This window comes from Lissotriton vulgaris, chromosome 10, assembly GCF_964263255.1.
Source record: "Lissotriton vulgaris chromosome 10, aLisVul1.2, whole genome shotgun sequence".
Classification (NCBI taxonomy): Eukaryota; Metazoa; Chordata; class Amphibia; order Caudata; family Salamandridae; genus Lissotriton; species Lissotriton vulgaris.
This window is the reverse complement of record NC_141698.1, coordinates 39,658,367-39,802,545: the sequence shown is the minus strand read 5'-3', so window position 1 is coordinate 39,802,545 and position 144,179 is coordinate 39,658,367. Positions and strand designations below refer to the sequence as shown.

The 144,179-nt window shown below is 44.0% G+C and overlaps 1 protein-coding gene across 1 annotated transcript; it reads left to right on the top strand.

The window, feature by feature from the left end:
- Positions 1 to 65,037: 65,037 nt before the first annotated feature.
- LOC147684477 (anterior gradient protein 2 homolog) lies at positions 65,038 to 115,672 on the top strand. Its single transcript, XM_086942353.1, has 8 exons — positions 65,038 to 65,171; positions 77,295 to 77,414; positions 79,064 to 79,127; positions 92,134 to 92,186; positions 96,500 to 96,573; positions 98,282 to 98,345; positions 107,255 to 107,338; positions 115,412 to 115,672. The coding sequence occupies exons 2-8, from the start codon at positions 77,300 to 77,302 to the stop codon at positions 115,459 to 115,461; spliced, it is 504 nt and encodes a 167-aa protein (XP_086798479.1). The 5' UTR covers positions 65,038 to 65,171; positions 77,295 to 77,299; the 3' UTR covers positions 115,462 to 115,672.
- Positions 115,673 to 144,179: the final 28,507 nt, after the last annotated feature.

Here is a 144,179-nt window from a genome sequence, read left to right as displayed (position 1 = left end):
TCCTGTCAGCAGGACTTCTTTGCAGCTCTCCATTGAAAACGATGAAGGTTTCTGACACCACTTGACCCCTATGCACCCGGCTCCTCTAGGATAGGTAACACTTGTACTTTGATACTCCCTGATGGGTTGGCCTTAGAACCTCCTAAGTTCCAAAGGGTTTGCTCAAAGTCTTATTAGAAGTGTCCTTAACTTGTAATTTTCCAACTGCGACTTTCCCATAAAGTTGTACAGACCACACGTCTGTGTTGCCTCACTGCACTCGTCCTCCATGGGCTCCCAGTGTCACTTCTCTGTGTGGTTCCTTGGGGTCCCCGCGATTCTACGTGCTCTAGGCACTGCGCCTAGTTAAGTCGCTGTTGTTATACCATTTTTTTAGTATATGGCTCGGTCTCCCCCTGGAGCCCACTGTTTATTTTGCTATTTACAAATGTTCTATTGATTAAGTATTGTGTCCTTTAGGCCCTAGACTCGTATAGAGACTAGTAGAGAGTGTTATATTAATAAATACATATTTTTATATAAACACTGTGTGATTCTCCTTTCATTTAGTCATTTAGGAGGTGACATTTGGTAAAACAAGCTGCTTTACATTCCTTCAAGATTAAGCCTGAAGGCTGCTCTCTATAGCTACCACTAGAATAGCTTTCAATAAGGTTATCTTTGGCCTCATACATCATAAGGGCCATGTGGACTGGTACAAGATGCTCACTTTAATTAGTGGACAGCATATAGCAACCCTCCTTCTCACAGTGTGGTAATCAGTACTAGATATTTAATGCAGCCCTGCTGCCACACCAGTCTGGACACCAGTCTGGAGGTCCCTAGTATATCTTTGTTACCTTGATTATTAAGAAGTTTAACTTCAGATTTTTCCTTATTAAGAGAATATCCAGAGACTTCAGAAATTGGTTGGATTGATGACATTAGGGCCGGTATGGTGGAGGGAGCTTTTTCGGAAATTATCAGTATGTTGTCTGCATATGTGGCAATTTTGATTGTGATACTTCCAAATGGGATACCTGGAATGTCCTGATCCTCCCCCAGGTGATGAAGGAGATGTTCCAATGCTAGGAGTGATAGTGGTGGTGAGAGCGGCCAACTTTGCCTGATGCCTTGTTTCAGTTTGAGTGAAGAGGAGATAATCCTCCAGCTCTGACCCTAGTGCTAGGTTTGTGGTGCAGGGCCATAATTCTCCTGATGAAGATTGAATCTCTTTAGAACCAAGCACAAGTACTTCCAATCAACTTTATCAAACGTTTTTTCTGCATCTAAATTCATCGCTACTGTGGGGGATTCTACTAGTTTGGCTTACTCTATGGCAAGGCATAGTAGTCTTGTGTTGTCACTAGATGGTCTATGTTATAAAAAGCTCTCTTTGGAGAGGTAAATGAGTTTAGAGATGTATTGTTGTATGAGTGTAGATAATATTGTGGCATAAATCCTACAGTCTAGGTTATCAGTGAGATTGGTCTCTAGTTCTTTGGAAAAAGAGGATCTTTGCCATTTTTAGGTAATACTGTTATAATGGCTTCAGCCGGAGTGCCCGTTATTTGGCCAGTTATAGCAAAGCCTGAGTACAGTTTTGAGAGGGGTGAGACTAAGGAGGAGGAGAACGTCTTGAAGAATTTAGCATTGTAGTTGTACGAGCCTGGAGCTTTGCCAATCTTAAGCTTCTTTACAGATTCTTCAATTTCCTCTTTGTTAAGAGGACCATTAATGGAAAGTTTTTCTTCTTCTGTTAGGGAGGAAAGATTAGTTTTTATCTAGGAATCTGTTGCAATTTTTATGGTCTACAGCACTGTTATTCTTGTATAGTTTTTGGTAAAAATATTTGAATATCTCAGCTATTTTGTTGGGGTTAGTGGTAATATTTCCTTACTTGTCTGTGATTGAATTAATAGCACATTTTTGAAGTTTGAATTTTAGATAGGATGCTAGAGTTTTGCCAGCTTTGTTAGAATCACATAATCTGATGCTCTTTTGTTGGTTAACCCAGAGGCCCGCTCTAGTACTAACAATTTTGTTGTATTTGTATTTTTTATTTACTAATTTGTTTAGTATTCTATTATCTTTGCTATAGATGGGATATTTTTCTAAATCTAGGATTTGCTTTTCTGGTTCTCTTAGTTTGGTGTTAGCACCTTTGTTTACTGTGGACATTATTTTGAGTATCACTCTCCTTACTGTAGCCTTAAGGGCTTATGAGGTCAGATGATTAACTTTCCTTATTCTCGATAAGGACATTTTTGATTGAGTCTTCAGTAAGTTGTTTGTTGCTTTGATTGGCTATGATTTCATCACTGAACCGCCAGAGGGGTGGTTTCTGGTGGAAGTGGGGTCATTGATAGAGAGAGTGATGCAAGATTTACAAGAAAATTACGCATCTCTACGTTAGAGCAGAGATGTGTCAGTTTCCATGAGCCTGTGTGCAAAACCCTTGCGCTACCATGGATGAGTCGTATTTACGGCGCACCAGGGCGCAAGGATTGACAGATGCTCCAGAAATTCTGATGCATCTGTTGGCGCAAAAGTCACGCAGTGCTGGAGTTGTATCGCAACTACGACACAACTCCAGCAATACACTGAGAGGCCTATTCCCAATGCATTGCGTCACTCCTTACGCCTGCTCCAAGCAGGTATAGGGTTTTGACACAGTGGCGTCCTAGAAGTGGTGCAGTGAAATCTTGTAGATTTCACTGCATCACTTTTACGAGGCTTTCATGCATGGGAACTCCCACCCTGCATACATTATACCTAACGCAGGTCTAATGTGACGCAGGATTTTACAAGGTGATGAATCTCCCTAGTTTCGTCAAGTTCTAATTTGCCCGCAATATGGCACGTTGTTTATGCCGCTGCTGTGTCACAAAAAAGGATACAACCGCGGCGCAAAAGTGTGGCAAGGGGATTGTAAACCTGCCCTTTGGTTCGAATGCGGTTTGATCAACTTTACTTAAGGAGTTACCCAAAATGAGCATGTAATCAATGCATGAGTAGTAACTATGGCGGAAAGAATATAATGTGTAGTCACTCTACGTAAGGATCTGTGTTCTCCAGGTGTCAATCAAGTTACATTTTGTGCATAATTTTTTTACATATTCCTTATTTGCGAATCGCAAATTGAGATTGGCAAATAAAGAATACCTTCCCATTCATTCCTATGGGCTAGGAGGCCCATAGGAATGAATGGGAAGGCATTCTTAATTTGCGATTAGCAATTAGAGAATCGCAAATTGAGAATGCAATTTCAAGGGTGCCAGGGTGTCAAAAGGGCACCCGGTTGCACCTCTGAAATATGCATGTGTGTACATGTGGCACATGGCACTTTGAAAAATGCTAAAAAGTGAATTTTTCAGAGAAATCGCAAATTACCACCAACTTGAAGTTGGTGGTAATTTGCGATTCCTTACGGCCAAATCACAATTTTTCTGTGCTTCCTACATTGCATTTAAGGAATCACAATTTGTGATTCCTTAAATGCAATCGCAAAATAGGAAATCACTTATTTTGCGATTCCTTATTTTGCAAGTGTTTTTCTTTCTCATACATTGCACACAGCTAAATTGCGATTGCAAAAACTGAAATTCAGCTAATTTTAGTGTTTGCAATCACAATTTAGCTTGATACATATGCCCCAAAGTCTTTAAAATGTTCCTTCCTTCAGAACCTCAAATGTGTTTTTTTTTCTTTTTTTAATTGAATGTGTCCCCATCAATGGCTTCCAAATAGGCATCGACTATGTCCTTCCAAAGTTGCCAATTCAATTGGGGAGTGCATGCTGAATGGAGAAAAGTTGGTGGTGCTAAAATTCGATCCATTAGGTGACCGTGTGTGGGTAAGTTGCTGCTTCACACTAAGCCCAACACAAGATAGATTATTATGAGCAGAACATTCAGAATGCCACTGGGCTTGATTTCCCTGATGTCAACATTGTAAACATTTGTGAGAAAGAAAATAAGATGTCAAACTCCCACAAACTATCTTTTTCTGCCCAAAACAATAACAATAGCGAATGTACCTAAGCATGTATAATAATTTTGGCTAACAGCAAAAGGACAGAACAATGCGAACTATGAGGGCCGCACCTCACTGCTAAGTTGCTCGTGTAGTGATTTCAAACAGTAATCTTTGGCAGTGTGCACAAAAACTCCTGCACCTGCTGTTGATGGGTGCAAACTGCAACCCAGATTGAAGAATGGATAATTTAGAAATGGTGCACCACCAAATTTTCTTTTCTGAAAATAAATGATAAATGGACAAATGTTTCTTTATGTTTTGTTTTCTCCTTTATTTCAATTGCATCGGAAACAGGCTCCAGCCAACGCGTTTCGTTCGATTCACATTGAACTTCAACAGGGCTGAAAATGACAATAAAAAACATAAATATACATAAAGATAAAAATAAACATGACATAACAATATTTAAAACAACTTTAAAAACATATTTCATTGTAAGACACACAACACCACATGACATCACCCATATAAACAAACAAGAAAACAGCTCGCAACAACAGAACAGAACTAACCATAACACTAAGACTGTACATTGTTAAGAACATTCATATAATACTGCACATAGAAATTTACATCACCAATACAAAACCAACTGAAATGGACAAAGCAGTTAACGGGGCTAGTGATTGTGAAAAGATTAAATCGGCATCAACCCAAACGCCCAATAGGTCCTTAGATTATAGCCATGCTTGAGGCACGATCATGATGCCATCAAGCGTATGGCTAATAGGCTCAATGGGCAGCACTTGCTCGTTTGTAGATTGCAAGGAAAGACAAAGTGCCATATGATCTTTACAGGTTTGAATGCAACATTAAAATACAGATGGGAGGGTTAGGAATTACTATAACGAATACAATATCTATTGCTGAGTTATGAGCTCAAGTATGCGGGGCCAACCCACCACCCAGGTGTGTAGACCTGTAAGGAAAAAGGAAGCATACCTTAATTGTACAAGCGGTCAATAATCCAGTTGTGGGGTAGGGAGATTGAATGGTGTGAGCACACAAGCATCGTATTATTTCCCCCGAGTTCCATGTGTAAGAACCATACTCCAAATTATAAGAGTTCCATGGTAGGGCTCAAATGTATGGGCCGACATCTATGCCTAGACATCAAAAAGAAAACCATAAATAGAGACACAACCATATCAAAATACAATACGTTGTATAAATCGCACCACATATAGTCGGCGCTTAAAGTGAACGGACCGCACTGCTTAGTGTCGCACACTAACAAATGCATGCATATAGAAACATGCACACGTGTTGCAAGGCAATATTTACAAATATCTGAGGGGAAGAAAATAATACACCAAAGGTGCAACAGGAATATGGGCGATATGGAAGGTCACCACACTTATACTGAATAGCAGCAAAACCAATGGTCACTGACATCAGAAAAAAACAGAGTGCCTACATATTAGTTGATCGCCATAGCACGATATACCAATAATAGAAAATGGAATAGGGTGAGTTTGTAAATACGATACCCAGTGCTTTAAATGGGCCGGTACTGTCCGGTACGGAGTACCGGCACTTTTTTATTTTGAGAGGGAGAGTACCTGTACTTCTCAAGAGTGACGGAATACTTTTACTTGGAGAGTACCGGCACTTCTCAGAAACAAGCAGGTACTGTGGTGCACAGTACCTGTACTTCTATTTTTCCATTTCAAGCACTGACGATACCCCAATACACTGTATATGGCAAGAGCAACAAGAAACCAGGGTAATCAAAAGGGAGTATTGCTGTCAAGTCACTATGCAAGGTGCCACTGCCCCTAACACAGGCCAATAGGACATGTTGACTGTCAACCTTAAAGTGTGCTAAGGATGTCACATTGGGTTAAAGAATTCCCAAATATAATGAAGAGAATTAAGCAAAAACGTACACGAGTACGGGTATGTTCCGGGTCAACTAATGACTGTGGTGAAGCTGTCTCATTCGGTAACCATGCAAAAGGTAAATTCATCTGTTCGGTTTTAGTCGGGCATATTTTTACCGAATGAGGACAAGGAAGGAGAGCGTTCAGGTCGTGGAGGAGGCAGCAATGGCAGGTAAGTGCTTTTATTATACATTATAATTACTTTGGAGGGGGGGTGGAGTTCCACGGAGTAGTTATGTTACTGTTCTTGAAATTTGACTGCTTTAAAAAGTTTTCATATTCATTAACTGGAAAGGTTTTATTAAACAGCTGCAACTGGTAATCTAAAGGTTTAGTGTGGAATACATTTTGTATTTTTACATTGAGACATATGAAAAAAACCAGGGGTTAATTTGAGGCACTGGTTTCGGGTACTTGGCACTGGTACTTAATTGTCAGCACCGGCACTTATGAAAGCTGCCACATAGTGGTTCTGTTTATGAAATTTAGAGATGAGGAGAACAACAGTTATTTATTGATTCAATAAAATACAACTAATACCTGCCGCCCACGACATTCTTATAGTTTTGGGGGCCTCAAATAGTCTAAAAACTAAAACACTTCCTAGTTCTCTTCGTTTACTCAACACAGAAATAAACAAATTGCTAAGGGAGCAGTATCTGAGTTATTCTCCTGAAAGATACCGCAGAATAGTATTGTTAAAAAGAAGGAGTAGGGTGAAGGTCAAATTGAAAAAAGAGAGGGAAGATTCCCTATGGATAAAACTGCGGGAAGCTGCTACCAAAGGTCAAGTAAGAATATTTTGGTCGCTTATTGGGGAGGGATGCGGAGCAAGATCTAGTCCCCTCCCAGTTCCCATTGAAGAGCAAATTTGGGTTGACTACATTGCGAACTTGTATGCAAATAACGGAACAGTGGTTGTCCGTAGTAGAACTAATGAGTACAGCTCTTTTTATGGCCCGCCCTCTGAAAAGGTCATTGAACATGCTATTAAGGGCTTGCGTTCCTCTGGGGCTATGGGCCCGGACGAGCTTCCTATCTCGGTCCTAAAACAAAATAGTGAATGGTGGAGCAAAATTCTTTTTCCGGTATTCAAATTTTGTTTTTCGTGCAAAACTGTTCTCCCCTCTTGGAAGGGAAGTATATTGGTCCCCCTTTTCAAGAAGGGAGACCGGAATGCTCCACAAAACTACCGTCAAATTGCCCTTTTGGATGCAATAGGTAAAGTTTTTGCAAAGTGCCTACTGAAGTTAATTAATGATTGGGTGGTCAAGGGTAATATATTACCCATTGAACAGACTGGGTTCCGGCAAAGGCATGGTACTATGGATAACTTAACGGCTTTACAAGTTATATCTGAAAAATACATTAAAGTCCAAGGAGGGAGAAGTCTATGCAGCTTTTATATACTTCTCCACAGCATTTGACAAAGTTGATCGTCCTTTGCTGTGGAGGAAATTATCGGACCTTGGCATGCCGTCCACGCTTTTGGATCTGGTCCAGGATCGCCACTCTGATACCTGGTGTAGAGTCCTATTGGGAGGGGAAAGAGGTCTCTCTCAAGCTATCCCTTCTGCTAATGGATTAAAACAGGGTTGTTTATTGGCCCCATTATTATTTTCCATATACATATCTGATCTCCCCCAGACCTTGTCTTTAAGTGAGCGCATCGCCCCTGTATTAGGGGACAAATCTATTGTCTGTCTGCTATATGCAGACGATATATTAATATTGGACTTAACACCAAGAGGACTAAATAATCGTCTGCAGGCACTACATGTATACGCAGAGACCCATCACTTGAAGATAAATGTGTCAAAAAGTAAAGTTATGTGTATGATAGGAAGGAAAAAGCCAAAATATGGGAGTTTCACTTGGTCTGTAGGAGGACATAAGTTAGAAGTGGTAAAATCTTATGTCTTCCTGGGGAAAATAATATCTGGTAATTTAAGTGACAAGGCCCATATAGCAAATAACACTCGGAAGGCAATGGCACAAGGCAAAGGTTTAAGCTCTTTTTACCGATCTACAGGCAGAAGACACTTTGCTTATTTGTTAGAGGTCTTTCGTGCTAAAATCCAGCCTCCCTACTCTATGGTATTGAATTACTTGAACTGGGAAAATGGGGTTTTCTAAACACCACGGAGGGCAAAATCTTGCGGTATCTATCTACTGTTAATACTGCCTGCACCGTGGCTGCTCTTAGGTTGGAATTTGGCCTGCGTAGTACTTGGGTCCAGGGCCTTGCTGGGATAGTAAGATGGGTCTCCAGTCTGGCAAAGGGAGAACCTGGTACTCTAAGATATCTTATACAAAAAGAACTACTTGGAACCTTAAAAGAACATTCTCTAATTGTAAAGAACTTTAGAACTGTAGTTGATCTTTTGCGATTGGAAGAATCAGCACTTTTTACACTATCCGCATGCCAGTTGAAGGCTACTCTAAAACTGGTTACATGGAAATTAAGTTTTGGAATGGACAGGGAAGCCCTTATTCTAAAGAGAGGTGCTTCTCCGGCCATTGATTCCTGCCTAATTAGGAACATTCAACCTTATGTTTCCTGGAATCTCCCTCCCGGTGTACGTCGCTTTTGGTTCCTATTGAGGCAGGATCTTCTTCCTCTGAATAATCTATTGTCCAGATGGTATGGTTCTTCAGCAATGTGTAATCTTTGCAATAATTTAACCCAGGATATTACTCATGTACTGTTCGTATGCCCGGCTCTACTGTTATATTGGCGTAAGTGGCTGAGACCAATTTGTTTAAAATGAAGTATTTTGACTGCCACTGCATTCATAGATGCCATTTGTAATCCGCCTAATGAAATGTTCTGCCACAAAATGTTTAACTTTTTTAAAAGCTTTTTAGATATATATTAGAGGTGCACGAAATGTTTTCATCGATTTTGTACCTTTCTTCTAATTGAATGTAAATGTATATTTTTCATCTGTTATTCTTTTTGGTGGATCTCTTCTGAGTTCCAAAATCATATAAAATATATAAAATATAAAATTGATGTGATGTGAATTGTCACATTTACACACATGTACTGTCATTTTCAGCGCTGGCATTGAGTGGTGCAAGCTGCTGTGGCCTCCTGACGTCGGGCCCTAGCACTTACTATTTTACAATTTAAGCACTGCCAATACTCCAAGGGTATTTTTTGTGTCTTTTGTCTTTGCCTTGAAGAAAGAATGCTAGGATAAGCACAGGTGTGCATTGGTTGTTTACTTTGTACCACCAGTTAGAGAGATGCAGTTAGTGAGCGGACGAGACTGTGCCAGATTAAACATTTTAGTTGTTGTTCTTGTGCAGCCCATAATGTTCAGTAAGTACATTTGAACGCTGTAGTTTCTAAATATGTATGTTTGCCCTCACCTGCACATTTGTATAGTCTAGGCTTGAGGCTTGTTTGATTTTCTCCTTTAAACATTCAAATATAGGTTATGAATCTGCCTTTGGCAGGCAGGTGCAACCAAACGAATCCCAGTCTGGGCATGCAGTCCATGTCAGTGGCGTAACACAGGCCCTGGCAGCCCAGCGGTGCAGAGGGGCCCCTCCTGCTGCAGGGGGCCCACTCAGCACAGTAGTCTGGCCTGACAGCTCTGATTAAATCTGGAGCGGATGCCCCTCCATATACCTTGCCGGGGGGGCCCCCTCAATTTAAGCCACTGATCCACGTTTTCACTCAATAAAAGATTTTAATTTTAAGTGGGACGAATTTACCTATCCTAAATAACAGAAGAACTGTGACCACAAGGCTTCCTCGTTAAATGAGATGATAACATTTGTAAAGGGATACATTGCAACGCAGAACGAAAATAAATGTAATTAGTTGTCATTACGTTTAGATAGCCCATCACTTCTATTCTAAATTAGGTCAAATATACAACCTGTTCATCTCTTCAAGCACTGCCGATTCTAGTAGCATCCCTCCGGCAGCTCACCATCTTAGTCAAGATCCCAATACCTTGGTTAGTAGCTCTTTGGATAATCTTAATTCTTTTATTCCCAACACCTTGCCGGAAGTCCTCAAGATTATCGAATCCACCAAATCAGGATCTCCTTTCGACCCATGCCCCCCCCACCATTCTTAAACAGATCCCTGAACCCATTGCCCCTTACCAGACCAACATGTTCAATGGGATGTTTGCTACATGAATTTTTCCCATTATGTGGAAAAAGGCTTATATTCTTCAACTTCTCACGAAGCCAAATCTGGATCCAGATAACCCTGCCAACAACCGTATTAGCTCCAGACTGCCCTCCCAGCGAAGATAGTAGAAAAAATTATGAATATCCAACAGATGAAATGTATTCAATCCAATCACTTACTGGATCACATACAATTTGGTTTTAGGGCTGAACACAGCACAGAGAATGCACTGATCAAAACCATCAATGAGTTAAGAACTGTCTCTTCTCCCTTTCTGAAGCTCTCCTGCCTCTTTCTGCATCTCCCTTGCCTCTTTCTGCACTTCTCTTGTGTCTTCCTGCATCTCTATTGCTTCTTTCAATACTTCTCTTGCTTCTTTCTGCACCTCTCTTGCTTCTTTCTACACCCATATTGCCACTTTCTGCAACCCTCTTGCCTCTTTCTGCACCCTCTCCATTTTTCTGCACCTCTCTTGCCTCTTTCTGCACCTATGTTGCTTCTTTCTGCACTTCTCTTGCTTCTTTCTGCACCTCTCTTGCTTCTTTCTGTACCTGTCTCGCCTCTTTCTGCATCCCTCTCCCTCTTTCGGTTCCTCTCTTGCCTCTTTCTGCACCTCTGTTGCCATTTCTGCACATTCTTGCCTCATTCTGCACCACTCTTGCCTCGTTCTGTACCTCTGTTGCATCTTGCTGTACTTCACTTGTTTTTTCAGCACCTTTCTTGCTTGTTTCTGTACCTCTCTTGCCTTTCTCCACCCCTCTTCCCGCTTTCTGCACCACTCTTGCCTCTTTCGGCACCTCTCTTGCCTCTTTCTGCACAACTTTCCCCCATTTCTGAAGCTTTCTTGCCTCTTTTGACACCTCTCTTGCCTCTTTCTGCATGTCTCTTGTGTCTTTCTGCACCTCTGTTGCATCTTTCTGCATTTCTCTTGCCTCTTTCTGCACTTCTACTGCCTATTTCTGTACTTTTCCTGCATCTTTCTGCACCTCTCTTGCTTCTTTCTGCACTTTTTTGTGTCTTTTTGCACCCCTCTTGCATCTTTCTACAGCTCTTCATGCACTTCTCTTGCTTCTTTCTGTACTTCTCTTACTTCTTTCTGCACCCCTCTTGCCTCTTTCTGCACCCCTCTCCCTCTTTCAGTACTTTGCTTGCCTCTTTCTGTACCTCTGTTGCCTCTTTCTGCACCCCAATTGCTTCTTTCTACACCCCTCTTGCCTTGTTTTGCACCTCTGTTGCTTCGTTCTGAACTTCACTTGTTTTTTTCTGCACCCCTCTTGCCTTTCTCCACCCCTCTACTCCCTTTTCTGTACCACTCTTTCCTCTTTCTGCACCTCTCTTGCCTCTTTCTGTACAACGTTTCCCACTTTCTGAAGCTTTCTTGCCTCTTTCTACACCTCTCTTGCCTCTTTCTGCATGTCTTCTGCAGCTTTCTGCACCTCTGTTGCGTCTTTCTGCATTTCTCTTGCCTCTTTCTGCACTTCTTCTACCTATTTCTGCACTTCTCTAATGTCTTTCTGCACCACTCTTGCTTCTTTCTGCAGTTCTCTTGCGTTTTTCTGCACCCCATGCATTTTCCTATAGCTCTGTCCCTTCATTCTGCACTTCTATTGCTTCTTTCTGCACCTTTCTTACTTCTTTCTGTACCCCTCTTGCCTCTTTCTGCACCCCTCTCCCTCTTTCAGTATCTCTCTTGCCTCTTTCTTCACCTCTGTTGCCTCTTTCTGCACCCGCTATTGCCTCTTTCTGCACCCCTCTTGCCTCGTTCTGTACCTCTGTTGCTTCTTTCTGCACTGCACTTGTTTCTTTCTGCACCTCACTTGCTTGATTCTGCACCTCACTTGCCTTTCTCTGCCCCTCTCCCTCTACCTGCACCCCTACCTCTTTTGGTACCTCTCTTGTCTCTTTCTGCACCTCTGTTGCCTCTTTCTGCACCCCCATTGCCTCATTCTGCACCCCTCTTGCCTCTTTCTGCACCTCTGTTGTTTCTTTCTGCACTTTACTTGTTTCTTTTTGCACCTCTCCTGCCTCTTTCTGCACATTTGCCCCTTTCTGAAGCTTTCTTGCCTCTTTCTGTACCCCTCTCCCTCTTTCAGTATCTCTCTTGCCTCTTTCTGCACCTCTGCTGCCTCTTTCTGCACCCACTATTGCCTCTTTCTGCACCCCTCTTGCCTCGTTCTGTACCTCTGTTGCTTCTTTCTGCACTGCACTTGTTTCTTTCTGCACCTCACTTGCTTGTTTCTGTACCTTGCTTGCCTTTCTACGCCCTCTCCCCCTTTCTGCACCACTCTTGCCTCTTTCTGCACCCCTCTTTACTCTTTCTGCACAACTCTTCCTCCTTTCTGCATCTCTCTTGCCTCATTCTGTAGCTCTCTTGCCTCTTTCTGCACTTCTCTTGCATCTTTCTGTTGCTTCTTCCTGCACTTCTCTTGCCTCTTTCTGCACTTCTCTGGCCTCTTTCTGCACTTCTCTTGCATCTTTCTGCACCTCTGATGCTTCTTTATGCACTTCTCTAGCATCTATCTGCATCCCTCTTGCCTCTTCCTGCACCCCCTACCTCTTTTGGTACCTCTCTTGTCTCTTTCTGCACCTCTGTTGCCTCTTTCTGCACCCTCATTGCCTCATTCTGCACCCCTCTTGCCTCTTTCTGCAACTCTGTTGCATATTTCGGCACTTCTCTTGCCTCTTTCTGCACTTCTACTGCCTATTTCCGTACTTTTCTTGCATCTTTCTGCACCTCTCTTGCTTCTTTCTGCACTTCTCTTATGTCTTTTTATACCCCTCTTGCATCTTTCTACAGCTCTGTTCCTTCTTCATGCACTTCTCTTGCTTCTTTCTGCACCTGTCTTACTTATTTCTGCACCCCTCTTGACTCTTTCTGCACCCCTCTCCCTCTTTCAGTACTTCGCTTGCATCTTTCTGTACCTCTGTTGCCTCTTTCTGCACCCACTCTGTTGCTTCGTTCTGCACTTCACTTGTTTCTTTCTGCACCTCTCTTGCCTTTCTCCACCCCTATTCTCCCTTTTCTGCACCACTCTTTTCTCTTTCTGCGCCTCTCTTGCCTCTTTCTGCACAACATTTCACCCTTTCCGAAGCTTTTGGCCTCTTTCTACACCTCTCTTGCATCTTTCTGCACCTCTGTTGTGTCTTTCTGCACCTCTTTTACTTCTTTCTGCACCCCTCTTGCCTCTTTCTACACCCCTCTCCCTCTTTCAGTATCTCTCTTGCCTATTTCTGAACCTCTGTTGCCTCTTTCTGCACCTGCTATTGTGTCTTTCTGCACCCCTCTTGCCTCGTTCTGTACCTCTCTTGCTTCTTTCTGCACTGCACTTGTTTCTTTCTGCACCTCACTTGCTTGTTTCTGCACCTCGCTTGCCTTTTTCCACCCCTCTCCCCTTTCTGCACCACTCTTGCCTCTTTCTGCACCTCTCTTTCCTCTTTCTGCACAACTCTTCCCCCTGTATGCATCTCTCTTGCCTCTTTCTGCACCTCTCTTGCCTCTTTCTGCACTTCTCTTGCATCTTTCTGCACCTCAGTTGCTTCTTTCTGCACTTCTCTTGCCTCTTTCTGCACTTCTCTTGCTTCTTTCTGCACTTCTCTTGCTTCTTTCTGTACCTTTCTTCCTCTTTCTGCATCTTTCTTTCGCTTTATGCACCTCACTTGTGTCTTTCTGCACCCCTCTTGCCTCTTTCTAGACTTCTCTTGCCTCTTTCTGCACCCCACTTGCCTCTTTCTGCACCTCACTGTTTTCTTTCTGCACCTCAGTCTCTACTTTATGCACCTCACTTGCCTCTTTCTGTACCTCTCTTGCCTCTCTCTGTATCTCACTTGCTTCTTTCTGCACATCTGTAACCTATTTCTCTACCTCTTGTGTCTCTTTCTGCACTTCTCTTGCTTCTTTATGAGCTTCTCTTGCTTCTTTATGCACTTCTCTTGTTTTTTCTGCACTTTTCTTTTCTCTTTCTGTGCTTCTCTTGCTTCTTTCTGCACTTCTCTTACCTCTTTCCTTACCTCTCTTGTCTCTTTCTGTACCTCCCTTGCCTCTTTCTGCACCTCATTTGCTTCTTTCTGCATGCCTCTTGCCTCTTTCTGCACCCATCTTCCAATCTTTGTGCACCTCTCTTGTTTCTTTTTGTACCTTTCTTGTCTTTTTCAGCAGTTCTCTAGCCTCTTTCTGTACCTCTGTTGCTCCTTTCTGTACTTCTCTTCTCCGTCCACAGAGTAGTACTTCTGGACCTAGTCAGAGGTGTGAGCAGGGACACTGGAATGATGTGACTGTTTGGCCACACCGATTTTTGCAAAATTAAAAGTGTTCCGCATTTGCCACATTATCCATCATCTGTTGCATAATCTGCAGATTGAACTAAAAAACTTGTTTCTCGCTCAAACAGTTCAAATGCTGCCAAAAATGTAGGGACATGTATTACAGCTTTGTGGAAGGTCCATTGCAAAGCTGGAATGGTCACCTGTTACTTATTGCTAAATGTGTGTTTTAAATTGGTACTAATGGTGTGCAAACCTCTCTTGCTTCTTTCTTGCATCTCTTGCCTCTTTCTGTATTTCTCTTACTTCTTTCTACACCTCACTTGCCTCTTTCTGCACCTCACTCTCTTCTATGTGCACCTCACTTGCCTCTTTCTGCACCTCACTGTCTTCTTTCTTCACCTCTTTTCCCTCTGTCTATACTTTTCTTGCTTCTTTCTGAACCTCTCTTGCCTCTTTCTGTACCTCACGTGCCTCTTTCTGCACCTCACTTGCCTCTTTCTGCACTTCTCTTGCATCTTTCTGCACTTCTCCTGCCTCTTTATGTACCTCACTTGCCTCTTTCTGTATCTCTATAGCATCTTTCTGTACCTCACTTGCTTCTTTCTGAACTTCTCTTGCATCTTTCTGACCTTTTCTTGCTTCTTTCTGCACTTTTCTTGCTTCTTTCAGCACTTCTTTTGCCTTTTTCTGTTCTTCTCTTACCTCTTTCTGCATCTTTCTTTTCTTTTTGTGTACCTCTCTTGCCTCATTCTGCACCTCTCTTACCTCCTTCTGCACCTGTGTTCCTTCTTTCTGTACTACTTTTGTTTCTTTCTGCACCTCTCTTGCCTCTTTCTGCACCTTTCTTGCCTCTTTCTGCACCCCACTTCCCTCTTTCTGCACCTCTCTTGCCTCTTTCTATACATTTCTTGCCTCTTTTTGTACTTCTCCTGCCTCTTTCTGCTCCCTTCTTGCTTTTTCTGCTCCTCAGTTGGTTCTTTCTGCACTTCTCTTGCTTCTTTCTGCACTTCTCCTGCTTCTGTTTGCATTGCGCTTACTGTACCCCTTTTCCCTCTTTCTGCACCTCTCTTGCCTCTTTCTGTACCTCCATTCCTTCTTTATACACTTTACTTCCATCTTTCTGCACCGTTTGTGTTTCTTTCTGCACTCCTCTTGCCTTTTTCCACAGCCCTCTTCCCGTACCTCTGTTAGCTCTTTTTGTATATCTCTTGCCTCTTTCCGTACCCCTCTTCTCTCTTTCTGCACTTCTCTTGCTTCTTTCTGCACCTCTCTTGCCTCTTTCTGCACCTTTGTTGTGTCTTTCTGAACTTCTATTGCTTCTTTCTGTACCTCTCTTGCTTCTTTTTGCACCCCTCTTGCCTCTTTCTGCACCCCTCTTCTATCTTTCTACACTTGTCTTGTCTCTTTCTGCACCTCTGTTGCTTCTTTCTATACTCAAATGGGAAGTGCAAGCTGTCAAGCTTAAAGGTCTGCTTGCTCTTGTGACTGAGGTTTATGACTACTTGTACATGTATTCACACATGTGTTATGCATCTGAAGATGGAAGCTTAAAAAGCAGGTAGCTTCTCCTATAGGTGGTCAAATCTTCTCAGTTCTGCTCTGAGGTAATTGAAATTTTTATGGTCAAGTATGTCCCCTAACGTGTACCCCAACGTCTCCATGTACGTGCTTCAAGTACATGTAATTTCCCTCCATGACCGAATATGAAGACGCAAATACATTTGCGTCCAACGTTAACATGTCCTCTTTCAGATCCACCATGAATGGATCGATAATTCAGTTCCTAACCATACCATGGCAACGTCTTTACATGGTACACTTTTACGTTTTTCCTGGCTCTGCCGAGCTAGGCCCTGATTTCTGTCTCCGAGCCCTTTCTGCTTTCTGCCTCTGAAAGCTGCAGCATGGACACGTATCCCTGACCTCTGCCTTACTTCCTGCCGAGCGAAGCGGTGCCTGGCTCAACCTGGCCTGCCTGCCAAGACAGTATTTTGCCTTCAAGTTATCTGTTCAGCCTCCTCGAAAATACATTCTTGTCTAGTGATTTAGGTAAACATCTCCCCGGCTGCAGAGCAAAGAGAAAGCCTTCCTGTCTCCATGCAAGTAATTTACAGATCCCGTTGCCATAGTAGGCCCATGGCCCCTGCACGTAGACACGTAGACATATATGCACGCACTAGTATTCAGTATAGATTAGCCTCTGCCCGAGAGACCTTTTACTTCAGATAATACATCCTCCAAACATAAGATACTAGATATGTTATAGGTCCAGGTCGTTCTGACATCCCAGACTTCTGTCTCCTCTACTAGTGTTAAAGTTCTCCCCAGTTACACGTCTATGTCACGTCATGCTAGCTGTGCGCGCATCCTCACTTCCTGCTGACTCTGCAGATTACCTCTGTGCACACACCCACTTATGACACTTTCTGTGACGTCTACATTACGTTCACATTATACGCCTCCGTGTGTCATGACACTGTCTTTCCAAGCCCATGACGAGCCTAGAACACCCTTCGAGAAAACCCACCCCTATCCCGTGCAACCTGCACTCCTGTACCTAAAAGGAAGAAAGGGGGTTAGTATGTAAGGAAAACCGGTTACTGTGAACTATGTCATTATGGTTATCAATATGTCATTGGTAAAGGTTCACTGTTCACGTTTTTATGCATGTTTCAAGCTCTTATACGTTTTTCATGTGGTATTCCATGTTGTCAAATCCCAGGGAAAAAGACGCGCTTGTATTGCAGCAAAGAAAAGGAAAAAAAGACGCGCTTTAAAAATGACACGCATCTTTTTGGTGCGCGATGCAAAAGGATTCGGTGCTCCGTTCTCGGAGTGCTCGGCAGGTTTGGGCGTGGCACGCTGCCATTCCCCGACGTCCCAGGGTGTGGCTAGACTATAAAAGCCACACCCAGGGTTCCAGAAGACGCTTGGTCTTCGGAGCATCGTGGAAGCAACACCTGCGTTCGAGAGCTCGCGTACATCGTCGAAGGCCCGAGTCAGAGTCAGCCAACCTCCAGGAATTATCGGATACCTCAGAATAAAAAGCTAAGTACATTTTTCTCGTCAAGGCGCCCAACGCTAGGATTCAAGAGACTTTGTTTTAGGATTCAAGAGACTTTGTTTTGGACATTGGCAAATAATATTTAATGGTGTTTTCCAGCATATTCTTTTGTGAACCACAAGTCAAAGACTAATTAGAACTTGAATGTATATGGTTATTTTCAAGGTATTCTTTTGTGAAGCAAGTCAAAGACTAACTCGAACATTAATGTTTATAATGTTTGAAAACCTAGGTGGTACATGTTAAAACAAATGTATAGATAATATTTATCCTCACAGAATTTTCTGAAGTTTCAGCCGGAATCTCAATGGTTTTAATAGTGAACTAAACTATTAATCTTTACGGAAAAAGTCGTGTTTAAACCTACCAAGCAGGGAAAGGAACATTTTCAAAACCTAATCTGGGGGCGGACAAGTCAACCACCTTCTACTGAAAACCTCAACCCTTGCGCACACCACGACGACGACATCCTGGACGCGAAGACTTATCGAGTAGTTCGCAGGTAGGAGACTGCTTCCTCAAAAGTCAAGGAAGAGTTAGAGGAGTAGAATAGGAGATTAAAGTGCTTAGGATTCTTGCTAAAATATATGTTCTTGTATATATTTTCAGGTCGACTACTAGACAACAAGTAGCGTCAGATCCGGCCTCTCTCCCTGACTGCTACCCATCATCCTAGTGTGTTAATAAGAATCACTGGCTGAAAAGGTAGGGTTTTGGGGGATTGGTCCATAGCGTCTCTGCAAAACCGATCAAGCACCTTACAGGTAAGGTTGGTGTTCAGCTCAGGTAAGAGTGCTTGATCATATCTGACAGAAGACCAAGCCCACGGCAAAGTTTTGCCCAGACGCTATGGATGAATCTCCTCAAATCACGTTGCAGGATTTAGCTACAGTACTATTAGAAATCAGGGCAGAAAATGTAGAATTAAGGAAGGATTTAACGGCTATTCAGAATAAAATTACACCAAGTCCTCAGACCTGGACCTTTACTTCAGATAAAAAATCTTATATGAAACCACCAATCTTTCAGCCAACCATGCATACTCTGTATAGTGGGGAAGCTAATTCTAATACGTCAGGTAATCCTCAAATTCAGGTGGTTACTCCAGTTTCTATACCATTAGCACCACCTGAGAGGTTCTATGGGGATTGTAACAAGTTCACCATTTTCTTAAATCAGTGTCAGTTACATTTTGTGGCGAAACCTACAGCATTTCCCGATGACTCTTCTAAGGTGGCATTCATCTTGTCCTATTTGGGCGGAGATGCTGCATTATGGTCCGTACCTTATGTAGAAAGGAATGATCCCATGTTAACTGATTTTAGAAGATTTAAAAGAGCAATGAAGAAATTGTTTGCAAAACATGTATTTGTGCAATCTGCAGATCATGAACTGCTGAATTTAAAGCAGGGGTCTTCAGATCTTCTACATTATATTTCAATCTTTAACAGGCTGGTTATTGAAGCAGAGTGGCCTGAGGAGAAAAGAGTTTCATTGTTTTATCGTGGGTTACGTGATGATTTAAAGGATATGATAACACAAATTTTAGATCCACCTACAGATTGCGAGGAATTCATAGATCTGGTTGTTAAATTAAATCACAGAATTTCTGAAAGGAAAGGCGAGAGGGGGAAAACAGACTTTAGAATGATGATCTTTAAAGAAAAAGGGAATGTAAGAGCAGAGTCTTCCCCTTCTAAACTTGATCCAGTTGAGCCAATGCAAATAGGCACAGTTAGAGGACCCCTCACTAAGGATGAGAGAGAGAAGCGCCGAAAACTGAACCAATGTATGTACTGTGGGAAAACCGGGCATTTTATAAAAGATTGTCCCACACGTCCTGTAAGGCCTAAGACCAAAATGCCTGAAGTTGCAACAATACAACAGTCGGAAAACTAGCTCTCTCGGTAGATACAGAGGTCAATCTACCGAGTCCGTCTATCACTTTGGCCTCCTTAACTCCAACTGCCTCTCATTGTCACCTGAGTATGCGTATTCTTCTTCAGTCTCAACTGAATAAGGAACGGTCCTGGTCCATAGATGCCTTAATTGATTCCGGAGCAACTGGAAATTTCATTGACACTAAATTATTTCAGAAGTTAGGTCTAGAACAAATAGTTAAGGATTCACCAGAAGTAGTTAGGGCTGTGGACGGAAAGGAACTCACGTCAGGACTCATACAATACCATACTGAAATTTTAAACATGACTTGTGCAGAAAAACACACAGAGGAAATAACTTTTGACATAATTGATGCACCTCAATTCGGTTTGATTCTGGGGATTCCATGGCTAGTTTTACATAATCCTTATATAGATTGGACTAACAGGAGTATTTTATTCAAGTCCGATTACTGTCATGCTAAGTGTTTCAAACAATTCCCAGGTTCGGAATTGTTAATCCAAGGATATGACTTTCCAAAAAGATCCAAGAGTGTTCTAGTGGTTGCTGGGGTAACTGAAGAATATCAAGACTTGTTGGATGTATTTGACAAGAAAAAGGCAGAGACATTGCCTCCTCATAGAGACTTTGACTGTCAAATAGATCTGGTCCCAGGGGCATCCTTGCCCTGTAGTCGTATTTACGCTTTAACAGAGAAAGAAAATGAACATCTACGTAATTATTTGGATGAGTACTTGGCCAATGGGTTCATCCGACATTCTAAGTCTCCGGTCTCTTCTCCTCTCTTCTTTATCCCAAAAAAGGGAGGAGAATTGCGCACCTGCATCGACTATCGAGCCATCAACAATGTGACGGTAAAGAATCGATATCCCTTACCTTTGATTCCGACCTTACTTGATCAGATCAAAGATGCCACCATTTATACGAAACTGGATCTGCGAGGCGCATATCATTTGGTGCGAGTTCGAGAGGGCGATGAATGGAAAACAGCCTTCAGAACTAAATTTGGTTTATATGAATACCAGGTGATGCCCTTCGGACTTTGCAATGCACCAGCGGCGTTCCAGTTTTTTATAAATGAGGTGCTGAGAGATTTTTTGGATATTTGCTGTATTGTCTACATTGATGATATCCTAATTTATTCAAAAAACAAAACTGAGCATGTAAAGCAAGTACGAGCCATTCTTCAACAGCTTTTACAAAATTCTTTGTTTGTCAAACTTGAAAAAAGTTTGTTCCACGTGACCACAGTGGACTTCCTGGGGTATATCCTTAGTCCAGCTGGAATTGAAATGGACCCAAAGAAAGTCAAGGCAATAATTGAATGGCCCAGTCCCTCTTCAGTAAAGCAGATACAGAGTTTTCTGGGTTTTGCGAATTTCTATAGGCGATTTATTAAGGATTTTTCTCAAAAAGTTACGCCTATCACAAAATTGTTACGCAAGAACACAAAATTTGATTGGACTTCAGAAAGTGAACAGGCTTTTCAAGATCTTAAAGATCTATTTGTGACAGCCCCAGTGTTAAAGCACCCTGACCCCTCCCAGCCGTTCATAGTAGAAGCTGATGCTTCACAATTTGCCATAGGAGGGATTTTATCTCAGAGAAGTATTAAAACTGGACAACTACACCCCATTGCATACTATTCTAGAAAGTTAACCCCTCCTGAACAGAATTACGCAATTGCAGATCGAGAGTTATTGGCTATAAAAGCTGTGTTCAAAGAATGGCGACACTACTTGCTAGGGGCTCGACATCCAATAACCATATATACAGATCACAGGAATCTACAAACCCTCAGATCCGCTAAAGCTTTGACTCCTCGCCAACTGCGTTGGACTTTGTTTTTTAATGATTATGATTTCATCATAACCTATCGACCAGGAAAAGAAAACAACAAAGCTGATGCTTTATCTAGAATCGGTTTAAGTGATGACCTGAATCTACAAAAGGAAAAGTTACACCCTATAATTTCAGAGGATAGGTTTCAGATTGGTCTTGTTAACTCAGACGTTTTACCTGATATTGAGAAAGCCTTACAAGATCATACAACTGCTGAATGGAATAAGCGTTTTCCTTTGTTGCAATGGAAAGATAATTTGTTGTTTATGAATGACCAAGTTTTTGTTCCCAATGCAAATTTACAAGAAAAAGTAATGCAAAATTACCATGATTCTATGCTGTCAATTCATCCAGGGGTTACCAAGATGTATCAACTCATAAAAAGACACTTTTGGTGGCAGAGCATGTTAAAGGACATTCAGAAATATGTACAAACATGCACTGTCTGTAGCAGGAATAAGGCGGTTCATAAATCTCCATCTGGTCTTCTTATGCCTTTGCCAGTTCCTCCTCAGCCTTGGCATACGGTATCTTTAGATTTCATTGTAGAATTGCCTCGCACCACTTCAGGGTTTACCACCATTCTTACAATAGTGGACCACTTTTCTAGATATGCTCATTTCATCCCTTTAAAAAAGCTTCCATCTGCCTTGGAGTTAGCACACATTTTTGTCACACAGATTGTTAGGTTACACGGAATCCCATCTGTGGTATTATCAGATAGGGGTTCACAGTTTGTGTCACATTTTTGGCAAGGTCTAGGGAAATCACTAAAGATGGAAATGCGCATGTCATCCAGTTATCATCCGCAAACTGATGGACTAACTGAACGCACAAATCAGACAGTGGAACAGTTTCTACGCTGTTTACTAACCACCCATGATCAGGAATGGTCAGATATTATTTGGGCCGCTGAATTCGCTTATAATAATTCAAACAATTCTTCAACTGGTATGTCACCCTTTTTCTGTGTCCATGGTTTTCATCCTAAGGATATGCTAGGTATAGATAAAAAGGTTTCTGATGATATGCCAGCAGTCACTGATTTTGTAAATAATCTGGTCTCGATTCAACAAGAAGCTCAGCAGCAGCTAGTGCATGCAAAAGAAGTACAAAAGAAATTTGCTGATAAACATCGGTCAAAACAGCCTGAATATTCAGTGGGTGACGAAGTGTGGCTGGCCACAAAAAATCTAAGATTAAAAAATCATAAAACATTTCGTCCTCGATTCATAGGACCTTTTCCAATAGAAAAGATTGTTAATCCTGTCAGCATGAAATTGAAACTACCTGATTCTTATCGTATCCACCCAGTGTTTCACGTCTCACTACTGAAACCTTATGATCCTGACACTCGGAAGCTTATTCAGCCACCTGCAATCGATGTAGAGGGTGATTTAGAATATGAGGTAAAGGCAGTCTTAGATTCCAAGAGAAGGAAAGGTAAATTGTTTTACTTGGTGGACTGGAAGGGCTATGGTCCAGAGGATCGCTCTTGGGAGCCCCTAGAAAACTTAAAAAACTCTCCCAAAGTCTTAAAGACTTTCCATAATCGTTTCCCAGACAAACCAAAGCCAATCCCAATGGTATTAGGGGGGATTCTACGGGGAGGGTACTGTCATGACACTGTCTTTCCAAGCCCATGACGAGCCTAGAACACCCTTCGAGAAAACCCACCCCTATCCCGTGCAACCTGCACTCCTGTACCTAAAAGGAAGAAAGGGGGTTAGTATGTAAGGAAAACCGGTTACTGTGAACTATGTCATTATGGTTATCAATATGTCATTGGTAAAGGTTCACTGTTCACGTTTTTATGCATGTTTCAAGCTCTTATACGTTTTTCATGTGGTATTCCATGTTGTCAAATCCCAGGGAAAAAGACGCGCTTGTATTGCAGCAAAGAAAAGGAAAAAAAGACGCGCTTTAAAAATGACACGCATCTTTTTGGTGCGCGATGCAAAAGGATTCGGTGCTCCGTTCTCGGAGTGCTCGGCAGGTTTGGGCGTGGCACGCTGCCATTCCCCGACGTCCCAGGGTGTGGCTAGACTATAAAAGCCACACCCAGGGTTCCAGAAGACGCTTGGTCTTCGGAGCATCGTGGAAGCAACACCTGCGTTCGAGAGCTCGCGTACATCGTCGAAGGCCCGAGTCAGAGTCAGCCAACCTCCAGGAATTATCGGATACCTCAGAATAAAAAGCTAAGTACATTTTTCTCGTCAAGGCGCCCAACGCTAGGATTCAAGAGACTTTGTTTTAGGATTCAAGAGACTTTGTTTTGGACATTGGCAAATAATATTTAATGGTGTTTTCCAGCATATTCTTTTGTGAACCACAAGTCAAAGACTAATTAGAACTTGAATGTATATGGTTATTTTCAAGGTATTCTTTTGTGAAGCAAGTCAAAGACTAACTCGAACATTAATGTTTATAATGTTTGAAAACCTAGGTGGTACATGTTAAAACAAATGTATAGATAATATTTATCCTCACAGAATTTTCTGAAGTTTCAGCCGGAATCTCAATGGTTTTAATAGTGAACTAAACTATTAATCTTTACGGAAAAAGTCGTGTTTAAACCTACCAAGCAGGGAAAGGAACATTTTCAAAACCTAATCTGGGGGCGGACAAGTCAACCACCTTCTACTGAAAACCTCAACCCTTGCGCACACCACGACGACGACATCCTGGACGCGAAGACTTATCGAGTAGTTCGCAGGTAGGAGACTGCTTCCTCAAAAGTCAAGGAAGAGTTAGAGGAGTAGAATAGGAGATTAAAGTGCTTAGGATTCTTGCTAAAATATATGTTCTTGTATATATTTTCAGGTCGACTACTAGACAACAAGTAGCGTCAGATCCGGCCTCTCTCCCTGACTGCTACCCATCATCCTAGTGTGTTAATAAGAATCACTGGCTGAAAAGGTAGGGTTTTGGGGGATTGGTCCATAGCGTCTCTGCAAAACCGATCAAGCACCTTACAGGTAAGGTTGGTGTTCAGCTCAGGTAAGAGTGCTTGATCATATCTGACACCGTGTACGCCTATTACACACCTTCTTTCACGCCCCTTGTTACGCACATGTGTTCTTATCTTCTTCTTTTCACCTGTTACACCTACTATATTGGATTCAATGATGTTACTTTACTATATATAATGTGTACTGTTAATAAAACGTTGACTGTCCCTTCCCGAACCCTAGTGGTGACGGAACATGATCTCCAACCTCGAGGTTCGGTTTTTTCATTAAAACCCGTATGACTCAGATACCACGGACTCTGCCTCTCATTTGAATGAGCTGTCTTGTAATGATAATTATATGGAAAAACTGACTGGGTAAATTTATTTACCACATAATTTGGCGCCCGAACAGGAACCCCTCCCCCACCCCACGCGCCGGCGATGCGTCACAGGCCTTGCCCCCTGCCACAGCCGTGACGGACTCCTATGCGCATCTGCAGGTTTTCCTGTATCTCCCTCAGGCCTACGGAGGTGACGGAGACTGCGGTCGACATCCAGATGAGGCGGTGAGGAGTGCGGAGGATCCCGACCAGAGCCCAGCCGAGAGTAGCAGTGTCCGAGGTATCCAGAGGCCCACCTGTTCCGATGTGTCGATGCGCATGCGTAGTAACCAGTCCAGTCCGAGGCCTTCAAGTTTAAGTTCAAGTATTGCTCCCGGTGAGTACCGTTGCTAGGGAAGCATCTAGACGGGTGCATTAGTTTGTGTCCGGTCAAGACAGGTCTGGGTACACAGTCCTGGTCCGTACGTGTTCACCTAGGTGAGCGCGGTATGACGTGTCTCTTTATGGGACCGGTCTGTACTGTTGCAGTGCATCTAGTAATTCAGTGATTCAGTGATTCAGTATTCAAGCCTTCAAGCATCATTTCTCGTGATTCCAAGTATTGTGTTTTATGTACTAGACAGTATCTATTCGAAATGTTTTAATGTGTTTTATGTCGTGGTATGAATGACTGTGTGCTTTCCATTACTGTGTTTATTGAGTTCGAGTCAAAGAAATAATGCCGTTATTTACAAAGTTACGTCAGATAGGAACTAGAAAAGGGATACTCGAAGAAGCAGTGCCTGTTCCGCCTAGGGACACTCCAGGGCACTTTATGTACCACAAGTATGGCTTAGATGCCATACTGTACTTAGACTTGTGGGTCGATCACACTAAGCACTTGGAAGAGAAGTATAGATGGCCTGTTTCAGGAACATGGGATGCTGAATGCATCATGAGAGTAGAAGAAGCATTATGGAAAAAGAAAGCCAGACAATCTCAGAAAGATGCCATAGAATTGTGGCGTAAAGAATTGCATAGAAGAACAGAAAAAGAATTCAGAAAAGCAGAGAGAAGTAGAGAAGAGTCCGAAAAAGCCAAAGAAAAAGAGTTACTAGAAGAAGGAGAACAGGTCAGATCAGAACAATTAGACCGTCAAAGAAACGCACTCATTACAGGCATGTATCCAGTTCTTGCCGAGGGCCTGCCTAAGGCAACCCCGGAAGTACCCTGTAACTTGCCACCACCATTGGTTCCGACTAAAGTACGTCACCATAAGACCGCAGCAGATATTTTCCTTTCTTCCTATTTAGATGATGTAGCTCCCGCATATACCAATATACCCGTACATCCTGCTAATAATAATCTGCCACAGCATATTCCTGCTGATCAAGTCACGACCCCTCCACGTCCAGGACTACTTCCCGCACCTGCTGTCACTTCCCCTTCTGCTGCTGTTACTGGTCCCCCTACTTCTGGTCCTCTTAACCCTTTTGCTACAGACGCGGCTCAGTCGTCCCCGTTAAATGTGTCTTTCCCACACGTAATGACGTCAAGTCATGCTCATGGTTCTGCCTCAGGGGGTGCTTCAGGTGGTCCATATCACACCCCGCCACAATTACATCGAGTGACAATGAGAGAGTTAGCTACACAACGTACTCCAGCAGCGATGCCGCATGAAAAACTTAAACAGTATCTTACGGATTGTAGATATGAGCCAGTACCTGGCAAGGCAGGAGAGATGATGTTAGCCTCGTTATGTCTAAGACGTGTTACAGATTATCTAATGTTATTACCAGAAATGCCAGAGCATCTAGACAACATATATCATTTTATTAGGACAGGAGAGAGGCCAGAATGTGTTCGAGAAGCCATGGCCTATCAGAAAGTTGAGACACAAGGTTTACTTTTACGATTCTTGATTACTTGTTTGATAAGGGAACACGATCAGACAGGTGTTGTTAAGGAAGAGATGAAAGTACTGACAAAATGGAGTCAAAATATTGCGGATGGTAAACATGATAAACAGAATTGTATAGATGCCATGTCCAGAAAGATCCGTAAAGAAATAGTAGCCATACATGCCCGACACAAGGCTGATAGGACAACCGAGTCAGACGAAAAAAAGACTCCTCAGAGGAGGAAGCGTCAGAGAATCCGGACCCTTCTCAAGATATAATAGTGTACGTAGGTAGAGCGAAACCTCCGAGACAGTATCCTTTAAGTAGTCCTTTCGACAAACCCATTCGTCCAGAAAGCAAGAAACGTTACCTTTCCCCGATACCAGAGCAATGTTCTCTTGAACATATATTCCAAGTTACTGACAAAATCCTGAAAGAAAGAATAGGCTATCATGAACTTACTACCTTACGTGATCAGGAACTAGCCCGGTCAGCAGTCCAATGGGCCGGGGATGACAGTATATATAAAGATGATCTAGTAGTGTAAACGTTTTTAAGTCTTACTCCAGAAGAACAGCGACTAGCTGGTATATATATGACCCAACATCTCATTACACAGTATGAAAACCAACAATCTGATCCAGGTCCATTGTACAATCTATTGCAAGACTTACTGCTGAGAAGATGGAGAGGTCTAGGTACCGATTTAATTGATATCATTCTAGAACAACGTCATAAATATAGAACGTTCCTGACTCCACGTCTTGTTTCCGTTCCACCTCCAGTTAGACAGCCATATCACCTAGACAGACAGAATCCCTTATGAGAAGTACACCCAATCCGGAAGCCAGATGATACGCTTGAACGAGTGTTTGTATACACTCCTTTGACTAAAATGGAATTATTGGAAATGAAGAAAATTGTACCTTGTCACGATAAAGATCCTGCAGGTTTTCACCGTGAATTAAAAGACATGTTACTCATGGGTGATTACACATATTCAGACATTCTTAAAATGTTGAAAGTATTGTTGCCAGCAGGGATTTACGAAAAACTAAAAGAGAAGGATTGGGAGGTGGGAGATAAAAAGATTAATTGGACCGAATTAGAAGACGAAGAAAAAGGACGTACCCCAGGTTTAGGTCTTGGGGAGAAAACTAAAGCGTTACCAGGATTATTAGTACAGGTTTTGCCTAGATTATTAACAGTTAAAAAGGAAGATTGGGATGCAATCTCAGCCTGCAAACAGAAACCAGACAAAGACACTAGTGATTTTTATTCAAGATTCGAGAAATGTTTTATTATTAATAGTGGCCTGAAAACAAGTAGTGAGTCGTTCCCACATCTATTCGTGACCAAATTAGTTGAGAATTCCTTACCCCAGGTTAAGAACAGAGTATTGAAAGTCGAGAGTACATGGCAAGCTAATACGCCTTCCCAAATGTTACAAATGTTACAGTACCACCAGAATAGAATCAGAGAGGAACACGATCATGAACAGAGACGCATGAAAGATACTAAAATGAAAGTATTAGTTGCCCAGTCTGTTCCAGCAGATGGTCAGAAGAGGGGTGTTATGGCAGGGTTTTTGGCTTTATTTAGCAGTGATAATAGATCATTATTCTTGCTCGCATCTAGTATAGGCCTTCTTAGCCTGTGTTGGCCCTTTTAAGCCCTTTTTCCAGACCTAGAAGAGGATAGCTGCTTAATATGCCTTTATTCTTGACTGTAACCTGTCTATTGCCTATTGGCTTTGACATATTAGACATATTGGTATGGTTCATGTAGGTATTCTGACAGAGCTAAGGAGCATTTCACCCCTTTCAGGCCTAAAGCTAGAGAGACTCCATCTTGATGGAAGCAGAGAGGCTTTTTAGGGCAAAGGTAATGTTTTCACTTAAGGCTGTTGTGCTCGAGGGAAGATCCAGTTAGGACTGCTTCTTATCCGAGAAATGTGTTTTTCTCTTGGGCCAAGACGTAACAAGCAGATGGCCACTGCGGTTGCGTGAAAGCCTGGGAGCTGGCACAGGAATTCGGTAGGAGACAGCCCTCCTGTGGAAATTTCCATGAGGGGAGAGGAATCCATAATAGCGAGCTACAGGAGAGGAGGAGTGGTCAGTTCAGTTTTGGAAGTCATTGCAGCGTGGTGTGCAGTTCAGCGTGGTGCTCAGAACAACTTGGAGCATAGGACTGCTGAGAGCCCAGAACAACTTGGAGCTCCAAATAGCTTGCAGAGAGAGAGAGAGGATGTCTGCTGGGAGCTGCAGAATAGAGTGCAGTTCTTGAATGGAGAAAGAAGGCAGACGATTGCTGAAGATGAGGAGAGAGAAAAGCAGTGCAGAGAGCATCAAAGAAGGCTGTCAGCTGGAGCAACTGAACCAGAGGCGTGGTGATGTGGTGAAGGAGGGAGAGGCAGAGAGAGAGCCCTAATCCCACCAGAGGCAGAGAGAGAGCCCTAATCCCACCAGAGGCAGAGAGAGAAATCTTCCTTCTAATAGGTGAGGTAGTCTGAATTAGCTACATTTATACTTAATCTTTTCCCTTTTAGCGAAGTGTTCCTGTTATGTGTAATCCTTCTCTTTCAAGCGGTGTGTTCTACCTATAGTCTTTGTCAGATCTGTGTTGTACTAATAATAAATGACCCCATTAATTAATGAATTAGTGTGCATGAGTTATTTTATGATAAAGTTATCCTGGCTTCAAGCCAGTTGCTGTTGAGCCACTGATGGATAAGAGGGGGGTAGAAGCGCTTAAATCAGAGAACAACTCTAGCACATAGTGTGTATATCTTTGTCCTCATACAGTAAGAATAATCTTTCCTGGTAAGTATTGCTGTTTGAACAGATGCTACCCCTGATCAGGTAAGTAATAGTGAGGGAGAGAGGAGACTTGCAACCAAGGGACTAAGTTAGTACACCATCCTATAATAAAATAACCCCCAGTTTATAACTAACTGGTGTGTAATCCCTATTCTTGTTCACTAAAGGTAAACGGCGCTTCTAGGTAATTGCCAGGTGCATGAATGGATGAGTAATCCCAATCAGGTGAGTGGTGATCACATAAATAGGGAGTGAGTGAACCTTTGATGCCAAGAGCAGAGAGTACATTATATAATCCGGAACCATATCCAAAGTCATCATTGTAGTTTCATCCCGAGTAGACAGCTGAGATAATATCCCAATATATATATATATATATGTATAGGTGTTCATAGGAATGTGGTCGTCGTTGATATGCGGCGTTAATGAGAGCGATAGGAGGGATACTATCGTTTAAAGCCACCGGATTGTGGCATAAGATTAATGAGAGCGGTGAGAGGGAGATCACCGTGTATGTTTCGCAGGATCGCGAACGCTTTGGAAAAGGGAGCATTGGGTTCTGCAGGCCCGTGTGTAGACGCACCAGATTGTGTGTCAGATCTGCCCTAGGGTAGAACGGTCTGGGTCAGGGTGGCCGCGAGACCAACTGATGTGAATAAGTGTGGTGTAGGGTATGGATATCCCTAGTAATCAGTGAGTATTCTTAGTATCCCTATAGATTTAGTGGTGTTCTTAATAATATGAGCTTGTATATTGCGAGTTCCCTATCCTCAGGTAGGTACCAGGTGCCTGGATATAGAGGAGTCCTGAGGACGGAAGGTGAGTACGTTTTGGCTGGGTCACAGGGGCCCCTGGGGGCTGATCCCATCTAAACAGAAAATCCAGCCATTACATTTTGGCGTAGTCGGACAGTTTACGAAGCCTGTGTGCCTGGCCATGTGTTTAGAGAGTTGCCCATGTGTTCTGAGGGAGTGCCCTGAACACTAGTTCCATCTGGCGTAATGTTGCAGTTTATGTAGCCTGTTAGACCTATTGGCTTGAACAGTTGCAGCGTGAGGAGATTGTATTACATCATGGCATTTGGTTTATTCAGGGTGGAAGGAATGGTTTTCATCTTGGTGTTTAAACTGTCAGAGTTGAAGGATGGTATTACATGAGAAAGCCAGTTACATCTATGTGATGGTCCAATTGTATAAATGTGTGTAAAAAATGCTTTTAAATTGCCCATTCAATTGCTTGCTGCATCTGCTTATGCTGTGCAATGTGAAATGTGTTCATTGTTCTATGATCTGTGGAGTTCTGTGAATATAGCTCCTTGTACATATGACTTGTGAATAGCGCCATATTTTTGTGACTTGTGAGGTGCAGGTTCTCATGTTGATTTATTGTGTTCCTTGTGCATTGCGCCTTGGATACATTGTTTGTGAAAAGATTGTCTTGTAAATATGACTTGTGAATAGCGCCATATTTTTGTGACTTGTGAGGTGCATGTTCTCATGTTGATCTGCTGTGTTCCTTGTGCATTGCGCCTTGGATACATTGTTTGTGAAAAGCTTACCTTGTAAATAAGGCTTGTGAATAGCGCCATGTGGTCATGGCTTGGACAGGGCATGTTATCATTACGTTTGGCAGGAGAGAGCTGGATCTTTCTCGGGTGCTTGGGGATAACGTTTTTGAAAATATGTGTGTGTCATTTGTAGACGTGAAGAAATGTGCTGATGATTTTCCCATGTAAAAATGGACGTTGGGAAATGATTCTGTTTGAGCTGCCAAAGGGTTAATATCTTGAGTTGAGGTGGCAGCCTTTATTTTTTACATGCTGTCAACATGCATGGTTATCTGACCTGACTATAAAAGTCAGTGAATTATTTTAAGGATTTTTGATGGTTTGATTTTGACTTTTTTTTTTGGTTCCTTGGTCAGCCTATGTGCTTTGTCAGTTTCTTGACGGAAAGGTAACATCTTGTGTTTTGAGAAGAGTTCTGTTCATTTCACATTCCTTTTGAAATGCGTCTATGAATTTGTGTGGGTTCACTTTGGAACTGAAGTGTTTATAAATCAACCAGTGAATTACGGAGAAAGCTGTTCTTTTAAAATGAGAGAAATGTTAAAAAGATAGCCCGTTAGAGTGCACGCTACGAGCTGTTTTCATTAATTATTTCTGTGAGGGGTTTCCATCTAGACAGGAATGTGTTGGTTTTCAAATAATAAATCTTGCCCGACTGTGCATGGTAACATGTGCTTTTAATTAGTGACTGGCAACTATTTGCCTTTGAAATGAAAATGTTCAAATGAAAATGTATGTTTTTATAAATGTGAACTTAAATACAATGTTGAAATGTATTTGCATTTTTATGCTGTTTTACAAATTATTTCTCTTTGACAAATGGACCCTAAATAAGTGAAATGTCTTGCCTTTAGTTGAGTTAGTTGGACAAACGTCTTTTTTAAAAAAAAAAAAAAAAATGGACCTTTTTTAATTGGCAATGCACTGTAACTGAATTGTTTTTGTTAAACTCGAGCTTCTGTTAGTTACAAAATAAGGCAGGAGAAATTTGTTTTTTGACCTTGGCAAGACCAGCTGGTCTGCGCAGACGAACTTTTTTTTCATTCTGCAAGTTTCGATCACGTCCCAGTGTGTTATGATTGGCTACAGTTCAATTTTCTTCCGCGCACGGCTTGTTTATTTAAGGGCGGGGTGGCCTGGCTCTTCAGACTCTGACCTGGGAAAATGGGAGGCTTGCAGTGCCCTGCTGATGCTGTCACCATTTGGGCGGTACTCCAAAATTTTTTTTTTTCACACTGTAGCATGGCTCTTGCCCAGAAGGGTGAGACTGGCTTAGTTAGGATTAGGGTATGTTAGGCCCCACTCAATGTTGCTAAAAGTTAAATTTTGTATGTTTTTAATTAATTAGGATATTTCCTTTTCAATAATGAAAGGCACCCGGGGTGCTTTTTAAATGGAAAATTTTATTTTACAAGAATAATGATACTTCTTCTCTTGTTTCTAGGATGGCTGCAGTTGGGGTGCGTGCGTGCGTCTGCCCACTCCCTTTATTTGTTTTAGCTTTTTATTTTCATGTTATTATTTTAGTTTATTGTTTTGGATGATGGAACCAGACCAGACCAGACCAGACCAGACCGGATGATGGATGGCCGCATTGGAGGAAGTGCCCAGGATGCAGGGTGGTGGCCTACACTGAAGAATTTGGACATTAAATAATCCCTTGGACAATCAGGCCCCACTTTTAAAAAAAAATATGTCACCTATTATAGTTTTTCCAAATGAAGGACTTTTTTTCAATGATGGTGCGCACATGTGTTCCACCGTGTGATTTAAAATGTTTTTTTGTTGTTTTAAGCTTGATGTTACATTAGCTATCTTATAGACATGAGTTATTTTTACTGTTCTTACATTTTCACCTTGACTGATCAATGGGTGGTTACCTTAAAATTTTGATTATTCTGGGTAGAGTGTCTTTTAGTATGATTATGTATTAATGTTTGCCCAGACCTTGCAACTGTATTTTTCAGATTTCACTTTAAATTGACAAATGTCAGCAGGTAGGCCTCATTTAGGCCTATTGTTATTTTCATCTCACATATTAGCACCTACACCAATAGTTTCATGAGTCATCATTAGCTTAAGTTGCCTATAGTACGTAAGGCTCATTTAGGCCCTTTCTTGTTTTCTCATTAGAAGTTGAAACACATTTAGTTTTTGAGTTCACAACTGTAGGTAGGCCTCATTTAGCATTAAGTTGTCCGAAGTAGGCCCATTTAGGCCCCTTGCTGTTTTCATTCAACACATAAGTCCCTACATCACTAGATTTCACCAGTTATCATTAGAAGTTGAGGCACATTTAGTTTGAGGATGCTTTGGTTAGTTTCTGTCGTTATCAGATCCAATCTCAGATATTTTCAGCATTCAAGTCAAGGGTGCTTTGATTTGTTTTTAGGTTTCTATTCCCTACAATTGAGTTTCAGGTGGAATTTTCTTGAGTTGTCATTGTTTTTAGGGAGTTTTTTAGGTTTTGATTTGTTGATAGATTGTGTTGATATTTGTTTATCTAGATGTTATTGTTTGTCAGATGTTCGCAAGATAAGGATCTAAGGGTGGTTGGCAGAGTTTTTTGGGCTTTATTTAGCAGTGATATAGATCTTAATCTTGCTCACATCTAGGATAGGTATTTTTAGCCTATGTTGGATAGATTATGTTGATGTTTGTTTAGATGGTTGTTGTTGTTTATAAGATGCTCGCAAGATAAGGATCTAGGGTGCAATGTTATGGCAGGGTTTTTGGCTTTATTTAGCAGTGATAATAGATCATTATTCTTGCTCGCATCTAGTATAGGCCTTCTTAGCCTGTGTTGGCCCTTTTAAGCCCTTTTTCCAGACCTAGAAGAGGATAGCTGCTTAATATGCCTTTATTCTTGACTGTAACCTGTCTATTGCCTATTGGCTTTGACATATTAGACATATTGGTATGGTTCATGTAGGTATTCTGACAGAGCTAAGGAGCATTTCACCCCTTTCAGGCCTAAAGCTAGAGAGACTCCATCTTGATGGAAGCAGAGAGGCTTTTTAGGGCAAAGGTAATGTTTTCACTTAAGGCTGTTGTGCTCGAGGGAAGATCCAGTTAGGACTGCTTCTTATCCGAGAAATGTGTTTTTCTCTTGGGCCCAGACGTAACAAGCAGATGGCCACTGCGGTTGCGTGAAAGCCTGGGAGCTGGCACAGGAATTCGGTAGGAGACAGCCCTCCTGTGGAAATTTCCATGAGGGGAGAGGAATCCATAATAGCGAGCTACAGGAGAGGAGGAGTGGTCAGTTCAGTTTTGGAAGTCATTGCAGCGTGGTGTGCAGTTCAGCGTGGTGCTCAGAACAACTTGGAGCATAGGACTGCTGAGAGCCCAGAACAACTTGGAGCTCCAAATAGCTTGCAGAGAGAGAGAGAGGATGTCTGCTGGGAGCTGCAGAATAGAGTGCAGTTCTTGAATGGAGAAAGAAGGCAGACGATTGCTGAAGATGAGGAGAGAGAAAAGCAGTGCAGAGAGCATCAAAGAAGGCTGTCAGCTGGAGCAACTGAACCAGAGGCGTGGTGATGTGGTGAAGGAGGGAGAGGCAGAGAGAGAGCCCTAATCCCACCAGAGGCAGAGAGAGAGCCCTAATCCCACCAGAGGCAGAGAGAGAAATCTTCCTTCTAATAGGTGAGGTAGTCTGAATTAGCTACATTTATACTTAATCTTTTCCCTTTTAGCGAAGTGTTCCTGTTATGTGTAATCCTTCTCTTTCAAGCGGTGTGTTCTACCTATAGTCTTTGTCAGATCTGTGTTGTACTAATAATAAATGACCCCATTAATTAATGAATTAGTGTGCATGAGTTATTTTATGATAAAGTTATCCTGGCTTCAAGCCAGTTGCTGTTGAGCCACTGATGGATAAGAGGGGGGTAGGAGCGCTTAAATCAGAGAACAACTCTAGCACATAGTGTGTATATCTTTGTCCTCATACAGTAAGAATAATCTTTCCTGGTAAGTATTGCTGTTTGAACAGATGCTACCCCTGATCAGGTAAGTAATAGTGAGGGAGAGAGGAGACTTGCAACCAAGGGACTAAGTTAGTACACCATCCTATAATAAAATAACCCCCAGTTTATAACTAACTGGTGTGTAATCCCTATTCTTGTTCACTAAAGGTAAACGGCGCTTCTAGGTAATTGCCAGGTGCATGAATGGATGAGTAATCCCAATCAGGTGAGTGGTGATCACATAAATAGGGAGTGAGTGAACCTTTGATGCCAAGAGCAGAGAGTACATTATATAATCCGGAACCATATCCAAAGTCATCATTGTAGTTTCATCCCGAGTAGACAGCTGAGATAATATCCCAATATATATATATATATATGTATAGGTGTTCATAGGAATGTGGTCGTCGTTGATATGCGGCGTTAATGAGAGCGATAGGAGGGATACTATCGTTTAAAGCCACCGGATTGTGGCATAAGATTAATGAGAGCGGTGAGAGGGAGATCACCGTGTATGTTTCGCAGGATCGCGAACGCTTTGGAAAAGGGAGCATTGGGTTCTGCAGGCCCGTGTGTAGACGCACCAGATTGTGTGTCAGATCTGCCCTAGGGTAGAACGGTCTGGGTCAGGGTGGCCGCGAGACCAACTGATGTGAATAAGTGTGGTGTAGGGTATGGATATCCCTAGTAATCAGTGAGTATTCTTAGTATCCCTATAGATTTAGTGGTGTTCTTAATAATATGAGCTTGTATATTGCGAGTTCCCTATCCTCAGGTAGGTACCAGGTGCCTGGATATAGAGGAGTCCTGAGGACGGAAGGTGAGTACGTTTTGGCTGGGTCACAGGGGCCCCTGGGGGCTGATCCCATCTAAACAGAAAATCCAGCCATTACAAGGGGTAACACTCAGAATACACAGACTAGTCGTCCTACAGGTCCTGTTAAAGGAAATTGTAATTATTGCAAGCAGCCAGGTCACTTTATAAATGAGTGTGCCGTTCTGAAACACAATATTGCTACAGGCAAAACGAAAGAAAGACCACGTCAGCCTAGACCAGAATATGTTCAACAGAATATTCAACAGAATCCGCAACCTGCTCCACAACATGCACAGCAACAGACCATAGCTGTTCCCCAACCTCAACCCATTGCCGCAACACAACACGTCACACAACAGATGTACCAGTATGCACAATCCGAGTATCCAGATTACCAACAGTATTCATGAAATAGCCTAGAGAGGGAAGTAGGTTTGCCTCTCATCGAGATTCCTGTAGATCAAGAGGGTCCTTATGTACATAGTCAGGTATTAGGAAAAGACAGAAAATTTTTGATTGACACAGGGGCAAGCAGAACTACCATTAGTCATGACGAGGTTCCAGGGGCACCCCTCTCAGGTTCACAGAATGTTTCCCTTGGATTTTCAGGAAAACCTATTGTTAATGAAGTATCAAAACCAGTTCCCCTTGCCGTTGGTCCATTGTCCCGTACTACAGATTTATTGCTTACGAAATCATGTCCAGAAAACCTGCTTGGTATTAAAACGCTGAAAGCTCTAGGAGCTGTAATTTGTTGTTCTCCGGAAGGAGTGAGATTGTTTCTACGTGACTTCAAGGGTCACTATGTGTTGAGAGAGTTTGATCCCCGATTACAGAATGTACCACAGCATTTATGGGCACAAGGTCCGACTGATGTAGGTTTATGCATATTACACCATATCGTGTTACTCTTAGAGAAGGTGTTGTTCTGCCCAGAATCCGACAATACAAATTGCCACCCGAGGCTGTAGCAGCCTTATTGAAAATCATTGACGAGCTTATTGCTCAAGGAGTACTTGTAGAAACTGACTCCAATATTTGTAATTCTCCAATCATTCCAATTCTTAAACGTACTGATCCAAATGCACCTCCTGTTTATCGATTAGTGATTGACCTTAGAGAGCTTAACAAGTGTATCATACCTCAGTTTCCAGTGGTCCCAGATATTTCATCCCTATTGACTGCTATTGATTCCGAAGCGGTGTTCTTTACTGTAATCGATCTCAAGAACGCCTTCTTTAGTGTTCCCATTGATCCGGAAAGCCAGTACCTTTTCGGTTTCAGTCTAAATGGCCGAAGCTTTAAATTTGCACGTGCACCTCAAGGGTTCACGGAAAGTCCAAGTATCTATAGCCAAGCCTTGAAAAGACAACTTGACAGTATCCACATGCCTGCTAATACTGCTCTACTTCAGTACGTCGATGATCTATTGATCACCGCCCGAAGTGAACAAGAATGTGAACATGCATCTCTGACAGTCCTATATTTTCTGGCCGACAAGGGACACAAGGTGTCTCCTTCGAAGCTGCAATTCTGTGTTCAGCAAGTTGTGTACCTTGGTCACTTGCTGTCCAAGAGGGGGAGACAGCTTACACCTGACCGCATCCAGTTAATTGTACATATGCCACAACCCAAGACACAAAAGGAAGTACGGGCCTTTATAGGCCTCACCTCTTACTGTAGACAATGGATTCCTCAGTACGCATATCTAGCCAAGCCCCTTATACAGTTGACAACCCAGGAGGCAGCGTCATCGACTGTCCTCCCTTGGACTCAGGAACATACACAAGCTTTTGACGACTTGAAGAAAGCCTTATGTCAAGCACCTGTTTTAGCGACACCATGTTACAGCAAGCCTTTTACACTTTTTGTCACAGAACGCGAAGGTACTGCATTGTCAGTACTCACCCAAGATCAAGCTGGTTCACACAAACCATGTGCTTATTTTTCCAGTACATTAGATCCAGTAGCCCAGGCTCTGTCTGCGTGTTTGAAATCTGTAGCAGCAACAGCTCTAGCAATCAGACAAAGTGATTCCATAGTATTAGGACACCAATTGACAGTACAAGTTCCACATTCCGTGGAAGTTCTTTTAAATCGAACACAGACTCAGCACTTGACTATAGCACGACTGACAGGTTATGAATTGACATTATTCCAGCCACACATAGAAATCAGACGCGGCAATACATTAAATCCTGCTACACTTTTACCGTTAAGTACAACAGACCCTATGTCACATGACTGTGTGGAAGTTATTAACACTATGACGAAGCCCAGACAAGACTTGACAGATATCGCATTACCAGATCCAGACCTGACACTTTATGTGGATGGTTCATGTATGAGAACAAGTACAGGAGAGTTAGTGGCCGCATATGCAGTGACCACTGAAACTGAAGTCATAGAAACACATCGTATTGACACACTGTCTGCCCAGGCAGCAGAACTCATTGCTCTGACCCAAGCCTGTATTCGAGCCAAGAACATGAAAGTTAACATATACACAGATTCCCGTTATGCATTCGGAGTTGTACACGACTTCGGAGCCCTCTGGCAAGAGAGAGGTTTTTTAACTTCCCACGGTGCCAAGATACAGCACGGTCCCCTCATTCAAGCTCTGTTAGAAGCAATACATTTGCCTACAGTCATAGCCATCATGAAGTGTAAGGCACATACGAAAGTCACAGATACCATTTCCCAGGGTAACGACCTGGCAGATCGAACAGCCAAGCATACAGCTCAGACTCACACTCAGATTGATATGACAAAGACAGTAGTTCCGATACATTGCATGACAGTTAGGGATCCCGCACTAGATGTAATTGACATACAGACACATGCCACTCCAGACGAAATCAAGAAATGGACAGAACTAGGAGGGATCCAGACAGAACAGGGATGGATGACGAAGGGAAAAGCCACATGGTTTCTCCCCGACTCTATGGTTCAAGTTATCATTAACACAGCACATAGTCCTGCACATTTAGGAGAAAAAGCTATGTTAGACAGTATTCAAAACCTATGGTTCAATAAGCATTCACGAGCAGCCGCAAAACAGAAAGTGCGTACCTGCATGATCTGTTGTCAGTTCAATCCAGGTAAAGGCATTCCCGTAGAGCAAGGTGGATTTCATCCTCCTGATCACCCTTTTGAAGTCCTCCAGATGGATTATATCCAGATGGAACGTTGTCGAGGATTCAAGTATGTCCTCGTAGTTGTATGTGCACTTTCCCGATGGACAGAAGCATATCCAGTCCCAGATTACACTGCCGTGACCACTGCCAAGCAGTTGGTTCGCGAATTTTTCCCGAGGTTTGGTTTGCCTCGTGTCGTGTATTCAGATGACGGACAGCCATTCTCGTCCGAGCTCATGAAGCAAGTTTCCCTTTTGCTAGGTTACCAATGGAAGTTCCACTGTGTTCGGCATCCCGAAGCAGCTGGTTTAGTAGAGAGACACAATCAGACTCTGAAAACACGTCTTGCCAAGGTCTGTGCAGAAAAAGGAGTGGACTGGATTGTTTCCCTTCCAGTTGCCCTCTTCTATATGCGAATGGTAGCCCATTCTAGGACAGGGCTATCCCCGTATGAGGTGGTTTTTGGCCGGCCACCGAATATGTGGGGGACGCCTCTGCCCCGTAAATTAACCGATGTTGACAGTAATATGCTGACAGATTACCTTGCTTCCTTGATGTCTGCACTACAATCATGTCGTTCACAGATCGCAGCAGCTTTTCCAGACAACACCGAGGTGAAGCCACACAAGATCGTCCCTGGTGATTACGTGTATGTTCGTAATTTCGACCGGTCGAGCCCTCTGGAGCCCCGCTGGAAGGAACCCAAGATCGTTTTGATGACCACAAGGACTGCAGTGAAACTTGAAGGGAGAAAAAATTGGCTCCACTCGAGCCACGTCAAAAAATGTTATGGACTTCCGCCAAAAACTGTTTCCCAGGACTGCCGCATTCCAAACGTTGATACTAAACTCCCCCTGGTAGAGAAAACTCCGTCCCAGGAGTACAAATTAAAGTTGAGGTCTAGTAAGTCAGACAGTTTAATTGTTTAAGTCCCCCCCTGGGTGAAGCGGTTAGACAGGTTCCTGACATGTACAAGATAGACCCACATAGTGAGAGAGATAGACAGGAGATCAAGAAACAGAAATATTGCAAGAATCTCCGTAGCCGATGTATTGTATTTTTACTTGTCATGTTTTTTCGGAGTCTTACGATTACATGCCTAAGCTATGTGTTACACGTATATGTTCCTATACAAGCACATTCTTCCTTTAATGACACTGCAGATCACACCTTTAGTGATCTGCCCCCGCACGAACTTTCTTATCGACTTGCACTGCGTAACAATTCTTTCATCCGTATGTTACATCATTCTCACCAGACCAGCAATGCCACTAATTGCTGGGTATGTGGCCGACTCCCTCCCTACCAGAAAATGACGGGAGCCCTGCCTCTTTTTCCTTACCCGTTTACACATAATGGTTCATGTGGTGCATGGTTTACATTAATGTCCTCGTTAGATAGTAAGTCCAAAGTTTCCCAAGGTAATTGGATATGGGGAGACCTGAATACAGTTATGAATAAGGCATGTTTCCCTGACAAGGAGGGTTTTCCCCAAATGACAGGTACCGATCTAGAAAATGAAGTATATGGATTAGGTAATTTTACACTTAGCCTCATGATTTTGAATGTCCAGTCCGAAACTAGTTCGAACTTACCCTCAATATCAGTTTTGCCAGTGAAGGGTGACCTATGCGTTAGAAAGAAAGGTTCAGTACAACTAGGACACAGCGATTGTAATACAGTTATTGAATTCAGTGATAAAGGCAAGTCTACATTCAAAGCTTCCCGACATTCCTATTTCATTTGTGGCCATACAGCTTATATACGTTTACCTCTAGACTGGGATGGTACTTGTTACATTGCATTCCTACTACCACCTGTTTTTCTAGCACCACCTGACTACCATAGAAATTCTCATCTCATTCATGTTAGACCCAAGAGAGATCTCCCGATTGTCGATTACACTGAAACGACATGGGAACAATACACAGATTTCAATAAAGGATTCTTTCCTTATTTAGGAACTGTCTCAAATAGTAAACTGATACGTAAATTGACCAGAACCCTTGAAGCAGTAGTAAATGAAACTACTTTTGCCCTAGGAAACTTAACAGAAGAGCAGTCTGCTATGAGACTTGTCGTTCTTCAAAATCGTCTCGTCCTTGACGTCATCCTGGCAGATAGGGGCGGGGCTTGTAGAGTCATCGGATCCAGTTGTTGTGTTTTCATTCCAAATAACGCACCGTCAGTATATAGAGCCATAACTCGGCTCCACAAGATTGCAAGTCAGATACACCAGAATCCAGGCACCTGGACATGGTCCGGTTGGCTCTGGAGCATCATATCAGCCTGGGGATGGAAAGTCCTATCCTTCCTTGGAATAGCCCTACTCATAGTATTTAGTTGTTGTCTGTGTCTACAATGTGGGCCAGCGATTTGCGGCTTGTGCGCCACATCATGTATTCCCCGTCCAAGTCCACGTTCTCGTGCCCGAATGAAAAAAGATGAACAAATGATGTTATATGAACAGATAGATTGACTCATGAAGATTGATATCTCCTGAAGGGAACGTAGGGGACAAGGAGGGAATGAGGTAATTGAAATTTTTATGGTCAAGTATGTCCCCTAACGTGTACCCCAACGTCTCCATGTACGTGCTTCAAGTACATGTAATTTCCCTCCATGACCGAATATGAAGACGCAAATACATTTGCGTCCAACGTTAACATGTCCTCTTTCAGATCCACCATAAATGGATCGATAATTCAGTTCCTAACCATACCATGCCAACGTCTTTACATGGTACACTTTTACGTTTTTCCTGGCTCTGCCGAGCTAGGCCCTGATTTCTGTCTCCGAGCCCTTTCTGCTTTCTGCCTCTGAAAGCTGCAGCATGGACACGTATCCCTGACCTCTGCCTTACTTCCTGCCGAGCGAAGCGGTGCCTGGCTCAACCTGGCCTGCCTGCCAAGACAGTATTTTGCCTTCAAGTTATCTGTTCAGCCTCCTCGAAAATACATTCTTGTCTAGTGATTTAGGTAAACATCTCCCCGGCTGCAGAGCAAAGAGCAAGCCTTCCTGTCTCCATGCAAGTAATTTACAGATCCCGTTGCCATAGTAGGCCCATGGCCCCTGCACGTAGACACGTAGACATATATGCACGCACTAGTATTCAGTATAGATTAGCCTCTGCCCGAGAGACCTTTTACTTCAGATAATACATCCTCCAAACATAAGATACTAGATATGTTATAGGTCCAGGTCGTTCTGACATCCCAGACTTCTGTCTCCTCTACTAGTGTTAAAGTTCTCCCCAGTTACACGTCTATGTCACGTCATGCTAGCTGCGCGCGCATCCTCACTTACTGCTGACTCTGCAGATTACCTCTGTGCACACACCCACTTATGACACTTTCTGTGACGTCTATATTACGTTCACATTATACGCCTCCGTGTACGCCTATTACACGCCTTCTTTCACGCCCCTTGTTACGCACATGTGTTCTTATCTTCTTCTTTTCACCTGTTACGCCTACTATATTGGATTCAATGATGTTACTTTACTATATATAATGTGTACTGTTAATAAAACGTTGACTGTCCCTTCCCGAACCCTAGTGGTGACGGAACATGATCTCCAACCTCGAGGTTCGGTTTTTTCATTAAAACCTGTATGACTCAGATACCACGGACTCTGCCTCTCATTTGAATGAGCTGTCTTGTAATGATAATTATATGGAAAAACTGACTGGGTAAATTTATTTACCACAGCTCTGTCATTCAGTTGCACAGACAGACATGTCTTATGTATGCAGGTCACCCGCGCTCCCATAACAAGCCGCCCTAATAATTTTAGATCTTTTAACCGGATCACCCCAGACGCTCTGAATGCCACTCTGGGGCAGCACAACATCCCATACAGCAGCAATCTGGAAGTGGACGTGCTTAGCCTTGAGAACTGGCTGCACCACTGTGCCTTGGAGTTGGCTCCCCACACAATGTGTGCGGCCAGGTCTGGCCATGCCTCTGCCCCCTGGTTTACAGAAGCTATTAAGAAGAGCAAAAGTGCCTGTAAAAACTTGGATAGAGTGTGGAGGATGCCTTTAAATCCCGGGGACAAATCTAGCTATAAACAGGCCCCGAAAGCCCACTACAATAAAATCTGTGAGGAAAAGAAACAGGATTTACTTCTACAATTGAGTTAGCAGGGAATAGGAGCAAGGAAATCTTTAAAATTATGAAAGATTTCACCTCTCCTAGTATGGTGGAAAGGCCTTTTATAAGGAGTGGACGAATCATCTGGCGGAGTACTTTCACGAGAAAATCAGAATCATTCAAAACTCCTTTGAGACCATACCTCGGGCAAACGAAGCAGCCACTGTACCAGCAGCCGTGGCTAATTGGGAGTCAGACGCTGGTCTTACCCAGTTTCCCCTGGTCTCCTTGGAGAAGACACTGGCAATAATGAAAGCGCTAATGTCTGGTTCCCCAACAGACCCCTGTGCAGCTAAAGTTGTTTCCTCTATAGCTGGGATTATTAGTGCAGCAGTTAATCAGATCCTGAACTCTTCTCTGCAAACAGGGCAGGTCCCAGATAGATGGAAAGATGCAAAAATCCTCCCTCTACTTAAAAAGCCTGCCCCAATCCTGCGGTGGCTTCAAACTATAGGCCGATCTCTTTATTGCCTTTCTCCAAAGTTTTGCAAAAATGTGTACATTCTATTGTCACGGAAAATGTGGAGGTCAATCATGTATTACACCCTAGTCTGCTGGGCTTCAAAGCTAATTTTAGCACCAAATCTGCCCTACTGGAGGTCTCGGAAGTCATTAAGGAGACTCTGGACAAATGGGGAAAAGCATTGTTGATCCTGCTGGACCTTTCCGCGGCCTTTGACACCATGCCTCATGACCGGCTCTTACAGAGACTCATTGAGTGCGGCGTTCAAGTGTTTTTCATCCTTGCTTAGTGACCGTCAACAAACAATTTGGTCCCCTCCTTTTGCAGCCCCCATTCCTGCAATGAAGATGGGGGTTCCACACAGATCTATCTTAAGTCTGTCACTCTTTATTGCGTATTTGCCTCCCCTCACTCTGTTAGCCAAGACACACAGTGTGAAAATAGTGTCATATGCAGATGATACTCAACTGCTGTTCACCTGTGAGAAGGGCACCGATTTCAGAGGTGGGGAAATCAACACTTGCCTGACGGAGGTTTTTTCCTGGCTGAATCAAAACCAATTAAAATGTAATCCAGAAAAAGCTGAGATCATTTTTTTCAGACCCTCTCCGTGTGAAGTATGGCATGAGTGGTGGCTGTGTGACAGGTCTCCTTCAGCAGTTGCAGTGAGCACTGTTAAGAACTTGGGGGTCAAGTTAGATACACAACTATCAATGAAGGCCCAGGTAAAAACTGGGGCCGGCACCTGCTTTAGACAGCTAAAAATGTTAAAAAACTTTTTTCCCCTACTGACGGATGCTCACAAGAAGACGGCAGTCCAGGCCCTGATTGTATCACAGCTTGACTATGTTAACTTCATGTACCTTGGCATCCCGGAGTACTTATTGAACCGTCTGCAGGTGGTTCAGAATGCGGCGGCTAGAGTTATTCTCATGGTAGGGCGGTAGAACCCAGAGCATGAATGTCAACTCATTTGAAGTCCCTGCACTGGCTGCCAGTTTATAATAGGATTCAATTTAAAGCTTTGGTTATGGCTTTCAAGGCCTTCCATGATACTTGAGCTACATATATCAGAAATAGGACCCAGCATTATGTGCCGCAAAAAGCCCTCAGATCTTCACAACAGTTTCTTATAACAATTCCTGTTTTCCCGCTCCCGATTAGGCAGCCGCTCTTTTTAAGTCCTGGCTGCCCGTTTATGGAATTGTCTGCCTTTGCCGCTTAGGCAGGTCGAGGACTTGCTCTCTTTTCGGAAACAGTTGAAGACCTGGTTGTTTCAGCAATAACAGTTGATAGTGCTTTTCCGTAACATGGTTGTTTTTTTCTTTTTCTCTGTTATTTCTCTGTCTTTAGCGAAGGGACACTCTCTGTAGTAGCTGTGTGCTTTACAAGTACCCTTTTACGTTATATTATAGAGCCCCTCAAATATACTATTGAATTCCCAAGGGCCCTGTATTATGAGCAGAAAGAAATACATACACCTTCTTGTAAACAAATTTACAGAGTATGCTGTTTGAAACACAGGTATTCAAGTATTTTTATGTTTAATTTTATGGAACATGTTACTAGGTAAAAGAACAAACACACGCATGCATACCTCCACAAACTTGGTGAGACTTACAGCAGTGACATGCTTAGGATTGCTGTTTTACATTTGGTACGACTAACATTCTGAGCAGTCAATGAATAGAGAACTTTCAGGAGAATAGTGATGTTTAAGACATCTTGCGAAAAGGATTATTAGTTAGGCTGCTATGGCTGGGCCCGATTCACAGAACTAACTTAAGACAAAATCTTAAACTTACTACTTTTGGTATTCACAGAAGTTAGGATTTTGTCTTAAGACAAACTTAAGACAGACTTAAGACAGACTTAAGTTAGGATTTTGTCTTAAGTCTGTCTCAAGTTTGTCTTAAGACAAACTTAAGACAAAGTCCTAACTTCTGTGAATACCAAAAGTAGTAAGTTTAGGATTTTGTCTTAAGTTAGTTCTGTGAATCGGCCCCTATGAGTCTGTGAAAAGGTACAGTCGAAGTAGGCCTCTTTCTGCACCTCTGTTGCTTCTTTCTGCACTTCTCTTGCTTTTTTCTGCACCTTTCTTCCTCTTTCTGCACCTCTCTTGCCTCTTTCTGCATTTTTCTAGCTTCTTTCTGCACCTATCTTGCTCTTTCTGCACTTCTTTTTCTTATTTCTGCACCTTTCTTCCTCTTTCTGCACATCTCACCTATGTAGGCATAGTTAGAAAAAAAACTTAGAAATTCACTGAAAAAAAACACAGGATTCAGGGACGTTATATTTAGTAATTAGCATTTAAAAATGAATAGAAATTCACTGAAAAAAACTGAGGTTTCAGGGATGTTATAGTTAGTAATTAGCATATACAAAACCTCAGAAATTCATTGAAAAAACAGAGGTTTACGAAACTTTATAATTAGGAATTTGCATTTTAAAAAAACCTTAGAAACCCACAGAAAAAACAACAGGTTTCAGGGCGGTTATAGTTAGGTTGACATTTCACTAGTACAAAACCAGAGAAATTCAGTCATTATAGTTAGCTGAGCTAACAGTAACTCGCGCCCCTGCAATGCACTGCTGTTAACAACACATATTACATCACTCATGACATGGTCAGTGACATTACTGATAACATTACCAATGACATCTCAAATGACATCCTTGATGATGTCACTGATGACATCATCCACATAATCTCTGATGCACCTACTCACACCCCAATATAATCTGTCATACACCCACTCTAAATTTCAGACTACCATTCTTGAAACCATTGACACACCAATACCAGTATGTACCTATCCATTCACTGATTCATAGTTCTACATACACATACACTCACATCCACTCACTCACACATACAGGCACTCATACAGCCAGTCATGCACGCATACAGCTACTGAGATATCCACTCATATACCGATACAGCCACTCACATACCATGTCACCCATAGAGCTACTCACACACCTACTCACTCACCCAAATACTCGGTTGGTCGAACCACTTTAATCAGATAATTAAAAACATAAAAGTACAGTACACAATACATAATATAATACAATCATATAACCCAATAAAACATATGAGCCAAAATAACAATTAAAATAGCAAGATCAATTTTCAAATGCATAAAAACTTAAAAACACAAGTAAGAGTAAAACAGAGGTTTTCTATACGTTCAAAGCTCATATAAATTTCAACAACTAAAATGCTGGCAATGTTAACAATCTCCCAAGGATTGTTCAACAGTTGGAGATACAATAAGGCAGGTTTAACCTGTAAAAAACCCTTTCCCATTAGCACCGAAACACTCAATCACACAGCCACTTACTCACTGATACAGAAACACACACACTCACTTCTCATACAGATACTAACAAATACTTACTCTCTATACAGTTGCTGACACAAGCACGCACTCACCCTACAGCCACACTCACAATCACTCACTCACACATATAGTCACTTATATTCTCCAACACTCACATATACTGAATTTCACATATGCAGTTACTCATTCATATACCACTGAGACATCCATTCACTCACTGACACAGCCATACGCACACTCACTCGCTTATACAGTCCCTCACAGACACACTCAGGAACCCATACACCCAGGGATTCACCCACTCATATATCCATGCAAGGAGTCACACACCCCCTCACCCACTCACAGAGACACTCAGGCACCCATACAGGTACTCAGATAACTAATCAATAACCCATATAGACCCTCATGTATCTACTCACCAACCCTTGCAGCCACTTAAACACCAACTGATAAACTGATACACACATTCACACAGATTAGTCAATCACCCATACATTTACTAAGACACGTTTAATCACTCACTTACACAGTCAGTCATGCACCCACTAAATCATCCATACAGACAATCATACACCTACTCATTTTTCAATACACCTTGGCATATATATGTATATATATATATATATATATATATATATATATATATATATATATATATATATATATATATATATATATATCTTTTTTTTAAAAAATTCTCTCTCCAAAGGGATCCTACAACTCTGTGCGCTCAACTGTGGGTGCTCTGCAAAGGGGCCGGATCCTGGCCCAATTACTACAATTTTTTCACCAAGGATGCGGCACTCAGGGTTTGAAATTTTAACAAGGCAAGTTTATAAACTTCTCCAGCTCGGACCAACGCATTTCAGCCTAAACTATGTTTATATATATGTATATGTATATTCATTCTTAAGCTTTTTAGAAAAATTCAATCACTGAATGATGTCATCAGTGATGGCATTTGAGATGTCATCAGTCATGTTATATATATATATATATATATATATATATATATATATATATATATATATATATATATATATATATATATATATATAATGTAACACTGTTATTAAATATATATATTTCCCATTATAATACTTTTTATTTACTACTATAAAAGCATATATATGTACATGATAAATGATTTAATTTTAAAATGGGGCCTGCTCTGCCAAATGTCAGTGTTGCTGCATACCAAGAGTGCTTCAGCTTGATTCCACCTCATGCCTCTTTCATCCACAACCAGACACTCCCTTCTTCTTTATCCGACTCATGGAGGTTCTTTTTCATTCCTTCTCTCCCCCTATTTTTTGTCATATTGTTTCTCCACTTTTCTGACTTTGCCTTTCTTGTTCTGGGTTAAAGTTAACATTGGGCGGAGCTGACATTGTAGAACTTCGCAGAATTTCACAGAGTTACTAGAAAACTCTGCAAAATTCCTCTGAGTTCTGTGGCTGGCGGAGTCACTTATTACCCACCCTGTTTCCCCTGCTGGCCTACACCCTCTGGCTAACACCCTGGACCTCATCCCTCCCCCCTCCCTCTAAACCCCCCATCCTCCTCCCTTCTGTGTAGGAGACTAGTGCTGCTGAGCGGAGTAAGAGACTTAACGTTCTCCTCCAGTCCCATGGTGTCCTGACTCCTGCCTGCTCTGTCCCTGCTGCTGTGGCTCACTGCACTCGCTGCCATGCATACTGTAGTTCTTCCTTGAATTGAACCGGAGCAGCCGAGCAGCGGTAGGTGAGGGGAGCGAGTCACAACAGCATGATCAGAGCAGGCAGCTGTCAGGACACTGTGGGACTAGAGGTGAATGGTAAGTCTCTTATTGCACTCCTCTGCAATTGCGGAGTTTTGAAAAACTTTGCACTCCAAATGGAGTGTGGAGTTTTAAAAATCCTCAAAACTTTCTGGTGAAGTTATCTGTCCACGCTTAGTTAAAGTCTGATTTATAAACTCTGAAAATATGTCCCGGTTCCCAAAATTGGAGTGAGTGGCAGTGGGCCCCATCAGCAACCACCAGCTGAAATTAAGCACTGTTGATGACTATAATAACAACATGTTTATGCAACTCATGTAACCAAGGAGTTCCTCTGTACAGCACTATACACATGGGTGTTACTAATACTCAACTCAATGAATCTGGCACAGACAATTGTAGGGCTGAGTGGATCATGTTTAGTGTTCAGACCTTCAACTGTGAGACTACATGGATCACAACACCTCATGCCTAATCCAAGGACCTCTTCTTACCAGCTTTAGTAAACAAATATAAATGTTATACCCATTAGTGTCTTGGCGTCACAAACCAGATGAGATCTACTATGATCTACTATGATCTCTGCATGAGTTGTAGTGTGTTCTTTGTGACAGTGAATATTCAACCAAAACCCAGGGCTATATTTTTGACAGTGCATTTTGGAAAGGCTCTGGCCTTGACTACTAAAGTGCCTTGGGTTGCAACAGGTATTTGCACCTGCACCTGATTCCTATAGCTTTCAGGCACTTCTATGGAAACTATGTTTGAATTAGTTGAGGGAGTGAGAACCCACCGCTAATAATAATCACAATCCTTGTCAGAGTAAACGACAAAATTCACTAAATAAATATCTGATTAACCCTCTCATAGCTTGGCATAACCACAGTCAGACTTAAGTTAGAGGCAATTTGTAAAGTATTTATTTAGTATTCCAACATTAAAAAGAGACAATTTTAATGAATAAAATGACACCAAAACAACAGAAATCTAATAAGTTGAACAGGATTTCTAATTGTTAAACTTCAAGATTCAAAATTGCGTAATAAAAGGTTATGCACCAACTGCGATCATCTGCTTGAACTTGACTGGGACTAAGGAATGTTTTTGCCCTGTGACTGCAATGGAGCATGGGTCGATACGAGGGCCAGGTTCATCTCTGTGGAAAGTTGTAACTTTGGACTTAGTGGCTTATTTATGAGAAGAGTACATCACATTTACACCACACAGTGTGGTCCATGTTTGATGCAGTCCACTAAGTCAGATTTTTTGAAGCCACTCAAAGCCACTTTGTGTGGCCCTGAGTGGCTTCAAAGATCTGCAGGAAGGCAACACAGCGTGAATTGCTGCTTTCCGTTAGTCTGCCCTAAGTCTGCATTCAATGGGTGTTGCATGGGTGTTCCCATATAACTCCATGGATTTTGATGCATCCCCTGATTAACAACAGCTTGTAAATCTGCAGATGCGCAAAATGTACACCTCTCCAGGGGAGGCATAATGAGAAGAAATATCTATATTTCTCCTTGTTTCTTCCTCTAACTATGAATGCTGCATTCTGCAGTACACATAGAAAGAGGAATATGCCTCCCAGAATTGTTTTTGTGCAGCACGATGCCCCTTCTTGTACAAAAACATTCCTGCATTCAACACAGGAACCCTTGAACCATGGTGCTAGGGTGCTTCATTAGCGCTAAGCTGCTAAAAGGGCACCAGAACAAGGGAAAGCCAGGAATGCACTGGGCTGCTCTAAATATGGCACAGTCCTGCCCTTTCCCTTTCATGCAGTGCCCCAAAGGCGACTTCCTGTGCTGTGTGACTTCCTCACACATCAGGCCTCTAGTCTCTGGGATGGAAGTGAAAAATCATTAGTTGGGCAAAGCAGCAGTCTGGTGCCTAAGATATCTGCTAATTGTGACATAGCTGCTGAATGAGGTCCCGGCAAAGCCATTTACTTTTGGCTGGAAAGTTCAGAGTGGAAGAAATTTGAATGTTGCACCCAGAGAAGGTCCCTTGCCAGCCGTATACTTTTTGCTGCTTCACCGGATGGAGAGTTCTTCCTTTGGACGTAATCTCTTCTTTTGGCTCTTCTATTCTTCCAAACTGGCAAGGCTGCAGCTAAATAGGGCTCTACGAGGCCAGACACCTTCGCTGCAAAGTCCTGCTGGACTGGATTTGCTTCTGCAGAGAAGAACGTTGCAGGAGCAACCTAAACCATTGGCCCAGTGGAGATTAACCTTTGTCAGATCGGCTTGATAGATTGATCCTAGTCCTCTGTTGGTTCTTAGAGCAAACAATTTGCAAAATATTCCTAACTCCCAGGTTTCAGGAAACACTGGGAGGACTACACTTTGATATCTACCAAGGGGCCAGATCCTTGGGGACAGCACTTGGGGGTCATGACTCATTCGACCAGAGGCCAACATCAGGGTCCAGGGCAGGTCCAGTTTGGACTGGCCATCTGGGCATTTGTAGGAAAGACCTCTGGAACCTTGTTGTGTCCCTGTAGCTCAAACAGGTAGGCAGCCGACTGACCCTTGGAGTCACTTCTGGGGTCCTGGGTTCATGGCAAGCAGTTCCAGTTTTTCTAAAGAATCTTCAGACAACAGGGCAGTCCTTCTTATGATCCGCACAGGTTCATGAATGGTTCAAGGAAGGTACTGGATTGCAACAATTATGGCGGTGTCAGCCTGTGGGTAGGGAAAATTCCTGGCCGCTTCCTCACAAATGGGGAAAATGTTCCCAGGGGTGACCCTGGCAATGTTTGCTGTACTTTTTGTGTGTTTTACTGTATAACTATTCCACAGTGTCCCTTTCTGCCTACATCCAAAAATATAGAACACTTCTTCTCCTGTTCACACTTCACTGTGCCCACCCAGAGGAATGGCTATGGAAATGGGCAAACCCTCCTATGTGTCAATCCAAACCACTTCTGGAGCAGCTCTCCCTCCCGTTGGGTTTAGAGCCAAGCAGACTGGAAAGACAAAGGGAAGCAGGTCTCGGTGTGAGCTATATCTGCCAGTGAAAGGGTAGGCACCTTTTTAAACTCAGGAGGGGTTTGGGCACAGGCCCGAGCTATCCTGCTTCAATAGGAAAAACACCTCTCCACTCCCAGGCCTTTTGGCCACTGTCTGGGAGCAATCCCTATCTCACCACAGAGAGAAATGCACATTTGGCTTAGGCAGAAAAATTACAACTTTATAAAAGTGTAATTTTCAAAATAGTAATATAAAATCCGACTTTACCATTAAGTTGGATTTAAATTACTAATAAAAGGAGTCCTTTGATAATTTTACTAGCTGCTTACAGACTGAAGTTAAGCTTATGCATTATTATTATGTAACCCAGTGTTTTCCTCCGGGAGAGCCAGGTTTGCTACACTTTTTCACTGCTGGTACAGGTAAAACATAAAATATATATGTTCTACTTTTTAATACCATGTACCCTACCCTATGGGCATTTAGGGCCTATCTTATGGGTAACTTGCAGGTTATAAAAAGGAAGGTTTATGCCTGGAAAATCGTTTATTTTGCCTAGTCGAAATGCCATTTTAAAACGGCATACCTAGGCTACAGTGGCAGGCCTGGAGCATGTTTTACGGTGCTACTTTAGTGGGTGGCGCAAAGAGTGCTGCAGCCCACCTGTAGCATTTAATTGATAGGTCCTAGGTACATTTATACTAGGAACGTATGAGAAAATTAAACGTGCCAATTAGGTGAATGCCAGTTTGACTATCTTTAAAATGAAGAGCACAAGCACTTTACCACTGGTTGGCTGGAATAAAGTGTGCAGAGTCCTAGGAACAACAAAAACGGGGTTCAGTTAATGAAAACAAGTAAATCTGAGGAACCTCTGGAACATGACAGGTGCATTCTGCAGTTCAAGGGGCAGCACTTCGAACTGAAAATGGCAATTTGGGGTGGAAAATTGGAGTTTACATGGTGTTAGACTTGGTATCTTTTGGCATGTTTCCCCTGTGTTTTTGCTTTCTGACCTCCCGGTTTTGCTGGTTTAGTGTCTCTGTGTACTTTCTCACTTCTGTTCAGCGTTAAAGTTCAAGTGCTCCTGTTGTAAATGATGTTATGAATTGGTGTTTCCATGCTTGGCATATTTGATTTACTGGTGAGGCCCTAGTAAAGTGCACTGAGAGTGCCAGGGCTGGTAAATCAAATGCTACTAGTGGGTTTGCAGCACTGGTTGTGCCACCAACATAAGTAGGCTTGAAAAGGTAACCCAGACCTCCCACCCCAGGGTCTCTGTGCAGTTTGTAACTGCCATGTTGCCCTGGCAAGTGCACCCACTTGCCAGGCCCCAACCTTCCCTTTTTCTACATGTTTCTGTGCAAAGTTTGTAACTGCCATGTCAACCTGGCAAGTGCACCCACTTGCCATGCCCCAACCTTCCCTTTTTCTACATGTCAGTCTACCCTAAGGTAGGCCCAAGGTACCCCTGTGGGCAGAGTGCTCTGTATGTGTGTGACATGTCCTGGTTGTTGATTACAGTGTATTACATTTTTCAACATTGCAAGGCCTGTTCCCATAGGGCAGAATGGGGAGTTTATTTATAACATCTTATAAACATAACTGGCCCTGGGAACAAGAAAGGAAAATAAAGTTTAGTATGCCTGAACTCAGAATGTTAAAATGCATCTTTTAGTGAGGGTGATTTTTGCATTCTGTGTCTGAAAATACCACTTTTAGAAGTAGGTATTTTCTTGCCTAACCATCCAGTGTGTATCTGCTAGGTTTGTGTTTTGCATGTCTGGCTTTTGGATGACAGGGGCAGGAGAGGGTCAGTGGCTCCAGAAGTCTGATGGGTCAGGGCTGGGCTGAATAGACCTGGGTTGCATTTAGGTAGTGGGAGGAGATTTCCTTGCACCAGAATGGGCCTGGTCTGCCTGGCACAATTCCGTCTCCACCCCCTCCCAGACCCCAGAACTGTAGAACTCTTTTGTACCAAGAAGACTGCCAAGAAGAAGAGATAGAGAAGCTATGAGGAGGAACTGCCACTTTGCTGTGTGCTTTGCTGTGATTGCCTGAAGTGGCTGCTTCTGTCTTGGGCAGTGAAAGGACTGAACTTGAACTTTCTGCAATCTCTTTTTGTGAGGTTTCTCCAAGGGCTGCTTGAGGTAGAGCTTGCCCCCTGTTTAACAAGCCTCAGGAACAGCAAAGACTTCAAGTTATTCTGCCCTCAGCACTGGGGACTGTGTGTTTTGTGCAACAACAGAATAAAAAGTAACCCAACACCATCTACGACGCCGCTGCCGACTCTGTGTCCTGAAGACATCCCAGAGGGCACCGCCGCACCGCACCGCAACCCTGGTCTCACCGACGATGCCTGCTGATGCCGCTACCGAGCCACTGCTTGCGCCGCGACCTGTGGGCACCACACTCTGCATTGCCTTGCTTCACTTTGTCACCTTGATTTCCCCTACAACATCGCTTTACACTGAAATCGACACCTCTGCTTGCACCGTGGTTCGAGGACAATGCTCGTAAAGTTACACGACACACCGTCCCCATCTGGCACCGCAGCCTTGGCCTACCGACACTGGCACCATCGACTCCAGTTCGTCAGCTGACGACAGCGCTTCAGCAATGACAACACCGCTGCTTGCACCATGACCTGCCAGCACCACGATGAGCACCGCACGCTGCCACTTCACTTTGTACTGCAGCACCTGACTCTTGCCGGCGCTCCTGACTTCAACCGCAAGGAGCTCAATATGCACAAGGGCCCAACGACTCCTGCACCGACTTCCAGAACCAACGCCTGCAGATGCTGTGCTTTCGGAGCTCAACGAGATGTCGCTGACACCCTACATTTCCAAAGGTACTGTTTTGCAGGTCTTCCCGACACCGTAGCTGGCCCGCGACGCTGTGGTCAGCCAGAACTGCTTGGATTTTGTTGTTCACGACGCCGGGATAGCCCCAGATGGAGTTATCAACTTTAATGAACTGTTTTTCAAGGTTATTTGTGATAACTGAAGATTTCTAAGTACTGTTTTGTGGATTTTTATTGTTTTGGTCATGTCTTATGTATATAGAAATGCTAGATATTTTTCTAAACTGGTGTGGTGTCCTTTTGTAGTGCTTACACTGTGTTACTGTTGGTTATGTGCAAACGCTTTACACACTGCCTGTAAGATAAGCCTGACTGCTTGTGCCAAGCTACCAAGGGGGTTAGCAGGGGTTATTTTAGGAGTGTAACTCCCTTATCCTGACTAGGAAGAAGGGTACCTATTTAGACAAAGGTGCAAGCCCTTGCCAACTAGAGACCCCCATTTCTAACACTTGGGTACCCTCAGTCAGGGAGATCTGCCAGTACCATGACGGCATGTCAAAGGTACTGAGGAACTTGGTAGCCCTCAACCGATCAATGAACTCATCAGCTCTGAAGATAGGGTGAGCATCAGTCATAGTGACTTAGTGGAGGCCTCTGTAATCCACAAAAAAATTAAAATCTGGGGCAGTGTTGTGGGTACTAGGGCCACTGGACAAGACCAGGGACTAAAGGAGGGCTCACTCATTCCCAAATCCAGCTGGCATCTAGGTTCTCAATGGCCTCCTTCGACAAGAGCATCATCTGAGAATTGATGTCCATTATGTATCTCACAAAATATTACATCTTGAAAGGATATCTTGGGAGATTGCTCCAACTGCCCCTTCACAAGACAAAGAGGTCCATGCAGTAGATGGCTGAACAGAAGCTCAAAGGGACTGAGTCTTACTCACATCGAAGGCATCTCCCTCTAGGCAAATAGTAAGCATGGCAAGCGGACGTCCCACTTACACCTCATGGGTTCTAGTGGTCTCATAATCATACTTTCAGGGTCTTGCTGAACCTTTCAACAATCCCATTGTTGAACCTTTCAACAAGCACATTAGTCTGGGGGTGGTATGGAGTGGAGAACTTGTAGCTTATCCCACACTTTTCCCACATGAACTTCATGTAAAGAAACATGAAGTTGGTGCCCTTGTCAGAGACAACCTCCTTAGGCAAACCTGCATGGGTAATTATATCCATCAGCTCCCTGAACACCACAAGTGCTGTCACTAATCTCAGGGGTATGGGCCTCAGGGTACTGTGTGGCATGGTCCACCAAGAACAGGATTAATCTGTTTCCTAAAGCAGTTTTGGGGTCCAGAGTCCTACCATTATCATTGTCTATCCTCTCATAGGAAGTTTTCACTAGGAGAATGGAAGCAGGGAAGGGGCTTGTGTTTTACCCCTGACTTACCACTGGTCTGGAAGGCCCGGGAAGATTTGAAGAAGGCATCAGACTGCATCTGAGGCCAATAGTGCCCTGACAGAGGAATGTCATGAACCAGTTCCAGTAGGAGGTCCTGGTAGGACCTGGGGGACCACCAACTGGATGATTCAGGCTTAGGGACCTTAGGATTGCTACATAGGAGACCATTCTCCCAAAAAGTGAGGTAATCATCACAGGTGTTGCCAGCTGCCTAGGCCTCTGCCTGCTTACATGGGCCCTCAAGAGTAGGGCACTCCCTCTGCACTTTTCAGAACTCTCCCTCAGGTAACCCCCCCCTTCAGTTTGCCACCCAGCTATCTCAGGTAGCTCCCTAAGGGCAGCAATGTCTTTCTCAAGTAGGTTCCAGGTAGTCACTCAGTATCAGCCTTCTACGATGTTTCCAGTTCCCCTTCCCTTCTTCTTCTTGGCACGCAGATTGACCTATTTTGCAGGCTCCAGGTCCTTCTGACTCCACTGTCTGACCTACCATAAACCATATGTTCAGGCACACCCACTTACACAATCAAAACATCTCCAAGTGAGACCTGAGCTCCAACTCTTTCCCGATGGTGTACTCACAATTGCATCCCAACAGACAGTCAGTACTTATGACCGGATTCACAGCTCTCTTTAAGAAACCTGAACTCTGTTCTCCCAATTCAAAGAGAATTAGAGCCACTAGATCGACTGGATAGTGGCACACCTGGTTGTCTGCTATCACAGTCTGCTGGATTGCCTCATGGACTACCTCTTCAGAGGACACTGGGTGACACCTAACAGTATTCGTACTGTGCCTGTGTCTCTCATAGCATCACTCCTCTTCCCGTTCATGGTGACCCACTGCCAATACGTTTTGGTATTGTCAGGCATGTGAACATTTGGTACCATTTCTTTGTCACCCAGGGACAAAGGGTAATCACTGAACCTCCCCCAAAACTAACTTGGCAAACTCCCCCTGAGCACTATACTGGCCATTCTGGTGAATGCTCACCAGTGGGGGAGGGGGTTGCTTTATGTGGGGGCAGAGGGCATCCCATAACACACATAGAGCTTGGGCCAGGCATAGCCCAGGAGCCTGTTTCTATTATAAAGACCCTTCTTTTGTAAAGGATTGGAATGTGATCTATTGAACTGAAAACTCTTTTGTATGGCCTTAGAGAAACCTTTGCTTTTTCTTTAATCCCCAACTCCTTCTTCTGGTGTCAATGCTGTCCAACCTTCTGATGGTCACTCCCAGATACCTTCTTTGATATCATCATACTAATCCTGAGGTCAACTTCCTTTGCAAGCCCACTGGGCATAGTGAGCTTTGGCAGCTCTGCAAAGCAATTACTAAACCTGTGTTTTCTCAAAATTAGATTGCACAGGCCTTCACAGTCACTCACTTTGCCCATCTTTCTAGTGTCTTCTTAGAGCAATCTATGAAATCCATCCAAGTCTAGTGAGACAGTGTCTGTATAACCTTAAACTTCAAGTGAAACTTCTCTGGGGTCAAGCCATATTTCACAAATAGGGCTTTCTTCCATACGGTTTACTTTATCCTGTCAATCTTACCTAGGGCCAATAAGGTGTCCCTCCCTGAAGTGGGTACATGCTTCTGGAGACTCACCACCCAATCCTCCTCATAGACTTTGTGCATTTCCAAGGCCATCTCATAGGAATCAAACTGACAGTCAATATCATCCCCCACTCCGAGGTTAGGCCCCTTTTGCCTCTTTTAGACACTTCTTGTGCCTCTGCCACCATCTTCACTGGGCTCTGTCACCCTCCTGGCTTTCAATGTCAGTTCTTTCTGGGTCATCCCATGGGCCATCTGACGTTTCTGCTTCTCCAGAGCCAGCTGTTTTTCCTCTAAGGCTCTCTCAGCCTCTGCTCTCTATTCTGCAGTTGCTTTCTTTTCTACCGTCTCAGCTCAGCTAGCTGATGTCTATGGCCCCACTCAAGCTCCCTGTCTTTTAACTCCGATTGGGTCAGGATGGCAAAGGAAACATGGCTCCCAGCCACAGATACGCAGGTGACCTCACCCCTGTGAGTACTTCTTCTTCCTCTGCCGGGTTTGGCTCTGGGCCTGCAGCCAAGTTAATTTCTTCTTCTTCCCCATCCTCCTCCTCCTCTGTGTTGTCACCCTCCTCCTCCTAGTTTGCAACGTATGTGGGGCATACCCCTTCAGAGGCTCTCGGGGCTATTAAAAAAGTCCACTTCTGTAGCTTCTACTGATTGCAGAGCTTCTTCAGTTCTGCCACTTTGAAGGTCTCACTCATTTTGAGATCTATCTCCATCCTTGCAAAAATCACAGGTGCAAACATATGAAGCAGGCATTGAATTTAGGAAAATCCGAGAAAATTACCAACTACAAAATTAAGGAGAATTCAAAATAATGGATTTTAGAAAGGGAATTTTGGATTTATTCAAATAACTGAGTGGCACTGCAGAAACACAAGTACTGAATCCCACTACTCTACACTAATGTAAGAAAGGGGAGTATTAGTTGAGGGGGTGAGCACCCACCTAAAATATTAAAAACAAGCCTTGTCAGGGTGACCCACAAGGGTCATTAATTAAACCTGTGCTTAACCCTCTGGTAGCTTTGCACACCAGCAGTTTCCATCAGGTTGAACCTCAAAGGTCACTAAATTAATGTGATCTCTACCCTCTGGTAGCAATGGGACAGAGGAAACAGGTTTAAGTTAGAGACAATGTGTACAGTATTTATGCAGTACCCAAACAGTTTTAAAGTGAGAACACAACACAAGAAAAATCTCAAACATATTTAGTAAGATATAGAATATTTTAAAAAACTAAAATGACATGAAAGCAATACTAATCCAATCAGTAGAGCCTGAGCTATGAATTAAAAAATGTAAGGTTCAAAATCATGCCAAAAAGCATTAAGCACCAGTCATGGTCATCTGGTTATACTTGATCCAGACTAGGTACGTTACAGGTCGAACGTGACAGAGCTCTGGTTGGATACAGGGACCAGGTTTGTCGAAGGGGAAAGTTTTACCTTCGGACTCAGTCTCTGGGGTGAAGGATAAAAATCCTCAGCAGGAGTGATTTGAAAAGAGCACAAGAACGCCTATTCCTCACCACACGTTGGCTGCGTGGGATATATTAGCTATATCACACCTTGCCAATCATCCAGTCTATGTATTACGTTTTAGTGCAATTTTGTTGCCATGAAAAGCAAGCTGTTTTTTTCCACGAAACACCGGCCGGTAATTCCGCCGCAGCGCTAGGGGGGAGGGGGGCCGCGCGGCGCTGGCATGCTCGTGACAGAACCATCCCGTCACGAGCCTCGGGCGCGCTGTGCTTGTGACGGAGTGGTTCCGTCACGGCCCCGTCCGCTCAATAGAACGCTCAGCGCAGGCGCAAAATCGCTGCCGCGCAGGCGTGGGTGGCCGGGCCGTGACGGAACCACTCCGTCATTAGCACAGCCCGTCCGTGGCTGGTGACGTAGTGGTTCCGTCACCAGCATGCAAAGTGTTAAATGTTATACTGCTTGTCAGAAGTAGAAATAAAAGTGGAAACCATTACGTTACATTAGCTAGAAGTTCGTGTTCGAGTGACACAGTTTGGTTGTCTTGAGAGCACATTTTGTCAGCAGGAGTGCAGGGATGGGCAATTGCTCTTCACAATGTTCCACTAAAAATGGACCACTGGTAGCAAATTATGCTTAGGTGGCCTTCCATGGGCTGCGTGCTCTTTAAGTGGAGAGGTGTGGCTCACTGGTTAGAGGCGGCAGACCCGAGTGCAGAGAACGGCCCGGGACCAGGGTTCGATTCCCGACGCGGCAGGGTCTTGGACCAGGATCAGCGGACTGATAATTCTCGCATCGGTGCCTACTCCGACCAGGGAGCACACTCGGCAACTCTGGGCATTAGCTTGCCTCATCTCCACAACGGCCCCACACAAACGCCGGGGATGCCTGGTTTCACCTTGGAGACCCCCAGGAGGGACTATCTCACAGGGAAAGCCAGGACGGGTTCCCCAGCGGTCTATAGCGCTACGAGGCCTCCGGGTAGCAGTGCGCTTTACAAGACACAACAATTTACAATTTAAAAAAAAATGCAGTAATTACGTTTCATGGAGCACATGCTGCAGCCAGGGCATTGTTAGGACTGGAAACTACTTAAACAGTGTGAATACATCATAATTAAACATTAACATGTTTCTTGCATATCTTATTGAGTGCTTTACGGATGAACATTTGAAGTATGGTAAATCCTATATTCTTCGTGGTCTTTGAAATTTTAAGTTTCAACCCTGCAGCTCTCGCCTGCAAAGCACCATCCCTACTTACGAGATATGGTCAGTAACGGACACGCGCTATGCAATGCAATAGGTTTTGCTTTTGGTATTTTAAATAACAATGACTTTTAATTTTTTTAAAGGCATTGCCATTTACAATGCCAATGGCTCAAAAATTCGAAGTTGCGAGACTTATTGCATTGTAAATGCTTGTTTTGTAATAGGACAAAGCTTCCATGCCAGGCGAACCCAATTGGGTACACACTGATGTAGATTGGGAGTGTGCATTCAATTACATAAAGTTGCACATGGCCTTTCATTTCATAATTTAGCGTATTTTAGGATTTATAGTCTTTCATGTCTTCCATTGACCCAGTTGAAGTATCACACCAGACAACAAAGGCCAGGTCCGCTCCCCCACCGCGCCAGCGTTCCCTGCTGGTGCTCTGCCTGCTGCCCTCGCTGCTGCTGCTGTTGGAAGTTCGAGGCCCTACTCTACTCGCAGGCTCCCGCCTGCGCCTCATCCCTGATGGCCCAGTGGTGGGCGGTAAGTATCAAGTCTGACCTCTTCCTCTGTCCCTCTCTCTCTCTCCCGATTTCCCTCCTCCTGCTTGTCTGCTGCCCTTATTTGTATTCTGCCTTTAGCCTATGCTCGTGTTATTTTTCATAAGCCTTTCTGCCTTTAGCCTGCCTGTTTTTCCTCTCACTCTCTGTTGTTCACTGCTGTTGGTTTTTTTCAGTGCCCTTCTCCCCCCGCCCGCCCCCTGCTCTCCTTTCCCGCCGCTGCCTTCCCTGCGGCCCGCCCCCATCCTCTCCCATTCGCCACCCGCCTCCCAGCTGCTGCTCTTCCCCCCCTCCACCCTTCTTAATGCAGGCCGCTCCATGGCCGCGCGCAGTGGGCGCGCCAGAGGCAAGCCTGTCTGCGCTCGTCCGTGCCTGGACCGCGCCCAGTGCCAGGACCCCTGGCCCCCGACGATGCCAGCCCACACGACGGACTTATGACACCGCCACCCTCAATGCACTCAAATTCAGCCGTAACCCCGCCTGCTACCGAGCCATCCGGAAACGCACCCACGAACCCTTCACCTGCCAAGCCTGCAATTTCACCTGCCTCCGGACCTGCATCGCACCTGAAAGGCCAGGCACCAGCAACAACCACCTCAAGTGCATCCTGATCAACACCCGCTCCGTCCACAGACACGCCGTCGAACTCTGGAACCTGCTCAACACAGCATCACCAGACGTCGCCTTCCTCATGGAAACCTGGATGAACGCCTCCTCAGCCCCCGACATCGCCATAGCCATCCCGGATGGATACAAGATCACCCGGAGGGATCGCGTCAACCAGACCAGAGGAGGCATCGCCATCATCCACAGGAACACCATCCGCATCACGACCAACTCCGACGACACCCTCACTGCCGCCGAGCACCTCCACTTCCAGATACACACTGACCCCAAAACCACCCTCAGAGGCACTCTCATCTACAGACCCTTGGGACCACGCACACAATTCAGCGAAGCCATCGCAGACTTCATCAGCCCGCACGCCCTCACCTCCTCTGACTACATCCTCCTAGGGGACCTCAACTTCCACTTGGAAAACAACAATGACAGCAACACCACCACCCTGCTGGACAACCTCCCCAACCTCGGACTCAAGCAACTGGTGAACACCCCCACCCACTACGCCGGGCACACACTTGACCCCGTCTTCTCCTCCAGCAAGCACATCTTCTTCAGCCACTCCACCGGACTTCATTGGACTGATCACAGCTGCGTCCACTTCAACTTCAGGAGAACCACGACCCACCACCACCCGCAACAGGCTCCCCGCAGGAGCTGGAACAAGATCACCGCCGACCAGTTCACCACCTCCCTCAGCCAGAATCCTCCCGCCAGTGCAACGGACCCCAACGAAGCAGCCCACAACTTCACACAGTGGCTCACCAACTGCGCCGATGGCCTCGCACCTCTGAAGAACTGCTTCGGTGCACAGACCACGCACCCAACCACCGAACCAACTGCCCCCACCACCACCCTCTGCAACTGGACCCCGGTCAACACCGAAGCCAACACCCGCACGATAACACCTTAGCTGCTTCGCAAATATCCCTCCCCAGTGCTGCGCTGTCCATTGGAACTAGTGCTGAATGGACGTCCAATGGTCGTGCGCAGCACTGGAGAGGTAGCGCTCGTGACGACCGTTGGCCGTCAGCAGCGCTTAAGAGGTTAAACACCATCCACTCCGTATCCCCTACCGACCCCTACCCCGACCACGTCTTCAACAAGGCCGACTCCATCATCGCACCCCAACTCTGGGACATCATCAACATCTCCTTCACCACCACCACCTTCCCGGAGAGCTGGAAGCATGCCGAGCTCAGCGCCCTCCTGAAGAAACCAACAGCGGACCCCACCGCCCTCAAAAACTTCCGCCCCATCTCGTAACTCCCTTTTCCTGCCAAACTCATTGAGAAGACCGTCAACAAACAGCTCGCCGCCTTCCTCGAGGCGAACGGATCCCTCGACCCCTCACAGTCCGGTTTCCGAGCCAACCACAGCACCGAGACCGCCCTCATCGCAGCCACCGACGACATCAGATCCCTGCTCAACAACAGGGAAACAGCTGCCCTCATCCTCCTGGACCTCTCTGCAGCGTTTGACACAGTTTGCCACCGCACACTAATACAGCGCCTCAGCAACACCGGAATCCAAGAGAAGGCACTGGAGTGGATCATCTCGTTCCTCGTCGGAAGAACCCAGAGAGTCCGCCTCCCCCCATTCTGATCCGCAGCCACCGAAGTCATCTGCGGCGTACCTCAAGGATCCTCGCTCAGCCCCACCCTCTTCAACGTCTACATGAGCCCCCTCGCGGCCATCGCACGCCAACACAACCTTAACATAATTTCCTACGCCGACGACACCCAGCTGATCCTCTGCCTCACCAACGATCCCGCCAGAGCCAGCCTACACGAAGGAATGAAAGACGTCGCCGAGTGGAAGAAGAACAGCCGCCTGAAACTGAACTCAGACAAGACGGAAGTCCTCATCCTAGGATCATCCCCCTCCGCCTGGGATGACTCCTGGTGGCCCCCTGCCCTGGGCACCACCCCCAAGCCAACGGACCACGCACGAAACCTGGGATTCATCCTGGACTCCTCCCTCTCGATGACCAAACAAGTGAACGCCGTCTCATCATCCTGTTTCAACACCCTGCGCATGCTCCGAAAGATCTTTCGATGGATCCCCAGCGAAACCAGGAAGACGGTCACCCAGGCACTCATCACCAGCCGACTGGACTATGGGAACACCCTCTACGCGGGAACCACAGCCAAACTACAGAAAAGACTCCAGCGCATACAGAACGCCTCCGTATGACTCGTCCAGGACATCCCCCGCCACAACCACATCTCTGCCCACCTCAGAGTCCTGCACTGGCTCCCCGTCAGCAAGAGGATCACGTTCAGACTCCTCACCCACGCACACAAGGCTCTCTACGACCTGGGCCCCAAGTACCTCAAGAACCGCCTCACTTTTTACACGCCCACCCGCCAGCTGCGATCGACCAGCCTCGCCCTCGCCACCTTACCACGCATTTGCAGAGCCACCGCCGGAGAAGGATCCTTCTCCTACCTGGCGGCCAAGACATGGAACTCCCTCCCCATCCACCTACGGCTGACCAAGGACCATCTCTCCTCAGGAAGCAACTCAAGACCTGGCTTTTCGAGCAGTAACGGACCCCTCCCCCAGTGCCTTGAGACCCTAGCGGCAGCCTCGGATTGGTAACGCGGACATTCGGGCAATGCCCGAGGGGCTGGTGTCTGAGTTCCTGCTGTGGGCTGCTTCTTTGAGCAGTATGGGGCCGATTTGGTCGGTGTCTCTATTTTCGCAAACAGCCAGCGGCCCAGTGGGTAGCTGAGTGGCCTTTCTGCAGGCAGACGGGCGCTCATTACCCCCCTCCCTCGCCACCAACACCGCCGATCCCCCACTCCCGGTTTAACAACAGGCAGAGGAATCACTCCCTTTGTCTCGCTGGCTGGCCCATTAATGTGTGCACATACTGAGCGAGGCAGGGGGCCTCAGTAGAAGTGGCCTCACTTGTTTTCAGGTGTGTTTCACTAGTGTAAACTAATGCGTGCATTTTTTTAAGCCCCCCCCCCCCTCCTTCTTTTTAATGCATTTACGCTGAAGCAGTGATTTGAGGAAAGGCATTATGCAAATGGAGGCCGATTTTCAGTCCCAATCCGACCCTGCCTAGCGGGTGCGTAGCGCGCTATATAAATTGACTGAGTGATTGATTGATAGTAAAAACTCCAGGGCGGCACAGAGCGTTTCCTGAGGATATGTTTAGGAGGTGGGGTCCTACACTGCGGCAGAGTTCCATTGTCCTGTGAATTACAGCTTGTACTGCAGCTCATGGCTGACGAACCTTCGTCCCCGATGTCTGGAGCCCCGCTGTGCTCATTTACATAGTCTGAAGTTGTGATGGAAATCGGGGGATAGATTCGTCCCTGGTGCGCCCCTTCCTGCTTCTGCCTCAAAGAAGATTAAGGGAGGGAGGGGTCGTGGTGAAACTGAGCCTGTCCCCCCATGACACATCACAATCTTGGGCATTCATTCACTAGCTTCTCCTAAAGCCAGGGAACACGCCACTTTTTGTGCCGAAATTGTGTTGTTGTTTGTGATGGAGAGCACACTCACTGTGCACAGAGATACTGTGCACAGAGCGTGCACAGTAAAACCAACGGGGTCCGTCGGAGGCTGTTTCACAAATTCTAACTTTGAAGGGGAAAGGTGGATAGAAACGGTGTCTGAAAAGTCTCACAAAAGCTGCATAGGGGGCCACGACGGGTCGAGGAATGTTCCAAACACCTCTAAGGGCACGAGGAGGCAAAGAAGGGCAGGGTGCCCTCAGCACACCCAACTCTTCCATGCCCAGGAGAGACCAGAGGCAGCCAATGGGGCAGCGACAAATCCTGCCTGCGAGGTGCCGGACGCTGAGCAGGAACGCGAGCTTCTTGAAACGGTTTGAAGACGGTGCCAAAGCCAGATTGAAACTTCACTCAAGGAAACCTTTTTGGAAACGTGTTTCTTTCTCATTGCGCGCAGAGTTAGGTGCTCTCAGGCCCCCTCCCAGGCCCTGGGCCTGCAGGTGCATTCCGCGGCAGAGGTGTGGAGGCAGAGGGAGGGGTGAGGGTAAACGGAGGAGGAGGGCCGGCCGCGCAGGAGGCAGGGCCTGGGGTATTAATCCAAGGTGCGTTCTCCTCGCCGACTTTCACCTCGCCACAGACCCTACGGACAACAACTCCCTCAGGACAGGCGGCAGCCAGAGAGAGAACAGGTGAGCGTCTTACACTGTTAGTGCTGCAGGTGAGAGCCGTACCTGAGCCATAGTGCGCCAGGGCGCACACCCACGGCCGGCGCTGCTGCTTCAGGGCCTCAGATGAGAGTACAGGTGATGCAGAGATTGCAGGTGAACATTCTCACCCCTCCGTGCCTTTCTCTTAAAGGGCACAAACTGTTCGTGCAGGCCAGGGTGCAGCAGGTGAGGAAAATGTACCTGAGACATAGCGCGCCAGACGAGCGCACCCAAGGCCCGGCGCTGCTGCTTCCGGGTCTCAGATGAATACAGATGATACAGGGAATGCACGTGAACATTCTCACACCTGCGTGCCTTTCTCTTAAAGGGCACAGACTGTTCGTGCAGGCCAGGGTGCAGCAGGTGAGGAAAATTTACCTGAGACATAGTGCGCCAGACGAGCGCACCCAAGACCCGGCGCTGCTTCCGGGCCTCAGATGAATGCAGATGATGCAGAGAATGCACGTGAACACCACACCTGCATGCCTTTCTTTAGTCTTATAGCGCATGTGCTGTGTCTGTGCAGGGCCTAGTGCAGCAGGTGAGATCTGTATCTGAGGCAGAGTGGGCCAGTCGCGCGCACCCACAGCCCGGAGATGCTTCTTCCGGGCCTCAGAGGGGTACCGGTCCAAGTGCACTTTCTGATTTCATTACCTCCCACTTTCACTCCTACTTGTTCTCTCTCCTCCTTAGTGTGTTCCGTCTCTCCTCATTTTGTCTAGATCTCTTCTCCATTGGTACTTCCCGCCACACACTTTCTCTCTCCTCTTTGCTTCTAACAGTCTTTTTATCCCACTCTTCTCAGTTGCGTTCCCTGTCTCCATCCAGCTCACATTGTCTCTTCCCCATTGCTGATTCCTTTTCTCTTCTGTATTTGCTTTAAATCTCGTTTTCAATCAAACTCTTTCTCTTCTCCATTCTTCTTATAGTGACTCTTTCTGTCTATTCTCTGTTTCTCTCCTCCACTGCTACATCCATTGTTTAATTCTGCCCCTCTTTCTCTCTCTTCTCCGTTGCTGCTTTCCGTCTCTCTTTTTGTTTAGCTCTCTTTCGCTCTCCTCTGCTTCTTACAGCCTTTATATCCCACTCTTTACTTCGTAGCATTGCTGCTCTCCGCCACTCTTTCTGTTCCTTTCTGTCTCATTCTCTTTTTTCCATTATTATGTCAACTCCCTCATATAGTCTTACTTTTCTCTCTTCTCTGTTGCTGCTTCCTAGTAGTAGAAGTTAGAACGTTTACCGTTTTTCATCCTGCAAGATAGCTTTCTCGAATGATTTTCCAACCTTGGCTAACTTTCGTAAAGGACAATAGGTTGGTAAAGGTTTAAAATTATATTCATGAAGTGGGCGTCAGCGAAGAGTGCAAACTTTGCTCACCCCTAATTGTGGCTGCTCCTGGAAGGCGCTATGCCACTCACCGAAGCCCACATTGCCTGTCTTCTCTTTCCCTTCATGTTCTATCTTCTGTTTTATTAAGTTTGGCTTTAAGCTCAGAGGACGGGGATGATGCTGATTGCATTCAGCTGGTCTCTGTCTGAAGTAGCATAGTGGGTGAAAACCCAGTGGCGGCTGGTGTGCCGTCGGAGTGGGGACCACGGACATAGAAAACAGTAAAATAAAAAGTAGAGAAAAATAACTTTTCCTGCCACTTCGCGCCAGGGCCGGACTGGCCTTAGCGGGCACCGGGTGTTTGCCCGCTAGGGTGGGGGCTGGATTTGGGCCCCTGGAGGGCCGTTTTTGTTACCGAGGGTTGGCATTATTGGCCCCTGTAACAAAATCAATCAAAACCGGCCATCGCAAACTTCTCAGCTGCACTCCCCCTCGCCCCAGGGGGGCCAGCTGAGCCGTTTGCCAGGGACGGTTTCTGTTCCCCGAACCGGCCCTGCTTCGCACCCGCCAAAATGCCATTCTTCTGTTTCTTTCTCACAGCAGCACAGGCTCCCAGCCTCACCTGTGGCCAACCCTGACGCTGCTCTCATGCTTGAGAGCAGCGTCAGGATTGGCCTGAGCTCCCTGGCTTTGAGCTCCCAGGGAGACTCAGAGCCTGTGCTTTGCTGTCTCCAACCTGGCAATGAGCTGAGTCCTGAGTCGGCCAGCCAAGCCCACATGCGCACTGAAGGCAGTGCTCACCACTTCCCCTCCTGACTTACTCCATGATGCCCGCCCCATGCCTCATTCAATGGAATAAAAATAAAAAGATAATACACACTTTTGTAAGCGCACGGATCCACAGAGTGTGCCACCTCTATTGTTGTCTAGATTCTGCGCCTATGGGTGTTTATGCGATGTTAGGTAACGGTCTAGGGGTCCCCACATGTTCGACTGCCTGTGAGTTTTCGGTGAGTGTTTCGCTGTGATGTTATCTGCCCCCCTTAGGAACGTGACCCAGTTGAGCATGCCTGGGGCGCAGCTTTCGAAGTGTCTTTCCAATTACTTAGGACTATTTTGACTGCAGCCGTCAGCAGTAGATCAATGAGGTCTCGATCTTCTGTCGTTGTCCCCCCCCCGGCGCCTTCTTTCTTCTTTTCTTTTTTTTTTCTTCTAGTTCCTCTTTCTCTTCCCCTTTCCTCCACTCATGTATATCCTGTGCTCCATGTAAATATATTTTTTTAGACAATAAAAAATTACAGAAATCAAAAAAGATAATAAACACATTTTATTTTTCAAAATGTTGAGGCTGGCAGGGAGGGGTGACGCTCCTCCCCCACAGCGGAGGAGCCACCGTCGGGATAACCAATGGAATGGAATGTTGCTCTGAGCAACTTCCAGTGGCTGAGACTTTTTTAAATTATTCTACCCAATTTCCTTGTGTTAGCCTCAGTGGGCCACCCCTAGCAGTGACAAGTATGCCTGTGCATGCCTACTATTCTCACTCTGCCATAGAACTGAGGCTATATCTGCCTTGGAATTCCTACATAGGTCAAAACCTGTGTACGGTTGCTTGTGTTTTCATTCAGAAGAGACCTATCTTGGTACTTCAGGATGGACTGTTCCAATTGGCTTACCAAACTCACAAAACAAGGGGGTCAGGGGAATTTATTGCCCAAGACATCCATCAAATCTAGGGGTGGGTGGCAAACTCTGCTTCTCTGGCAGAGTTTACCACCTCATAGAGTTTTACCCACTTAGTGCTCTGCTTGGAGCCCGTAGTTTTGGAACAGCTCTGCCAACCACCACCAGACCGAGCTTTTTCTCACACAAGCAGCTCACCAATGGTAAGTTGGCGCGCGCAAGCCAGAAAATTGAGCACTTGACCAGCTCCTTGAAAGATTTCTCAATGCTGGCTGCTGCAACAGGGCACTACTGTTGACGTTGAGAAAGCTGCCGCTCACAGTGTGAAAGTTGCCGCTTGAGTAGAAAATTCACCCGACCAGGAGAAAGAATCAGTCCCCTCCGCATATCATGTGGTGCCGCTTGTGCTGATGTCACAGAGAGGAAAAGCTTCTGGTGCTAAAAATCAGTGTGAGCAGTGCGATGTACCGCAACTCTGCTGCTCGCGGAGCTCCGCAGAGGCTCACAGAGTTTTGCTGCGAGTTCTGGCCAAGTCTAATCAAATCCTCAATAAATCCGTTACGCTTGTGGTAAAATCTGATGATCCAAGCAAAAACCCTGTACCGCAAGAAAAAAAAAACTTTTGAGGGGGAAAGCCCTCACCCACCCTGAGGTGGCATGCTTCATCATCAGACCCCCTCCTCACTCCAAGACTAGAAACAGGGCCAGCTCTAGGGCGGTGCGACTGGTGCCATTGCACCGAGTGCTGACTCTTCCAGGGGACGCCGTGTTTGGAAGTACTTTATGGTTTTAAAACCACCTGCTGCTGCATTTCTGGCCTCTGCAATTTTCATACAAAAATAAAAATGTCAAGATAAATTGGTGATTAATGATCTTCCTGGAGGGAGAAGGAGTTTTGTCAAGAGGAAGTTTCACCTCGTTTTATGGTAGCACAGAGGGTTAATGTGCCTGCTGCATAGGATGTGTTCCATGCAGATAACAAAGTGCACATAGTTTAAATAGGTCAGGGCTTTTGTCAGAGAGATCCTTTTGTTACTTGCAGTGTAGATACTAAAATCTTAAAATAGAACAGCGAGCTGATACCTGTCATCAATGAGCTTAATGCAGACTGCAAGGAATAGATTAGAGCATTATAATGTTTTCCTCCGTCTTTCATTATTCTAATGTTTCAAAAAGGGTTCATCTGTGTGAAAAAAAATCCTTATTATTAAATGTAACCCCCAACCATGGTGTTAAGTTTTACATTCCGAGTGTGTGCTTCTCCAGACCAAGCACTCTTAAACTATACTGCCTACCAGTATGGATGGCATGCAACTCCTACACCTTCAAAACCTCTGTCTGATGTAACATTTCCTATCCACTGATTTAAACACCTATGATTGATAGTGTTTGTGATGTAAAGTGCTCTGACATCCTATACTGGAATAGGTGCCGCTATTAAATACATCTGAGAGAGAGTATTTATGGAGACTTGAGGGGGCACTGTTAAAGGGTAGCAGTGAGGGAGTCTGTGGGGAACATCCGTGGGGGGCTCCAACAAACATTGTCACACAGGGCACCACCAGCGCTAAAGCCGGCCCTGACTAGAAATCCAAGGTGTGTGCTACTAATTCTGATCCTCAACTCCGGAGGGGCAGCAGAACAAGCTCTTTGAGGTTTTTTTTGAGAGTCTGTGTTCCTTTGGGAGATAGGTGTGGGTGTGGTCAATTGTGAGTACAGATTGCGAGGTGAATGTAAAAAACAACTAGATTAAAACTACCTTCCAGTGGACCAGTAACTTTATTGGCGGTCCCCAGAAGGCAGATTAAACGTCAATGTGAGATAAACCTTCAATCCAATCAAACAATTGTGTAGGTCGACATGTTTCTGTACTTCTCAGCACCTTATCTAGACGTTCCGGGTATTCATCAGGACAGTTAGAGCGTCTCTCTGCTATAAAGTGTACATCAGTGGGAATTTCTCACTGACTTACAGTTTACAGCAGAGTGATGACCTGAAAATGCTTATGATTAGGTTGAAGGTTTTACTCCCCTTGATTTTTATTCTGCCATTTGGGGACCACCAAGAAAGTTACTGGTCCACTGGAAGGTAGCTTTAATCTAGTTGTATTTCACATTCACTTTGCAGTCATCACTTGCAATTGCCCCCACCCACACCTAGTCCTCAAAGGGAGACCGTTTCTCAAAAATACTTCAAAAAAACTCAGGCAGCTCCTTCTGTTGCCCCTTTTGGTGGTGTGAGTCGAAAGTAGTAGCCCACGCCATTGAACGTCCATTCTTAGTGTGAGGGGGCCTGATGACGAAGCATGCCACCTAAGTGTGGGTGAAGATTGGTCCGTAAATGACATTATATTTCTTGAGTACAGGATTCTTGCTTGGATCATCAGGTTTTTGACCACAAGTGTACCATGACCCACTGCTTCTCTATGTGGGTTCCAATTGGAGCAGACCCAAAGCTGATTTGCGTATAGCTGGACCTTGTCTGCATTGGCATAATGGGTGAAAAACAATGGAATTAAATTGCCTGTGGCTAAGAATTTTCCTCAAGCATTCCACCCATCTCTTTTGTGTTTTCCTGAACATGGCTATTGTCAGGATAGGTTGCGTGTGTAACACAGAAGTGTCCTGTACTAAGTCACAGGTGTTTTTTTTCGTTACTTGAATTTCCTGAAACACAATGCACATCATATCTATTGTATCAGGACTTGCATTTTACAGTTCAACAGTTTGAAAGCAAAACAACACTTCCATTAGTATTTATGAGCTTACAGTGCATCCCACATTGTTTGCAGAAGACGCCAAAGTTCACCTTCTATAAAATGTAACAACCTATCAGTGACATTCCTGCAGTGAGAGGAAGTTTTGATTATCATTTGTGGTTGATTTTCAATGAACGTTTGTCCTGCAGTCTAAAATGCTTCTGTTCTGAAGGAACACACCATAAAGTCATGTGTGAGAGAGAGATGAATGGAGAGCTACCGAGAGTGGAGAGGTGCAGGTGAGACGAGAGAGGGTCTCATCTTACAGCCACTCGAACAGTTTCCATCCATCAGTCCAGCCACCCATCAACCGGTGCATTCGGCCCTCCGTCTAGAGTCATGCATATATCACTCTTTCCATACCTATGTCCTCTGTCAACCCATATTCATGCACTCATTCATTCATCTATCCTTCCACTTTTACACCCATACATACATCTACACACTCATCAACCATCATCCACGTATTCTCTATCAGCCCACGCACTCAAACACCCAATGACCCTTAAATAACCCACATACCTCACTACACTGACAATGACCCTTAAATAATCCACATACCTCACTACACTTACACTAATGAAGTCATCCAGCTAAACCCATGCAGTTTTCATCCATCTATCTATAGAGCGTAAACCTTCCTTCCATCCATTATCCACCCTCAAGCGAAACCTTTTATCTACCCATTCACTCACACCTGGCCCCAGCCATCCGTTTTCAATGTTTTCCGCCTGGGCTGATTAAACCATCTGTCTGCTGGCACACTTGAACTCATCTACATATTCATCCATACATCTGTTCACACCCACACCTATGTATTCAACACACACTCCTACACCCGCTGAAATCCATACATTGATGCATCCACGCACTAGATCTTCCTGTCTATCAATCCATTTAAACACCATCAACGCAACCATTCATACATACTTCTATCTATCCATCCACACAATCCGTTCACACATCTCACATGTACTCTGCGTGAATACATCCACATACATTCAGTCATACATCATCCACACCAGTGCTCTCCCCAATCCAATGACTTAATCTGAAGATTCATCCACCCATTGTTCGTATGATCTTTGTGACTGCATGTGTATTGTACCCATGCTTCTATACAGTATCCTTCTTACACATATGTGCATCTGTGTGTGAAATCTGTGTGGCACGTGTGTTTAGGGCTGTCTTTATGCATGGCAGCCTGAATGTCAATTGGGTTGTGGACATGTTTGGGTGTGGTAAACTATGTCTGCTTGTGTGAGCAGGTTTTGCGTCACAATGTGCATGCACTATACAACACCCAAGCCTGTTGTCTTGGTCAAATGCTTGCTCTAAAGAAGCAGTCATAACACATTATTGCCTGTCTGAGCAGACCTGAGGCCCATTACCTCCTCGTCCTGTTTTCCTGTCCCATTCCTGAACAGTGAGCAGCTAGTCTGCTCCCCGGAAACCTAAAACCTAGCAGAGCTTTCAGCACTTCCCCCAATATGGCGCCACCAATCCGGTGAGGATAAAAGGGGAAGTGCGTAACATCACATCCTGAGAATACCAAAGAAACCCAGAAAACAAAAAACAATCACCACAAACAAGACCCCAGGGAGGGAGGGAAGGGCAAAGGAATGGGACGGGAGGAACACTGTAATGGGGGGGAGGGGGGGGGGGGGGATTCCTCATCTGGGTCACATTTCAGGGAGCGGAGGGCTGGGTGTCTAGTCAGCAGAAAGTCACCCACCACCTTCTGCTAATCAGGCTGGACGGTGTGTTTGACATCAGCATTTTTAAAAGACAGAAAAAGTGGGCACATGTTCGTGCTCTCATGATATTAATCAATTTTGATTAATACATTTGACTACATTTTTGAGACCACAAACATGTAGTCATCATTCGGTGAAAGAGCTTCGCGGTTATGGTGAAACCGGGCAGAGTACTGCTGTTGAACCATTTTCTCACTCCTCCTAATTACCAAGACCAAACCTTGAACTTTCATTTCCATGAGAGTGAGTGAGCTCAGGTGCACACTGCGCCTTAGCACTGTGCCTGTCAGTATCCCTCCTCCTGCACTCTTCTCCTTCCCTGCTCAGCCTTTTCAACCTCTCTCTCCTGCCATCTCTTCATGGCCACTCTGATTGAATGGGCCAGTGAGGGAATACATGTGTGAACCAGGAAGGACTCGGAAAGGGGCGGTGGATCACCTGGGCTAGTGAGTGACAATGAATGAGTGACATAGGGAGTGAGTATGTGATAACGGTTGGATCGGTGAGTGAGTTTGTAAAGGAACAGATGAGTGGTGAGTGAACTGTGAAAAGTGCATGCATGACCGCACGAGTGAGTACCCGATTCTCAGCTAGAAGTACATTTCGAGCATGGACCCTCTTACATCTCACTTTAAGGACTGACCCGTCCCAGGGCGCGGTCTGCATGTACCAGGCATACCGCTAGCCAGGCCTCCCCGCATTCAGCGCTGAGGCAGGGTCTGCAGTGAGAACAGGATCCTTCTTGTCTTTCACCCAGATGTGCATAGCACCAAGAAGCTGGTCAGAAGGGCTCGAAGAGCTCTTGGCTTTTATATTCACGAGGCAGGATTCCAAATGTGAATCCTTGCAGATTCTCAGCTGGGGTCTGCAGGGGAGAACACATCTCCAGGGCCGCGTGTGCAAAACGCCAGGGGTGCAACTCTTGTGTTTTTAATTATTTCTTTATGAGTTTCTCTTTTTTGGAAGTTATTTGTAGTGTTTTGCGGGCGCTGGCTTCATTGCTCTTTGTTGTGTTACCTGTATTAAAGGCAAGAACAGCCCATGGAAACAGAGAGGCCAGATGAAGGGAAAATGCCATAATGAAAAAACACAAACTACAGACAATATTAACAACGGCGTTCTAATAAAATAAACAGCGATGATAGATATATACATCGAGGCTGTTCAAGAATTAGAAACTGAACTCGAGAGGAGATGGACAAGGGATAGAGAGGATGGTTCCGACAATCCGTTTGAATTGTTGTAACCATGAATGGCTAGTATTTGCACCTTAAGGTAGTGACTACAACCCCCCACTAAGTGTGTCGTTCCCCAGAAACATCTCGCTTCTCAAATCGGCATATTTGACATTTATTAGCCACCAAGTGTGAGTGATTGTGGGAGGTTCATGAATGGCAACTCCCAATGTATGGCTTATGAAAATGTTGTGTCTCACTCAGTTGGAGCAAACCCTGGAATAAGAGCCATGGAACGGCCATTTAGTGCTTAAAAGTAAAATATGCTTTTTTTGTGTATAACATATTACATTTAACACAACGCATCAGCTGTGCCTACAAAAGTGAGGCTTCACTGCATACTCACTAGTTATATATGGTAAGTGCTCAAAGGGGGCTAAGGTGGGGCGTCAGAGGCATGTAAGGCTGCCATCCAAAGCTCTCTCTCTTCATCTTGAGCTCTGACTGCTCAGCTTCCCGGTGTTCTCCCCTCTCTCAACATTGGAACTGTAGCGTCCTCCCCATCCCGGGTACTCGTCAATGACTACGCCACACATGGAGCTTAGTATAACACGTCTTTATTCTACTGCGTATAAGCATAAATGCAACATTCTATACCTGCATTCAGTTCACTACATTCTGATGCTTGCATCACAGTTCTACTGAGTCCATTAGGAGCCACAAAGGTTCCATCATTACCTGCTCACACAACACTACAGTACCCACTCATTAAACTGCTGACGGCTCACATGTGTCACAAACACTTTGACCTCTCTATAGATGTTTAAAGCTCTCCCCTCCGGCTGGCCATGTCCTCCTTCCACCCAGGAACCACTCCTTAGAGGCTGAAAGCTTTCATCTCTGTCCGTTCCCTCTCAGGAGCAGAAAAGGTCACAGTGACCCAGGGACGCCCAGGTCCTGGACACATATCCTGCCCAGTCTGCTAAATGCAGCCTCTTGGATGTGCAAACAGTGCTGATCCAGGCTCCAGGAAGGGATCAGGCTGCAGGGTCTGGCACGGGTTCCAGGAGTGTTCACACCAATGGTGAACGAGCCTCAGTGCACTTAGGAGGGGAGCACCCTGTTTTTCACCCTCACAGTTCCCAATAAGTCTAACCGCACTGGTCTGCTTCAGAAGAATAAAGGCAGCTGGTGTATTGCCATTTGTTCAGCTACATGTATCCTCAGTACCAGCCCCTGTGTCTTCAATGCCAGGCTGTTGAGTTATAATAATCCCTACAGACTTGCTGTTGCTTTTTGGTACCCTCTAAACTTTGTGCCTTTCGGGTGATCACTGGGGAGGTGTGGCATTTATATTGTTTAGTATTATATGCATAACTTTTGTGAAGTTTAATGTACTGCATGAAATACATTTCATCCAATACCTCAAGTAACTTTTCTCCGAGTGTAGACCACGCACAGGAAAACGACAGGAGACTTTTCTGTTGACAAAATGTCTTGTTCAAGGGATAAATGCCTCCCTCAGTTTTTTTTCTCCTCCAGTCAGTCCCGCGGGCACAAATAATAAAGTAAAATTTCACTTAACGAGTAAAATCCCACACACGCACAAAACACAAAATTCAGGAATTATGCACGAATACACCAGTGAAACAACATTTCTGCACTGTCATAATGACCACTCAGCCTTGCTCCCTGGCATTTCATTTCCTGGGTCCTCCAAATATTTGAATTTTAACTGGGATTGTTTATACCTTACACGTGTTTATTCATTTTCTTTACCTCTAAATATTCATTTCATCTGGATGATTCTCAACTTCCGGTACATTACTTCAGAGTGATCATTCACTTCCGGGATACTAACAATTCATATCTTCCAGGTGGTTATTCACTTCCGGCACCGGTCAACATGCACTCCTTCTGACTCCCAGTTCCCTCTAAACATTTGCAACATTTGTGGGATCTCTCACATCTCTAAAAAGTAATTCCTTTCATCTAATCACTCCCTTCAGTGCCTCCAAACATGTATAGCTTCCAGATGCTCATTCATTTCCTCACCTCCAAACAGTCATTGGTTCTGAGTGATTCTTGAACTCTGGTGACTGTAAACATTCACAACTTTAAAGCGATCCCTCACTTTAGGGATATCTAATATTCATGTCTTCCGGGAGGCCATTCACTTCCGGTACCAGCCAGTATTCTTTCCTTTTAGATAATCATTCACTTCTGCATTACTTTGCAACACATTTTTGTGAATGAAATTCTTTGGCCTCTCCATATATCTTGCCAGTGGTATAATTTAGAGATATGTTCTACATTTTTATTACTTATACTGTTTGCTTGAGTCTAAGTTTGGCTTCTGTGTGACACTGGCGCTGCCCAAAATGCGCTTTCTATCTTTGTGGCACGCCTCTCTCAAGAGATCATGGTGGGCACGGTAGAGAATGCCAGCTAATTTAAAAACTGTTCCCACAGACTTGAAAGCAGAAACTCTTCTTGCTGGTAGGCATCTGTCCTGACAAGCACATGCAGTTGAAGACAGTTCTTGAGGGTCAAAGATAGCCGAACAAACCAGTTCAAAGCATATTAGCTTGATCAGGTAGAGCCCTAGGCACAGATCGACTGCCCGCAAGAAAATGGAGTCGGTAGCCATTGATGCGACTGACTCTGTCTCCGTCTAGGGCATCCTGCCTCTGGCTGACTGTAGGATTCAGACCTTAAGCACCAATTTGGAAGGATTTTATTGGGTGAATATGATAATTCTCAGGGTGAAGTCGGCAATGCTTTTGAACACAGGTAACAACTGGTAAAAGGTTAACAATAATAACTTACAACATATTAATGACTGTGTCCTAAAGACTAGGCATTGCTAGTTAATCTTGCTTGTCCTCTGTGCAGTTAGACTCTAGGAGCAGAGGTGTGGAGGTCCCAGTGCCCTACTGGGTCTCATAGGAGGTCTCCACCAGGGGGCCAAGATGTGGTCTTTCCACCAAAAACATCTGAATGGTGGGTTTGATGGATGGGTGCTACATAAAGCCACTGTGTTAGCAGCATACGGTGTCCTGAGGAGCAGCTGTAGCTGAAATGTGGTTGTGATATTTAGGGTTGTAACAAACTCACATCAACCGATTGTGTCATTTCCACAGAAGCTTCAACTTCTGCAGAGTATTCAGCAGATTGGGAAGTGGGCGGCATGCTTTTTATGGGAATGTTAACTGAACAGTGACTAGGAGTATAGGGATGTAGTTCCCCCTCTAGGCCAGGGTGATTGGATGTTCCAACACACATTACTGGGATGTTGTGATCTTACAACTTTTTCACTTTCACTTGGAAAATGTCAACCACCCTTTTCAGATCCAGAGGTCCTGAGGCTTCCAATCTCTCAAGCTGTGTCTTGTCTTTGCAGGCATCATGCAGACACATCCTGTGATCATCACCCTGCTCGTCTTGGGGGTCTCTTGCTGCCTGGCCCAGGATAAAGTGACTTCGAGGAAGCCAAAGAAAGCAGCCCAGACAATGTCCAGAGGTAGGGTGTGAATGAGAGCACAGCTCACCGTGTGCTATGAGTAGTGACCAGTGTACAGATGCTGTTTACGCTCCTTTGATTTGGTCACCGACAGGTTTGTCAGACCCTAGTGGTCAATTGTAATATTGAAGGGGTGGTTGTGTTTGCCTGGTGCACATGCATGCGTTGTGTTACAATAACAAAGCACAGAGACATCGCTAATGGACAGCAGGAATGCAGGGGACACTTCCTGTATGGTGCCTCCCTATTTCTTGCACCTGCCGCAAATACCCTAACGACGCCATGGATACGCTGTATTTACAATATAGGGCTCCCAAATGCGTCCAAAATACTAACACACCTGTTGGCTTTAAAGTGACTGACTGCTGGAGTTGGTTGTAAGACTGACACAACTCCAGCAATGTGTCAGAACACAGAGGAGACTCCCATTTTAAAAGCCCGGCGTCAATCCTCACGCCTGGTTTGAGAAGGCGTAGGGATTTTGACGCAGTCAAGTCGTAGAGTGGTACAGTGAAAAGCTGTACATTTTACTGCATCAGCTCTATATGGCTTATAACATGAGAATGCCTACCCTGCATACATTATACCTGGCACAGGTATATTGTGACGCAGGCCTCTACAAACTGACGCATTGGGCGCAATGCATCACTTTGTAAATATTGAGCAGTTTGGAGCACTGATTGTGTTGAAGCTGTGCCAAACAAAATGGCATTGCGGTAGCTCTAGCTTCTTGTAAAAATGCCTCGTAGTAACTTTCTGCACCTCTGCCTTAGGCTGGGGATTTTGTTTCTTGTAAAAGAGACATACACCATCACATTAATACAGTCAGAAATACAAGAAAGCTCTTTGGGTGCTCTGCTGTGAACCCCTTTGAATGCCACCGGACTGGGACATGCACATTTCTCACCTTAACACTTGAGATCAGCACTGAATCTTGCCATCATTCTGTGCCTCCTTAGCCACATTTGCCAAACTTTGAAGCACTTAAAAATGAGCTAAATGCAAACATTAAACACTATATAACTTAGATTAAGTGGTTTGGCATGTTTCCCTGAAAGTGGATAACTTGATACATTAAACAGTGTGCAGCCTGGACAAACAAAATGCAATCCTCCAAAACACACACACACACACACATGCACACACTGTAGCTTCCTCTTCCCACCTCTTGATGCATCAGTGCAAGAAATCCTTGCACATGTAACAGGCAGGAGCAAAGGAAGATGCTGAGCATAGATACCCCCTGGATGCAAAGCTGGTGCCGCATCGCAACCGTGGCAGTAATTGGTTTCCACTGGATTCATCCTACTATTCCACGCCTGTCCTACTTTTCCATTTCATGTTTGGTGCCTCAGCTGAGACCTGAGAAAACCATAATCTTTGCTTTTTGTGATGGTGGTTCAGGATGAGGAAATGATTGTCAAATGTCCACTGGACTGACAAGCCCACACACACCCTTGATACTGAAAATGCCCATCAGTGACAATTTATTTAGCAGGGGGGTGGGGTGGGGGGGCAAATGTACCCAGTACAATGGAGCTGGTGTAGTCCTAACCTCGCTACTCCTTTTGCCAATGTTGTTTTTCCATGGTTTGATCTATCCTGAAAGCCACTGCTCATTCTTCTCGTCTCCATCTTGTCTCCTCTAGGGTGGGGAGACAGTCTCTACTGGATCCAGACCTATGAAGAGGCTCTTTACCGAAGCCAGACCAGGTAACCACCCAGCATGCTATATCCACAGGCCTTGCAGCCATTGTGACCTTAGTCACATATTTCCCCTGGACCCCTGATGTATGGAGAGACAAAGAGGGGGAGGGGGACAAAAGAGCATCAAGGTGTGGAGAAGGAGAGAAAACCATGGTTGAAGACAAGCTCCCCCGACTCCACGAGTAAGGGAACTGAGAAATTAACAATTTATCTTTCGACTTGACTTACCTCCTGAGACACCCTGTCTCTGTGACTTGCTGCGGCTGTCCCTGAGACATCTGATAACAATGGGTAACAGCTAAGCCCAGGGGAAATTTAGTTTCTCACACCGTGGTCTGGCATAATAGCTGGCATTTCATGAGACGATATTATGCAAAATGTCAGAGATTATGTCATTATGCTCCGCTGCATAGTTGAGATTTTGTTCTGGTGAAAATTCTGTCGCAGGAGCTTTGTTGGGAACAATTCAAACAATATGCCATTTTTTACATGAAATGCTTCTTTCCATCCAAAATGAACGTGGGGATGGATTTCATGGAAAAACAGAACAAAATGCTGGACCGCACCCTCACATATTAAAAGTCAACGTTCTCCTCACCTTGTCTGAGCTGCACCCCCCCGGTGTAGCTTTTTGCCGCTGAAGTATCACATGCAAGATTCACACTGATGAGCAATCCAGGTAATGAACAAGGGAACATTCTGTGAGACCCTCCTGTATAACAACACCTCGCTTCAAGAGCAAGTCACGTCCTCAGAAGTGGGGTATCAGCAACAAGCCTTCTCATTAAAGTCCTACCATCACAACTCATTGGGCGGGCTGCGATGACCAACACTATCTCATCCCCGCACAAAGTTCTGAGCAAATGGCTAGCTCTATTCCAGGGAATAGAAAAGCTGAATGAAATATTAAGTAGTGGCTACTGCTCCAATTTTGGGATGGTAGGGCAACTTGTTTAGGGAAGGAGAAAAGTAATGAAAAATACAATGATAATAAAGTGGTTTTATTATTATTTTATTTTTCATAGGGACAACGCTACTTCATCATAACGGCCCCTGCTATTAATCATCTTGATAAAGCCATTCACAGGGTATCTCAAATTCGCCACCAAGTCCCAGTGCACCTTCAACAGAATGTGGAAGAAGATATTAACAACCAACCAAATGACTCATTCTTTGGCCACCTCCCATCATGGTGGCCTCCAAGCGTACCACAAAGAAAACCTGTACAGTGTAGACCTGTGGGTACTGAACACAGTCAGGGGCTAGGAGGATCACATTTGTCTGGCATGATCAGCTGCCTCAATGGGGCCTGTGAATTATCCAAGTTAGACCTTTAACATCAGCTAGAACTTGACACACAGTTCCACTTCATAACCACATTCTCGACACACATAGGACTTTTCTAATTCAGCTTTGTAGTCCCATCTGTGGCATTGATCTTCCCAGAAACCATGAGAATTTGCTTCCGTGTAATTGTGTGAACTTTTGGGAAATGTCTCAAACTTACTCAAAATTATGTGAAATGCAAATCCATCATGTTTGACTGTATTTTATTGCACAATGTGTTCTCATGTCAATTTTGAATTGAATACAAATTTCACACAAAATAGTGCAAAAAAATCAATCAACAGAAACACATGTTCAACAATTTACCCAAGCCTAGGAAGAGTGTTTAGGTCTGCTTCAAGTACTGTGACGACTTTCTTGTGTTTGGTCAATCCAAAGAGTAACAGGACACGCACCACACAAAGTCTAAAATCATCTTAAATCATTGGCCTGATGTGAACTTTCATAAGTATGAACTGGCGAAAGAAGAACTTTTTGAGTCCAATCCTTTCTCAAAAAGAATGCAGATGGACCGCACGAAGCTTGCTGCACTCAACGAGGTGCCCTTTCCATCTAATGTGACCAATAATAGATATATCCTTGAATTAGCAACAATTTCTCTAAATACATCAAGGAATTCACCACCGTGAGCCCACCACAAAGGTGCTCACTAAGCAAGGAGAATGTTTCAAATTTTCACTGAACTGTGGCAATTGTTCTAGGGTTTATAGGAGGCAGTAGCAACTACTTGATGTATTACACTCAGCATCTAGCTGTTGGCTAATATGTGTACCCAACTTAGAAAGCGCTCTTGTACTTGAGTGCTTTGGCCACAGTGAAAACTCAATTTAGGTTTTCTCTTCTTGCTGAGCACTGACAACACTGAGCCCTGATGATGGTCCCGGGGACCGTGTGGCCATAAGAAACCACAATGTCGACAGGTTTGCTTCTATAACCATGATTTTATGATTGTATCATGTTACAGTTCACATCAAGGCAGGAATCAATATCAAATCAGATGCAACTCAGGATTTATTAACCTACATCATTAAGAGGACCTTACACTTCCCAATGATCCTTGTATTTGTTCAAGTAATATTAATATGATCAGATGAGTGGGGTCAGTTGTTTTCGTCCATGTAATATTCTTTGTTGACTGTATGCAATGTATTATATGTTTTAATATATAAATAATTTTGTGATAGCAATACAACTGTTTTATGCTTTGCTTTGTACAGATGGATCAAGGGAGCAGCATATGTTGTAATTGAGCAGAAACAATTCCTCTGGGAACATAGTCTTCTTTTATGTTGATTGCCCAGTTCCCTGGGAGAATATTGGGTTGGACTACTATTTAAGTACTTGCGGACCTGCAGCACTGATTGTGCCACCCAGTTAAGTAGCCCTTTAAACATGTCTTAGGCCTGCCATTGCCGAGCCTGGGTGTGCAGTTTTATACTGCCATATCAACCTGGCAAGATAGACCTATTGCCAGGGGGTAATCGCCCTTTTTAATACATATAAGTCACCCTAGGGTAGGCCTTGGACAGCCCAGGGGGCAGTGTATTTAAAAAGCAAACATGTACAGTTTTACATGTCCTGGTAGTGAACAACTCTTAAATTTGTTTTTCACTACTGCAAGGTCTATATCTCCCATAGGATAAATTGGGATTACCTTATTACATTTCATAAGCATAATTTCCAAACGGGAAGATATGACTGATTCATGTTTGGTATCTCTGGAATCCTACTTTATAATCCTAACCTATGGTGAAGTCGGGCTTTAAATTACAATTCTTTTATATGTTGAAGCCACACCCTCTCAGCATTGTACATGTCATTTAAGGACTTTCGTCTTACTCAAGGGGGACACTGTAAAGAAACAGGCTGGTATTTCGACCTTGAGAATGCACTGAGGCCTGCTCTCCAGATCGGACTCATTACAAAAGATGTGTTGAAATGGACCTCCCCAATTAGCAAGCACTGACTTACCTGTAAATCCCTACTATATGGTGCCCAGGGTACCAAAGGCATGTAAGGCACATTGTCCACCCAGGGCTGCAGCACTGTTTTTACCAGTGTGACAAAGGACAAAATGTCTCCCAGCCTGCCACTACAGACTGGAAAGGCAGTGTTTACACTGCCAATTCACCTTTGCCATTTAAACTAATGGCAAAGCCACCACTTACCTTAATAATTAATTAAAGTCTCTCCTAAGAAAAGCCTTTAGAGCCCTATGGCGGGGAGTTGTGTATTATTGAGCAAGACATATTGGTTTATATTTGCCTTAGAAGCAAAAATATTAAAGTTGTTGTTTCACTAAAGAAACGTTAGGAGCCCAATTGGCTCCTCACAGGGTTACTGGCTTGTATGCCAATCTAAGTAACTAGGTACTGTAAGGTATCAAACGGATCATGGCATTAAATATAACATAATATGAGTCAAAATTAATGTTACTATTAAAGTTAAGCAACTTTTAGAAAGTTGCTTCTCTGTGCCCCAGCTGGTCCAGTGGCCTCAGACAGGCTCTGGTGCACAGACAGCTTTCTGCCTGCCTAGGGACATGTGTAAACGACTCTCAGGCTTAGGAACAAAGGCAGTTGCTGCAGGGCGAGGTGTTACCTTCTCTCTCAGGAAGCCACTTTGGGTGATAACCCTGAAGGCAAGCTTCAAAGGGGAAGCCGTCTTCAAAGGGCAAATGCGGATAACATTCTTGAGCAGGCTGGCTTTTGTTCATATAGACAATTTGAGGACAGGGACAGAGAGCGAACAGCAGTCCCCAAACTGGTTTTCTCATGGGTGTGAAACCCTTAGGTAGCCATACCTCTGGGGTGGGCTACCAGGCTCCTCACAGATGAGAAAAGGTCCTGATAACTTGAGTGGCAAGAATATTGCACTCTGTGATTGCCAAATGCGGCACATCACAGGAACTGTGCCACCAAAGAAAAGGGGATCTACTAGCCCATTGGTTAGTGTTAGAACTGGGGGTCTCTAGTTGGCAGAGGTAGGTACCACTGTCCAAACAGGGACCCTTGATTCCAGTCAGGGTAAGGAGGAAACCCTCGGGGATAACCCCTGCTCACCCTCTAGGTTGCTTGGCACGAGCAGTCAAGGCTAATCAGAAGGCAATGTGTAAAGTATTTGCACCAACACTCACAGTAACACAGTGAAAACACCACAAACTGACTCCACAACAGTTTAGAAAAATAAAGGTATTTAATCTAAACTACACAAGACCAAAATGACAAAAATCCAACATACACAGTTCAAGAATATGGTTTCAAAAGATTTCTTAAGGTTGTAATAAAAAGTTCTTTAGGTTGCGATAAAATAATCCACAGTTGCGTGAAAAGTTCACAGTTGCGTCACGTTTCAGACACAGTACCTTTAGTTGCGACAAAGTTCCAAAAGCAGAAGCTAGTGCGGTGGAAAACAAGCAATGCGTTGCTCCTGAGACCCTGGGGAGGCGATGCGACAGCCCCGCTGCAGCAGCGGACGTGTTGCGACGAATCCGGTCTGTATGGGGAGGAAGGCCACTTGTCTGGATTCCGGTGCATAGGTTCCGTAGGAAGTTTGTTCTCGCAAAGGCACGATGCCCGATCTTTGGAGGTGCGACGATCTTCGGGGCGACGATGCGCAGACCAGCGGTGATCTTCTCTCTCGCAGCTCCTCGATGCGTTGGCTTCGGCGATGACTCTCGCAGCGACGTGATGCGGTCCGCAAGCAGGGAGTGCGGCGATCTCACCCAGCGACGACAGGTTCTGCGACGACACTCGCAGCGATGTTCGACTTCCCGCACCAATCGGGTGCGTCCCGCAAACGAAGGATGCGATGGCTTTGACAGCGGCAACAGGCGCTGCGACGATCTTGACCTTCGTAGCGACGGGAAACTTCTTGCACTGTCGGGGATGTGCTCCACAGCGAGCGATGCAATAACTTTTCTTTAGCAAAGTCTCTCAAGCTTAGTTTCCAGCTTCCCAACACAGGTACAACTTCCAGAGGCACCACACATGGGCCAAGCACTCCAGGAAGGACAGAACTTTCTCAGTAGAGCTCAGGGGAAGCTGGAGGTGAAGTCCTTTTGTTCCTGGGACTTCAAAACAGGGAGCCAGCTCTTCTCAGGCCCTTGGAGATTCCTTCAAGCAAGGGGACACAGCACAGCAAAGTCCTTCCCCTCTCCTTGGCAGCAAAGCAACAGCAGGGCAATCCAGCAGAACAACAGCTGGACAATCTTACTTCTTCAGTTTCAGCTTTCTCCTTGCCAGAGGTTCCTTCTTGATTCCAGGATGATCTAATTCTCTGTTGTCAGGGGTTCTGTACTTATACCCCTAAAAGTCTTTGTTCTCTTTGTGCAAGTGGGCCCTGAGTTTGGTCTGAACCAGTTCTGGGTGTTTCTTGAGCACTTTGTTTTCCTGGCATCTCCTTTCCTTTCAGAGTGAGGGTCAGGGTCGTCAGCCGCCCAGCAGGAGGTGGAGCCAGCATTGTGGAAGGCAGGCACAGCCTTATTCAGGCCCAGGTGCTATCTCCTCCCACCACTCAAGTTGCAAATGCAGTCATTCAGCCTAGGGCTGACTCAGCCAGCCTCCTGGGGAATCCCCAGCCCCTGTCACACTCAAACCAGACAGTCAATACACAAACAGGCCAAGGCACACAGAAGGGTCAGACAAGAGGACAGCAACTTTCTAAAAGTGCTGTTCTCAAACACAGGATTTAAAAACATCCTTTCCTAAAAGATGTGTTATTACATTCTGAGTTACTAGACTCTTATGTCCTATCTTGTTTCTATGGGAAGAAATCCTGGTAGCCACTGTAGCCAGCATCCCCCATGTTAACCTATGGAGCAAGATAGCCTTACAATAGTGAAAAACGAATATGGCTGTAATTCACTACCAGAGCATGTCACCTGCACCAGTAGATGCTCTACATTTCACATACACTGCACCCTGCCCAGGGAGGTACCTTGGGCCTTCCATAGGGATGACCAATGTGCACAAAAAGGGAACGGTTAGGCCTGGTCAGTGGGGACACTGACCAGGAGGACATGGCCGTTCACAGACTGCACACAGGCACTGCGGTGGCAGGCCTGAGACACCATTTTGGGGCTACTCATGTGGGTGGCACAATCAGTGCTGCAGGCCCACTAGTAGCATTTGTCATCACCAGCCCTGGCACACCCAGTGCACTTTGATAGGGACTTCATGGTGATACAAATATGCCAATCATGTAGATCCAATCACAATAACAATTTACACAGAGAGCACATGCACTTTAGCACTGATCAGCAGTGGTAAAGTGCTCAGAGTCCTATTGCCAACAGCCATGGGTCAGGAAAAATAAGGGAGGAAGAAGCAAAAAGTTTGGGGATGACCCTGCAAGAAGGGCCAGTTCCAACAGTTAGTTACTCTATTGTACCCATGGGGCACTTTCCCAGGATAATTCAGGAACCCCTGGCACCCTAGACCTTGGTACATGTTGGATTTGGAGAAAGGACCAAAGAAGGACCGCACCTGCCTGTGTAACTGCAAAAGACGTGGCACCATCAGGAAGACTGCGCCTGCTGCACTCTGGGCTAGTGAAGTTTGGACTGTGCCTGTGGCTCCTGGCTCAAGGAAAAGTTGATTCTCAGCCCCAGTTCGAAGCAGTGACTCCCAAAGTCAGTTGGCAGGTTCCCTGGAACAGCAACAGGGACATTAAAGCTGAAGAAAACCTGAACCGGTAAAGCAGTAGCCACTTCTGAGGAATCGCTACTGACCACTGCTGGGCATCCCAAGAAACTAATACACAATAGTAAAATAGTCAAAAATTGCACTGTCTGCTATGCACAAGACAACTGTCATATTCCAGATTAGTTATCCAAGAGGGGAACTAGTCGTCACCAAGGACATTCTCTGTGACCTCTGTGTGGCTGAGCCACAGCTGACCTTCTACTGTCACCAAGAGGACGTCATGGGACCTACGTTCAGTAACCAAAATCACCACACCTTACCAGTGGACCAAAGAATCACACCCAACTCCCCCGTCAACCCCACAGCACCAGGAGCATCTTTGAACATCTTTTCATCCTGCATCCCCAGCATCAGGACCACTTCATTGTAGCCTATGGCAGTTTTTTGCTAAAGGCTGGAACTAGACTTGAAAAGGATCATTTAGCGAACTGCCCCCATGGGATATCATCATTCAATCCTTCAGTGTCCTCTTGTGGGTGAGGGGACTCTAGAAAAGTATTTTTCTGTCTGGAAAGAGGAGTCACCCATGCTCAGTGGAATCCCTGTACTTCCTATGGTTAGGTTTCTAATTCCGGTATTCCGGATGTTGTGTAACTGCATTTAGTGAGGAGGATGAACCTAACCTTAACCTATACCTCCATCGTTTTTTTATTGTGTTAAGTTTATTCCATTAGGCCACTCTGGACAGGACACATTTTGGCTGTACACAACAGCCTTTGTCACCTAATGAGCACCATTTTAAAACCCTTTATATACTCTTTTTTCTCATAAACATAGACAACATACTTGTGGGTTTTCTGCACACATTTCTCTTTATACAATTCTGCAACGCTCAGGGTCATGGGATAAATTCAAACAAATGTTATAATCCCTGCCTTGCTTGAACTTCGACATGCTATTACACATAAGTAGTTAAAACTTAAACTAAATTACGTGTCATGCTACAATAGCATGTTCATACCCTGAGTGTCAATCAACATTTAAATATCCACATATTGACTTCCTCTTTTAAAAGCGCAGTGTATTTCTTGTTTCCTAACAAAAATAGCCAAAATATGGTCTGAATGCTTTTCCAGACACACGCTCGAAAGGTGCAATTAGTGAAACCTATTTCTGTCAACATTCCAGTGCTTGAAGTCACCACACTCTTGGCTACAATAGTCAGACAGACCTTTAACAAACATTTAACAACGTCACTCAGTGCGCGCTAATGAATGCTTCTTGAGTGTAAAAACTAGTTCTTTATACTCCATTGTTGCTGCAAGAACCTGAATAAAGTATTATTGTTAAAAAACCGCTAATATGAACAATCCTTGCAAGTTCAAAAAGGGCTAATATGAACAGTCCTTACAAGCATTGTTCATATTAGCTCTTTTTGAACTTGCAAGGATTATTCATATTAGCTGTTTTAAGACTTTCAGAGATATTTAATTAAAAAAAATATAGATATCTGGGCACCTGTGTCCTTGCAGGGGATTTGCTGATCCTACTGAAATTTGATTGGCTGCAAACATTTTAACCAGGAAGTGTTGCCCGCCACCTTGGAACTTGGCATGAATCCGAGTCTCACAAAAAAGCAAAATATGAACAAAAGGGGGCAGGGTAGGAATACCCTGAACCCCCAGAGATGGTGAGGGGTCCCCACAGGGACCTTGCCATGCATTAAAAAAAGATATTTTTTCCAATTTTGCCACAAATTAGCGGGTGGATCTGCGGATTCATGGCAACATTGGAAAAAAAAAACAGAATAGGCTCCCTCGTGTCCTTTATAGGAAGCACCCGGACTGGCCAAATCTCGGGGGCTTATGTAAAATAAAGGAGGGGTGAGCATGGGACCCCCTCCTGGGGTTTAATCAAACCCAATAGACCAGGCCTCCCAGGGGCTTTTTTATTTGTTAAATGAGGGCCCCTTGAACCCCTACTAGCCCTGGGCACTGCCACTTCCCCGGGGATTTACAAGTAAAAATGTGGGTGGCAGCACAGACCTCCCCCTAAAATCCGGGTGCCGTCTCCTCCCTAGGGCTCTAACTGTAATTAATTGGGGGCCACCTGGACCACCCAGCACCAGGGACCAACACTGCCCAGGGGCTTTTTGTTTAAAGAATACAGGGGGGCTGCATGGACCTCCTGCAGCCTGGGGGCTGCCATATCCCTGGGCTTTAATTGTAATTAATGTGTGGGCGCATGGATCCCCCACAGCCCTGGGGAGTGTCACCTCCCCAGAGTCCCCATGCAAATTCAAAGAAAAGAGAGGAGCCTCACGGCCCCTTTCTTGAAGCCATACATGGCCCTGCTACGTCTTGGGGTGCCCACTCCATGAACATAGCTGTTTACTACAGCTTAGCGAGAGCTTTACCAATTCTGCTAAGCCATAGCAAACTGTGCTCCGCTTTGCGCAAGCAAGAGCCTTTTACTCTCGCTTTCTCAAATTGGAGTACAATTGTTTTTACACACAGGAAGTTGCATGATAGCAGCTCATTATGTGTAAAAGCAATACTCACTTTCACAGGAGGTGGCAAGCTGGCAGGGACCCTAGGGGTCTTGATCTTGAGGCTCCCCCCGTGGTCCCCAACACTGCTAAGTGAGTGACTTGGCAGCCACAACAGAGGCTGGGCTGCCAGAGGATGGAGACCCAGGGCCAAAACTGGACAAGGAGGGGGGACACTCCCCCTCCCATTATTACATATTATTATTATTGTTATTATTGTTATTATTATTATTATTATTATTAATAATATTATTATTAATAGTAATATTAATATTAATAATTTTAAAAAGAGATTGGGCCCTCAGGATGGGTTCCTCGGGGCACAAATTGGCCCATGGAATGGGGGCCACACGCCCCATCCCCTAAAGAACCAAAAACAACCAGCAAGTCGCTGGCTTCCCGCCCCATTTCTCCACAACTCTGCAAATGCATCTCCTGGCGCACTGCTGGTTGGGGGATGAAGCCCTTGGTTGCAGAGGGTCCTTTGGGACCAACTACCCCTCCTGTTACCTCCAGTAAGTTCCACAGAGTACAATTGCAGTGAAGACTACAGAGGCCATGCCCCCTTTCTCTACCACTCTGAAAACACGCCTCCTGGTGCCATACTGGTCGGGGGAACGTAGTACTCTTGGATGCTAAGGGACCTTGGGACCAAGTAGCCCTCCTGTTACCTTCAGTAAGTAGCTTACAGCGGTATTCCTGAGAACTAGTCAGAGACCCCACCCCCTTTCTCCACCCCACCACTCTGCAAATGTGAACACCAGTTAAATATTTTTTTTAATTAAAAAACCTTAGAAATTCATGGAAAACACTAAAGGTAACAGGGATGTTATAGTTAGGAAATGGAATTTTTTTAAAAACTTAGAAATTCACTGAAAAAAACAAAAGTTACAGGGACGTTATAGTTAGGCTCAGATTTCCCTCATACAAAACAAGTAAAATTCAGCAGTTATAGTTAATTGTGCTAACTATACCTTATGCCACCGCAATGCACTGCTTATGATCTCACATATTACATCACTCATGACATGGTCAGTGACATTTGAGATGGTTGGTGATGTTAGTTGATTATCTTGAGGAGATTAGGTATTGGTAGGTTGCATAGGTATGAATTTCAAAGAGGAGAGGTTGTGTGGGTTATTTTCAGAAAAACAATCATAGATTAAGGCAAACACGCATGTGACTTTGAGAAAGTTATGCTCAGATAGAGGACGCATGCAGAGGATCGAAAGCAATAAGAGGGACATTTGAAAGAAAAAAAGGAGAGGCAGTAATCATATGTTTCAGGTAAGGGTCACTTTTCTAAGTCAGATTTTGAAATGTAAAGGATACTTTTTGAGATACCATTCATTTTTGGGATGCAAGACAGTAGAAAGGAATTGCATTATTTGCATTTAAAGAAGGTGAAATATTGGGTGCTTTTGATAAGCACAACAATTAGGCAACCAATCTTCTTTGCTAACACTAGTCCACTACACCAGCAAGGACTGCTGTCCATCTCCGGACCGGGAAACATTTACAATGGATTAACACAAACACATGGAAATACGGAGAGCTTTAAAGTTCTGTTCAACGGTAGCAGTAACCTCAAGATCATAGCAATGTGAGAAAAGGAAAGGGTAAATAAAGGAAACATTGAGAAGGAGATTCTGCAAATGTTGGAGTATATATCTGGTGATTTTCATCCTTAAGTGTGCCTAACAGGTTTCATTATAAATGCAAATTCAGATCCATTTTTTATGCTTTTGGAGGGCAAGGGCAGCTTCCTCAGACAGCAGAAGTGTATTGCCTTCATTCTAATGGCTAACGGGTGGAGATCCAGACCCCGGGTTGAGGATGATGGTGACCAGACTCCCTTTATAAATTAATTGAAGACTTTGCTAGAAAGAGGCAGCAGATTATACTTCAGAGGCATTGTCCTGTAGTAAACGTTAGGGGAAGATTTGGGTCGACATAAGCTGTTTATGCAAGGTGAAGGGGACCAGTTAGGTGAAATCCAGCCTTTTGTCTCTATTGATCACAGCCAAATGCTGAGGCCTCACTCCTGTTTTTGTGATTTGTAGGCAGGGGGCAAGCATGATGGGTAGGGCATCACTAAATAAAGGTTGTGTCTGGGGAGGAGTTAGGATGCTCATTTAAATTCTTGTAAACTCAAGAGTAGAGGTGTTTCTAAGAGAGTAATCAGCAATTAATAAACAAAAAAAGCAGCTTTTAATGTCCCAGAATATAAATGACAATATTTCAAAGCAAACCACTTAATTCAGGTAACAAATACGTCTTCCCATCATAGAGTAGCATGTTGATGACAAGTATGATGAACCAGCAAGTCAAAAAGTGCACACTATGTTAATGTAGCCTCATCGGCAACTAAATACATATTTGCTGAGTAGACAGTGCTGCAAACAATGTTGCAACACACAAAAACACACACACCCATGCACCCCCCCCCCCCACACACACACATATACTCTGCTTTTTACAGTGAATTTCTAGTATTTTTACACTTAAAGTTAAATATTATTACCATACTTCACTATACCCTCAATTTCATGAATTTCAGGTTTTTGATTATATTCTACCAGCTCCCTCGTTGAGCATACCTTTTCACTATAAGCAGTGGAGGTGTGGACACTGGGACTGGCCTGCAGCCAGGCCCTGTGCCCATCGTCCCATAGGTAGTCAACCCAATCTGTGTATCGCCAATGGTTTGGGTAGCAACAACCTGGCAATGGCCAAGCCCCATCGCCACCCATCCCCTTATGGTCAAGCAAACCCCACAGACACCTACCCTTCATTTTCCTCTGTACTGCGGTATACAAGCTGGATCATACTGGATGCTGGCAGGGGCTGACGATTCTGTTTTTTGTTGTAGATGCCCCCATTGTGGCTAAGTGTCTCTGGTCAGTCACAACAGAACTTTAGTGAGTGACTGCACCAATCAAACACATTTCAAAGGGGCAACTACAAGAGAGGTTGATCTGAGCAGATGGTATCACTATTCCTCATAAAAACATGTTCCCTACTTCCCAGAATAATGGACCTCCCCAGGGGAGTATGAACTAGGGCCATTTTTTAGATGGAGCCTGTATAGTTTTAAAGAACATGTGTTGATCTGCATAAACTGCTGAATTGCTGTGGGCCTGTAGACATTTTAAAGGACATCTGCTGCCCATGTGGTGAGGGTTACAAGGTCCAGCAGGCCATATTGGATACTAAGGATTCCTAAACTGATCTGTGCTTTACTGTCACTATCCCGTGCTACCTTAATCTGCCCTCCTTAAGACCAGGGGTGTAATGTAGTCTCCTGACGTCCTATCTCCAACACAGCCCCTACTTGTTTTAAGGCCTTTATTTAAGAAATTGTAGGTATATAGAGAGAGATTAGCTCAATTCAGTAGATTTTATATAAACTCTGGCATATTAATCCTGGCTGTCCTGTCACAATTCACACTCTACCTTTCTTACTTTTCAGCCAGAAGCCGTTGATGGTCATCCACCATCTTGAGGACTGCAAACACAGCCAAGGTAAGGCAAGGCTTGGAGTCAGGGCATTCACAGATCAGAACTGGGACTATGCACAGTGCACACGCATAGGAAAGTTGGTTGGTCTTGCAGTGAACACCTTTCAAAGAAGGCAAAGGTAAACCCTCGTTAACTCAAGTAGGAAACTGGGTTCCAGATTGAAGGGGGTTGAAAACCTACTCAAGCAGCAAAGACAATTCCCCTTAATGTGACACACAAGACACCCCAAACAAACTTGTGCTTAACCCTCGGGTAGCATAGATCAACATAGTTAGGCTTGAATTAGAGGCAATGTCTAAAGTATTTTTGCAGCACTTCCAACAGTAATAAAGTGAAAACACAACCCAAGAAAAATCCCACACCAATTTCAAAAAGTAGAGTGGAATTTAATAAATTATTTGACACCAATACAGCCTAAATTAAATGAGTGGAAAAAGAGATATGCAATTTTATAGATTCAAGTAAGACTATTGCTTCAAAGCACAATGGGCCAATTGTGGTTATCTAGTCATGCTGGAGAGGGACAAAGCCACAAGCTCAGACCAACTGTGATGGACCGCGGGCCGCAGAAAGGGTGAGGTTAGGCCACTAGGCAGTACCTCGTGGTCTGGATATCGAGTTCTGGTGTCTGGTGTCGAGATGCGACGCGCACCTTCGAGGTCAATGAAGCTATCGGCAGGGCTCAGGAGGGAGCTCTTGCATCATTGCAGATGATGCGAAATCCAGCATCAGGGATGTGTTGTATTGAGGCAGTCATGAAGAGCTGTGGGGCTGTGATGTGAGGTCCTGTGTTTGTGATATTTCACCCAGCAGCGATTCTGATGTGGAGCTGCGAGGAGATGCATCACACTACATTGGTTCTTGATGGGGACCACAGGTAGGCTGGCAAAGAACCTTCAGACCGACTTCTAAGGGTACAAGACTGGAAAGACAGTACTTGGGGGTGAATAGGACTCACAGCAAGCAGAGTCAAGATGCAGGAGTAAAAGTGGTTGGAGCCTTTTCTGTCCCTGGGGCTCTGATCAGGAGGCTAATCAACAAGCCATTGGAGTAACTCTCGTGGACCAAGGTTCAAGATGCCCGTCTAGCCTTTTTTACTTAGGCAGCAGACTAGCTATCCTTCATGCTGCAGAGTATCACAGTAGTCCTTCTTCTAAGTCTTCCACAGGTCCGGAAGTGATCTGAAGAGTTGGGTGTGAGGGCGTGCTAATTACACCTGGTACCCACTTTGAAATGTGAGAGGCTTCTAGAGTCCTCCCCTACAGAGGAGTCTGTAATTTTCTGGCCCCTTTCCCTGGGCCCAGTTTGTCTTGGTTCACCAAAGACTGGTGTGAAACCCATTGTGAGTGTTTTGAGGCAGAGTCTTTGGGATATGCAAGTGTGGTAGATGGCAGCTCTGCCTCCCTATCAAGTCAGAGATGGTCCACCCTGCCAAATCTATTCCCCCTTCATTTCACTGTCTGTGAGTAACACACAAAGGCCAACTGCCAGCTGCACCTAGTCATGTGTCACAGGATATAGGCTGCAGGCACCAAATGGATGCGAAAAGAAAATGCCAACTTTCTAAAAGGATTATTTATATCGATTGGGCAACACGATAAACCCTTGTGAGCTTGGGTAACAAAATATATTATCTAGTAAAGGTGCTTAGGAAGGATTTTATTTAGATATGCAAAAAATAATTAATACTTTTTGGTTTCACTTGTGAGTTCCCAAATAGTGGCCTCAAAAAACATGAATCCTGAAAATCAATTTACTTAATCACAAACTAAATAGATCAATAACAAAAATAAGGACCAGGTGTATTCTTTGGTTAAGGTTTATTCTCAAATAGATTCAGTTTAAGGGTACAGAACAATATTCACGTAAATAAGAGTAACAGAGAATAACAATTCTTCAACAAAATGTCTGCTTGTGACTCATGTCAATAACTCATTACTAGTACCTATTTACACAGAAATGTCCATATACATCAGGTAGGAATTTCTTGTACAATAATAGTATTTCAAAGAGGAAAATGGGTATGGTATCTGACCTTTTGGTCTAATGACATTTTCCATCTACAAGACATTCTCCAGGACAAGAAGATTTCTTAATTTGAAAATGGATCCTTTAAGAAATCAAGCAAAATTGAAACGTTAAGGCAATTTGTCCTCAAAGACTGTCAAGGCCTGAGAAATTTATGCCACAATATTTGATTGAGTCTGAACAAAGCACAAAGCATCTTTGAAGTATCGCCGTAGAAACTGACTTGCAAATCATGGCATTTGTGATAAAAAACAAGGCGCCATCTCAGTTTGGCATCTATGCATGGTGAGTTACACAGCCACCGAAAAGTGGCATTTTCAGAACTGTGACTTAAAATCCATCTTTACCATTCAAGAAGTTTTAAAATTGCAATTCTATAGAGACCAAACTAAACTTTCCTAGCTGCTCCCAATTAAAAGTAACCACGTTTTAAATGTAATAAGGTAACCCAAAGTTATCCTATAGGAGAGGTAGGCCTTGCAATAGGGAAAAGCAAATTTGAGAGTTTTTCACTAGCAGGACAAGTACAAGTTAAAAGTACACTTCCAACTTTGTAAATACACTGCACCATCCTCAATAGGCTTTTTAGGGTTTTTCCTAGGGGTGACGTATCTGTAATAAAAAGGAGGGTTTATGCCCGGCAAAAGGTTTATTTTGCCAGGCTGAAATGGCAGTTTGACCTGCATATACAGGCTGCAATGCAGGCCCAAGGCATGTTTAAAAGGTTGCTTAAGTAGGTGGAACAATGAGTGTGGCAGGCTCACTAGTAGCATCTAAGTTACAGGCCCAGGGAATAAGTAGTGTCACTTTGAAGTATCGCCGTAGAAACTGACTTGCAAATCATTGCATTTGTGATAAAAAACACAGCACCATCTCAGGTTGGTATCTATGCATGGTGAGTTACACCGCTACCGAAAAGTTTTTAAGAGTTTTTTACTAGCAGGACAAGTACAAGTTAAAAGTACACTTCCAACTTTGTAAATACACTGCTCCCTCCTCAATAGGCTTTCTAGGGTTTTTGCCTAGGGGTGACGTATCTGTAATAAAAAGGAGGGTTTATGCCCGGCAAAAGGTTTATTTTGCCAGGTTGAAATGATATGAGATGATACCTCAATTATAATGAACCCTGCTCAGAACACACTACAACTGTGGACACCCAGGATTCTCTCTTGTTAAATCTCACTAAGTGAACAGTTATGGAGGGAAACTACATGTTTTTAAACATTTGTGAAGTATATCATTCATTTTCTACCCTAATCTATTTTCTATGGTATGCAACCCTTGGAGTGCAGCAATAAGCTGTAAAATTCTTATCATAATTGCGTCTGCATTGTCTACGTTAAATTCATGGGCCTCATTTATAGTTTAGGGTTTTGGTATGCAAACCTGTTGTCAATTCCAGTTGACCAGTTACAAATAGTTTCATTTGATTTTGTTGCTGGTATATGATTATTTAACATCTACTCTATTTCTGTGGAAAATGTCTAACTAAGGCATATGGCAAGTAGTATGTAACGCAGCATATTCATGTTTGTGGTGTCTAATGGTGCCTGCTGGATTCAGTTCAGGAGCACACTTTGTGCTCTGCTCCTAATGAATGCTAGTGCTCAGACCAAGCAACACTACTGCTCCAGTCATCATGACCCAGTCAGCCTCTTAGGTCAACCTAGCTCGGTATACACCTGTTACAACGCAACTTTTACAACTACCTACCATTACAACGCAACTTTGACAACGCATACCATTACAACGCATTGCGCTGGGGGGCGCTCTAGGATAGGGAATAAGTTTAATTTACTATCCAACACCTTCCCTAGTGTCCACGGGGACTGGAGTTGGAATAGTAAATTATACTTACCACTATCCAGCACCTCTAAGCGCTATGCGTTGTAATGGTATGCGTTGTAATGGTCGCGTTGTAATGGTAGGTAGTTGTAATGGTATGCGTTGTAACGTCATACATCCACCTAGCTCATGTGCCAGTCTACAAAGTCACAAAAGTCATTGTCTACAGAAGCTATTGATGTGTGAAATAAAGACACATTTACAGACGACCCATCGCAAAATTCAGCTGCTTGACAAGAAGTGGCAAAGAACTGACCAGGTCAAGCTGTGACTAGTGATTAGAGTTTAGAAAGGTCCGTCCATTCCAACTTCATTAGTTTATTGCACATCATTAGAACCTTGTGAATTTATTCGGGATTGTGAAGTAAAACAATTGTTTGAGAAACTTTGGAAAATGCTATTCTGGAATGATGTGGCTAACTAAGGGCATGTTTCCCTCATAGCCCTGAAGAAGGTGTTTGTTGAAAGCCAGGAAGCCCAGAAACTGGCAGAAGATTTCATTCTCATCAACCTCACCGTGAGTAAAAACGTGATAACTTGAGCAGAAGGTGCTGGGAGCCAGACCGGTGGACTCATGCAAGTTTATAGTGAAAATACAAAGTCAATGAGCTCTGTGGTAAAATGAGTGGGAAAGTAGTTTGAAGCAAATGGTTCTCAAGCACGTGTTTTATTAGGTAACTGCCACCAGGTGGTACTTGGCCATGCCAAAGTGCTAGGAGTGATAACACACGTAACATGAATGCCAATACCATTGAGTATGTGATTACCCATTAATAAATGTTATATCTTTGTTTGGATAAAAATATACTGAGAGCACTTGAGATACAAGCTGTATCACAGGGATATTTCAGTTCCAGATTTAACAATTGGGTCTCAATGAGTAATTGGCTGGTATGCCAGTTTCCATGGCCAGGTGACAGAGTTTGCGTTGGGCATTCATATTTATGTTAAAACCTTTGTTACAATGCATTTGAAAAATGATATATATATATATATATATATATATATATATATATATGCTATATCAAAAACCCGAAAAGGTTTCTTTGTTTTTGAGAAGCAGGTAAACATGATTGAAAAAGCTAAACACTCATCAATATGTGAAAAAGCATCACTCTAAAGATAAGTATATAACAGCAAAATGAACCACGATCGAGTATTTCCAGAACTCATCAACAGTATCTACCCAATGGGACTGCTAAGTTGTGCTGTTATTGGCACTGCCATCCATCAAGGACATTGCACAGCAGCTGAAATACAAATAAAAAAATACATGTAGACATTATTATGTCAAAAATATTTAGCTGAACAATTTGGAAATGTGGCAATTTAAATGTGTGCTGATATGTTTCAACACATAGATAAACATTTGAATGGGACTTCATCAGGATGGGGGCAGCCATACAAGTGTCAAATCTTTTTGCTGGCTCACAGCTGTGTATAATAGGTTGTTAGGCAAACAATGTTGCTTGAGAGACATGATAGAAGTACCTGATCATTGATTGGACCCAAGTAGGTATTGAGAAGTAATCAACTTTGACCTCAGGTTCAACATGTAAAGCTGAAATAGACATTCTCATTTGTGGCCCATACTTCTTACCATACTGAAATTGAAATCCACAGAAGAGGACAATAACGCCAACACTCACCTTGCAGGTTTTCGTCAGGAAGAAAAAATACCTAAACAATTACACACCCTTTCTATTTATGTAAAAATCCAGTAATTTTCCCACTTTAATCAAAATAACCAATATATCAGTCAGTCAACACCTGCAGCACCATCTTCTCAATTACTGACATGGTGATATTCCAACATTGATATTACAACGGGGTATCGATTATTTCTCCCTACCACTTAGAAGGACATGTTTTATAAGAACAGAATGCAAAGGTATTTTAACCCGGCCTTCTGTCCCCCTGTGTGTCCCTTGCTCATCTTTGGGATTATGTGATGCAAATTGAAATACAGTGAATAAGCTAACATGGACCAATTGATAGTAACTGAGGGAGGCTTAGTTAGGAGGGTGTCTGCTCCTGCTGACACATTCGTTATACTGTAGCCACTTGGAACTAATGATTAAATGTCTCCTTTTGTCCAACTGTATCTCAGTCTCTTAGTTAAAGGAGGACCTTCTAAATGCAGCAAACTTGCCTTTATCTGTACATACTGCTAAGGGATCCTCTTCCTTTTCAGTACTCTTTATCTCTTCTCTTTGTTCCCACAGTATGAAACAACAGACAAGAACCTGTCTCCAGATGGCCAGTATGTACCCAGGATTATGTTCATAGGTGAGTGGAAGCTGAGTATGTGATCTGATCTACACAAAATAAGGCCAGCAGTAGGGAAGGACCTCTGCCAAAGCAATCCGGCTAGAATGGATGGAACGCTTTCAAAGAGTTTCAATCTTGGGACTCTGTTCTTCTTCCATGATTATTGTTTCTTCCATTTGCAGTATAAGAAGCAACCATAGGACACTAAAGATGGAGGAAGGTAATGGCTCTTCTTGACATGAGACTTAGGATAAAAAGACGTGTCATATCGCTACCGTTGTGTTTACATGACTACACTGGGTATTTTGCCAGTCAGTCCTTAAAGGAACTAGAGGACAAAGGCAGATACGTCTGTTTAAAAATAAATGTCAAATGGACATATTACCTAGGCTACTATATGAGCTCAAGAACTTCTTATATTCATCCAAGACAACATCTTCAAATCCCTGAAAAACGCTTCCTAAAATAAATCTGGGGAGTTGGGAGACCGAGAGTGGAAAATAGGGTACTATGTTGTCCAAAGTAGGGAGGGTTAGCCTTACCCAGTACCCGCACGTACTGTGCAGTATGCCAACATCACATTTTGGCAGACCAGAGTTTCCTAAAAAACGTGGCTCCATATGGCCAGAGATCTGGTGGGCCGACATCTCTGGGATCTAGTCTAGTGTCCTACAATGAAAAGACATCGTAATGTCTACTTGAGTACCTGGGCAAACACCACACTACAGGTCTGGGATGTATAAAAAATTCCTGTAACTACATATCCTTTCTCCGACTAGCCCATCAAGTTCAACTCATCCTTCAATTCGGCCTATGCTTCTGGACAATTTAACAAGTGGCATGCATGGAACTGGTTATGGTGAGAGACTTACTCAATAACGGGACCATTAAGTCATTTGAGGACTATAAGCAGGACTTTCTTCTTGAAAAATCAGACAAATTACATTATGCTCAAATTAGACACTGCCTACCCCACCCAACTATTAACCCGTTGCGTGCTCTTGACGAGCTCATCTCGTCGTGAGTCAAGGTCGCCCTGTGCTCAGCTCGTTATGACCGTTGCGCCGCGCCCACACGGGGATAATTCCCCTGCTGTGCTGGGTGTTCCATTGGATCGGGAGTGGTCATGACGAGCTCAGCTCGTCATGAGCACAGCGCCACCGCGCTGCATGACGAGCCGAGCTCGTCATGAGCACCGGTGCGCTGTGCGCTCCCCCCCGACCCCTAGCACAGCAGGGGAATTAGCCCCTTAGGGGAGGGGTTAAAGATAATATCTCCAGGGACTCAACACTAATGGAGACGTTTCTTAGAGTGGCTAAGGGCACAGAGGGGACCACCTCTGAATTATGCCAGATACTCCTGAATGAAATGGCATCTCCCACACATCCCTAGGCTGATAGATAGTCTGGATTCCTGGGGACAATGCCTATGGATCAAGAATGGTCACACTCATGGAGAGATCTAAGTAAAACATTGTACAGTGTTGTCTGCTGGGTTAGGAAGCGCACTACAAAGTATTATTTCACTGGTATATCCGGCAAATAATTACTCTTGTCAGTGTTAATAAATGCTCCTTTTGCATTGTTCCTGGAGAAGGTTCGATTAGTTGAGAAAAAAAATTCTACAATTTATATACATTTTGAAGAACAAGGGGGGATCTTTGATATTCTTTTTGTGTTATCTAAAACGGCGCCCAATTTTCATTCATGATGAGTTGCTGTACTCTTTACATTCAAAAATTATTTTAAAATGTGGTCAAAAAAATAAATGTCTTGGCCATCCAGAGATAGTGGAAGTTTGAAAGGGCTGGGACAAAATCAGACACATGTCAGGTGGCCATGCTGACAAGTACCTCACTGTTACCTCACTTTACCATTCGTTTTAAAGAAGTGTCAAGCTCTTAGAAAGAGCAGGCCACCTTTGCTTGAAAATCTATACATGTTGTTTACCCTTGAACAGTACCTTTCAATGACTCACAATGAATAATGACATTGAACATTTTAGTTTCAAGATCAATTTTGTGGCCAATATTAGGGCAAAGGACCTTTTACATACACGTGAATAATGTTAAACACAGCCAGAAAGGAAATTCTGGTAATCCCAGGACAGAACCACACTCCTTGAGGCTGTAACTATAATGTGGCCATGCAAGTTTTTGTGTGTCTGGCTCATGGAAGTCCATCCAGTTCTCAAAGCATTGCCCTAGCATGAACCCTCTGGGAAAATACTAGTGTCACAATTGCCGGCCTACCCTTGTGCTGAACTTATCATTGAAAATGGCGGCTTCCAAGTTGTGATTGTGATATGTGTCAAGTCAATACCTGAGGGTATCACCAGCGCAGATGGAAAGTAGACGGGACAGCCATGCCTCAGCTTGTGGTTGGGGGGAAGGTCTTGCCATCAGTCTTGCCATAAGTTTACTCTGGCTGATAAGGTACCAGTAACATGAAGAAGAAGACATTTGACATCTCTGGATTCGAACACATCTCCCAAATGAAGAGGTTTCAAGTCCAATCCCAGGGATGGTTCAAAGACTTCATGACAGACTCCCGCGTCACTACACAGGAGTCACCCACACTGTCTTTTACCAAGACAGCATAGTTTTCTAAGGCGAGGAGAAGAAGGAAAGGAAGCAAATTTTAGGGACAAAGAAAGGTGTGGATGGGAGATTTGTGCTTTTTACTTAAGACAATTCATAGTGCTGTGTGTGTGCAAGAGGGTGTGCTAGTCAGTACTCACATAGAAGATACTCTTTCTTCAATCCCAACACATTCTTACACAAACACATGCAAGGTAAGGTTCTGCATGCCTTGCTCTCACCAGGGAGGGCATTAAGACATTTTAGACCATGTGTACTGAGTGGCCAATAAAGATAAAGTCTGTAGTGTAAGAGGATACTACTGCCACATTTCTTATTGTGCCGGCTTTAAAAGTATTGAAAGGAGTCCACCCAGTGTAACAGTGTCTTCCTGCCTTATACATTTCTTGTGCTGCCATGTGTTGAGGTCTATTTTGGGATGATATCAGATGCACATATCCTAAAGTGCATGTGTTACTTCTGTCTGAAATAATTTCAGATATTGTGTTTTAGGTAGTCAGTTATAGTTTTTCATGACTTGTGATAAAAATTCAGTCATTAATTTTGTGGCACTTCTTGTTCATGTGATATATCCAATTGGCTTCTTGCTTCTATCAAAGTGTTCTTTGTTCACGTGACTTCCGGTAGTAAGACTCCTGAGTGCATTACACTTTAAATATGGAAGGCTGTGCTTGTTACATTGTTTCACATGCATGTTCCAGGATGAGTGTTTGTTTTGGAGGCGAGTGACCTCTGAGGAGAGTGTGTCGTCATAGTTTGGTGCCCTGGTTACCTCCGGGTTTAGTCTTGGCCCTGCTCTTTGGTATTATTCAGAAATCTGTGAACTTTTTTAATAGTTTTGCAAGAACCTGCATGTACATGTATTTATATAGCGCAAATCACCGACCCGGTATCTAAGCGCTTGCTTAGGGAACCCGTCCTGTTAGTCCCCTGTGAGATAGCCCCGGCAGGGTATCCACAAGGTGAAAGCCAGGCATTCCACCGCGAGGGGCCGTTGTGGAGATTAAGCAAGCTATTGCCCAGAGTCGCAGAGTGTGAACCCATGAATCGAGTAGGCACCGGAGCGAGAATTGTTGAGTCTGTGGACATTTTCGGACTCAAGACCGCCGAGCCAGGAATTGAACCCTGGTCCCGGGCTGACCTCTTCTTCCAGGTCCGCCTCCTCTAACCAGTGAGCCACACTTCTCCACTATGGCATGGGTTGAACAAGGTTTCCAAGGCTGACCAGGTGTGGTCACAAGTGTCGGACAGGAAAAATCTTGATGAGTGTGGAGCTAAAGTAAGGACTCTAAAGGACTGATTCCCAGGAGCTTTTATGAGTTTGGGAAAGATACTATTGGAGTACTTTTCCATACTCTCTTTGGGAATCCACCATGGCACATTTCTTTCCCTGTTTGTTAAGCACCCTTCGTTTTATTTCTTCTAATGGTATATGGACATTGTGCAAATTTTCCTTTTTAATTCAAATTTTCTAAGTTTTTGGACTTAAAGGTATGCCCCAAAATGCTGTTGTGAGTGGACCCTTTCGGGCCTCATTCATAATATTCTGACGCACGTCAGCGCAGCAAGCCTTCCTGCTGCACTGCTGTGCCTCAAAACAAAAAGGCAGCAGAGCGCCGTATCTGCAAGATACAGAGCATTCCTGTCCTTTTCCCCTGCGATGGCGCACATTGGGCAGCCGGGAGCTGGCACAGGTACCCTTGCGCCAGGGTGCAAGGTTCTCTGCATTGTAAGGCACAAAAACAATCACAAGAGGGTTTCATCTTTCTAAGTGTGCTGCAGAATGCAGAACACGTAGAAAAAAAGGAAAGACAAGGAGAAATAAAGGTATTTATTCTCGTTGCGGCTCCCTTACACTTCCCCTGGAAAGGCATAGGGATCTGTCGAAAACCTAGTAAATCCGGGAATGCATCAGGTCCCAAGGATGTTGCGTGAGAACGCCCACAGCAACACTCATAGAATGCACCTTTCACGCCGAGTAATGCATGAAAGGGGACCATATTTACAAAGCCATGAAAAGTCACTCAGGGTGGCATTACGTGGCCTTGTAAATATGGGAAGGCACACTGCGTGGCCGGTGCATCTAAAAAAGTGACACACTTGCTGCGGAATGGGCTTGCAAGTAAGCCCCCTTTTTTCTGATTATTAGCGGCACCTTGGTGCGCATGTGCACAGAGCACGTGTTAGCAAGTGTTGTTTTATTGGAGTAATGTATCACAGCCCATTTTTTATGGACACAAGATACACCTGATTAAGCATGTGTCAAGTGCATTGTGTTTGTCACTGTTACATTGGGGAAGAATGACTTCATGAAGCTGAATGTTAATGTTTTTACAGGTTTTTTGCCCCTCTAGGGTTTTTACTTAGCATCACTGAATGTCTTGTTTTAGTTTCTGATACCTGAAGTGCAGTCACCGGTAGTTTTGGTCTTTCATGGTTCAGAGGTGGTATAATAAAGTTTGACCAATATGAGCCCCTGTACAAGGACATGGTGTAGTTCAGATAACTTGAATGACTGTATGGAAGATAGCTGTACAGATCCCAAAGAGGAACTACATTTGAGCAGCAACAAGCGTAAATAGGATCAGAGGGACATGATCAGCTCTAGTAGATTGGAGGGCAGTGAGATGTGTTCCTTACACACTGCACTGCAAGCAGACATGGAGCGTAGTCAGTGAGATTCCAGGAGTTGAACCTCACAATTCCCAACTCGAAATAGGTGGGTCACAGGCTGGAAGGGTGACATGACCAAGGATTGGGATGGACGGCTCCCATGAGTAATAGAGTGAGTAGTGATTTACATTAGATGGGCCTCTGTCTATAGTGGCACAGTGGGTGAATAATGATTTATTGAAATGCTACCTTGAGCAATTGCTAGTGGTTAGACTATTTGCAAGCATTTGTCCCAACACCTTTTGCGGCTTGATTACCAGTAGTATGCCTGGAAACCTGAGACTGGAGCATCTGTTCAGGCCTCCTACTGCCTATGTTTGAGAATTCCAAAATCTTGAAAGTTTGCACCCTTTCAAGCGTACTTTTGTGGGTGCAGCTTTACTACTTTTTTCGAAAACCTGTGACTATCTATATTTATGCTCCAGGTCCAAAAAATGAACAAGTTAATACCTATTTGTGAAATTAGATCAATGAGAAACAAAATTACACAGCCATTACAGATCTGACTCAACCCCCCCACACCCCCCGGAACCCAACTACCAAGGCAAGAATGCATTTATTTGGGGAGGGTGTTACACCCCAAACATCCCACACCCATCCCCACCTGGAAGCTACATCAAAGATCACAAGCTTTTCACTCTATTATTCCATGCTGAAGACACTAACTGTGAGAGTTGATTAGCAATGTGCACAGAGGTGTTTCTGTAACCTTTATGACGGTCTTCTGAAAAATGTGCAACTATGCAAAAGTTTGAAAAGCGTGGAGGCAGCACCAATCCTGAAGTAAATCAACAGAGGCCAACATTTTTTACAAAAATAGATTTTTCTTGTTATTTTCGTATTTTCAAAGTGCACAGGACAGCCAACGCGTTTGGCTCCCCAACCATGGGAGCTTCGTCAGGGCAAATTTAAATAGATGATTCTCCTCTATTAGTGCAATCTAGGTGAAGAAAATGCTGACAACTATAATGGTGCATATACCAGTAAAAACTTCCGAGTTGTATGGAAGTGTCCAGAAACGTAGAGGGCCGTTGGATTTTTCACGCAAATAACATAACATCAGATTATCCCATTAGGTAAATATTAATATCCATCAAGGTATTGTGACACGAAGAGACGTATGTGCAGTACTTGATAAGCTGCTATCACACACGTACTTCAAGGGGTTATGCCAGCGTGACGGCCCACGACGGATTTTTGCAACATTTTTTTTTTTTTCAAAAATACGTCGTGGGCCGTCACGCTGGCATAACCCCTTGTAGTACGTGTGTGATAGCAGCTTATCAAGGACTGCACATACGTCTCTTCGTGTCACAATACCTTGATGGATATTAATATTTACCTAATGGGATAATCTGATGTTATGTTATTTGCGTGAAAAATCCAATTGCCCTCTACGTTTCTGGACACTTCCATACAACTCGGAACTTTTTACTGGTATATGCACCATTATAGTGGTCAGCATCTTCTTCACCTTGATTGCACTAATAGAGGAGAATCATCTATTTAAATTTGCCCTGACGAAGCTCCCATGGTTCGGGAGCGAAACGAGTTGGCTGTCCTGTGCACTTTGAAAATACGAAAATAACAAGAAAAATCTATTTTTGTAAAAAATGTTGGCCTCTGTTGATTTACTTCAGGATTGGTGCTGCCTCCACGCTTTTCAAATTTTCTATCTGGGATTCCAGTGGGACCGAACCACAGCAGGTCCTGGAGGTTGACAGTACAATAAGATTGAACATTTTATGGACTTTGGAAATTTGAGGTGCTTGCTGGTTGATCAGCTGTGGAGTTTCTCTCTTGAACTATGCGAAAGTTGCAACTTTTTTCACCTTGCTGCACAGATGTTAGAAACTGTGACTTTTCAAAACTATCTATTTCATACACATCCTTATCATTAACAGCATGATTTTATTTTCAGAAGAAATTAGGCCCTCATTCTGGCTGAGGTGCAACAAAAATATAAATGTAAATGTAAATGTGGGATATTTGTAAAGCGCACTGTTACTCTAACCGAGTGTCCTGGCGCTGTAGACCACTGGGGAACCCGTCCTGGTTTTCCCTGTGAGATGGTCCCTTACTGGGTATCTCCAGGGTGAAACCAGGCATCCCTGGCGTCTGTGGGGGGCCGTTGTAGAGATGAGGCAAGCTTAATGCCCAGAGTTACCGAGTGTGTTCCCAGGTTAGAGTAGGCACTGAGGTGAGAATTATCGAGTCCGTTGACCCCTGGTCCACAACCCTGCCGCGTCGGGAATTGAACCCTGGTCCCGGGCCGTTCTCTGCTTACAGGTCTGCCGCCTCTAACCAGTGAGCCACACCTCTCCACTACAGTACCGTTGGGGTACTGTAAGTAGTGGCTGCTCAATTTACAAAAACATTTTCATGTGCAGACCTCTCAGTGTGGAATAACAAAGTAATCGTAGACATTTTCCTTCATTACAAAGTTCACAAAACCAAAATATGTGCTTTTTGACCCAACATTTCTGCCCTGATGAAAATCTCGCAGTCCAAAATCCCAATTTAAGTTAAAATGGAGTTTGACCCCAAACTGAGATTAGCACACAGCAGAGTGCTCTTTTTCTGCAGTTTCAATGTTCATAAAAAATATTCACAAAAGTTAAACTTGCAGAGAAACTTTGTGCGTACTCTTTCCAGCTTTCCTGACATCACCTACAGTGAAAAATGTTAAGTATTTGCAAAAATATATATTGTTAACGAAGAGACTTTGGAAACACAAACGGCCCAAATTAAAGTTTGACACACAGAGCACTCCGGTGCAATGGGGAAGGAGTACCCTGTCTGCCAAACCCTCAGCCTGCCCACTTCATTCCGATATAGCAGAGAATAAGTATTCCCTTGATGGAAACCCTGTTGACTCTATCGACAGAAGACTACCTCCGTTTGCACGACAGAGTAGGTGCATCAGAGAAAGGACATTACACCACCTTATGCCCTATTTAGAGTCAGGAGTCAGCTGCGGACCATTCAGGTACCACCGGTGGGGCAGTAGGGCCTGGTAAGGGGTGATTTGGAGGGACGATGCAGAGGGAAAATTAAATAAATAATGAATTTTCCCTCTGCATCGTCCGTCGCAATCCCCCCTTGCCTGGCCTCACCGCTGTTACCTGTACGGACCGCGGCTGTCATGTGTGCTTGCACAGGTAAGAGTGGTGGAGTGGGACAGGGTGGTTGGAAGTCGACAGACGATAGGATAGGTAAAATTAAATGAAAAAATAAATAAAACAACTTTCCTTGCGCTCGCTGATTCGGCAAGTCCCGCCATCTGTCAACTTCCCCCCACCGGCACTGCCACGCCACTCTTACCTGTGCCAGCCTTGCATGTTTAGAGTGGGTGCTGCAGTTGTTTTCATGTCTGTCGAAACTGATGGCAGTTGTGCACCAACCTTTTTGCATATGGACAGGCACAGCAGTTCCTTTCAGTGCATAGAGATAGCTGCTTGGGAGGCAATTATAACTACATTTGACTGACAGTAGTTTGTCAGGCGGGCAGAGGTTATGTTCTCTGCCACATTGATAGGTGTAGTACAATCCTGCAAATTTAAAATCAAGTGCAAAGACTAGGAATCAAGATTGCAACAAAAACTGGGAAATATTTTTGTTTGGTAAAACTCATGGTGCTTTCATCTGATTTCAGACCCTTCTTTGGTTGTGCGAGCGGACATCACGGGGCCATATTCTAACCGCCAGTTTGCCTATGAGCCAAAGGACCTCCCGCTGCGTAAGTAAAGTATAATTGAGATCTCCCTGTGGGTATCTGGACTATTCGCCTCGTCATGTTATATAATGTTGTGGGAGATGCAGTGTTTCTGGTGTTGGGGATAATGTTCTACAAGATAAGGGGCATCTGAAGCTCTGGAAGTTCTACAGAGAGAGTCAGGGATCTAGCTGGGCGAGATAGGGGTGAGGCTAGATAACTGGGGTTGTTTATGTTCCCTAAAGGAAGAGGGATTTCCTGAGAAGGGGTGTAATAGGAACTTGGGAGTACCTGAAGGCTGGAAGGGAAGCAATACAGAAGCAGAGGACTGAAGCAGGTTGGATCAGTCAGTGATTAGGCAACTGGAAGTCTAAAGGGAAAACTGCATAGATAACACATGTACAAAAAAACAGGAAGGTAAAACAGGGAAAGGATCGACAAACGATCACGAATGATAGTTTGTCTGCTTCTCGGAAATGATCTCTCTATGAGCAGGGAATGATCTTATAAGAAGGCAAGGAGCGGATTAATCTGACAGAGTTCTGTGAGATACCCAGCAGCTCTTATAGAACAAGAGCACTGGTGGATCTCTGTATCAGGGGCACAAGACAGCGAAAGCATACTGGCACCAGTACTAGTCATGATAATCAAGATTGTTATATAGTACACATGAAAAAATCAGAGGGAACAGAACAAGGACCGACAAAAGAGAGGTTGGGCTCAGGGAAAACAGGACTGGAATCAGGGCCAGGAACTGGGATGTAATACACAGAACTGAAATACTGAATACAAACTAGGAAAGAACTACAACTCTAACAAGACAAGATGGAAATTTGCAGACCACATAAACACAAAACACAACCCAAGGAGTCTGCGTATAAGAGGGCATATCTTGAAGAGTGCAGACAAGAGACTAGGAATAAATGCTAACACAGGATAATAGATGCAGGAAAACAAGAGACAGACAGACATAGCCAAAAAGAAGGGAAATGGGTTCAGGAAATAAAGGGAATAGATGGAAAGAACAAGCCTGGAATTGCAGCAGTAGGAACACTACAGAGCATAAAGCTACTCAACAGAAGTCAGTTGCTAGCCACTGCACTATGGGCTCACAGGACTGAAATAGCTGGATGCCCAGTGGAGGAGCACAGTTGCATGTAGATAGTCAGATGCAAGGAACAAACCTGGTGGAAGGAATCAGGGAACCACTAATTATGGGAAAGCAGAACTGGGACTTGGAAAGGGGAAGCCCATGGAACTCAGCAGACACCAGATAGGGCATGAGAAATTCAGAAACAGTGTATGGGCCAAAGGCAAAAGGTTGAAAAGTCCAGAAGGCAGGTATAAAGAGGTCAAAAAGGGTGTAGGATACACGAATCAAGAGAGGGAATAAAGTACCACCAACAGGAGGAGACCAGGGCAGGGCTTGGACACAGATAGGTAACTTTGTAGCCATATCTGGTATCAATGATATAACTGCAGATTTTGATTGAAGTGGAGAAAGCCATATGAAAATGATATTTCTGCATGTTTTCCAGAAACTCTAGAGGGGTAAAAAGTACACATTTTCCATAAAGCGGAGCAGTATAGTCACATTTCTTGATGCCGTAAAAACACCTTTCTCTTAATAAATTGTGTTAGTTGTATAGGTATCCACTTTCTGTTTATGTTCCACGTTCATTTATGTTTCCTTTGGGTTAGCAGCCTGAAAGGGTTTTGTACATCCAGCACATAATGCTCTAAGTAGCTAGATGCATTAGAACAATGCACTCATCCAAAATATTTGGCATTGGGGTACAAGCACATATGCACATATGTAGACATTCATGGATTAATGAGAAATGTAGGACCTTTTTTCATTCTTTTCCCAATATATCATGATTGAGAGCATTGAGCGATGCAGAAAGAAAGATTGAAAGTAAGGATAGTCTCCTTTTTAAAAATAAGTACATTCAAGAAAAAGTGGATTTGTGTAAAAAGAGTACAAATTAAAAACTAAGAGCTATAGGTTTTATATAGCCAAAGACCAGGGTTTTCATCTCTTATTAAGTGGAAATATTCACATAAGATAACTCCCCACACTGGGAAACAGACTGCGAAGACAGGTAAGATAGAATACATAAACAGGCTCTTAAAGCTCATAAACTTGACTAAGGATGTAATACTGAATGTTTGCGTCATATGCATAAAAGGTATGGTAGTATAATCATGTGTGATTGGTAGCTGCCACAATGTGACAACAACATTAGGCATAGATATTTTTTTTTCTTTTTATCAATTCCTATTTATCCTGGTAAATCTTCCTGGGAGGTAGAATTGCATATAAATGTTAGTTGTTTGAGATAGACAAGCAACACCCACTTATAGTTGGATCTGCAGGATCACACAGTAGTCTAACAGGGGTTAGGGATTGTCTAGTGTTTTGAGCGGAAATTCTGTTGGGAGGCCACCAAATAAGATATTGACACTCATTGTTGGAAGGATAGGATTGTAATTAATGTAAGCTCCGGGAACCTGGAACTGTAGGTAAAGCTGGTACTGAAGAGAAAATGAGTTTCTTGAAATAGGGAATCTAAGGGGAAACCCATGGTTGCAATTAAAATATAGTTGCATAAAGTATTGTGGTGTAAAGTCTAATCAAGGCATGCTCTATTGGCATCCAGTTCCGATGGATGGGGTCATGTCTAGTCAAGCAGTGTATAATGTTTGGCATGGTTACTCGTGCTCTATGATCTAATGGTCTCGCAAGTGTCTAGGTAAACAGTTTGAAACATTTGGGGGCACACTTACAAGAACTTAACGACTCCGTAGCATCAAATGTATTGATGTTACAGCAGCTTTATTTGGTATCACCGTATTTACAAATTGCCGCTGACTCCCGTTAGTGGCAATTTTCCAGCAGAAACGTGAATTTTGAAGATCGCCACTTTTGTTAGAGGGACTTAACAAAAATGAGATGCAAGGTAGGCGTTCCCATGAACAAACTGCAGCTAAACACACAACACGGAATTTACAAGGAAATCCCAGTATTTCAATAAACCCTAAAAACTGCCACAAAGTCCAATTAAAGGCAGTTTTTTAGGCCAGAAAATAGCTTGTCTTAAAATTGGTGCAAACACTTGTACCCACATATACGATGTCTGATTGCTGGCCTGCACAGCAAGAAATATTGCTGAGCTGCCCTGCGCCAAAGCAAAAGGTCAGGAATGGGCATTATCAATAAGAGAAGGCGCATTCCTGGGCCACATTCATGAAAAGTGTTGCATCACTGTGATAAAATAGCGATTGGACACTTTCACTGCACCCTCCTTGCGACACCATGACTCCGCCGTATTTACTGTATGATGCTCCATGTCACAATCAATGACAGATACGTCTGGAAACTTGATGCATCTGTCAGTGCTAAAGTCACACATTGGTGCAGTTGTGTGGCAAGCATGACGTGACTCCAGCAATGCATGATGCCAGCCTATCCCTATGACACTGCGTTACCCTTATGCCTGTCGTGAGGCTGGCATAAAAATTAGATGCAGTGGCGTCCTAGAATTGTCACTCCTACGAGGCTTTGTTGCATGGGAACATACACCCTTCATACATCATACCTGATGCAGGTATAATGTGGCACAGTGCTTTGCATGGTCACGCATATGCCTAGATGCGTCACTTTGTAAATACGGTGCAACGAGTTGCAATATTCACACTTCCAGTAGGTCAAAAAAATGATGCACTGGTGGCGTTAAACTGTCGGAAGGGGCTAATGAATAAGCCCCACTGTATCTTTCCCCTATGTTGACACACAATGGCTGCCATGCGCTAACATAGGCACCCTTGTGTCATGGTGTAAGGGTGACTGTGTTGCAGAGTTGATTGGTGTTGTGCAAGAAGGAACACTTACCTGCATAAAACCTACCAATCCAGGGTATTTCTCTTTCTCTGTGTGCTGCAGAATGCTGCACACATAGAAAAAGTTAAAAAAGAGGAGAAATGAAAATGTTTATTTTTGTAGCGTCTCCCTAATGTCACCATTGTGGCGGTATTAGATTCTGATGCATACCGAAAGTTTCCAGTTTCTCGTAAGCCTGGGAAAGCTTCAGATTCCATTGGTTTAGTGTGGGAAGGCCCAAAGCAACAGCCATAGAAAGCTTCTTTCACACTGTTTAAGGCGTGAAAGGGGCACATATTATTAAGTCCATGAAAAGCCGCGTAAAGTGGCTTTGCATGGCCTCGTAAACATGCTGTGGCACCTTGTGCAACCAGGACGTCAAACACCTGATGTCAAGGCGTTGCAAGAGGGCCTCTAGGGCCTCATAAATGAGGCCCTTGGATAAAAGAAGAACTACCATAGTTCATCCTTGGCAAGGTCAACAGCACCATGGACCTTTTGCCATTACAGCTTGGAGCATCAAGGAGACCACCACCACTGCCCCTGACATGCCATGCATCGCTCACATGAACAACTGCTCCATTCACTTTGGATGACAACTGTACCTGATCCCCTTTAAATGCTGACTTCTGTACACCGGAACTTCAGCAAAAACAGAAAGCTAGAGACCAGAAACCGCAGAAAACCAGAGACCCTCCGGAGCTGTCTGTTACTGTGGAAAAAGGAGAGAAGCACAGTCAGTCAACATCAAATCTGCACTCTGAGGAGTCAAATCCGGGAGTTGCACAGACTGCACCGGGTGAGCACATCGCATTGGATCCCACGTCGCTGCCGGAGCGTTCAGGTGAAGTGTGTGGATTTTGTCCCTGAGTGCGATTGCACATCATCACTGCTGCAAGCAGCGCCTTCCCCCTCTCTTGAATAAACTAGTGCAGATTTGGGTTGGCTTGTAGTTGTGGCGGGGACACCTGCTCCCTGTCCGCAGCACTTGGAGACCAGTAGATTGCAGCCAGGTCCAGACCTGTTCAATGATTTGCGTGTCAACATCTGAGATCACTCGCAGCCTTTACGGGTAGAGGAGGGAATATTTTATACCCAACTATCAGAGGCATCGCTTAACCACTTCAGACAAGCCCCTCTGCCTCTGCATCACAATGACGTAGATGAAAATAACTGTGGCGTTATCCACTTTCACCTCCTCCAGCTGGCATAGCCCCCTCAGGACAGCAACACGATCTCTTTAGGAGGTGGAAGAGAAAGCGTCTAGGACCTGTCCCCGGCAGTGGGTGGCTCACCAGCAATCAATGTACTAGCTCCACAGCAAAGAATGTGGAGAGTGCACCTGTTGGCAGTAGGTCTCGGAACCATGTCTCAGTATATGCCACTTCATCAGCCTCTTCAGCTCCCTCAGGCAGACCCAACACCCTCATGTTGTTATGATGGGAGTGGCCCTCCCCATCCTCAGCAGTTCTTGCCAGTGACTTCACATGTGCCATTAGCGGCTGCACCTCCAATGCTGTGCTGATGGTACTCGGGGGACTTTGGCCAGTTCTTGCTCAATGTCATGTACCTTGTAAGTCGGATTGTGATAATCTGTGCGCTCCTGGATGAAGTTGACTGTGATTTTGTCTATGCGGTCCTCAAAGTAAGTGCCCGTTTGTTCGAGGGAGGTACCCACTGTGAGTACAGAGTGTAGTTTGGAGTCCAGGCTGTCCACTGTCACTCAACCCGGTGGCCAGAGATCACCAGCCACTGGATTCACTGGCATGAAGGGGCGGTCAAAGGTCGACGCTGCCCCCGTCTGCAGGCAGGCCATTGTTGTGCCAGACGTCCCAGCACTATGTATGACATGTGGTGCAGTGCAGTGTGGCCAGCCAACCCTCTCCTCCAGTCAGGTGTATACTAGCCAGGAATCTCCGTTAGGGCAGCACCAATGGAAATCTCCCATACACGTAAGAGCTCACTATCAGGGGGTGAGGAAAGGCAGCACCACATGGTTGCCTCCTCCCATATAACCGTGGTGACCCGGTTCCGTGTTCCCCAGTGCCCCAGTGAGTGACGGCAGATCAAGCTGTGTGCCAGAGGGCCTGGGCCTAAAATGACCCCATGCCCCTGGCACCTGCCCCACCAATGTAAATGTAAATGTAAATGTATTGCGACTTATATAGCACACGTGTCACCCGAAGGCATCAAGGCGCTTGCCTTGGGAACCCGTCCTGGCTTTTTCCCTGTGAGATAACCCCTACCGGGCATCCCCAAGGTGAAAGCCAGGCATCCCGCAGTGGGTGGGCCGCCGTAGTGGAGATTAAGCAAGCTATTGCCCAGAGTTGCAGCGTAGGACCCCATGATTAGAGTAGGCACTGAGGCGAGAATTATTTAGTCCGTGGACATTTTTGGGCTCAGGACCCTGCCGCATCGGGAATTGAACCCTGGTCCCAGGTCAGACCTCTGCATCAGGGTCTGCCGCTCTAATCAGTGAGCCACACTCCTCCAGCCGATATCAGCCACTAGAGTCAGTTAGTGGAGTCCCTCACCAGTCTTGTGCAGTGCCCTCGGTGATACAGGTCAGACGCCACTCAGGGATTGCTCAGGGCACGGTATACGCCACCCACAGGCGCTAGGCCGGGGCCCGACTCGACTCCCAGGCCTCCTCCGCTATGCGTTCTACCATATCCTCACCTGGACATCAACGCAGGTGCTCAATCCACTGCACTCTTTCTGAATCTGTGACAAAGCCAGCAGAAGGCTCAGTCAGGTGGGATTTCACAAGCCTGGGTACAGCAGTCGTCTCCAAGTCTGCTAGGGAAACTCCCAATGCAGGTGATGCAACAGGGCCCCTTAGGTGTGAAGTTGCAGTGCTCTTGCCACACAAGTTCGATGCAGCTCAGGCGTCTCACCCTCCACAGCGTATGGGCCGTGCCAAATCCTCCAGGCTGTGATGCTGAGAGGCACAGCCCACCATTGGCAATATCCTCCATGCAACCGGGTATAGCATGTTTTGCAATTCAGCCCTCCGTAAGTCGGTGCAGAGGAGCGCCTCTACCCATCACAGTTTCAAGGGGTGCCAGGCAATCTTCTTACACAGGTCAGCAAAAGGTCTCCATGCGACCTGCCACACTTCGACACCTGGTAAGGGCAATCGCCGATGCCTCAATGTCTACCGCCACAGCCAACAGGCTTGGGCCCGACATGGCCTGCCTCCACCCTCAGACTGCAGCGACTCCACCTCAGCGCTGCCTCCCACTCTGGGTTCAGACACAGGCTCAGTGAGGCGTCTGAGTCCCAGAGACTGTCCACCCTTCCAGGCATCGTCTGCCATGGTTTCGCTAGGATGGCACAGGGCAAAGTGCTGCATCATTGTTTTTCCCTGGGGATGTGCCTCTTTTCATAAATGAGGCCCTGATTCTGCATGTTATCTTCCCCTGGGAGTCTGGCAGGTCATCCTGGCTTTTGGGGTTTTTTGCTGGCATTGCTCACCAGTGCTGAACTTGGCCCTGGCTGCTCCATTCAGCATTCCATTTTTTTCTCCTTTTTTTGCATTAGAGGTGTACTTACATGCTATTTTTGCCTCCAGAGGCTGAAGTTTTTTTGCAGCTCATTGGCCTGTCGTCACTTTTCTCCTGCTAACATCAACAGTTTTATTGCCTTGATGCTAGTGTTAGTGGCAGTTTTCACAGCGGCTAGCTGATACTATCGACATGTAGCGACGTATTGAACATACATCGATAACAGGACGATAGTTTTCGGTGAAAGACAGTGTTAATAAAATTGCCGCTAACGCAAAATCTGGTTAGCGCCAATTCTTGTAAATATACCCCTAGGTTTAATCATCTGGCCCTTAATTTGGATGGGGCCAGTAGCTCCTAATAACTAATACTAATACTTCATTGGGATTAGAAGGGCCATGGATTAATTTAGGACCCATTTTACCTCCCAGTTACTCACCTTCTCCAACCAGGTGAAAACTCTGGGAGGACAGTGGGAAAATGAAAAAATTACCGGGTGAATAGGGTGTTGTATTTGAAACTCTGGAGGGAAACAAGAGGGAGAAATACCCACAATTTCATGGGCCATTCATAATTAGGGCTTTCACACATGAGGTCTGATTGATTGTTTGATTCATTAACTGAGTGTTGGGCTTGCTATGCACTGTGGATAAATTATTTGTTTTTTACCAATTCTCAGTATACTTTATTTCTTTTGTATTCTTTCAGTCATCAGCAACATGCGCAAGGCTCTGATTGTTCTGAAGGCAGAGCTTTAACCTCAGGCAAGAGTCCCACATTGTGGGTACCACTGTTCCCGGAGACAACTCACTGTACAAAGGCTGTCCCTCCTGTTTACATTATTTGGCTGGTTACGGGTATTTTGTTATTATCCCCTGTTCAGAGCTGCTGGAGGATTGAATGCATGCTTGGTTGGTTGCAAAGCGAATGGGTAGGCGTCTTCATAAATAAAGAATTTCTCTCAATAAATGTGTCTTCAAGATTCTTCATGCCAATTATCCCTGTTAAGTATGATTATCTTTCAGGCTCAATCATCAGGAGGTGCAACAACAAAGTCCTAGAAAAACACACATCATCATTAGAAAAAGACAATTTTCTTTCCATGAATCATTCAAAAGGCATTCTCTGCTATGATGTGACACCTTATTCACAATGTTTAGGTGCAGCAATTTATTTGCCAAATGAAGGATGTATGACATGCTCTGTGCACTGGAACATTCCTTAATATTTCTCACCCCACAGTGCTATTTCATCTAAAGGTATCAAATCAAACAAATGTCTGCCAAAGTGTATCAACAGGGACATCACAACACATAAAAATTGTTCTGAACACCTCAGTAATAATGTTTTGAATACCATAGTAAATGTGCACTTCTCACAATGATTTTGCTCACTTTTTGGCTCTTGTTAGGCTGTTTTAAAATTACTATAGACTGCATCACGGCCACACATGGTGTTGCAAGGGTTCTGCACATACGCAGAGCTATGCGCAGGAAAACATGACCTTGTTGTATAGGGGTTGTACCTTCCTACCACTTTGGTACCTAAAATCCCAAAACCAACTAGCTATAGTGTCTCATTCGTTCTCCTACATAATCACGACGCTGCAAATGATTAGACAACACAGAACAAAACACTCCCGACTCTCTCAGGAATTGCGGTAGCAAGACATACCCTTTCGCTCACTCACTCGTACTTGTCCACAATAAGAATTGACAGGGTCACGGTTATAGTTCAAAACCTTTATTTTAACTATCGTGCTCTATAATGCAGCATCTGAGCCACTACCAGCACCGAAATGCATAAACGTTAAAACAGTTAGCATTGTTATAATTCCCTAGAATATAAAGGGGGATGTCATCATATAGAGACAGTGGAAAAAGGACTATAAGGCCTAAGCACCCTCCCATTGGTGAGGTGATGTTTATTATATAAAGGAAGATCTCTGGGCTTTGTCAGCAGACCCCATACCTTAGTACCTAGATGGAAGTTTTATATCATAGGAACAGCATAGCTCTCCTCCCTGGAAAGGTCACCTCCAAGTGTGTGAATGAACAACTTGCATCCCAGTAATATCAAAGCACGTGTTTCCAGCAGCGCAGCTGTGTTTAGCATGTTTTGTCTAGGTGCTAGGGACTGACCAGAACAGGTGAACAAGGGGCATTGTTTATCGACCTTGCACATTGTGCTCAGACTAAACTCCAGGAACTAGGAGAGAACGCAAAAGGCAGACAGTTCTCATGTGAAAGGCATAAACAGAGTCTTGCAAAATAAAGTCACGCAGTAACGTGTGCAAATGCAGCATCATGGCAGCAGAGCTCATGCTACCTTAGCAATGTCGACAATGACCATAATGGCCATATGACAATAGTGAAAGCTTGCTCAATGCATTCAACATCTTTACTGTAAAGAAATGTGTTGTGGTTTTTTCTAACCATCCCTAACCCATTCTTCTAGAGTGGCACGTCCATGCTCACCGTATCTGCTTAATTTACCCCCCTGAAGTACTCAAATCCTCCGCTGCTTCAGTTCTATACTCTTACTCACAGAGGTGGCATCCTACATTCTTTCCTTTTAATATTCCATGCACCTCAGCAAGATTGTCACATAATTTCAATTAATTAGACCATTCCATGATGGCTGCATTTTTCTATAATTCTTCTGCTCTGCATAGCCGTGGCAGTGGAAGTAGGGGTGTGGCAGTAGCTGCAGCACCCCGTTGATTCTGTTACACATTACTACAAAACGTTCTTTTTCTGAATTGGGCAAAATTAGGCATTGGGCAGCTCTAAAGCAAGATCGTGACATCCGTTTTTGCTGCTGGGAGCGTTAACTGTGTTTCTCCGCAGCAATGTATTCTGATTTGATCAGCACAAGCTGAAACTTTATTTAATGTCAAATGTATATTAAACGAAACCAATCATGGGGCAAGTAGAAATGTCAGATTGTTTTGGGATCATAATTCTGTTTTATCGTGTGATTGCTTCATCAGTGCTCCTTTAAGTCACACACAATTTTCATAGAAATGTATATTTAGGTTAAAAAAGCAGTAGTTGTCAAAACAGAGTAAAAAAAAAAAATATGGGTCAGCCCGAGCCCTCTCACAGCCTTCGGGTCACATTCATGCCAACGTTTTACAACAGGAAAGAGTGAGATTTTTGAAAAACAAATTGGGGGAATGTTTGAAACAGAGACAATCTCAGACAACTAAAAGAAAGCCATTCATGACTTACAAAATTGGGAGTCCCCTCTGGGTCGGTTGTCATGTATGCAATCAGTAGCTGTTTTCTTCCTTTCTTCTGTCTACAGTTTTTCAAAGGGACAATAAAAGCGGGTGAAACCCCCTCCCGGGTGCAGTGATGAACAGCACATTCAACTAATGACTTTGCAATATAGAGAGACAGGGTTAACAGACACTCTACAACATTTGGTACAATCTGAGTTTGGCCTCTCTTGACCACAGTGGCAGAGAAAGCATTGTTGAGACTGTAGTGTAGTTCCTATATTCCCAATAGGCTCTGCGCATTGGAATAACATAAACGATAGTTTAGACGTAGGACTGAGGTCGACACGGTCTCTATTGAATATGTTAGACTTAATTGTGTGTGCCCGCTAGCTCAGATGTCACTAGAAACTTTCTCGAGTAAACAAGAAGGTGTTTAGCTTTCCTGAATAGACAAGAAGGGATTAGCTTCTGACAACCATATCACATGACAACTTTGTTCCCACTGCAATAAGGAATATATCTCCAGAGTCGCGGAAACAATAGATAGCTATTTCACTCAGTCAATCGTGTATGCTTAGTTTCATCAGAGATGCAGAGAAATAGAGAGACGGGCGTTTTCAATAAAAGGGTTATTTATTGAGCAGTCTTGTTTCTCATGCAAGATAAACGAGTTGCCACAATTGCAATACTTGTCATAAAGTAAAGTGCGTACAGTAAAAGGAGTATTATGAAATAATACTGTAAAAGCATTTATATGGTTTCTAAGCCATAAGATACTTAAAATGGATAAAATACATACAATGATAAAATAATGACCAAACGTACTCAACTGGTGTTTCTAAGATACGCCTACCCCAGTGTACCTAACCTAAGCCTAGTACAGGGAAGGAGTAGATGAGTTACAGTTTTTGCCAAGAATCTGAATCAAGAATTCTCTATGGGTCTAATCAGCTCTGTACCTTGGGTGTACAATGAAGGAGGTCTTGTATCTCTCTCGCAGGACTCGATCTCCCAGTAACCCGCGAGGGTATCAGGGAAACACTGGAGATGAATTTCTCGGCAGGAAAAAAGACAGCGTCTCTCTCAGTGCCTCAGCAGGGAGGGTCGGCTTCCTTCGGCATTCGCATCAGCAGGGCGTCGGGCAAGTAGATAGCCGATCTGCTCCAAACCACCTTGTGTTGCTTAAGGCAGATGTTGGTATATTTATACCTGGAAGGTGCCGAGTTCGACGTAAGGTTGGACATAAGACGTCACTAAGAACTGGCAGTTCTTTCAGGACTCTCAGGAGTTCTAGAAAAAAATCAAAACAGAAGCAGGGGAAATTCCCGGGCTGCTGGAGGCTTGGTTTGTTTAAGAACGTGTTGTACTTTCTAGGAGTCTATGGGAGTAGCCTTGCCGTATTTGGACTGCATTGGCTATGACTTAATATGGATATGATTCTTATGCCTTTATAAGGATATGATTTGTTATAACCACTCAAGGGCATAAATCGGGAATATCTAATTAGGGTCCTAGATACATTCACAACAAGACTTGCATTTAAACAGGCCAAAAAGGATGAGAAAGCAAGCCATTGGCATTGATGCTGAAGCATACCACAAAAAGCAGAGGAATTTGCATACATGCCAACATTTTAGAAGAGGTAAGTGGGAGATAAAAAAAATAAAAATTGGGAGAACGTATTCCCCCTATTGACTTTGATTGAAACATTGTAAATTTCAAGCAGGAAACAGCCAAAAAGAAGCAATTTGTGGCCTAAAAATCAGGAGGCTCCTCCCTGAATTGGGTCTGGTGGCATTGATAGATTTGGTATGTTTTACAGGAAACTATTGTGCATGCCAACATTTTAGAATAATTAAGTGGGAGAGTATATACAATAAATCGGTGGGATGTATTTCCCCCACTGACGTTTATTAAATCAAAGGCAAATTCAGGTGGGAGACAGCTACAAAAAAGCAATTTTTGCCCTAAAAAATCAGGAGTATCCCATGTGAATCCGGTCTGTTGGCAAGTATGAACTGAATATCTCTTAAACTACTGAAACCGACCGTTCACTTGAGGACACCTTCATCAAACACTTGGTCCTCCCTCACTTATGAGAAGTGGTGGCAGACATTACAGAAGAATAAATAAAGGTGGTTATTAGGTCTTTGCCATCTGAAGAAGCTCAGAATGAGGATGGGGTTGCAGCTGAATTCTACAAGATAAATGCAAATATGCTAACCCTGGTTCAAAGTAAACCTTCAAAGAACAAGAAGAAATGCTGGAGTTATCTCATCATTCAATACAGCTGTAGTCTCCCTGCTACTGAAGTCAGACAAGAACCACCAAGAGTGCAGTCTTTACAGGCTGATGGCTTTCATTAATGCTGACCTTAAGGTCATGGTGATAAGGTGGGTACATCGACTCACAAAATCGGGGTGCTCTTAATTGATAGAATGTATATGGGCTTTGTAACAGAGCTTTTATATACTCAGTATTACATTTATATGTAATCAGCCTAGGTCCTCCTAGCTGCTCTGCCAGAGTGAGAGATAGTAACGGAATGTTGGTGTGACTGTGATGGGTGGAATGCCTGGGTGCCTGTGTGGATGAGGGGTGACAGCGGAAATGGGCTGAGCAGCTAGGCAGGCTGCTCCTGGTGGGGCTGGTACATGGCTAGTACCTGACTAGAGCTGGCTGGACTATGATTAATACTACCTTGACATGGAACCAATAAAGAAGACTTGAAATATACAACATGGCGACCAGTGTCTCTATGGGCAGGGTACAACAAGAGCACTCTTTAGGCCACTACTTTGGACTAATCTCCCATTTTTTCTGGCAAGTATAATACTATACTGGCAGTGTTGTTGGATGCGTAGAAGGCGTTCCAAAAAGTTGGATGGTCTTATATGATCAACAAACTGAAAGCATGGGCTTCAAGAATAAACTTCTTGAAGATATTCAATGTGTCTACCAGTCACCTACAGCTGCAGTGACTTGTAATGGATTCCGCTCAGAATATTGAAACATCAGTAAGAGGCATGCATTAAGAGTGCCCTCTTCCGCCCCTTCTCTTTCTGCTGTTAGTTGTGTGGCTTGCCATTAAAATGCGATCCTCCAAACAAGTATCAGGTATGCAACCAGCAACTGGAGAGTTGAATCTACTGTATGCGCACAATATCCTACTTGTACGACACAGCACTACCTTGAGTGTTAGAATCTGTATCACAGTTTTGCAAATTCTCTGGGTACAAAATAAATAAGAAAATAGTGAGGCAATAACACCTAATTTCTACATCAAATTGTGTTCCTTAGCAGACCTTCTATTTAAGTGGTTCTTAAATATGATCAGGTAACTAGGAATATACATTGGCAGAGACATGAAGGCAACAACCCTCAGAAATACTTCTACTAGATGAGACGAAACAGATTTTAGGCTATGGTCTAGCTTTAGACAATGACTCTGGGGTAGAGTCCCAATGGTAAAAGAAAATAGTACATAGCATCAAGTATATATTTGGTTTATTGTCACTTCCCTTCCCCCAAACACATTTTACAGCTCATTGAAAAACCGATCCAAGATTATATCTGGGGATAGCACACAGCCTGAATAAAATGTCTAAACTACAGACAGCAGCAACTTCTGGAGTTCTCTAATTGCTTAACATGGACCTCTGCTACAAAACACATCACCTGGCACATCTAGGCCAGGGGCATATTTACAAGGAGCTAGCGCTGCCACAATGTCATGTTTTGTTATGCAGCAAAGGCACAATCAGTTCTCCACAGTGCTCCATATTTACAAATAGATGTATTGGGCCCTATGGATCAGTTTTTAGAGGCTTGTGTCACATATCTGTGCCAGGTGTAATGTATGCAGGGTAAGTGTTCCCACATTAAAAGCCACATAGAACTGGCGCAGTAAAATGTACAACTTTTCATTGCATAGCTCTGCGACTTAACAGCGTCAAAATTTGTACACCTTCTCTAACAAGGCATAAGGATTGATTCAAGGCTATTAACATGGGACTTGTCCCTGTGTTCTGACGCATTGCTGGAGTCGCGTCAGTATTAGTACCACTGCAGCAATCTGTCACTTTAGCACCAAAATATGCATCAGATTTCAGACCCATCCGTGAATCTTTGCACCATGGAGTACCGTATTGTAAATACAGTGCATCCATGGCATCATTACGACATTCGCACCAGGCACAGAATTCTGACGCATTGATGCCTTTATGTCAGTCCTTGTAAGTATGCCCCCTATGTTATATTTTCTAATTAGAACCGAATGTAGTGAATGAGGTAAGACTACAGGAACATATGATGGATCAAGAGTGGGGTCCGGGAATGAAATATAAGAGTACAACTTCCTCAAGAGACCCCAAAAATCAAAACAGAGGAAGTCTAGACTCAACCCATAGACCATTGAAAGTGAATTGCTTCTTACGCACTTTAACTCAGGTCTGTAATAAAACTGCATTGAGAGTTGCAAAGTGCAAGCTGCTTTGAGAAGAATGGTCAAGCAAAGGAATTGAACAACTGCACCACGTACTTATGGGAGGAAGGATTAAGTGATTCGAAACACTACAAGAATAAATCAACCTGGAAAACAAAATTGAATGGAGGTACATCTAATTCAACTGAATAAACTCACCATTTTCCCCAGTGCACTCAAATCCCAATATATATTCACTTAAAGATGGAGTCACTTCAAAGAAGCCATGTCAGGACTTTGTAACATCTTCATTTAGGAACTCATTTTTTAGCCATTGCAGCAGTATTTTAAGGAAAGATGAGAGGTTAAGCTCTGAGACTGAGTGTTCTAAATTGCTTATAAATCACAACCATGTATTATGAAGAAGATGGGAATTCTGTTATTTTAAGCTGTTAAATAACTGTCAGTACCCCCCCCCCCAGAAACTGAGACAAACCAGTCTGATCCATAACTCAGACTGCTTGGGATGTAGGTATCATGTAGTTGACATTATACACACGTTGTGGTCCTGCAAATCCCTCCAAAAGTTAGCAAAATCTATTAATACGCAGAGATTTGTTCCGGTGAATTTCTCTCCCACATTGATCCTTCTGCATTATATACTGGAGGTGCTGGGATGGATGAAACAAACAAGCATTTACAATGCAATGGTTTAGCCTTTGGACAAGTTAGAGCTATTGGCATTGCTCATGACATTTCTTTTTTTTTTTTGTTTACTTATAAATGAATGGCATTGTTATTTACATTGCCAACAGCTCTCTCAGCCCACACAGCTCGCTCAGCTCTCACAGCCCACACATCCCACACAGCCCACACAGCTCTCACAGCTCTCACAGCCCACACAGCTCTCACAGCCCACACAGCTCTCACAGCCCACACAGCTCCCACAGCCCACACAGCTCTCACAGCCCGCACAGCCCTCACAGCCCACACAGCTCTCACAGCCCACACAGCCCACACAGCTCTCACAGCCTACACAGCTCTCACAGCCCACACAGCTCTCACAGCCCACACAGCTCTCACAGCCCACACAGCCCACACAGCTCTCAGAGCCCACACAGCTCTCACAGCCCACACAGCTCTCACAGCCCACACAGCTCTCACAGCCCACACAGCCCTCACAGCCCACACAGCTCTCACAGCCCACACAGCTCTAACAGCCCACACAGCTCTCACAGCCCACACAGCTCTCACAGCCCACACATCTCTCACAGCCTACACAGCTCTCACAGCCCACACAGCTCTCACAGCCCACACAGCTCTCACAGCTCTCACAGCCCACACAGCTCTCACAGCCCACACAGCTCTCACAGCCCACACAGCTCTCACAGCCCACACAGCTCTCTCAGCCCACACAGCTCTCACAGCTCTCACAGCCCACACTGCTCTCAGAGCCCACACAGCTCTCACAGTCCACACAGCTCTCAGCCCACACAGCTCTCACAGCCCACACAGCTCTCACAGCCCACAATGCAGCAATCACATAACACTACACATGCCTTCACAACACACCAATTAAAGAAAACTCACAATTTAAGACGGTTTGTATTGTTCACAAGTCATTCCATGGAAACAACACTGGATATTTAACTTAAGTCTCCATCAACCACAAACCAACAAGGTACCAATGATTAACAATTAAAAGAGGGTTGTTGTCCTGGGCAAATCCAGTGGGTAAAGCTCATTCCTGTGCCAGAAACCAATACCTGAATGGTTTGGAGGACTGAATAAAGGGTCACAGTTGTGCCTGATTTAGCAGGAACAAGTTCCATACCCTATGTCAACGAGCTGTGCCAGGTGAAGTAGACGGAGTGATTAGAACTGTACCAAATAAGGGTAGAGGGACTGGGGAGTAGCTCTGCACAGATGCTTTTACTGCTGTGTGGTGACAATCGAGTGTCAGTTTTAAGGTGAGAAAGACCCACACACGGTGTCAGAGGTCAGTGCTTTGTTGTATGCGAGATCAACGGCCACAGTTGTACCTGTGGTTGTATCTGGTATGACATGAGTAATTAACGTGCGTGCAGAAAAGAGCAATGTTATGTCGGAGTATTGTGGCTACATGCTGTGCAACTGTGATAAGGAGAGCTGTGCCCAGAGTTAAATTAGGGGTGTGTGGCTTTACGCAATATTGAGTAAGAGGTGTAGAGCTGCAAATCGTGCCTGGCTGCAGTCACTGCAATCGTGCCCAGGTGGATGACTGCTGAATCCTGAGGGGGTCCTGGTGGAAGTGGGTGCCAGTGGGGAGTGAGCGGTGATTTTGGGAAGGGTCACAACTGTAACTGGTGTGACAGATGTGAGGGTCACAACACAGTGTATGGTGGCAGTGGCCTAAGGAGATGATGTACTCAATGTTATTGAAGGGATTAGGACTGTGTGCTCAATGCTGTAAACAGGTCATGGCTGCCCTTGGAGTGAGGGGTGGGTGGTAACTAATGCAGGGGGCAGTGCCCGGTGTCGGGGGGGCAGGCCCGAAAGAGAGACCGCCTCTGGCCAAGGCATATCAAGGGGTTGCTCACCTCAGACACTTCTTCCTCGTCACTCCCGGAGCCCCCACATCCTCCCGGGGATAGCACAGCAGCCGCCAGCTTAAAGTCAGCCGGTCATTCCCAGCGTCACCGAAGAGCCTGGGAGCAGCAGACCCTTGGGCGGGCATAGGAGACCGCGGGATTACGGAATCTATCTCATCTTCGAAGCCGTCGGGCAGCAGCTCGGACCAGGCCTGTGTCATGTCCGCCGCTGCTCCCGCGCTGCCAGAAGCCCTAAGTGCGGTGCAAGTCCCGGGTAAAGCACCGTGGGAGCAGAGCAAGCCTTCCAGCAGGAACTGCCCTCACCTAGCATGACGCACGCAAGCCCCGCCCAGCAGCCACTTCCCATTCCATGATTAGTGTGCGCAGAGATTTTCAGTACGCTCTTAGGCCAGGGCAACTGTCACTCATAAAGACGTCCGGGACAGCCATGAGATGCTTGAGGTGGGTCCCAAAACATAGGTTGAGCCATTGAAAGAATGATTATGTAAATGAACATTTAAACGATAAATCTTAACAAGCACCTACGAGGACACGGACAGCGGGGGGGGGGGAAAGCACACGGACAGCGGGATGGGGGCGGGGGGCGGGGAGGCACACGGAGGGGGGCGGGAATGGACAGCGCATCTGACCCGAGCTCCAGAAACAAATCACTTTCAGTGAAAGAGGAGGGAACGGGAAAAAAACGAAACTCCGCCCATGGAAAAAATCTCTGGAACGCCCCCGAATCTGGTCCGGCCTTGACGGACAGATCTCTGTTCCAATGGCTAGCCTCCATTTATGGAGCTAGCCAATGGAACAGAGGGCGGGACTAAGAGTACACTGTAAGAGACATAAGATTTCTCTGGGGGTGGAGCTAAAGCTCCGTGCCCAGGCGAAACATAAAAAGACAGGCTGACACTGCATTAGCAGTGGTCGAAATGTACACTACTCTTCTCGTCTCAAACTACCCTAAATTAATCAGGAACTATACCTCAGATGGCGAGCTTTCCCAAATTCTAACGTCACTCTTTTTCAATTTTCACCTGATGATATCAAGACTAAAATCACATTTTGGATTAGTAATATATGACACAAACATGGAAACAACATGGTTCCACAGAATGACTGATATGGATGTCTCTGAGGTAAAGATTTCTCAAGTAGATTTGTTTTTATTTGTTTTCTAATTTTTCTAGTTTCTCATTGCCAATGCCCCATTTTCTCAAACTTCTTTTTTGAAAACCTAATAAACTCAGTAATAAAATATAATGCCTTTCTATAGTGCATTTCTAAACATTGAGGGGCATATATCAAGCACGGTGTTAACATTATTGTCATTTTAGCTTCAGAAAACTGCCACTAAAGCTTGATAATATGCCCTGGAGAATTCCAATAGAAGCCCATGTTGACACCAGAACTTGGGCTTCTATTGGAATTCTCCAGGACATATTATCAAGCCCATTATCGCCGCTTTAGCGGCAGTTTCCTGCCGCTAAAACGGCGATAATGTTAACGCTGTTTTGTTGATAATATGCCCCTCAGTGACTTTCCCAGTTCCACAAATAATATCACCTCCGGTAATGTCAGATAAGGATCAACAGTAATACCTTACAGCTTAACCTACAGTGAGAAATGTGAAAGTTAGCTCCTCTCATGTTATTCATAACTAAGGTAACAAATTGACCCCCAGCCAATCAGAAACCCCTCAGTTTGGTAGTCGAAAGGTGACTTCTATATGGCTGAAATCACTGCCACATCTTCAGTGCATTTCATTCCGGAAGTATACCTTATAGAGATTGCCACATAGGGTTCTTAGAAGCACATATATAATTTGCTGCTCTGGAGAAATGATGCTGCTGTTGCATTGGCAGTCCTTAAAGTATTGGATTATTTCTAGAGATTCTCCTCAGAAGTATCTGTAATTCCATTGGAAATGTAACCAATATATTTGGAAAGTGCTAAAGCAGGAATAATTAAAATATGGTGCCACCTGCTAGAAGTGCCAATGCACCTAGTGAAAATGTGTGTTGCTTCATTATAAAAAACGGGATCTGCACCAGCTTGGCAGGCTGGTGCACTGTTTTGTTTTGTTTTTAGCAAGCATATGCAACAATTATATATAGAAATAAAATGCAGCCACCTAAACGTGGCTTCCACATGTTTGTAATAAAAAATTAAATAGAAAATAAGGGTGGGCAGAACTTGTGAGTAGTTTTACTTCACGGAATTCTGCAGTTTCACCAATTAGCAGAAATTATGCAGCTCGTGCTGCCCGCGCTTCAATTTAGCGCTAGTAGCAAGAGCAGCCCTAGCAATCCGAGCGAATGGCACCATTGTTACACAAAAGTATGCAGCCATTTAAATTGATTTTGGTGCAGCTCAAGTGGAAAATCTACTAGAGTGTCAGCAAATTTACTTGATTGACAGCACTCTGACGACGGCATCCCGTGTAGGAAAATCGCGCCTGGGGATGCCACATCTCGCTTGTGCTTGCAAGCTCGTAATTTTTGAAGCCTCGCAGGAGAATAAGTCTGCCAAACGGCGATTGGCTGAATTTGGCCAGAAGTCTGCTCTAAAGAAGTAACCAAAATTCCACCAATTCCGTGGGCAGAACGAAACATTTTGCCCACCCCTAATTAAAAAAAAAATAACTTATGTACTGTTTTAGTAGTAATTTTTAAACATCAAGCTTTTTAGGTCTCGCCTAATGTTGCAGTGCGCATGCCCTGCTCGCTCTGCGAGGCATATTATATTAGGGTATGTTTTAGAAGGGGAGTGGAATCCCCGCCCATCTTTTTCATTGGATGGCATCATCCTCCATGGTAAACGCTGGCTTCCGATTGAAAATGAGGCTTCTTAGTCTCTCCTTGTTACCGCCCTGTCTCCTTTTGGGACCGCCCATCCGGACTGGATAGGTTACTTGCGGCGTTACACTCTCTCCTTCATTTGTTGGTGTAAGCACTTTGTTTTTTCATTAAAGTGAAATCGCGATGTAAACAAGCGTCTGCCTTTGTGCAATGGCGACAGCTTGTTTTAGTCTGTGAGCACTACTAATGACTTTCCCTTACTGCATGCACTACGTGTTTTGAATGTAAGCAATACAAAAGGGGGTGGACTACCCACTGGTTTGGGAGACAGATGAGCTAAAATACCTTGGTATCCGAATTACTAGACAAAAAGACACCTTGATCAGGGCTAACTACGGAACAGCCCTTGATAAAATAACGGATAATATTGCCAGGTGGATACGCCTCCCGCTCTCCATGGCGGGCCGCATCTCCCTCATTAAAATGGTAATATTACCCAAATTTTTATACTTGTTTACTAATATCCAGTATAGCCCAGGGCAACACTTCTTTCGCGCTCTGAGAGCTCAACTTACAAGGCTCATATGGGGAGGAAAGCAGGCCAGAATTAGCCTGGCTACACTGATGCTTCCGTACCATCAATGTGGATTTGAGGTCCCTTGCGCTCAGTGTCACTTTGCTCCCTACTGGTTCCACCGACCTCCGTATATGGCACACTTGGCGGTTGAAGATGGCTATATGAGACCTGAGATAAGCTCTGGGTATATCCATACAACTGTGCGGGAGAGAGAACGTGACCCATCCACTGTGGACTGTACGGTACTGGCGTGGAAATGCCTGGCCAGAGCCATGGGCGCGTTGTTCCTATACTCACCCCTCATGACGCTGACAAAAGACCCCCGTCTGCAAATCACCCGTGAGGAGATTGGGCGCAAGATGTTAACTAAGCTAGCATATCACACTTGGGGGTATCTGTATGTCCACGGCCAATTCCGCACAGCTAACCAATTCTTTGGGGAGCACACACCTACCATAATGGATACTTTCTTATACACTCGACTCCGCCAGAGCATGCGGGCCACCACCCCTGACTTCCCTGATGAGCTGGACACATTTGCACCCCTACACGCTTTCCTACAGAAAGATGCCCCGCGGCACGCCGAATCACTCCTTTACAAACAGGTACAGAATGCGAAGCTGCCTACTATGTTACGAGTGCGCACAGACTGGGACGGGGACCTCGGCGAGCCTCGGACAGACGAGCAATGGGAGACCAGCTGCACTCAGACAAACACAGTGACTGGCAATGTTTGACTACGCTTAGTTCATTTTAAGTTTTTACACCGTCTGTATTACACCCCGGCTAAGTTACATTGCTTTCACCTACGAGACAATGACCGTTGTTACCGCTGTGGGAGGGAGGGAGCGGATTTTTTTCACTTAGCCTGGACGTGCCCTGCGGTGGCCAGATACTGGACTGAGGTCTTTACAGGTTTATCTGCCATGCTGGGCGCAGCACTGGCACCGTGCCCGATGGTGGCACTGCTGGGCCTGGTGAATACCATCTCGACCACACACAAAAAATTCCTGGCGATGAGCCTACTCTTGGCCAAGCGCCAGGTGGCGTGCAGATGGGGTCTTGTTTGTGTTTGTATTTTAGAAACGGAAAAATGAAGTGATTTGCCCAGAATCACAGGGTGCTGCTCAGTTTCAAAATCCGCGGCTCTGGCGTGAGACATCCTACAATTTTATGCAAGAGAGCAGAATCTACTACAAAATAGACAGGGACTCTTTCCCCTTGGCTATGATTTCTGTCGCTCGCTTTCCATTTTTTTCTCCCATGCAATTCAATTCTGAGAATGCTTTATTGACAATGCCAGAGCGTTTGAAATTCACAAATAAGGGTATAGTCCGCATCCGATTTTAACAGCCCTTTGATGGTGCTTCAAACTGGAAGGTATTTCACCTCTTTGTGCCTCCCTTGAGTTATTATCAAGAAGTAGACTGCTTTGGATTTACGAAAGTGAAGGCTGGTGTCCCCGCTGTGCTTGTACTTGGACAGGATGTTGAGACGCCTTCCGGGCTGCCTGGCTTCTTGTTATTCACTCCCTCTCTCTCACACACTCTCTCTCTCTCTCTCTCTCTCTCTCTCTCTCTCTCTCTCTCACACACACACTCTCTCTCACACACACACTCTCTCTCTCACACACACACTCTCTCACACACACACACTCTCACTCTCTCACACACACACACTCTCTCTCTCACACACACACTCTCTCTCTCTCACACACACACTCTCTCTCTCTCACACACACACACTCTCTCTCACACACACACTCTCTCTCTCTCTCTCTCACACACACACACTCTCTCTCAGTCAGTCAGTCAGTCAAAATACTTTTATTCAATTTTTGGTAAAATCATAAAAAGACATACATTTCATACACATTAAAATACAGTGATACATTTACAAAAATGACTTCATATACATTGGTTTTTAAAAATGGTAAAAAACATTTACAAGAGTTTATGCTGTTACATTCAATAAAAACAATTGATGAGGAGATTTCTGCAAAAAGGCAAAGTGCCAAGCAAGGTATCAATGTGGGCCATGGGAGGTAAACAGTCATTAAATGCTGGCTAATGTATCGTGGCTGGATTTAATGCGTGATGCTGCTGCCAAGTAATTTCCCATGCAAAACATAGTGCGAATGTTGGTCATGGACAGAAGATAAAGAAGTGCCGGTCTGACTTGTGTGAAGCCAGCCTCCCTCAGAATTGGTAACAAATATTTATTACAGGGAACTGAAAATAATGAACAAAACATAACGAAGTGCATAGTGTCCTGGGTTGAAAAATTATCACAGAAACATGGGGGGGCTGACTCTGGTCTAGCCCAAAACTGATAATTACCCAAATGATAGTGGATCAAATTAAATTTAAATTTGGTCAAAAGAAATCTGTGAAAAGGTCTGGTAACAATGCTGAGGTAGGGTTCCATGGAAATGGAATTAGTTAATATATAATGAGACCTCACCGAGGGCTTCTGTAGTTCTTTTTCCTCGCTGGCTGATCTTGCCAAAGTCAGGAACTGCCTCTTGACTAAAGCTACGTCCATATTGCTGATGCGTGAGGGGAATTCAAAAAGTTCCGGTCTCCCCTCTTGGTCAAAGGACTTCCTCAAGTAATCCAGCCATGGGATCTTTTTATAATGATCTAAGGACATGACATCCTCCATAATTGAGTGATTCAGAGTCAACTCCTTATTGAGCCATGTCCTTAACCAAAAGATCAACGGGGCCAAGTTAAGCCTATCTGAAATATAATCCAAGCCCACCTCTGCATGGATAGAATATGTTGGGGAGGATGTAGGAACTGACAATAGGGAGCGTAGAAACCTATTCTCTGCCCTCTGTATGGGCTCTAGCTCTACATATCCCCAAATTGGGGCACCATAAATAGCAATGGGGATGCATTTAGTGCTATAGACTTTCAAAAGGGCCTCCATTGGCCTAGCCCCCAATCTTTTTGAAAAGGCCATAAGGGCCGGCGCTGACCTGGCCACAGATAGGCTTTTAGCCCTCACCTGGGGGCCCCACGATCCCCTCTCATCGAAGAGCACCCCCAGGTAGGGGAAAGTTGCCGTTCTAAAGACCCCATGACCCTTACAGCTAAAGGTTTTTTGCTTCCCTTTGTGCCTATGGGCTCCAACCACCATCGTGTGGGATTTGCCTGCATTGACCTTCATGTCCAAGTCGTTCATGAAGGCACCAAATGCGTGCAACAAGCTCTGCAGGCCATTGCCGGTGCGGGCTATGAGGACTGCGTCGTCCGCGTATAGGAGAGCAGGGATCTTAGCTTCTACTACACGCGGGACGTCCCCCTCTGCCTCCTCCAGGTAGCTCCCCAAACCGTTAATGTATATGGTGAACAGTAAGGGGGCTAATATGCAGCCCTGCCGTACCCCACGCATAGACCTAAAGGGGGGACTGCATCTTCCCTCCCTGGTGACCCTGACCATGACGGACAAATCCTGGTGAAGAGAGGCCATGAACCTAACTAGAGCCCCAACTATCCCAATCCTCAATAGGGTGTCCCACAACTTCGACCTGTTCACCAAGTCGAAGGCAGAGAAGAGATCCATAAACGCTAGGAATAAGGACCCCTCCTTGGCCAACGTATACTTGGCGATCAGGAGGTGCAGATTGGAGCACTGCTCCATTGTCCCCCTCTTCTCCCTAAACCCGTACTGGATGTTAACCAGCCCACCACAGTTCTCCATACTATCCCTCAATCTCTCTCTCATTCTCTCACACACACACACTCTCTCTCACACACACACTCTCTCTCACACACAGTACAGCCTTCTACCGCCACCACTCTACCACTCTCTCCATCAACACTCTACCACTCTTTGCACCACCACTCTATGCACCACCACTCTATGCGCCACCACCCTATCCACCACCACCCTATCCACCACTCTAGTGCCCACACTCTAGCGCCCACACTCTAGCGCCCACACTCTAGCACCATTACTCTACCTGCCCACCACTCTAACCTCCAACTCCACCCTCAAAATCCACCATCCAAATCCACCACCCAAGCACTACTACAACTTCCAAATACACCCTCCGACTACACCCTCTAACTCCACCATCCAACTACACCCTCCAACTCAACATTCCAAATCCACACTCCAACTCCTTCCTCCAACTACAAATCCACCCTCCAAAAACACCATCCAACTCCACCCTCCAACTCCAACATCCAAATACACCCTACAAATCCACCCTCCAACTACAACTCCAGCCTCCAAATCCACCCTCCAAAGCCACCCTCCAAACCCACCCACAAACTACAACTACAGACTCCAACTCCACCCTAAAAATCCAACTCCACCTTGCAACTCCACCATCCAACTCCAACCTCCAAATCCACCCTCCAACTCCACCCTCCAACTCCACCCTCCAACTCCACCCTCCAACTCCACCCTCTAATTCCTCCCTCCAACTCCACCCCTCCAACTCCACCCCTCCAACTCCACCCCTCCAACTCCACCCTCCAACTCCACCATCAAACTACAACATTCAAATCAAAATCCTACATCCAAATCCACCCTCCACCCTCCAACTCAAACTCCACCCTTCAAATCATCCCTCCAACTCCACCCTCCAACACAACCCCTCAACGCCACAGCATCACGCAATGCCACAGCACCACTCAATGCCACAGCATTACTCAATGCCACAGGATTACTCAATGCCACAGCATTACTCAATGCCACAGCATCACTCAATGCCACAGCATCACTCAGCACTACTCAACGCCACAGCACCACTCAACGCCACAGAACCACTCAACGCCACAGAACCACTCAATGCCACAGCACCACTCAAGGCCACAGCACCACTCAACGTGACAGAACCACTCAGCGGCACAGCATCACTCTGCGCCACAGAATCACTCAGCACCCCTCAACGCCACAGCAACACTCAGCGCACAGCATCCCTCAACGCCACAGCATCACTCAGCACCACTCAACGCCACAGCACCACTCAACGCCACAGCATCACTCAGCACCGCAGCATCACTCAGCACCACAGCATCACTCAGCACCACAGCATCACTCAGCGCCACAGAATCACTCAGCACCCCTCAACACCACAGCACCACTCAGTGCACAGCATCCCTCAATGCCACAACATCACTCAATGCCACAGCATCACTCAACGCTACAGCATCACTCAGCACCATTGAACGAATGTCTGACATAATATCGACAGACAGAATATCGAAATACAAAAATATCGGCACAAAAATATCGACATCAAAAATATCAGAGTCATATCTTCATAAAGGTAAGTACAAAAATATCGAAAAAATAATATCGCAGTACAAAAATATCGAAGTTAAAAATATCGTTTTTTTAAATGTAATAATAATAATGTAAAAATAATTTTAAAATACATATAATTTTACAAATATTAAATAAAAATATTAAAACAAAATTAAAACTAATACATATACATTTAAAATAAATAAAACACTTAATAATTTAATGTAATTTTTTTTTTATTTCATTTAATTGATTTAATGTAAAACAAATTTATTTTTACCCTGTACGCCTGTACCCCAAAAACCCAAAACTGACCCTGAACCCTAAAAATATCCCTGTACCCCAAAAACCCAAAACTGACCCTGAACCCTAAAAATATCCCTGTACCCCAAAAACCCAAAACTGACCCTGAACCCTAAAAATACCCCTTTACCCAAAAACTGAAAACTGATCCTGAACCCTAAAAATACCCCTTTACCCAAGAACTGAAAACTGACCCTGAACCCTAAAAATACCCCTTTACCCAAAAACTGAAAACTGACCCTGAACCCTAAAAATACCCCTTTACCCAAAAACTGAAAACTGACCCTGAACCCTAAAAATACCCCTTTACCCAAGAACTGAAAACTGACCCTGAACCCTAAAAATACCCCTTTACCCAAAAACTGAAAACTGACCCTGAACCCTAAAAATACCCCTTTACCCAAAAACTGAAAACTGACCCTGAACCCTAAAAATACCCCTTTACCCAAGAACTGAAAACTGACCCTGAACCCTAAAAAAAACCCTTTACCCAAAAACTGAAAACTGACCCTGAACCCTAAAAATACTCCTTTACCCAAAATTAATTAATATTATTTAATTACCAATTAATTATTAATTAACAATAACAATAAAGTAAATATATTAGCACATTAGCTGTAATTAATTTAATTTAATAATTAATATTATTTTTTCCCAATTAATTAATTAAGAATAACAAAAAATTATATATAAAAAAAATACTCTAATTAATGTAATTAACTAATTAATATTAATTAATTACCAACTACTTAATAATTAAAAATATGTACAAAATTATATTAATTAATTAACTAATTAATATAAATTAATTACCAATTAATTATTAATTAAAATATTTACAAACATATATTAATTAATTAATTATTATTAAATTACTTCCCACCCTATTCCCCTATAAACCCATAACCCGCTACAGAACATATTTATCAATTAATCAATTAATTAAAATTAATTAAAAATTAATTCTCAATTAATTAATTAATAATTCCTACTAATTAATAATTAATTTAACATAATTAAATTACTTCCCACCCTATTCCCCTATAAACCCACAACCCACTACAGTAGAAAAATACAATATTTAATTAAATTACATTAAAAATAAATAATAAAACATAATAAATACAATATAATATACACTAAATTTATTTAAAAATTGATATTAGTAACATCGAAATTATTTATTTCGATATTATTGACATCGATATTCAAAACTTCGATATTACTGATATCATACTAATATCGATATTAAGACTGTCGATATTACTTACCTTCGATATTTTGTCCCATCAATATTTAAACTTCGATATAATTGTATATCGAAATTTAAAACTCGATATTTTGTCTGTGTACCCCATTGAACGCCACAGCACCACGTAATGCCACAGCATCACTCAGCACCACTGAATGCCACGGTGTGTTACCGCTACAACGCATCTTTTACAACGTAATGCTGTTACAACGCAGCTATTACATCGCAAAAACCATTACAATGCATGCCATTACAACGCATGGCATTACATAGCAGATGCTATTACAACGCATACCATTACATCGTAAGTATTGGTAAGTATTTAATTTTTTTTTTAATTTTATTTAATATTTTATAATTGATTTAATTATTATTAATTATTTAAAAATATTTATTTCGTTTTTAAATATTATAAATTAAATATATTAATTTAAGTATTTTTTAAAATAAGTATGAGTATAGGAGTATATGTTTTGGGGTACTGATGTATATGTTTTGGGGTGTTTGGGTATTTTTAGGTTTTAGGGCAGTGTTTGGGTTTTGGGGTACAGGGGTGTTTTTAGGTTTTAGGGCAGGGTTTGGGTTTTGGGGTACAGGGGTGTTTTTAGGTTTTAGGGCAGTGTTTGGGTTTTGGGGTACAGGGGTGTTTTTAGGTTTTAGGGCAGTGTTTGGGTTTTGGGGTACAGGGGTGTTTTTAGGTTTTAGGGCAGTGTTTGGGTTTTGGGGTACAGGGGTGTTTTTAGGTTTTAGGGCAGTGTTTGGGTTTTGGGGTACAGGGGTGTTTTTAGGTTTTAGGGCAGTGTTTGGGTTTTGGGGTACAGGGGTGTTTTTAGGTTTTAGGGCAGTGTTTGGATTTTGGGGTACAGGGGTGTTTTTAGGTTTTAGGGCAGTGTTTGGGTTTTGGGGTACAGGGGTGTTTTTAGGTTTTAGGGCAGTGTTTGGGTTTTGGGGTACAGGGGTGTTTTTAGGTTTTAGGGCAGTGTTTGGGTTTTGGGGTACAGGGGTGTTTTTAGGTTTTAGGGCAGTGTTTGGGTTTTGGGGTACAGGGGTGTTTTTAGGTTTTAGGGCAGGGTTTGGGTTTTGGGGTACAGGGGTGTTTTTAGGTTTTAGGGCAGGGTTTGGGTTTTGGGGTACAGGGGTGTTTTTAGGTTTTAGGGCAGGGTTTGGGTTTTGGGGTACAGGGGTGTTTTTAGGTTTTAGGGCAGGGTTTGGGTTTTGGGGTACAGGGGTGTTTTTTGGTTTTAGGGCTGGGTTTGTTTTTGGGGTACAGGGGTATTACGACTTTATATCAATTAAATTAATTAAATTAATTTTATTTAATTTAATTAAAATAATAACTATATTTACAATTATTAATTTAATTGTATTAATAAACGATTATAATTAAATTATATTATTTAAAAATGTTTAATTAATTAAATTCTTTTAATTATATTAAATATAATTATATTATGTATTATTTTTAACTTAATTAAATTATAATTATATTTATTGTAATTAATTACATTATATTTTTTTCTATTTATAAATTTTTTATATATCATTAATTATATTATTTTAAATATATTAAATTAATATCAATTTTAATATTAATTAAATTACTATAATTAAATTAATTACTGTTTTAAAAATGTTATATTATTTTTATTATTTTAAATTAATTTAATTAACTTTATTACATTTTTTTAAAAAAAGATATACTTACCTATACTTACGATGTAATGCCATGCGTTGTAAAAGTATCTGCTATGTAATGCCATGCGTTGTAATGGCTTGCATTGTAATGGTATTTGCGATGTAAAAATCGCGTTGTAACGGAACGCGTTGTAATACATCGCGTTGTACTGCCACCAATCCAATGCCACAGCATCACTCAGCACCACTGAAGGCCACAGCATCACTCAGCACCACTGAAGGCCACAGCATCACTCAGCACCAGTGAACGCCACAGCATCACTCTGTGCAACCATTAAACAACAACTGGTTCTAATATGCTCTCTCAATGTTTCAAGCTTTATTACACATGTCACAAAAAGATGTTAATATTTCACTTCTGTTCTTGGAATTTCATAACAATAAAATACACTGAACATAATTTTCCCAAAAGTTATTTACAAAAGTTTAAGCTATTGCCATTATAAATTACAATAACTTTTATTTAAGTATTAATTATTAAAAAATATAAAAGCCATTGTTATTTGTAATATTAATACATCTAAGTCATGTAAATACAACACATGTTGCATTGCAAATGCTTTAGGTGTCACAATTGTGAAAGGTAAAACTATATGCATTGTAAATGACAAAGCTATTAATTTAGCTATTTTCAAAACCAACACATAAATAAAAAATGTGTCATTTACAATACCAATACCTCAAACTTTCCTAATGCGAGACCTATTGCATTGCAAATGCTTGTTCATTTAACTGTGTTTTGCCTAACCTGGTCAGTAGTATATGAATGAGTCTAGGATCTCTGAAAGTTAAAACAACAGTCCCCAGCCACCATTTTCCCTCTATTGCCCACCCAGCTGACACGGCGAGCCATTTTAAAATTTATGAATAGAGCTTCTCCCAACCCATGAAAGAGATTTATTACGCAGGGTTTCCCAAAATTTGTGAGCTACATCTGGTAGTGGCGGGACATTTGCTATTACAATAACATAAGGAGAAGCAGCCGGCGGTAAATCTAAATGGGTCCCATCGTTTCTATAGATAATGCTGATAATGTGCAGTGCGTTATTTTAATTTTGACAGTAGGACAATCCTTATTTTGCCCTAGTAGCCAATTTTAGAATTTCACACACATCCTCACAGCACTGCACATCATCAGCACCATTTGAACAACACTGTGGCTAGAGTTCCACCTCAGAAATCCATCTCTGCACCATCGACTGATGGGTTGGGCGAGGTTTGGATTTACTATCTGTATCCCACATGATGATATTCCGCCATAAGGGTGGGCTGATGGGAGTTTCTCAGCCCTGTGTTATTCCTTGTGGTTGCTATATGATCCCACTTTTTCTTTAGATTCTATTATGGCACACACATCTATTTGAACGGACATCTCTTCTTTTGTTGTTTGTTGTGTAGGATCACCCACAGCAACACCCATGGAACGCCGCTTTCGCAAAGTTTTCTGTAAGAAAGGGGCACATATTTATAATCAAAGTGAGTAAAAAATCCTAGGCCATCCACAAAATAAGTGACCATAAAGGCTGGGATCAGTGGAGAAAAAGAATTATCAAAAACTACTGCATTTGTAAAAATATATATATTTAATTAACAATAAATAAAAATCATATAGAGACTCAGCCATATAAGTCAAACTATATGATACAATAAAATAGTGACATAAACAGTTCTTGAAAACATATATCAAACACATTCAATAAAAGCCAAATACATCATAGTAATAGTGCAAATAATGAAACAATTAGTACAAAAGGACTCGACGCGCGTTTCGGCAGTAGAGGAACTGCCTTCTTCAGGAGTCGTTGATGAAACTCTGAAAAGAATATTTATAAAAAACATATTATATATAGCGATACATATATTCTATAACACAATAACTGCATGTATCTATCTATATGCTTATTTTATCTATTACAGAGTACAGAATTCATAACAACTCTAGTTCTACCTAGCAGGTCCAGACAAAAAATTAGTCACTTGAAGTCATATGGTAGACAGATATATGTATACGGTCAGTGCAGTACTAAGCCAGACAAAAAAACGATCAGTTATGTAAGATACGTTACTGATAAAAGAACAGTTGTTTGTTTACGAGAACATTTACACATAGATTCTTAAACAGGGGTTCTCATGTCTCAACTGATCAGAAGAGATGTATTAATAGTCTTATTTCAAATTACACTGATGTCAATCAACTTACATTAGCAGTTTGTATATCGTTCCATACGTTGAAGGTAAATCGATGATAACTTCCTTTGAAATGATAAAAAGACCAAAAGGGGCTAATACCTAATTTAAACAAAAAATAGATATATTGTATAGCATCAACCTCATGTTAAGGACATGAATAAACTGAAAGAAATACAAAAGAAAAAACGGGCTAATATTCTCCCCACTACAAACTTACCTGTTTGATTTTAGCAACTGACTTATTGTTTCATTGTGTTCAAAGTATACCCCCATGTCCTTAACATGAGGTTGATGCTATACAATATATCTATTTTTTGTTTAAATTAGGTATTAGCCCCTTTTGGTCTTTTTATCATTTCAAAGGAAGTTATCATCGATTTACCTTCAACGTATGGAACGATATACAAACTGCTAATGTAAGTTGCTTGACATCAGTGTAATTTGAAATAAGACTATTAATACATCTCTTCTGATCAGTTGAGACATGAGAACCCCTGTTTAAGAATCTATGTGTAAATGTTCTCGTAAACAAACAACTGTTCTTTTATCAGTAACGTATCTTACATAACTGATCGTTTTTTTGTCTGGCTTAGTACTGCACTGACCGTATACATATATCTGTCTACCATATGACTTCAAGTGACTAATTTTTTGTCTGGACCTGCTAGGTAGAACTAGAGTTGTTATGAATTCTGTACTCTGTAATAGATAAAATAAGCATATAGATAGATACATGCAGTTATTACGTTATAGAATATATGTATCGCTATATATAATATGTTTTTTATAAATATTCTTTTCAGAGTTTCATCAACGACTCCTGAAGAAGGCAGTTCCTCTACTGCCGAAACGCACGTCGAGTCCTTTTGTACTAATTGTTTCATTATTTGCACTATTACTATGATGTATTTGGCTTTTATTGAATGTGTTTGATATATGTTTTCAAGAACTGTTTATGTCACTATTTTATTGTATCATATAGTTTGACTTATATGGCTGAGTCTCTATATGATTTTTATTTATTGTTAATTAAATATATATATTTTTACAAATGCAGTAGTTTTTGATAATTCTTTTTCTCCACTGGTCCCAGCCTTTATGGTCACTTATTTTGTGGATGGTCTAGGATTTTTTACTCACTTTGGTTTTACCCTGCCCTAGGAATCTGTGTATTGTTGATACCCAGGGGGTCCTTGTTTTCGCGCAAAAAGCACATATTTATAATGCCATGAAAAGCCATGTAAAGTGGCTTTACGTGGCCTTATAAATATGTGTGGCATATTGCGCCCCCAGAATGTCAAAAAAGTGACACACTGGCGGTGCAAAAGTGCTTAGCCTTTGCTGGCAATAAAGTCAAGTCAAGTCAAGTCAAAATATTTATATAGCGCACTATATACCCAGAGGGTCTCAGGCGCTTGAAGAAGGGTGGGGAACTACTTGTCGAATATCCAAGTTTTAAGTTGCTTTCTGAATGCTAGGTGGTTCTGAGTGAGACGAAGGTGAGTGGGAAGTGAGTTCCAGGTCTTAGCTGCCAGGTAGGAGAAGGATCTACCTCCCATGGGGGTTTTGTTGATGCGGGGCACGATAGCAAGGGCTCGGTTGGAAGATCGCAGCTGGCGGGGGGGGGGTGTAGAAGGAGAGTCGTGTGTTGAGGCATTCGGGTCTAAGGTCGTAAAGTGCTTTGTGAGCGTGGGTCATGAGGCGGAAAGTAATCCTCTTATTGACGGGGAGCCAGTGGAGGTTTCTCAGGTGACCAGAGATGTGTTCTTTGCGCGGGATGTCTAGTATGAGCCTGGCTGAGGCGTTCTGGATGCGTTGGAGTTTTTTCTGGAGTTTAGCTGTGGTACCGGCGTATAGGGTGTTTCCGTAGTCCAGGCGGCTCGTGACTAGTGCGTGGGTGACCGTTTTTCTAGTTTCGGTGGGGATCCAGCGAAATGTTTTTTTGAGCATGCGAAGAATGTTGAAGCAGGATGATGAAACGGCGTTGACTTGTCTGGTCATCGAGAGTGAGGAGTCCAGGATGACGCCCAGGTTTTGTGCGTGGTTCGTCGGGATGGGTGCTTTTCCAAGGGCCGCTGGCCACCAAGAGTCATCCCAGGCAGAGGGGGAGGTGCCTAGGATGAGGACTTCTGTTTTGTCTGAGTTCAGTTTCAGACGGCTGTGCTTCATCCACTCGGCTACTTCTTTCATTCCTTCGTGTAAGTTGGTTTTGGCGGTGTTAGGGTCTTTGGTGAGTGAGAGGATCAGTTGAGTGTCGTCAGCGTAGGAGATGATGTTGAGATTGTGTTGGCGAGCGATGGCCGCAAGGGGGCTCATGTAAACGTTGAAGAGGGTGGGGCTGAGTGACGATCCTTGTGGCACGCCGCAGATGACTTCAGAGGATACACAAACAGAGGTCCTCATTGATAACAATGTGGAACAGGGCAACGCTGCATGTCACCTTGCTGGGCTACCCTGCATCAAAAGAAAATGGCAGGGATGCACTCTATCTATGAGATGCTGCACATTTCTGTCTTCCTACACTGCTGTCGAACAAATGGCTGCCTAGCACCAACGCAGGCAAAGGAAACCTTCCTTCACAAAAACATCAGTTATGCATCCCCTGATGATGCACAGGCTTTCGAAGCATTCCCAGGTTTACAGCATTTTGTAAATTTGGGAATGTATTAAGTGCCATGAATATTACGTGGGAACACCCACCGTAACACCCATGGTGCACCTCCCTATTGCAGTGTGATACAATGAAGCAACTTGCTCTGTGTTGCTGCACACCATATCTCTGAGGCTATGAAAAGGCACGCAGGGTGGCTTTTCATGGGAATATGTCTAAGCCCTCTGCGCTGGCAGAACATCAAAAAAGTGACACCCTGGCAGCGTAGAGGTCGTGTAAATAAGTCCAAGACTGTATAAGTAAAAACATACCCATTGCTTGGTGCAATTTGAACCTGGGTGATTTATCTAGAGCACCACTTAATACTGATTTTAATGTTACTTAATGTCATGTGAAGCTACTCTGAGCAGGCACGTTTCTGATGATGTGTCTTGTACTCAGGCATACGTGTGGTGGAAGTATGGTTTCATATTCCCTATTCTCTGAAGGGCGGTTAGTCTATGTGTGTCAGTGCTGGTCCTGTTGTCTACTTCCGGCTTATCTATCCCGGATTCAAACTTTACCAAAATTACTCCCAAACGTTCAGTGGAGAATAATGAGTCAAATTCTATAGGATTCACCAAGGGCCATTCTAGGGTAAACACACACATTAATTAGTGTTTCTCTAATGTAATGTAATGTAAGTAGGTACTTGTGAAGCGCGAGGCAATTCCACAGACTGAAAGGACCACAAGACAGACAGTATGCACTAAAGCTGGTAGGCCTAGATCTAATGTTGGAATAACCAGGTTTTTAGTTTCATCCTAAAGGCGAGGAGATCCTGAACCTGTCTGAGAGAAAGTGGCAAGCTGTTCAGTAGCCAAGAGGCCACCACTTGGAAGGAGCGGCCACCCATACAGAGCGTGAAAACTTTGGGATGATTGTCAAGAGCTGTACTGAGGACCTCAAAGCCCATTGTGGGACATAGTGCTGAATCATTTTCCTAATGTAAGAGGCCCCTGTATTATGTAGGGCCTTAAAGGTCAAGACTAGAGCTTTAAAATGGATCCTCTTCTGGACCGGTAGCCAGTGCAAGGATTTCATGTGTGGGATCCTTCCTGCTCTGGCACCTACCATGAGAATAGCTCTGGCTGCCGCATTCTGGACCACCTGCAAGCGACCTAGTAGATAGTCAGGGAGCCCCAGGTACAGGACATTGACATATTCAAGCCTTGATACAATCAGGGCCTGGACTACAGTTGTCCTGTGTGAGATCGGGAGCAGGGGAAGAAAATTCTTTAACATTTTTAATAGCCCAAAGCAGATGCTGGTCACAGTTTGAATCTGAGTCTTCAGGACATGTCAGTGTCCGGCTTGACCCCAAGGTTCTTCACGGTGCTTACTTGGGGGGTACATATCCTGTAGCGCCATGCTTCACATGGATTAGTTCCTAAGAAAATAATATTCCGACTTCTCCGGATTGCACTTCAATTGGGTTCATTTTAGCCAAGAAAACACCTCCATCAAGCAGGCGTTTATCTCACTGCCTCTAAAATTGGAATCCCTTATCACAGGTGACTGTCATCGGCATAAGATACTAATATTGTGCCGTGTTCCTCAGCTAAGAGCGCAAGGGGGCCATATATACGTTGAAAAGTGTTGGGCTCAGAATTGAGCCCTGTGGAACCCCTACCTTCATAGGGGGTATGGGAGCCGAAAAAGAAGGGGACCATATTATTTGCTGACTGCCACTTAAAAAGGAGGTGAACCATCTAAATACAGTGCCACCAATACCGCAGTCCTGAAGTCTTCACAAGAGTCGGTCGTGGGACGCACTATCAAAGGCCGCGGAAACGTCCACCAATACCAGTACCGCATTGCCCCCTTTGTCTAGTGTTGCTTTAATAGTTTCAGAGACTTCTAATAAGGCAGTTTCAGTGCTGAAGTTAGCTCTGAGACCCGACTGACTCGAGTAAAGTAAATAGTTGACTTCCACATATTCCGTGGTTACTGTATTTACATATTTATCCAAAGCCTTGAAGAAGAAGGGCAGCAATGATATTGGCCTGTAATTTCTGGCTACCAAGGGGGTCTGCCACGGGTTTATTTAAACGCTCCATGTTTAAATGTCAAAATATACAATTACAAATATTTTTGCCTGAGGGAGACATATGGAAACATATGGAATAAATGATGCATCAGAACTTCACAAATGAGGTTGACATGAAAAATAAAAAAAAGGTATCAGTGTTCAAAACCAAGTTCATTCAAAATGTCATCAAAATGGCAGGATGAGCAGCCATGACAGTAGTCAGAGAGGTGCTTCACCATAAAATTTCAAATGTCACTACGGGACTACAGCTATACATATTTAACTACAAACGGAGTCTGCTACAAGATGGTCCTTCCTGGTGAAAGAACTAGAAGATGGCAATCAGAATATGTTCATTTAAGACGGTGGCAGCATACTCAAGCTTACAAACTGGAGTCTCTAGCTGACCATCTTCAAGATGGTGGCATAGGATGTCAAATGTAAACTTCCCTGCTAAGCTAACCTGTGAATTTTAGAAGCCTATCC

Bases quoted from the DNA above. Each gene is read 5' to 3' on its own strand.
- LOC147684477 (XM_086942353.1), top strand. From the start codon at position 77,300: ATGCAGACACATCCTGTGATCATCACCCTGCTCGTCTTGGGGGTCTCT. The intron at 79,128-92,133 runs GTAACCACCCAG...CTTACTTTTCAG, and splicing joins CTTTACCGAAGCCAGACCAG to CCAGAAGCCGTTGATGGTCA. The intron at 92,187-96,499 runs GTAAGGCAAGGC...TTTCCCTCATAG, and splicing joins GGACTGCAAACACAGCCAAG to CCCTGAAGAAGGTGTTTGTT.